Raw genomic sequence first — 144,179 nt, forward strand, 5'->3', positions numbered from 1 at the left:
ATCGAAATCCTTTGCAACTTTCCCGTAGATACTCGATGTTCTATCTTCACCTGTTGACATATCAGACATTTAGAAACAAACTCTGCTATATCTCTCTTCATACCACGCCACCAATAGTTTTGGCATAAATCTCGATACATCTTAGTGTTAGGATCGAGAGCACTAAGAGGGGGGGGGGGGTGAATTAGTGCAGCGGAAATATTTCAGCGATTAAAACCGAAAGCTGCGTTCGTTTGATAAAAACGATTTCGATGTAAAAGCCGATTCTAAGATTACTTTAACTTAAGATTAAGTGAGATGACGTTAAAGTAAATCTACAAAGGCAGTTTGCAGTTTATGATGAAAATCAGAATGCAAGCGCAAACTGAAATGCGACATTCGTACGATAAAACTGGTTTACGTCTAAATGCCAATTTTGAGGATACTGAACTTTGAGATACGTTTTATAAATGCACAGAAGGCAGTTTGAAGTTATGATTGAAATCAAAACGTAAACGTAAACTGAAATGTAATGATCGTACGATAAAGCAGATTTACGTCTAAACGCAGATTTGGAAAGCTTTGAACTTAGAAACTCGTTCGTAAAAGCGCAGAAGGTAGTAGCTATTTAGGAGGTTTGCAATAAAGATAAAATGCTCAAAGTAAATGCAAACCGAGATTTAGAGTGGTTCGGTCAATCTTGACCTGCTCCACTTTTGGCTTCCTCCACCGACGAGGTCACCGACGTCAACTAGAGGCCTTCCTTCAATAGGCGAAGCCAACCACCCTTTTACAGTTTCACTCCTTTTGACGGGCTTAGGAGACAACCCTTACAGAATTTTCTCTCCTCTCTTTACAACTCAAAACTTGGAAGAAAAGAGGGAGAAGAACTTTTGGCCTCTACAACAATTTTGAGCTCTAAAAATCACAGAAAGATGTCAAGATTTCGAGTGTTAGTTGGATCCTTTCAGTGCTGAATGGGTGGGGTATTTATAGGCCCCAACCCAGTTCAAATTTGGAGCTCATAACTGTCAATTCCCGGAATTCTGGGATCAGGCGGTTGCACCTCCTGACTGGGGCGGTTGCACCGCCTGGCAGAGCTCGAAGACTGAGCCTCTAGGCGGTGCCACCTCTGTCAGGGGCGGTTGCACCTCTCTGCCAGAGCTCGAAGACCGAGCTCAGGCGGTTGCACCTCCTGACTAGGGCGGTTGCACCGCTTGCCAGAGCTCGAAGACCGAGCTCAGGTGGTGCTACCTCCTGTCAGGAGAGGTTGCACCGCCCAGTCTCGCTTGGAGACTGAGCCCAGGCGGTTGCACCTCCTGGCTGGGGCGGTTGCACCGCCCAGTCTCCCTGGGAGACTTAGCCCAAGCGGTGCTACCTCCTGGCTTGGGGCGGTTGCACCGCCCAGTCTCGCTCGGAGACTGCCTCCTAGGCGGTGCTACCTCCTACCCTGGCGGTGCTACCTCCTAGCACTATTTCAGGTCCGAATGGGTTGATTCATTCGGCCCAATTTGGGTCTTTCAGGGGCCCGATTGCCCCAAGATTAAGTTAATGGGATCACCTCCCATTTCTAACTTAATCATTGTGCTAACTACGATTATTTCCTAAGACATTTACTGCAACTTGCTCCGGTACGTCAATCGCTTCTTCCGGCGAGCTTCCGACGAACTTCCGTCGATCATCCGATGAACCCTCGGTGATGCTCCTGCGGACTTTCAGCAAACTCCTGGACTTGCGACGATCCACTTGGCGAGTTCTGACGAGCTTCTTTGGTAAGCTCTTGGACTTCTCGGATTTGTTCCCGCAAAACCTCTGACGACCGTTCGAACTTCCGTAGAACTCTCAAACTCCCAACGTGATCATTGTCTTGACTCCGGCACAACTCCTGCTGCAAGTCTTACTTTCATCGTAGTTAATCCTGCACATGTAAACAAAACTTCGATCGAGATAATTAATCCTAAGCAATTAACCAAGTTATCCGGCATGTCATTGGTCCCTCGACGCTTCGTTCGATTCTTCGGTGCATCGTCCTTTCCTGCGGCCTATTGCCCAATCGGCCAGTTGGCTCCGCAACTCCGATATCCTTGGCACAATACCCACTCTTCTTGGCCCGATGCCCGAGTCCACGGCCCGAAACCTTTTGTCGATACGTCGACCGATCCACCGGCCCGACATCCAATCTTCTTACATGTTCCTCCAGCACAACATGATTTTCCTGTTTTAATTGTCTCATCCTGATCGAGGCATCCTGCGTCACTCAAAACGCAGATTAATTCATAAAAATATATCAAGTAGTTTCATCATCAAAATACGAGATTCAACAATCTCCCCCTTTTTGATGATGATAACCACTTGATGACCGAGTTAAACTTAACACCCGGAGTTTAAACAAACTCCCCCTATCAATATGCCATATTGATAGAATCTTGAATTCAAACTGAATTCAAGTCATTGCAATATTCATCATGAACACTTACAACACGTCATTATGAACTTATGCATAAACTTATGCATAACATGTCATGTCATCAACATACTTCTCCCCCTTTGTCATCAACAAAAAGGAGAAGTACCACAATCAAGTGTTTATGATATTGGTTCAACTCATTGCATGAAAAACATAATATGAAGTTTTATCATCATGCAGTTTTAAAGCCAGAAAATTTAGCAAATGTTACATCATGCTTAGAACATTCAAGCTATCAAGTTTTAGATATGCAAGTTTTACAGCATACAAGATAGCACTTTTGTAACATGCAAGCTAGCAATGTTGCAACATTTTAGAACTTGCAAGCTAGCAATTTAGAGATGTTCAAGAAGGCAACTCTTGCTTCTTGAAATATGCAAGTTGCAAGCTAGCAAATTTTTACGATATGCAAGTTTTGCTTCTTGAGATAGGCAAGATAGCACTTTTGCAATTTTTGTTTGGCAAGCTTGTGATGTTCAAGATAACAAGCTCTTTCTTCTCTTTTGTAATTTTTGCCTTTTTCTTGAATTGTGCTAGCAATCTATCTCCCCATTTATCATTGTCAAAAAGAAGGGAAAAACCCTTTACATCAATTTCTAAATCATGACAAAGGTAAGTAATCATTCTTATTTGTGCATCATTATAGTTTCAATGCACAAATTCATTAAAATTACATTTCATTTTTTTTTATGCATGATACCGAAAAATCAATCATCATCATGAGCATATCAAACATGATATTCAAGCATTCATGATATATCATTTTGGCAACATGATCATAGATATTCAAACGATGGTATCTAAATGTCAGAATTCATTACATCCTATTATGCATGATCATTAACTCCTCATTTGTATTTCATGCATTATTTCATTTCATCTCATAAGGAATATCAAGAAGAGTTATTGGATGATGAGATAAATATTTTATGAATACACGGAATATCATAAGTGTTTCATGTATTCATATTATCACATGAAGCATATTATCATTTTTAAGATTCATAACATAAATAACGTTATTACTATTTCATCAAAATCAATTTCGAGATTCACACAATATCATGAAATCATTAATCTCGATAAGATGGGAAAAGCATTTTCTTTTTAAGTGATTCTTTTAACACATCATAAAAAACTCATTCATAATTCAAGTGATTTACAAGATATCCTAAATGAATTTATCACTTGTATTTCATCAAAATCGAGAACTCTAGAGATAGAAAATGATTGAAGCATTTAATCTGATTGAAGCATGATTCATATTTAAAGTGTATCTTATGTCGTAAATACAAATCAAGCATTTGTCAAATTTGAAATCATCCTCAAAATTGCATTCAATAAATTCATATATGACAAGCATAGATTTATTGAAAAATCAATAAGATAGAGGATTACATTTCAAGTGTTCATCAATTTTAGTATTTCATCACATGGTAAGATATCAATGCGTAAAATTACGATACAAGTTCTTGATATCTTAACGCATGATGCAAACATGGCATAATGCAAATTTGGCAATCATAGCATCAATTCATATAAGCATTGCAAATATGGCAATCATATCAATTCATATATCTCTTGATGATGCAAGCATGGGATAATCATAGCATAGTGTTTATAGCATCTATTCATATATTTCTCCCCTTTTTTAAGTGTTTCATCTTAAGTGATCGATTTCATGTTAGCATGCCTTTTCATTTATGTCAAATGAAAACATGCATCAACGTTAGGATCGTAAAATGAATTTCATCATAAAACCATCAATCACAGAAATCATCATGTATAACTTTAAAATCTCATGCATAAAATCGTCAAATCATAGTATCAAAACTTTAATATTTTCATTGCAACATTAAGCAATGTTTCATTGAACATAATTTTGAATGATTCTTATAAATGCCTAAAACTTCTTTAGTTTTAATTTATATGATTGACTTTATAATAGCATGCTCAAATATTTATTCTTATGTCAAAACCATACATCATATTTAACAAACAAAGACAATGAAAAATATCAAGCTTTCCAGACAAAAGCCATGTATCATCATTGAAAAGCAATATGAAAATCATCAAAATATACATTCTTGCTTCTCAAGCACATAAATAAGATTAATCTCACTAGGTGTACAATCATTAGATTTCTATCTTGCATTAACATAAGACATGCAATTTTCATTATCATTTTCAAAATTACAAGCATGATCATATTTTTGCATTTTCATTATTAAATTATTAAAAATGTAATTTTTAAGAAAATTTAAAGAAAAAGAAAAATGCATCATGAAAAGCATCATGTAATTTCGAAGTAAATTAAAGGCATTTTGATTACCTCCTCGTCTTCATAGGAGCTCGATTCATCCCAATTTTTGTTCTTCTTCTTGCGTTCAAAGCAAATAGTTCCGTTCTTTTTACTTTTTAATTTTTGTTTCATTTGTAGTTTAAGTTCACCATCACTTGAGCTTATGCTCGAGTGGTCTTCAAATGTTCTATGTCCCAAATCCTTCCTATTTTTTGGAAGGTGGTTCTCAAGTTCTTCACGTGCATTGCACGTCATTTCATATGTGATCAAGGAAGAAATTAGTTCTTCAAGTGGAAATTGGTTCAAGTTTTTCAATTCTTGAATAGCAGTTACTTTTGAATCCCAAGGTTTAGAAAGTGAGCGCAGTTCAAGTTTTTCAATTCTTGAATAGCAGTTACTTTTGAATCCCAAGGTTTAGAAAGTGAGCGCAAAATCTTATTTACGAGTTCAAAATCCGAAAAACATTTTCCAAGAGCTCTTAAACTCTTGACGACATCCGTGAAACGGGTGTACATGTCGCCTATAGTCTCGCTTGGTTGCATTCGAAAAAGCTCAAAATCATGCAATAAAATGTTAACTTTCGAGTCTTTGACTCTACTAGTTCCCTCGTGCGTGATTTCAAGTGTTCGCCAAATGTCAAAAGCCGTTTCGCACGTAGAAATCCGATTGAACTCATTTTTGTCTAAAGCGCAAAATAAGGCATTCATAGCCTTCGCGTTTAAAGAAAAATACTTCTTCTCCAAATCCGACCATTCGTTCATCGGTTTAGAGGGAAGTTGAAAATCGTTTTCAACGATATTCCATAAATCCAAATTCATAGAAGTCAAGAAAACTCTCATTCGAGTTTTCCAATAAGTGTAGTCCAATCCGTTAAACAACGGTGGACGAAAAATCGATAAACCCTCTTGAAAGCCATGAAGAGCCATTTCTCTCAGGTGTAAATCCGAAATGAGAAATACCGGGCTCTGATACCAATTGTTAGGATCGAGAGCACAAAGAGGGGGGGGTGAATTAGTGTAGCGGAAATATTTCAGCGATTAAAACCGAAAGCTGCATTCGTTTGATAAAAATGATTTCGATGTAAAAGCCGATTCTAAGATTACTTTAACTTAAGATTAAGCGAGATGACGTTAAAGTAAATCTACAAAGGCAGTTTCCAATTTATGATGAAAATCAGAATGCAAGCGCAAACTGAAATGCGACGTTCGTACGATAAAACTGGTTTACGTCTAAATGCCAATTTTGAGGATACTGAACTTTGAGATACGTTTTATAAATGCACAGAAGGCAGTTTGTAGTTATGATTGAAATCAAAACGTAAACGTAAACTGAAATGTAATGATCGTACGATAAAGCCGATTTATGTCTAAACGCAGATTCAAAAAGCTTTGAACTTAGAAACTCGTTCGTAAAAGCGCAGAAGGCAGTAGCTATTTAGGAGGTTTGCAGTAAAGATAAAATGCTCAAAGTAAATGCAAACCGAGATTTAGAGTGGTTCGGTCAATCTTGACCTACTCCACTTTTGGCTTCCTCCACTGACGTGGTCACCGACGTCAACTAGAGGCCTTCCTTCAATAGGCGAAGGCCAACCACCCTTTTACAGTTTCACTCTTTTTGACGGGCTTAGGAGACAACCCTTACAGAATTTTCTCTCCTCTCTTTACAACTCAGAACTTGGAAGAAAAGAGGGAGAAGAACTTTTGGCCTCTACAATAATTTTAAGCTCTAAGAATCACAGAAAGATGTCAAGATTTCGAGTGTTAGTTGCATCCTTTCAGTGCTGAATGGGTGGGGTATTTATAGGCCCCAACCCAGTTCAAATTTGGAGCTCAAAACTATCAATTCTCGGAATTTCGGGATCAGGCGGTTGCACCTCCTGACTAGGGCGGTTGCACCGCCTGGCAGAGCTCGAAGACTGAGCCTCTGGGCAGTGCCACCTTTGTCAGGGGCGGTTGCACCTCTCTGCCAGAGCTCGAAGACCGAGCTCAGGCAGTTGCACCTCCTGACTGGGGCGGTTGCACCGCCTGCCAGAGCTCGAAGACCGAGCTCAGGCGGTGCTACCTCCTGTCAGGAGAGGTTGCACCGCCCAGTCTCGCTCGGAGACTACCTCTTGGGCGGTGCTACCTCCTACCCTGGCGGTGCTACCTCCTAGCACTATTTCAGGTCCGAATGGGTTGATTCATTCGGCCCAATTTAGGTCTTTCAGGGGCCCGATTGCTCCAAGATTAAGTTAATGGGATCACCTCCCATTTCTAACTTAATCATTATGCTAACTATGATTATTTCCTAAGACATTTACTGCAACTTGCTCCGGTACGTCAATCGCTTCTTCCGGCGAGCTTCCGGCAAACTTCCGTCGATCATCCGATGAACCCTAGGTGATGCTCCTGCGGACTTCCGGCAAACTCCTGGACTTACGACGATCCACTTGGCGAGTTCCGACGAGCTTCTTTGGCAAGCTCCTGGACTTCTCGGATTTGTTCCCGCAGAACCTCCGACGACCGTCCGAACTTCCGTAGAACTCTCGAACTCCCAACGTGATCATTGTCTTGACTCCGGCGCAACTCCTGCTGCATGTCTTACTTTCATCGTAGTTAATCCTGCACATGTAAACAAAACTTCGATCGAGACAATTAATCCTAAGCAATTAACCAAGTTGTCCGGCATGTCATTGGTCCCTCGACGCTTCGTCCGATTCTTCGGCGCATCGTCCTTTCCTGCGGCCTATTGCCCAATCGGCCAGTTAGCTCCGCAACTCCGATATCCTTGGCACAATACCCGCTCTTCTTGGCCCGATGCCCGAGTCCATGGCCCGAAGCCTTCTGTCGATACGTCGACCGATCCACCGGCCCGACGTCCAATCTTCTAACATATTCCTCCGGCACAACATGATTTTCCTGCTTTAATTGTCTCATCCTGATTGAGGCATCCTGCGTCACTCAAAACGCAGATTAAATCATAAACATATATCAAGTAGTTTCATCATCAAAATACGAGATTCAACACTTAGTAGTCCCGGGATGGATGTTAAATTTTGATCTATGTGCCTCCTCCAATAATTGCATCTTTACTGGATGGCTTTCGGGAACACAAAGTCGATCATAGAATGTAATAGAACCATCTTCGGCTTGGAGGAATTCAGGTCTAGATCCTTGAGCTATTTCCTTAACTATCATTTGAAGATATGTATCTTCCTTCTGACCTTCTTTAACCTTTTCCACCAAATATGATTGTGCCATCAAACACACAAGAAAACCTTTATTTTTCTCTGATAAAAGTTTAAGTTTTAAGTCTGCTAACTTCGTAATCATAGAATTCCTTTGAATATTCATATAGGCTGCAAGACTATAGGTATTTCTGCTTAAGGCATCAACAACTACATTAGCTTTCCTAGGATGGTAGTTGATATTAAAATCATAATCCTTTAGAAAGTCTAACAACATTCTTTATCTCATATTTAAATCTTTTTGTGTGAAAATATATTTAAGACTCTTATGATTTATGAAGATTTCGAAAGTCTGTTCATAAAGATAATGCCTCCAAATTTTCAGTGCAAAAATGATAGCTACTAGCTCTAAGTCATGAGTAGGATAGTTCTTTTCATGAGGCTTTAATTGCCTCGATGCATAAGCTACTACCCTCTCGTTTTGCATTAGAACGCAACCAATCCCTTGTAGTGAGGCATCACTATACACTACAAAACCTTCTCCCCCTGAAAGAATCACCAAGATAGGAGCACTAGTTAATTTCTTCTTCAATTCTTGAAAACTTTGTTGACATTTATCATCCTATATGAATTTTATGTTCTTTTGTGTCAACTTGGTCAATGGTGCTGCTATTTTTTAAAAGCCTTCTACGAATCTTCTATAGTATCCAGCCAAACCCAAGAAGCTTCTAATCTCTGAAAAATTAGAAGGTTGCTTCCATTTTATCATAGCTTCAATCTTCTGTAGGTCAACAGATATACCAGCGCTCGAAATTACATGACCGAGAAACATAATTTCATTGAGCTAGAAGTTGCACTTGCTTAACTTGGCATATAGTTTTTCTTACCTTAGGACTTCCAAAACTATCTTAAGATGGTGTTCATGCTCTGCTATGCTTTTGGAGTAGATCAGGATATCATCAATGAACATAATTACAAATTTATCAATATAAGGGTGGAACACCCTATTCATGAGATCCATGAAGGCAGTTGGTGCATTTGTGAGTCCAAAAGGCATTACTAAGAATTCATAATGACCTTATCTTGTTCTAAAGGCAGTTTTTTGTATATCTCCTTCCCTTATCTTCAATTGATGATACCCGGATCTCAAATCAATATTTGAGTATACCTGAGTACATTGAAGTTGATCAAATAGGTCATCTATTCGGGGAAGAGGATATTTATTCTTTATGGTCACTTGGTTGAGCTGTCTATAATCGATGCATAGTCGCATAGATCCATCTTTCTTCTTCACAAATAGGATAGGGGCACCACAAGGTGATACACTAGGTCGAATAAAACCCTTGTCCAAAAGCTCTTGGATCTGTTTCTTTAACTCCAACTCAATTGGTGCCATTCTATACGGAGGTTTAGAAATAGGTGCAGTACTAGGTAGGAGATCAATTATAAATTCAATCTGTCTATTTGGTGGCAGTGCAAGTAGATCTTCAGGAAAAACATCTAGAAAATCCCGCACAATAGGGATGTCCTTTGATACTGGCTTCTTAGATTCTTCTCCAGAAATGAAGGCCAAGTATCCCTGACATCCCTTCAGTAATAGTTGGGTAGCACTCAAGGCTGAAATAATAGAAGGAAACTTTTCTTGAATCCCAATGAACTTGAAAGGTGGTTGATCTAGAAGTGAGAAAGTAACAGTCTTTCGAAAACAATCGACACTTGCATGGTATGCTGAAAGCTAGTCCATACCCAAGATAGCGTTGAAATCTTGAAATTCTAGTAGAATAAGATCTACTAGCAAATCGTGACTTTCAATAGTAATAACACAGTTTCTATATATCTGATCAACTATCAAAGAGTTTCCAATTGGTACTACTATCATTAATGCATTATTCATTGTCTCACGATTCTTATGCAATTTCATAGCAAAATAGGGTGATATAAAAGAATGCGTAGAACTAGAATCAATAAGCACAGATGCTGGCATACCATAGAGTATGATGATACCTTTAATAATAGATCCCGAGGCTTTAGCAAATTGATGAGTCAATGTGTAGACTCTTGCTTGTCCTTCGTCTCTGGGTCATAGCTGTTGTTGTCCAGTTGTTTGGGGTGGAGCTCGACGTTGATGTTGCTTCCGTAGGCAATCCTTCGTCATATGCCCGGGTTGTTGACAATAAAAACATACGTGTTGTCCCATGGGGCATGAGGTGGAAACATGATCTGTCTTCCCACAGAAATAACATCTTATAAAAACTTGATTGTTAGGAGTTCCTGCTTGTTGATGCCCAAACTATTTGCCTTTGCCTTTCTTTAAAGGTCCATAATGTGATCCCCCGTATGCAGATGGTGCAGCATTAAAAGTTCGCTTTTGATCCTTTGCTTGTTGTAATTCATTATCCAATTTCTCCACTACCAGAGCTCGATTTAACACTTCAGCATATGTTGGTAAAATTAGTACTGCAACAGACTTTCTAATTGATGATCGAAGTCCTCTCTCAAAATGACAAGCTCTTTGACTTTCATTAAAAGCAATATGTGGAGAGAACTGAGCCAACTCAGTGAAATGATGATCATATTCCATTACAGTTCTATTTCCATGGTGGATGTTAAGGAACTCTTGTTGTTTCTCAAAGCGAACTAAATCAGGAAATAACTGCTCATAAAATACATATTTAAATTGCTCCCAAGTTACCACAATGAATCCCAATGAACTTGAAAGGTGGTTGATCTAGAGGTGAGAAAGTAACAGTCTTCCGAAAACAATCGACACTTGCATGGTATGCTGAAAGTCAGTCCATACCCAAGATAGCGTTAAAATCTTGAAATTCTAGTAGAATAAGATCTACTAGCAAATCGTGACTTTCAAAAGTAATAACACAGTTTCTATATCTGATCAACTATCAAAGAGTTTCCAACTGGTGTTACTACCATTAATGCACTATTCATTATCTCACGATTCTTATGCATTTTCATAACAAAATAGGGTGATATAAAAGAATACGTAGAACTAGAATCAATAAGCATAGATGCTGGAATATAGGGATTAAAATTTCTGACCTCTTGTTGCTTAACTGCTTATAACTTTCTGCTGTGAATTCAGATTCATACAAAGTATGATTTATTCGAAGCTAGACTCAAAATTTTTTTTGTATATACCTTATTTGAAATTTTTAGAGTAAAATTGCAAACTGAAACATCTGCTTTCATCCACCCTATGGATTCAGTAAAACAGAGCTAATATTTTTAGACCTTTCGCTATGAAATTATCTATAACTCCTTGTTGTGAATTCCAATTCTTGTAAAACTTGATTTGCATAAAACTAGATTAACAATTACCTATTTTATATAAATTGGAGCATAATTGGTTATCTAAATAGTTCATATAATGTTCCTATCAAATTCTACCAGAATCGAGCTTTGGTCGATTTTGGCTTTTCTTGTTTCTTCTTTTTGGAAATCGATTTCGGCAAAAACTGTTACTTCAGTTAAGCTTTACATTATTACCTTAAATTTCTATATAATTTTATCCTTTATTTATTTGTACATCTGCAGCTATCATCTAAAGTTCATGTTTGCATCGTAATGATTCGGCACATGCATCCCATTGTTCTGCATTTGCTTTTGATATGTGCCACTTCCAGTTTCATTTCTTTGGACATTGAATTCATCTAGCTTTCTTATTTCAATTGAGCTATATGTGATTTCTTGAAATCCTTGTATACTCTTGCTTTTGTTTCCTTTCAAATCTGAATACATTTGTAAAAGATTATGTTTGTATCGTATTGACTCGAAGGCATATTTACATTTCGTTGTTCCGCATGTGCTTCCGATATATACTAATTTCATTATTCATACTGTCCCTTTGTACTCTAGTGTTTGTGGGATAAATGTGAACCTTTGCTAGAAATGGTAAAGGGAGTTATGCTTAGAGCCCGCGATGCTCTGCCAGCCCCCTATGACTTCACTCAGACATGGGTGGATGGAGCTCTCCAACTTGGGAGACTTATGTTTGATGGTCATTCAGAAATGGATGGACCATATTATGTTATGATCCCACTTCACCTTCTATGTATTTAATATGATATCCAAAGTTTTGGCTATGTTTCTATGCATGCTTTGGATAAGAATGAAATGAATGCATCATCACGTGACATTTGAGCTTCTATTCATGTTTTGTTCTTTGATATGTTTCTAAAATGTTATGTCTTTGTTATGCCTTGAAATTACCATATGTCATTGATATGCTCCTTATGTCAATGATATGCTCAAATTATCCTTCCTCGATTATATGAACAAAACATGCTTTGAACGAAATGACATCGTAATTCTGCACTCAAACAACACATGCTTCTGTTTCATCTTGTATCTCTGCTTTGTATTTTTGATACCTTATTTGTTTGAAAAACTGTCCTCTTTGCTATGGATATGTTAGTCGCTTGCTGAGCTTTATATGCTCACCCCGTTGATATATAATTTTTTCAGGATAGCTTATCGCTCGCTAAAATATGTAGTTTGGGTTGAGGCAGTGGGAAGCCAGAAGATTTTGGGGCAAATCTTTCGTACTTGATATCTTGATGTTGTATAAGTTCCTTTTATGTGTAACAACAACAAATCTAGATTGATGTATCCTGTAAATATTTGAAAAGTACCTCTCATGTTAGGATTTTGGGAATGTTAAGTTAAAATTATGTAATGAATGATATAAACATGTGGTACATATTGGTTTTGTAATTTTATAGATTCTCACAACTATGGATTTATGATGTGGTTATGGTTTAGTTAAGTTGCCTTTGGATTTTAAGAATCATCTAGTGACATGATGTATGATTACAAACTACACATGTTTTATGAATTGTGGATTGTAGAGGTGAATGACTTGAATGTTTTTCTTAGTGACCTCAAATGTATGATTGGATCCTGGATTGTTTGTTGAATTATAATATTATCAATTTTGAGTTAGGTTCACACCTCCCGAATGAAAATTAAATTCGGGGGGGGGGGGCGTAACAGAGTGGTATCATAGCATGGTTTGAGGATCACTGAAATATTTTTTATGTTGACGTGCAAAATATATTGAGGTCTAGTGAACTATAGTGATTGGTGAAAATTTTCTTTGATGCATTTTAGGAATCTAGGATGACGAGGACATTTAGTCCTCCTACTTCATCTGCTTTTGATTAATTAAGCACGATAAAAGGGTTGATCGGGGATATTAAATCAGAGTGGCGCAGTAGAAGCATGGTGAACCTAATACATTGGTAGCAAAAAAATAGATAATGTGATTGGAGAAGATATTTGATGTACAAAATTATTCTGATGATCAAAAGAATTTCTAGAGATCAAGGATAGGAATAGCAAGGACAAGTTCACCAAAAAAAAAATAGATTAGAAATGAATCAGAATGTGATAATAAGAGGGTCAAAACATCATCGATTTGAAAAGGGAAGTCACCACAAAAGATTCAATCCTATGTATGATACGAGTTAGATTATGAAGTAAATTTGTATTTGTAGGTGACTGGAGCCTATTTTGCTTGTGGAAATTTGGATCATAAAATAAAAGACTGCCCTTTGAATAAGAAGAAAGAATCACTGCCTCATAAATCATCAGCCCATGTCAGAGTGTATATTATCACGGAATATGATTCTAAAACTTCTGAATTAGTGGTCAAAGGTACTATTCATGTTTATGAAAGAATGCAAATATTTGTTTGACCATGTGTCTCATCTATGATTTGATTCACAATATTTTGCTTATCACATGGGCATTCAACCTAAACCACTGGATTATATGCTATATGTAAATACGGCTATTGGGGATTGTTTGATAACCTGGTCATCTTTTTTTATTTTTATTGGAGAACACGAACTTCTTGCTGATTTGGTTCTCCTAGATATTTGGAGTTTTGATATTATACTAAGTATGGATTGATTATCTTCCAATCATACCAGTATAGATTATTATACAAAATGATCACTTTTTGTATACTAGATCATCCCATCTTTTATTTTAAGAGTATTAGGCATGATTTACCTCCTTGCCTGATGTATTTCCAGATGACTTACCTAGTTTACCTCTAGATAAAGAGGCTAAATTTACTATTGATTTGGTCCATGGGACAACCCCAATATCTAAGCCTCCTTACGGAATGGCACCACTTGAGCTAGAGGAATTGAAAAAGTAACTATAACTATTAGATAAGGGTTTCATTCGACTCAGTGTTTCACCATGGGGTGCTCTAGTGCTATTATTTAAGAAGAAGGATGAAACATTAAGGCTTTGTATTGATTATAGACAATTGAATTAGGTAACCATCAAAAACAAGTATCTCCTACCCAGAATTGATTATTTGTTTGATCAATTACAAGGTGCACAAGTATTCTCCAAGATTGATTTAAGGTCAGGTTACTATCAGTTGAAGATCATGAAGGAGGATATTCCAAAAATAGCTTTTAGAACTCGATATGGTCACTATGAATTCTTAGTGATACCTTTTGGTTTAACTAATGCCCTTGCAACTTTTATAGAACTGATGAATAGGATATTTCAACCATTCTTGGATGAATATGTGATTGTATTCATTGATGACATATTATTATATTCAAGGAGTAATCAGAAGCATGAGGAACACTTAAGAAATATATTATCCATACTAAGAGAAAAGAAGTTGTATGCAAAGTTCAGCAAATGTGAATTTTGGTTGAATGAAATTACTTTCTTAGGCCATGTGATTTCAGGGAAGGGTATATCTGTTGATCCAAAGAAAGTGGAAGCTATGGTTAAGTGGGAAGTACCAACAAACGTGACAGAAGTTAGAAGCTTCTTGGGCATGGCAGGTTATTACAGGAGATTTGTGGAGGGATTTTCTCGAATCGCTCAACCTCTCACTAAACTCACTCAAAAGAATGTGAAATTTGTATGGGGTGATGATTGTGAGCAAAGTTTTCAAGAGTTAAAAAGGAGATTGACCAGTGCCCCTATTCTCACTATTCTAAGTCGTGATGAGGGATTTATGGTTTATACTGATGCCTCAAGAAAGGGCCTTTGATGTGTTTTGATGCAAGAAGGGAAAGTGATTGCTTATGCTTTTAGACAACTAAAGAGTTATGAACTGAATTATCCAACTCATGATTTGGAATTGGCAGCAATTGTTTTTGCTCTAAAGATTTGGAGGCATTACTTATATGGGCGAACATTTGAAATCTTTACTGATCATAAGAGTTTAAAGTATATTTTTACTCAAAAAGAGTTAAATATGAGGCAGTAGAGATGGATAGATCTTCTAAAGGATTATGATTGTACCATTCGTTATCACCTAGTTAAAGCTAATGTTGTAGCAGATGCCCTTAGTAGAAAATCTACAAGTTTTATGACGACTTTGGTTGTGAAGCAATGGAAGTTATTAGAAGAGAATTATGATTTAAATGTTATAAGAAAAGGGCAAGACTCAATGATATTAATGGCCTCCATCCAAGTGCAATCTAATCTCATTCAACAAATTAAAAAAGGACAACTACGAGATCGACGCTTGATCTACTTAAGGAATGAAGTAGATGCTAGTCATAAGTGGCCAGCAAGCCAATCACGTGAGTGATGGCACGTGTAACATGATACATAATCTTTTTGCTTATTATATTTTGGCGTATATTACTTTATAACTATTGCATAAATGCATATATATATTGTGATGTCCTTGGATTTGTGCAATGGGAATCGGATCGTGATGAGATCACGATAATGAGATCGATTCACCTTTAAACACAGATCTTAAATAATCCCGGTCATAGGTTACTCGAGAGGGACATCGTGATAACCGGACAGACTGATGTGCTGTATACCCGTCCATATGATGGATGCAGCTGGTCTCATAGCTGCTCGTGTAGGGACACTAGGGATACAGTACAAGTGCTCATTGGAGAATGAGTTCACTGATTGATCCGCTTACGGAATGCTGGATGGTTGATGATGCCTTATTGTCAGACAGTTATTCCGTAGTCCTAGTGCTGTATTTGGTCCTTAGACTTGAGACACCAAGGATGTCCTGTATGAGTGCTCCACTCTTTGATACCAGACTTGTAGGTTTGGCTGTCCCAGATCTAGTACAGCTGGTCATTGGGAGTGGTAGTCGATCTTACGAGGGCTATTGAGTGTCGATTGAGGATCATCCACTCTCGGCATCATAAGAGGAATATCTCATGTGTTCTTGTTCAGACAAATCCCTGGCCAGGGTCATTCGGGTTGAGAGAGAATGAGTTCTCTGGGAGAATCCGATAAGAGCGAGACTCGAGTAGAAACCATATGGGTCTGACAACACCATGCTCGATATACGGTCTCTGGGATATTAGATGGATGAGGGACTATAGGTACACGGTAACTGAGGACAGACAGGTCCAATGGAATGGATTCCCCTGTATCGTCTAGGGACTACGGCGTAGTGGCCAAGTACGTCCGTAGTCGATGAGTCAAGTAAATTATTATAGAGATAATAATTCACTGAGTTAGAAGGAGTTCTGACAGGTATGACTCACGGCCAGCTCGATATTGGGCCTAGAGGGTCACACACATATGGCAGGCATTGCGATGAGTAGAGGTTCGGATATGAGATATCCGATAGAGCCCTTGTTTTATTGGATGCATATCCAATACCCACTAGGGGAGGACCCATTAGGGTTTGACAGGGGGCCTATATAAATAGGAGGGATTCAGAGCCTCATAAGCTAGAGTCTTTGCTTGCCTTTCCTATTCTCCTCTCCCTCTCCACCTCAGAGCAGGCCTAGAGTTTTGAGGAGCATCGTCGCAACCCTGCTATGTGGATCACCACTAGAGAGGAGGACGCTTGACCTCCTTCACCCTCTCCTAAGAATCTGCAAGGAAACAGGGATATACGATCTCCCTAGGTAACACAATCTACTCTATACGTAGTTTTAAGTTTCGCGGATTTTGCGCATCAATCTTCGCATGATGACGAACATCTTTTTGGGAATCGGGGATTTTATTTTATTGTTCTTCCGCTGCGCATATGATGTCGCCCCCAAGATTTCCCAACAATGGTATCAGAGCCAGGTTGTTCGTGTGAATGATTGGTTTTGAACTGCGTGTGTTGTGTTTAGGAACAATTTTAACATCAAAAACATTGACGCAAAAACAAGGAACGGCAGCAACAGTTGCTGCCCTCGATCTGCGTACGTGCAGCGCAGCCGAAGGCGGGCAACACAGGGGCTGCGTCTGCAGTAGCCGGCCGGTGGCCTGCTTGCAGCAGGCTTTGCGTCCGGTGGGGCTGGCAGCCCGCGGGCAGAGGAGCCTGCCGCCGCTTCTCCCACGGGGTGAGACGCCATAGGGCAGCGGCGCCTGCCGCCGCTGCTCCCGCGGGCGAAACCCCCCCCACAGGGGCGGTCGCCTGGCGGGACAGCACCGCCTGCGGGCGTTGCCCTGCCGGCAGAACCGCCCGCGGAGGCGGCGGCGCCCGCAGGGGCGCCCACCTACAGCGGCAGCGCCGCCAGCGGGCATGCCGCCTGCAGGCGAGGGCAGCGCCCTCGCCCCGTCGCACAGGCCGCCGCCAGCAGGGTGGCGGCGACGGCAGCAGTAAGAGGGAATTAGGGTTTTGGGCAAAAAGATAGTTTTGCCCCTATGAATTTGAGAAATTCCAGTTTATATCTTTTATCCAAATTATGAAAATACCCTTAGGAATTGAGAAATTCCCTATATGTCCTTGATTTTAGAAAATATTAATTAATTAAAAAGTTTAGTTGATTATTATTTTTATTATTATCTAGTAGTCCTACATGATGATGATTATTTATACATGTGATGTATGATGTGAGGACGGATGATCATGGACCGTGTGATGTGTGTACTTGTGATTATTATTATTGAGGTCTGCGCGCCTCCATTATATTTCTCGTTTATTGTCGGGCCTGCGTGCCTATGATTAAGTTGTAATCACATGAGGAGGCGCAGTGGGAGCGTGGATGCGATAGCGGGACCCACGAGACGGACGATCGTGATGCATGAAGATGCATCAAGATGTCGACAGAACCGACGAGGACAAGATGGACGATCACAGGGCATGGAGATGCACCGTTGCACACATAGATCTTGATGTGAGTGATTAGGCCTACTGGCTCGGGCCTAATCATATTAGGTTGTGGTCCATGATCATCTGGTGTGATTGCTTATACACATACTAGATATGTATATATATTTGCATGCGATGTAGATATATATTAAATATGTATATGTGTGACATGTCATATTAGGAGACCAAATCATAGAAACATCTCTCGATAATATTAAGTCGATAAACGTGAGGCAATTAGATTGACCCACATGGCCTTCCATCGTTATGAGTAAGAATCGATTCCCGGTGTAGGTTGAGTTGGTTGAGTCCCTCGAGACTCACCTATATCGCGATTCGCTATCTTGCTTACGACATAGAGATGTCACCGGTGACCTAAGGGCATGGTATGCTTGGTCGAGTCCCTCGAGGGTATATCATCAAATCAGACTCATCTTGTAACGAAGGTGTTGACTTAACCGAGCATCATGGTTGGTCGAGACCCTCGAGGCCATGGTGATTCGGAGGCCAAACAGGACGGGAAACACAAGGAGTTGTGATCGGCAAGAGTTGCCTACCTTTTAGGCTTAGTGTGATTGGTCGAGTCCCTCGAGGTTACACTAAGACGCTGATTGGATCCTGATCCCTACTAGAAGTCTACCGAAGACTTCCGTTTCACATGCTGAGGGTGTCGCGTGACTCGTTAGTAAAATAGTGGGAGCATATTAAGATAGAAGTCCATATCTTGATAGTTTATTTCTTGCAAAATCTGCATGTTATTCATTTCTGCTGCATCTTTATTTTCAGAAAATGTCGCTTTCAAATCCCTTACGTGGCATACTTGATGTCAACCGCCTCACTGGTCCAAATTATACGGATTGGCTCCGTAACTTGAGAATTGTTCTCACAGCGGAGAAAATCGTGTTCGTCCTTGATACAATGATGCCTACGCCCGAAGAAGGGGCAAGCGAGGATGAGATCGCTCGCTACGTGAAGTACATTGATGACTCCACTCTTGCTCAGTGCTATATGTTGGGCTCTATGACTCCTGAGTTACAGAGACAACATTAAAAGATGGATGCCATATCCATTCTCCTACATGTCCGTAAATTGTTTGAGGAATAGGGAAGGACTCAGCGATATGAGATATCCAAGAGCCTCTTCCACGCTAGGATGACTAAGGGGACACAGGTTCAGAACCATGTCCTAAAATTGATTGAGTGGATAGAGAAACTCACAGGTCTAGGAATGGTCCTAGAGGATAACTTGTGTGTGGACATTGTGCTTCAGTCCCTACCAAATTCCTTTTCACAGTTCATAATGAATTTTAATATGAACAAGCTTGAGGTGACTCTCCTAGAGATCCTCAATATGTTGAGGGAGGCAGAGAGTACTATTAAGAAAGAGAAGCCAATTCTCTACACTGGTGAGACCAGAAAGAAAATAAAAGCAGAAAGGTCCCTTAAGAAGGGAAAGGGCCAGGGCAAACCAGGTAAAGCAAAGGTTGCTAAGAAAGACCCAGTAAAGGACAAAGGCCAATGCTTCTACTGTGGTAAAGATGGGCACTGGAAGAGGAACTACAAAGAGTACCTTGCAGAGAGGGAGAAATAGAAGCTTGGAGAAGCTTCAGGTACATTCATGATCAATCTCTAATTGTCAGATTTTTGTGATAGTGCATTAGTATTGGATACCAGTATTGCTTATCACATCTACAATTTATTGTAAATTCTAGCAAAGTCGAGGGGAGATTGATGAGAGGAATATTGCATAAAGGTTTGTTTATGCTAGACACTACTCCACATATCATGAATGTAAATGTGTTCGAGAGGAAACGAGATGAGATGAACAGTGCATACTTGTGGCATTGTAGGCTAGGTCACATCCATGAAAGAAGGATTTAAAAGTTGCTAAATGATGGATATCTAGATCCATTCGACTATGGGTCATATGCAACTTGCGAGCCTTGCCTTCGTGGAAAACTGACCAACTCTCCATTTAGTGAAATTGGAGAGAGAGCCACTGAGCTGTTGGAACTCATACATAGTAATGTATGTGGACCCATGTCAACTCATGCCATTGGTGGTTACTCCTACTTCATTACCTTTATTGATGATTTCTCAATTATGGATATATGTACTTAATGAAGTACAAGTTCGAGACCTTTGAGAAATTCAGAGAGTATAAGAATGAGGTGGAGAACCAGACTGGAAAGAGTATCAAAACTCTTTGATCAGATCGAGGAGGTGAGTACTTGTATATAGTTTACTCAGTTCCTCAAGGACCATGGAATATTATCCCAATGGACACCTCCTTATACTCCTCAGCTCAATGGTGTCTCTAGAAGGAGGAATCATACGCTATTGACATGGTACGGTCCATGATGAGTTTCGCTGACCTACCCATTTTATTCTAGGGATATGCCCTAGAGACCGCAGCTTACCTTCTGAACAGAGTTCCAACTAAGTCGGTAGTGTCTACACCATATGAGATATGGAAAGGGAAGAAGCCTGATCTTAAGGTTGTTAAGATTTGGGGCTGCCCTACCCATGTTAAAAGACACAACCCCGATAAGTTAGAATCAAGGACAGAGTGATGCAAATTTGTGGGATACCCAAAGGAAACTTGTGGGTATTATTTCTATCATCTCTGTTAGGATCGAGAGCACTAAGAGGGGGGGGGTGAATTAGTGCAGCGGAAATCTTTCAGCGATTAAAAACGAAAGCTGCGTTCGTTCGATAAAAACTATTTTGATGCAAAAGCCGATTCTAAGATTACTTATGATTAAGTGCAGTTTCTGTCTAAACACAGTTTGCGTCTAAGCGCAGTTTACGCAGTTTGCGTCTAAATGCAGTTTGCGTCTAAATGCAGTTTGCGTCTAAATGCAGATTACGTCTAAGCGCATTTTGCATCTAAGCGCAGTTTGCGTCTAAGCTCAGATTGCGTCTAAGCGCAGTTTGCGTCTAAGCGCAGTTTGCATCTAGGCGCAGATTACGTCTAAGCGCAGTTTGCGGTTATAAATGGAATCAAAACGTAAACGTAAATTGCAAAGAAACTCGTTCGTAAAAGCGTAGAAGACAGTTTGCAGTTATAAATAGAATCAAAACGTAAATGTAAACTGCAATGTAAAGATCGTACGAAAACATCGATTTACGCCTGAATGCAGATTCGGAAAGATCAGAACTTAGAAACTTGCTCGTAAAAGCGCAGAGAGCAGTAGCTATGTAGGAGGTTTGCAGTAATGATAAAGTGCTCAAAATAAAAGCAAACCAGAGATTTAGAGTGGTTCGGTCAGTCTTGACCTACTCCACTTTTGGCTTCCTCCACCGACGAGGTCACCGACGTCAACTAGAGGCCTTCCTTCAATAGGCGAAGGCCAACTGCCCTTTTACAGTTTCACTCCTTTTGACAAGCTCAGGAGACAACCCTTACAGAACCTTTCTCTCCTCTCTTTACAACTCAAGACTTGAAGAACAGAAAGAGGAGAACTTTTGGACTTTACACAAATTTGAGCTCTTAGAATCACAGAAAAGATCAAGAATTCGGTGTAGGTTTGTATCTTTTCAGTGCTGAATGGGTGGGGTATTTATAGGCCCCAACCCAGTTCAAATTTGGAGCTCAAAACGATCAAATCCCGGAATTCCGGGATCAGGCGGTTGCACCTCCTGACTGGGGCGGTTGCGCCGCCTAGCAGAGCTCGAAGACTGAGCCTCTGGGTGGTGCTACCTCTGTCAGGGGCGGTTGCACCTCTCTGCCAGAGCTCGAAGACCGAGCTCAGGCGGTTGCACCGCCTGACTGGAGAGGTTGCACCGCCTGGCAGAGCTCGAAACTTGAGCTCTGGAGGTGCTACCTCCTGACAGAGGAGGTTGCACCGCCCAGTCTCGCTCGGAGACTGAGCCCTGGGCGGTTGCACCTCTTGGCTGGGGCGGTTGCACCGCCCAGTCTCACTGGGAGACATAGCCTGGGCGGTGCTACCTCCCTGCCTGGGCGGTTGCACCTCCCACAGCAACCTGGGTCCGAATGGGTTGAACCATTCGACCCAATTTGAGTTCTTCAGGGGCCCAATTGCCCCAGGATTAAGCTAATGGGATCACCTCCCATTTCTAACTTAATCAAAGTGCTAACTACGCTTACCTCCCACAGTCCAGAAGCTTGCTTCGGTGCGTCACTCGCTTCTTCCGGCGAGTTTCCGGTGAACTTCCGTCGATCATCCGATGAACCCTCGGTGATGCTCCTGTGGACTTTCGGCAAACTCCTGGATTGCAACGATCCACTTGGCAAGTTCCGACGAGCTCCTTTGGCAAGCTTCTGGACTTCTCGGATTTGTTCCCGCAGAACCTCCGACGACTGTCCGAACTTCCGTCGAGCTCTCGAACTCCCAACGTGATCATTGTCATGACTCCGGCGCAACTCCTGCTGTATGTCTTACTTTCATCGTAGTTAATCCTGCACACTTATCTCAACACATACATTAGACAACAAATGACAATTGACTTCATCATCAAAATCCGAGATTCAACAATCTCCCCCTTTTTGATGATGACAATCAATTGATAATGGAGTTAACCTTAACTCCCCTTGTCTATATGCCATACTTCTTGAATTTAAAAACTTTATAAATTCAAGAGACATATTCCCATCATGATTCCTATCATAATGTATCTCTTTGAAGATGATGTCAAGGCTTGACATACATTTTCAAATATAACAAGTTTGAATGATGGTTATTGTAGCAATTCATCATATTGTAAGATATCGACATGTAAAGCTGTGAAGCAAGATTTTGATATCATTACATGATGTACACATTTCGAATATTTTAGCAAGTGTAGCATTGCATCACATGGTAAGATATCAGTTCGTACGATGTAAATTTTTGTTTGATATCTTGATACAGGGCATATGGCAATCATATATTTCTTGGTGATGCAAGTATGGCCTAATCATAGCATCGGTAATAGCAACCATATCAACATCAGTAATAGCAACCATATCATTATCAGTGATAGCAGGTATGGCCTAATCATAGCATCAGTGATAGCAACCATATCAACATCAGTAATAGCAACCATATCATTATCAGTGATAGCAGGTATGGCCTAATCATAACATCAGTAATAGCAACCATATCAATTCATATTTTTCTCCCCCTTTGTCATCAACAAAAAGCATGGTAGCATTATCAAAAAGCATGGTAGATGTGATTCCAGCAGGTTATCAAGCACATAAAGGAAGGCATGACACATATAATACTTTGAATATCTCTTCTCCTTGTTATGTTATAGTTCGTTGCTTGAAGGAGGAAACTCATTTTTTTAAAAAGTTTTCATAAGAGTGTACAGGAAAATCCTATTTTTAGCATTCAAACCGAAAATAAGATGAACTTCTTACATGCATTCGGATATGAGTAAGCTACTGATTTTCAAAACCATTTGTCACATAATTTCCAACATGTTATTTGATCAAGTGATACCAAGGCATGTAATAGTAATCAATAACGTCTGAAAAATAATTTTAACTAGTTTAAGTATTCGGACACATCAACATTCCTAATTCTCTTCTTATGAAATCAAATTGTTCTTCACTTAGAGGTTTTTTAAAGATATCAGCTAGTTGATGTTTCATATCAATGTCATATTGCTGACTTATCAACTACATTGGTATGTCACTTTATATTTATCAAGGCATAAGGTTTTCAAAATATTTAGTTTCAATGTAAAATCCGAGATAAACAACAAGAGATGTTTGTAACTTTGCATATGCTTACAGATCAAGGTAAAGAGTAACATATGGAGTTTACAACATATCAGGTAACCATATCAAAGACAAAGTCCTTCATGATGAGTAACATAAGGAGTTTTCAACATGCCATGTCAAAGACAAAGTCCATGAGGAGTTTATAACTACAACGGATGATTGTGTTCATATAAGCTCATTCATGAGGTGGAAGGTTAAAGTGCCTAAATAAAGAGTCAAATTGTCGATGAATTTGCTGCAGCGCAGTTAGGATTTGATCTTGTCGAAGTTCAAGCCGTTCTTGTCTTTGTTCGAATCGGTCCATCCGAATCCCAATATCTTCGACAAATGATGTGAGAGTTTGCTCAAACGGATGTGTTTCCTCAAAGGGACAGATCGGAGGAGATTGGGTACCCCTAAAGACTGGTGTTTTCGGTTCTAGTTCAGGTTGAGGGGGATCAGTTCTTCTTGGCATTCTAACCCAGTTGCCGTTTCTATAAAAACATCTTAATCGGTGAAGTAGATTTTTATTAATTATGCTGAATCTATCTACTTTTATTACTTCTTCTTCCGGTGGTATTAGAATATCATAGGCTTTCATTATTCTAGTTATTATACCACTATATGGGAGCATCATGTCTTTCTTAGATAGTTCCAACATGTTTTGTTGGATAAGATAACCAAGACAGATGTCATTTCCTTTCATGATCATATACATAGTTCCTAATTCTAATTGGCTTACTTCATCATGATGATATTGTTTAGGAAGAATGATGCTAGTTAGGATGTGATGAAGTACCTTAGTGTTTAGAGGCAGTAAATGTTCACAACTTTTAGGAACAAATTCTAAGTTCGGATTGGCAAAAATTGTTTGTAGGGCTTCAACGTATGTTGTTCCAACATTTTCATCATCCCATGATCCTCTAAAGTAAAGTCCTCTACTTTTCATGGGAATACCTATCATGTCGCAAATGAATCTATCCGTAATTGAAATATGTTGTCCTAAGAGATAGGTGGACATCCTTTCTTCTTCATCTACTAGTATGTTGTTGTAAAACAATCTTACTAGTCTTGGATAGATGGGTTCATTAATTTGTAAGATAGGGAGTAGATCTAAGTTTGCAAACCACTGGATTGTCTCTAAGTCTCTTAGCTCACTTAAATCTACGTATTTTCCCTTGTTGACATTCCTAAGTTCAAAAGAGGAAAATTTTTCAGCATGGTATTTTGAATCGAAAAGGGTGGAATCAAAGTCTTCTACTAATCTCCTCTTTCCTTTGTCCCTTGAGGATCTTCTAGATCCCATAACTACTGCTGTTTAGAATAATAGTGATGAGCAAAAGTAAATGAATCAAGAAACAGAGTTTAAGGGCTTCTTAGAGAGTACCTTAATGAGATCTTCAAGAGAGGGATCTTCAAGAGAGGGAAGGAATGTTGATGCTTTGCTTCGAAATGAAGAGTATTTGGGATGCTAAGATGGGGGAAATGGGGGTGGAGGAGGCTTAGGAGAGTAGAGGAGGGAAGGAAATGAGTTGGGGTCGGTTTCACCGCCGGCCCTAGCTTGAGTTATAAAGGGGCAGAGTTGCGGGCGGTTGCACCTCTGGCTGGAGCGGTGCAACCGCTTGCAACACGTGACAGCTGGAGGTGCTACCTCCAGCTGGGGCGGTGCCACCGCCTGGTGAACACTTGTTCTGATCTGAGAATTTTTCTGTCTTGAGGAGAGTTTTCATTCCCAGTAATCAACTTTACTTACGTAATTACGTAAGAATTTTCATTTTAAGACAGGGACTTTGGCACGATCAAGGTAGATTTTTAATATGCACATTCTCAATGTCGTACACATGTTTGTGATAGTTTCTTCAAGTTGATAAGTCTTGCAAGTTCATGACAGAGTTAGTCATTTCATGATACGAGTTAAATTAGAAGGTTATGAAAGGATGAAATTGATGGGTTCGAAAATCCAGGGATATGTGAATTTGGGAATCATACGTTTCTAATTCTTGAAAAGTTAAACAGGATTGTATCTAGGTCGCATTTGTGATTTTACCCTTGTTGTTGTTTCCAAAGGTGACATAGCCTTCGTCTTTGCTAGTGAGCTTAGAGAATTGAGATGGATCTCCGGTCATATGCCTTGAGCATCCACTATCAAGGTACCATCTCTTGCTCCTAGCTTACGATGGTGTGGGTTTCTACAAGAAAGGATGATTTTTAGGTACCCATTTGCTTTTGGGTGCCTCAAAGATAGATCTACATTGTTTATCATGTTGCATAGAGTTTATCATGGTTCCTTTAGGAACCCAAATCAATTTGTTTGGACTAATTTTCTTGAATGGACAATAATGCGTCTTGTGTCCAATTTTGTAACAAAAGTTACATTTTGCTTGGTGTTGAACATGTAAGATGGGTCCTTTTATAAAGGTGGTTGGATTTAGGTGAGGACTTCTCACAAATCCAATTCCACTTCTTTTTGGAACGTGACCCTTGTTTGCAAGGATCATGTTCAATGACTTGCTACCAACCTCGAATTTCTTCAAGGTGTCCTTAAGTAGCAGGTTTTCTTTTTGAAGAGTTTCTAGATCATGACATTTGATACATGAATTTAAACTATCATGATATTCAATTTTTAACTTATCAAAATCACAGATAAGACTATCATGCTCCTTTTTTAGCAATTTGTATTTTCTATTGATAATCTTGCATTCATCAAATAAGTCATGGAAGGCATTTAATAATTCATCGAAAGATAAATCAGCATCTAATAAATTCGCTACCTCCTCTCCGATGGCCATTAAGGCATAATGAGCAACTTGCTCGGTGTTGGACTCCTCTTCTTCAAACGCGCTCGAATCATCCCATGTTGTTTTGAGCGCCTTCTTTTTTGTTGTTCTCTTTTTGGCTTGGGGACAATCACTCTTGTAGTGTCCCGGCTTTTTGCACTCATAGCAAATAACTTGGTCTTTCTTGGGTTCAAGTTTACTTTTAGTGTCATTCTTAAACTTGTTTCTTTTAATGAATTTTTTAAATTTTCTTGTTAGAAGTGCCAAGTCATCATCACAGTCCTCATCACTTGAGTTTTCTTTCAAGTGATCTTCCAAAGTTCTAAGTGCCATATCCTTCCTGTTCTTTGGAAGGATGTCTTCTTGCTCTTCATGAGCTTTGCAAGTCATCTCGTAGGTCATTAATGACCCAATTAGTTCTTCAAGAGGGAAGTTGTTTAGATCTTTTGCCTCTTGAATAGCAGTGACTTTAGGATCCCAACTCTTAGGAAGGGATCTTAGAATCTTATTTACGAGCTCAAAATCCGAAAAAAAATTTCCGAGTCCTTTTAGACCGTTGACAACATCCGTGAAACGGGTAAACATGTCGCCAATAGTCTCACTCGGTTTCATCCGAAAAAGTTCGAAAGAGTGTAACAAAAGATTGATTTTTGACTCTTTCACTCTACTTGTGCCTTCATGAGTCACTTCGAGTGTGTGTCAAACATCAAATGCAGTTTCACAAATCGAAACACGATTAAACTCGTTTTTATCAAGTGCGCAAAATAAGGCATTCATAGCCTTTGCATTAAAAGCGAAAGCCTTCTTCTCCGAATCATTCCAATCGATCATTGGAAGAGAAGACTTTGAAAAACCATTCTCGACAAGATTCGAGAGTTCAATGTCCATAGAAATAAGAAAGATCCTCATTCGGGTCTTCCAATAGGTGTAGTCCGTCCCATTAAACATGGGTGGACGTGTAATGGAATGGCCCTCTTGGTTTCCGGCGTAAGCCATCTCTCTTGGGTTTTAATCCGTTTGAGAGTTAACCGGGCTCTGATACCAATTGTTAGGATCGAGAGCACTAAGAGGGGGGGGTGAATTAGTGTAGCGGAAATCTTTCAGCGATTAAAAACGAAAGCTGCGTTCGTTCGATAAAAACTATTTTGATGCAAAAGCCGATTCTAAGATTACTTATGATTAAGTGCAGTTTACGTCTAAACACAGTTTGCGTCTAAGCGTAGTTTACGCAGTTTGCGTCTAAATGCAGTTTGCGTCTAAATGCAGATTGCATCTAAGCGCAGTTTGCATCTAAGCGCAGTTTGCGTCTAAGCTCAGATTGCGTCTAAGCGCAGTTTGTGTCTAAGCGCAGTTTGCGTCTAGGCGCAGATTGCGTCTAAGTGCAGTTTGCGGTTATAAATGGAATCAAAACGTAAACGTAAACTGCAAAGAAACTCATTCGTAAAAGCGTAGAAGACAGTTTGCAGTTATAAATAGAATCAAAACGTAAATTTAAACTGCAATGTAAAGATCGTACGAAAACACCGATTTACGTCTGTATGCAGATTCGGAAAGATCAGAACTTAGAAACTTGTTCGTAAAAGCGCAGAGAGCAGTAGCTATGTAGGAGGTTTGCAGTAATGATAAAGTGCTCAAAATAAAAGCAAACCAGAGATTTAGAGTGGTTCGGTCAGTCTTGACCTACTCCACTTTTGGCTTCCTCCACCGACGAGGGCACCGACGTCAACTAGAGGCCTTCCTTCAATAGGCAAAGGCCAACTGCCCTTTTACAGTTTCACTCCTTTTGACGGGCTCAGGAGACAACCCTTACAGAACCTTTCTCTCCTCTCTTTACAACTCAAGACTTGAAGAACAGAAAGAGGAGAACTTTTGGACTTTACACAAATTTGAGCTCTTAGAATCACAGAAAAGATCAAGAATTCGGTGTAGGTCTGTATCTTTTCAGTGCTGAATGGGTGGGGTATTTATAGGCCCCAACCCAGTTCAAATTTGGAGCTCAAAACGATCAAATCCCGGAATTCCGGGATCAAGCGGTTGCACCTCCTGACTGGGGCGGTTGCACCGCCTGGCAGAGCTCGAAGACTGAGCCTCTGGGCGGTGCTACCTCTGTCAGGGGCGGTTGCACCTCTCTGCCAGAGCTCGAAGACCGAGCTCAGGCGGTTGCACCGCCTGACTGGAGAGGTTGCATCGCCTGGCAGAGCTCGAAACTTGAGCTCTGGCGGTGCTACCTCCTGACAGAGGAGGTTGCACCACCCAGTCTCACTCGGAGACTGAGCCCTGGGCGGTTGCACCTCTTGGTTGGGGTGGTTGCACCGCCCAGTCTCGCTGGGAGACATAGCCTGGGCGGTGCTACCTCCCTGCCTTGGCGGTTGCACCTCCCACAGCAACCTGGGTCCGAATGGGTTGAACCATTCGACCCAATTTGAGTTCTTCAAGGGCCCAATTGCCCTAGGATTAAGCTAATGGGATCACCTCCCATTTCTAACTTAATCAAAGTGCTAACTATGATTATTTCCTAAGACATATTCTGCAGCTTGCTTCGGTGCGTCACTCGCTTCTTCCGGCGAGTTTCCGGCGAACTTCCGTCGATCATCCGATGAACCCTCGGTGATGCTCCTGCGGACTTCCGGCAAACTCCTGGACTGCGACGATCCACTTGGCAAGTTCCGACGAGCTCCTTTAGCAAGCTTCTGGACTTCTCGGATTTGTTCCCGCAGAACCTCTGACGACTGTCCGAACTTCCGTCGAGCTCTCGAACTCCCAACGTGATCATTGTCATGACTCCGGCGCAACTCCTGCTGCATGTCTTACTTTCATCGTAGTTAATCCTGCACACTTATCTCAACACATACATTAGACAACAAATGACAATTGACTTCATCATCAAAATCCGAGATTCAACAATCTCGAGGACCAAAAGGTCTTTGTAGCTAAGAGAGCAGTGTTCCTTGAGAAGGAACACATTCTTGACGGAGACAATGGGAGAATGATAGAGTTGAGTGAGGTTGGAGAACCAAGCTCAAGCACCACTCTACAGCCCGAGTCTGTTCAAGTACCTAATACACAAGTTTCAACTTTACGCAGGTCTGATAGAGTATCCCATCCTCCTGAGAGATATGTGGGACATATTAGAGGAGAGGATGTTAAGGATATTAATCCTCAGACCTACGATGAGGCTATTATGAGTATAGACTCTGGGAAGTGGCAAGAAGCCATGAATTCTAAGATGGATTCTATGTACTCCAATAAGGTTTGGAACCTAGTTGATGCGCCCGAAGGTATTGTACCCATCGGTTGCAAGTAGATCTTTAAGAAAAAGATCGGAGTAGATGAAAATGTAGAGACCTATAAAGCAAGGCTAGTGGCTAAGGGGTATCGTCAAAGGCAAGGTGTTGACTACGATGAAACCTTCTCACCCGTAGCAATGCTAAAATCCATCAGAATTCTATTGGCTATTGCAGCACACTATGATTATGAGATCTGGCAGATGGATGTGAAAACCGCATTTCTCAATGGGAACCTCGAGGAGGAGGTGTATATGATGCAACCTGAGGGATTCGTGTCCAAGAACTGCCCAAATAAGGTGTGTAGGTTGCTTAGATCCATTTATGGACTAAAGCAAGCTTCCCGAAGTTGGAACATAAGATTTGATGAGGCAATCAGATCTTATGACTTCGTTAAGAACGAAGATGAGCCTTGTGTGTACAGAAAGGTAAGTGGGAGCGCTATCACCTTTTTGGTGTTATATGTGGATAACATCCTCATCATTAGGAACGATGTAGGAATGCTATCCACAGTAAAGGCTTGGTTATCTTGACACTTCTCCATGAAGGACTTAGGGGAAGTATCCTATATCTTGGGGATTAGAATCTATAAAGATAGATCCAAGAGGATGCTTGGCTTGTCCCAATCCAGGTACATAGAAACCATTGTCAAAAGGTTTGCCATGGAAAATTCCAAGAGAGGTCTCATACCGATGAGACATAGGATATTGCTTTCTACGAGTATGTCCCCAAAGACTCCAGAAGAAAGGGCGAACATGAATATGATACCTTATGCCTCAGCAATAGGGTCTATCATGTATGTCATGCTATGTACTAGGCCTGATATAGCACATGCTCTGAGTGTCACGAGCAGGTATCAGGAGGATCCAGGCTTGGAGCACTGGAAAGCAGTAAAGTGTATCCTTAAGTACTTGAGAATGACTAAGGATCTTTTACTACTATATGGAGGTAATAGCCTTAAGGTTGAAGGCTACACTGATTCAAGTTTTCAGTCTGATGTCGATGATAGCAAGTTGAATTCAGGGTATGTGTACACCTTGAATGGAGGAGCAGTGTGCTGGAAGAGTTCCAAGCAAGATACCACTGCTGACTCGACCACAGAGGCGGAGTACATTGCTGCATCAGATGTAGCAAAGGAGCGAGTCTGGTTAAAGAAGTTCATCACAGATTTAGGAGTCGTGCCGAGTAGCGAGGAGTCGACTTCCTTATATTGCGACAATTATGGGGCGATTACTCAAATAAGGGAACCCGGGTCTCATCAGAAGTGTTCTGAGGAGGTTCCAGCTTATTAGAGAGATCGTAACCCGAGGAGATGTAGCAGTGAAAAGAGTTTCATCCGAAGATAACATTGCAGATCCACTGACAAAGCCGTTGTCTCAGATTGTCTTTGAGCGTCACAGGGGTCTGATGGGGATCAGACACATAGGTGATTAGCTTTAGGTCAAGTGGGAGATTGCTAGTCATAGGTGCCCAGCAAGCCAATCACGTGAGTGATGGCACGTGTGACTTGATACATAATCTTTTTTGCTTATTATATTTTGGCGTATATCACTTTATAACTATTGCATAAATGCATATATATATTGTGATGTCCTTGGATTTGTGCAATGGAAATCGGATCGTGATGAGATCATGATAATGAGATCGATTCACCTTTAAACACAGATCTTAAATAATCTCGGTCATAGGTTATTCGAGAGAGACATCGTGATAACCGGACAGACTGGTGTGCTGTATACCCGTCTATATGATGGATGCAGTTGGTCTCATAGCTGCTCGTGTAGGGACACTAGGGATACAGTACAAGTGCTCATTGGAGAATGAGTTCACTGATTGATCCGCTTACGAAATGCTGGATGGTTGATGATACCTTATTGTCAGACAGCGATTTCGTAGTCCTAGTGGTGTATTTGGTCCTTAGACTTGAGACACCAAGGATGTCCTGTATGAGTGCTCCACTCTTTGATAGTAAGACTTCATGGTGTTCCAAAGGAGATCATCTCTGATAGAGACTCCAGATTCCTATCTAGATTTTAGAGAAGATTATAGGAATCTATTGGCACTAAAGTCAAGTTTAGCACTACTTATCACCCTTAAACTGATGGTCAATCAGAAAGAACTATTCAAACACTTGAGGATTTGCTTCGAGCCCATGTTATGGATTGGAAAGGTGAATGGGATAAAGATATTTCTCTTATTGAGTTCACTTACAATAATAGTTATCATTCAAGTATTCAGATGGCTCCTTATGAAGCTTTATATGGGCGAAAGTGTAGGACGCCTATATTTTGGGAAGAAATTGGAGATAAAAAGTTATTAGCACCAGAAAAAGTACAAGAGACTACTGAGAAAATTCAACTTATAAGAAAAAGGTTAAAGATTACTCAAAGTCATCAAAGAAGTATGCTGATAACAGAAGATGAAATATTGAGTGTCAAATCGGGGATTTTGTATTCCTGAAGGTCTCCCCTTCTAAAGACATTGTAAGATTTGGGAAGAAAGGAAAGCTAAGCCCAAGATTTATTGGACCTTTTGAGATTCTTGATAGGGTTGGTTCTGTCGCTTACAGGATTGCCTTGCCACCATCATTATGCCATATTCATGATATATTTCATGTTTCAATAATCAGAAAGTAAATACCTTATCCCTCTCATATCATTACGTATGAGCCGATGGTGATTAATAAAGACTTGTCTTATGTGGAAGAGCCCACTCAAATTGTTGATAAAAAAAGAAAAGATCTTGAGGAATCGGGTCATCCCTCTAGTTAAAATGATCTAGAGATATCATTCTGGGGAGGAAACAACCTGGGAGCTTGAGGAAGAAAATGATGAAAGCTTATCCTCATCTTTTCGTCGAATAAGGTATGATAAATTTAGAGGACTAAATTTTTCTTTAAGGAGGGGAGACTGTAACATCCCCCATTTTTAAAAATTTAGTAAAAGATTTGTTTGTAAAAATAAGGATTATTTAATAATTATTTTATATTAAATGATATTATATTAAAAGTTTATGGCTAGGGACCTAAGAGTAAATATTAGTAGTTTGATATAACTTATGAAATATTCAGATTTATGTTAAAAAAAAAATAGTGGACATGTGTCACTAGCTAACCTAATGGTGCCACTTATGTTTACTCTAAAGATGACACCTAGCCCCTTTCATGCATGCATGACACATTGTAACTTTTGCATTAGCCAAAACCAAAAAAAAAAAAAAAGAATTAGATGAAAGGTTAAAGAAAACAAACCTGAAGAGTTGCAGCCAACGTGAGTTTGAGAAGAGAAGGGAAGAAGAAGAAGAAGAGCTTGAGGTTTTTCATCAATTTTCCCACATTTGGGATTCAAATAATTTTAAGGCAAGTGTTCTAACCCCATCCCACAGTAACTTTAATCTCTGTTTCCATTTTTATTCTGTAAAATTTAAGAGATTTCAACTGAGAACCAAACCTTCTTTCGTTTTGATACAAAGCCATGAATCTATAATTTTTCGGTAATCTGACCTCTATACAATGTTTCGGTCATAACATTTTATAATAAACTCTGATTTAGACAAAACCTATTCCATTTGAAAGTAGACAAAAATATCTTTATTTTGATACTAAGATCAAATATTTTGAGTTTAAATGCCTACTAGGACTTCTGTTTAAATTAACCCTACAGATTCTGTAAAACAGGGACTGAAATTTCTGACCTCTTGTTGCTTAACTGCTTATAACTTTCTGCAATGAACTCAAATTCATACAAAGTATGATTTATTCGAAGCTAGACTCAAAATTCTTTCTGTAAATCCTTATTAGAGTACAATTGCTAACTGAAACATCTGCTTTCATCGACCTTATGGATTCAGTAAAATAGAGCTAATATTTTCAGACCTTTCGCTACGAAATTATCTGTAACTCCCTGTTGTAAATTCCAATTCTTGTAAAACTTGATTTGCCTAAAACTAGATTGACAAAGATTTCTAATGATATCATTTTGTATAAATTGGAGCATAATTGGTTATCCAAATAATTCATACAATGTTATTATCAAATTTTGCCAAAATCGAGCTTTGGTCGATTTCGACTTTTCTTGTTTCTTCTCTTTGAAAATCGATTTCAGTAAAAACTCTTACTTCAGTTAAGCTTTACATTATTACCTTAAATTCATATATACTTTTGTCCTTTATTTATTTGTACATCTGCAGCTATCATCTAAAGTTCATGTTTGCATCGTAATGATTCGACACATGCATCCCATTGTTCCGCATTTGCTTTCGATATGTGCCTCTTCCAGTTTTATTTCTTTAGATATTGAATTTATCTAACTTTCTTATTTCAATTGAGCTATATGTGATTTCTTGAAATTCTTGTATGCTCTTGCTTTTATTTCCTTTCAAATCTGAATACATTTGTGAAAGATTATGTTTGTATCGTATTGACTCGAAAGGCATATGTACATTTCATTGTTCCGCATGTGCTTCCGATATATGCTAATTTCATTATTCATACTATCCCTTTGTACTCTAGTGTTTGTGAGATAAATGTGAACCTTTACTAGAAATTGTAAAGGGAGTTATGCTTAGAGCCCGCGATGCTCTGTCGGCCCCCTATGACTTCACTCAGACGTGGGTGGATGGAGCTCCTAGACGTGGGAGACTTATGTTTGGTGGTCATTCAGAAATGGATGGACCATATTATGTTATGATCCCACTTCACCTTCTATGTGTTTGATATGATATCTAATGTTTTGGTTATGTTTCTATGCATGCTTTGGATAAGAATGAAATGAATGCATCGTCATGTGTAATTTGAGCTTTTATTCATGTTTTGTTCTTTGATTTGTTTCCGAAATGTTATAAGTCTTTGTTATACCTTGAAATTACTATATGCCATAGATATTCTCCTTATGTCAATGATATGCTCCAATTATCCTTCCTCGATTATATGAACAAAACATGCTTCGAATGAAATGACATCGTAATTCTGCACTCAAACAACACATGCTTCTGTTTCATCTTGTATCTCTGCTTTATATTTTTAATACCTTATTTGTTTGAAAAACTGTCCTCTTTGCTATAGATATGTTAATCGCTTGCTGAGCTTTATATGCTCACCCCGTTGATATATAAATTTTTCAGGATAGCTTATCGCTCGTTAAAATATGTAGTTTGGGTTGAGACAGTGGGAAGCTAGAAGATTTTTAGGGCAAATCTTTCGTACTTAATATGTTGATGTTGTATAAGTTCCTTTTGTGTGTATCAACGACAAATCTAGATTGATGTATCCTGTAAATATTTGAAAAGTACCTCTCATGTTAGGATTTTGGGAATGTTAAGTTAAAATTATGTAATGAATGATATAAACATGTGGTACATGTTGGTTTTGTAATTGTATAGATTCTCACAACTATGGATTTATGATGTGGTTATGGTTTAGTTAAGTTACCTTTGGATTTTAAAAATCATCTAGTGACATGATGTATGATTATAAACTGCACAGGTTTTGTGAATTGTGGATTGTAGAGGTGAATGACTTGAATGTTTTTCTTAGTGACCTCAAATGTGTGATTGGATCCTGGATTGTTTGTTGAATTATAATATTATCAATTTTGAGTTAGGTTCACACCTCCCGAATGAAAATTAAATTCGGGGGGGGGGGGGGGAGGGCGTGACAATACCACCGCCCAGACCACTTGGGAGACTGGGTCTTCTAGCGGTGCCACCGCCGGCCATGTTTTTAGGGGATGATTGGGCTGTTTAATCCGACCCAAATCTGCCCTGTTAAGGGCCTAGTTAGCCCCTAATTAAGTTAGTGGGATTACCTCCCAATCCTAACTTAATGTATGCTCTAACTATGATAATTAAGACATGATCACAGTACTTCTTGTTCCGGTGCGTCAATTGCTCTTCCGACGAGCTTCCGACGTTCTTCCGGCGAACATCTGACGAACTCTTGGTAATGCTCAGGCGGACTCCCAGCAAGCTCCTGGACTTTATGATGATCTTCTTGATAAGTTTCAACGAGCTTCTTTGGCAAGCTCCTGGACTTCTCGGTTGGTTCCGGCAGAACTTCCGACGAACTCTCGTACTCCCAACGTGATCTCGATCTTGACTCTAGCACAACAGCTGCTTTATATCTTACGGCTATCATAGTTAATCTGCACACTTTTCTCAACATATAGATTAGATCAAACAAATTACAATTGACTTCATCATCAAATTCCGAGATTTAACATAACAAAATCGATAGTGACTTCGTGGCTGATGATGTCACGCCCCTCAAAAAAGATCAATAATATTAAAATTTTCATCAAAAACCAATCCAGGATCCAAACTAACATTTGAGGACACTGAAAAACATTATATCAAATTCATGTCTATAAAACATGTGCAGTCTATAATCATATATCACATCACTCGATAATTCATATTTATGGCAACCTAAGCCAACTTAACAAACATGAACAACATTTATAAATCCATAAGCTTAGTAATTTATACAATAAGAACTTTAACCATTTACCACAAGTTCATATCATCGTAAACTAGACTTAACATTTCGAAATTCCAAATAAGAGAGATCTTCTTAACACTTTTACATGGTATATCCATTTCGATTCATCGACAACATTTTATTACATACAAAATATGCTTATACAATAATAACATAATAACCAACAAGGCTTGCCCACAATTCTGAATAGCTATCCACTGTCTCAGCCCAATACAAACATCTCAGAGAGTGACAAGTTGACCTGAAAGATTTATATAACAACGGAATGAGCTAAAAACAGCTCAGCAAGTGACAAAGCATATCTAGAACAAGAAGGGACAGTTTCAAACAAATAAGGTATCACAATGCAAGACAGAATCCAAGAATTTTCAAGATACCATATCATTAGATACAAAATCATATGTGTCATGTCATTCAAAACATATTTGATTCATAACAAATGGAGCATAGAGTAATTGGAATATATCAATAGCGTATGAAATGTTCCGGAGCATATCAATGACATATGGAATATTTCGAAGCATCCCAATAACAGATTAAATATTTCGGAGCATATCAATGACATATGGAACATTTCGGAGCATAACAATAGCAAATGAAACATTTCGGAGCATATCAAAGGCATACGAAATGTTTCATAGCATATCAATGACAAATGAAACATTTCAAAATATATCAATGGTATGTGAAGCATTTTGAAGTATATCAATAACATAGGAAACATTTTGGAGCATATCCATACAAAATACGAAATAGAAGCTCAGACGTCGTACCCTAGCATAGTGCATGTGAGGTTTAACTCAATGGTGGCTCCATGCCGTGATGAGTTCTCGACTCCATCCACGGGTAGCCCTTTCCTACTTGAGCCCTCTCACCTTGCGCAAGTGCTAGGTCGGCTCTGAATTTCATATCAAGCAGATAGAAGGTGAAGTGGAATTCCAAATATAATATGGTCTATCCATTTCTAAATGACCACCAAACATAATCTAGAGCATCGCGGGCTCTAAACATATACCCTTTACCATTCTAGCAAAGGTCCAAATAATCCCACAAACACCAGAGTACAAAAGGGTATTGTGAATAATAAATTGGGACATATCGGAAGCACATACAGAACAACGAAATGTACATGTGCCTTTATGAGTCAATACGATGCAAACATAATCCTTCACAAATGTATTCAGATTTGAAAGGAAATCAAAGCAAGAGCATACAAGGATTCCAAGCAATCACATATAGTTCAATTCAAATAAGAAGGTTAGATGAAATCAATTTCCAAAGGAATGAAACTGGAATAGACACATATCGAAAGCAAATACGGAACAATGGGATATACATATGCCTATATGAGTCAATACGATATAGCATAAACGTTAAACAATAGTTTTCAAGAATGTAAATAATTTTAAGAACAAGAGCATACAAGAATTCAAAGTAGTAATATAAAGCTCAATTGAATAAGAAAGCTAAATGAAATCAATTTTCAAAGGAATGAAACCAGAATATACGAAATCGACCAAAGTTCGATTTATGGCATAATTCAAGAGGCATATCGAACAAATGATTCAAACTATCAATCATGCTCCAATATACTCAAGAAAGCTACTGTGAAAGATATTTCAATCTACTTTCAAATAAAATAAGTTTCGTATGAACCGAAGTTTCCAACAAAGAGTTACAATAGACTTAGTAACCCAAGATCAAAGAACAAATCACATGTCGACCGACGTCCAATCTTCTGATATATTCACTCCAGCCTAATGTCAAATTCCTCCTACTTTAGTCGAATTATCTTTTCTAATCGAAGTTAGTCCTACATCACTCAAAACGCTAATTAGATCATAAACATATCAATTAATTTCATCATCAAAATTTGAGATTCAACAGCATTTTGATATCAAGTCTGTTTAAAACTATCCTCTCTGGTCATGGATATATTAGTCACTTACTAAGCTTTGTAGCTAACTCCGTTACTACATAAAATTTTCAATTTAGCTTATCACTTACTGAAATATTAGAATTTGGCTGAGGTAGTCGAAAGCTATTCAGATTGTGGGCAAGTCTTTGTGGGTTATTATAGTATTTGTATAAGTATAATTTGTGTGTAATAAAATGTTATCGATAAATTTGAATTGATATATCGTATAAAATTTTAAAAGACCTTGTTAAATTTTGGAATGTTAAGTTTAGTTTACGATGATAAGAACTTGTAGTAAATGGTTGGTTTTGTGATTGTTTAGATTCTCACATTGATGGATTTATAAATGTTGTTAATGTTATATTAAGTTGGCTTTGAGTTTTCTGAATTATCGAGTGACGTGGTATATGATTATAAATTGTAAATATTATATATATATATAAATTATTTGAATAATTTTCAGCGTCCTCAAATGTTAGTTTGGATCTTGTATTGGAATGTTGATGAATTATATTTTTTTTTTAATTTAAGATAGGTTCATACCTCTTGAATATGATAATTTGGGAGTGTGACAGACATAGTAGCTAAGAAAGCATGGGATAGTGAAGGAGGGGATGACCTGAGAGGAATAGGTGATTCATGCATCTTCGATTTCACTCTTAAAAAAATATTTAATTAGTTATATATAACTTAATAATGATTAATATAAATCATTAAGTTATCAAATATATTATTTATAGTAGGCATATGCTTTTTTTATCCCTAAGTTGAAGGATCTAACGTTATTTCTATATGTATACAAAATTAAATATTATAACTAGGGAAAACTATATCAAAAGTTTTGTGGAGAATAAATTACAATAACCATAACAAATGATTAATATAAAATTAAATTATTTGCTCAAAGCTCATGCATCAAGGCATATCTTTTTAAATATTACATATAACGTTTTTTCAATATGAGTCTTACACCAATTTTAGTTATTACTGAAAGAATTATAAAAACTTAAATCCTAATTAGCATCAACATCGAGATATATGGTTCAGTTGTCAATCCTTCTTCGGACTAGTAGAGGCTGATTAGTATGAACCCATTTGATCGACTTGAAACTCTGATTTAAGGAACAGGAAGCGAGATATCTCTATTATTGAAACTATAATAGTGGACCTCTTATATTTTTAGTCACTTACATGATTTTCAAAATGATTTTAGGTTCCATTGTATATATCAAGGCTGGATTTAGTAGTAGAGTAGTAATACTAAACTAACCTCCGATTAAATCAAATATAGGTTAAATTGTAGGAATACAAATCAAAAAATTTAGAAGAAGAACTTGGAGGCATGCCAGCACTGTCCTAAGCGTGTTCCTCGATCTCATAAGTCACTCAGATTCTTTTATTCTAAGAGTACAATAACAATAACGAACAATACGAAGATATTCTACGCTAGTAATAAAAGAGAAACAAAATAACAAAAAAAAAAAAAGAATCACAACCAATAATCGAGTGCCACCTGCGAATGTGCAAACGTACACTCTCACACCGCAATGAGTGCAATAGTAATTACTATAGTAGAGATGAGTAATTTTATAATTTTACTTAATTTTTTATTAAAATTTCTGAGGAGAGAGAAAAAGAGTTAAGGTAGAAATCCTTCTAACCCTGATTTAGAAATAGTTATTGCATTCTTTAAAGCTAGATTTAGGATTGATGGTTGGTAGAGGTAGGTAGCGTGGTTGATTCTAAAATTTGTCATGCTTCTGAGTTTGATTTCTACTCCTGCAGTCATGCTGGAATACAGGTAGGAAAATGTCAAAACTTTGTGCCTGTATAATTCATTATTGCACTTAAGACTGCTAAATATCAAGAAATAGATTCAAACTATAGTTATTAGATCTCATAATCTTTTCAAGTCTTTTGATTACGACAAGGATGCATCGGATCGGAGATACAAGCTTCTCGTCGAGCTAATGCTAAGAAGATTTTATCTTGCATATATGCTCGTTAAAAAGATCGTGTTTAGCGAAAGCATATGATCTTATTGCATATTATCCAACATTTAATGTTGTTTGGACAGCAAGAATCTCAGTGAACATAAATTAAAAAAATTCGCATGGAAAGAGTTTTGTTATCATTCATCATTAGAGAGATGAGGATGCCATCATCATTCATTTTTGAAGAGGAGAGGAGATGAAAGGAGATGAGAGGAGCATTACTCGTTTGATGCGTGTAACTCTCCTTTACCGTTTATCTCAAATATGATTGGCTTTGAAACTCGACCCAATCCGCGTCGTAAGATTCAATTTGAATGGATTACACCTAAATCGAGACCGTAATCGGATCAGATTCATTTTTGGATTAGTTAGGTTTGAATCAGATTATTGGTTGAATAAAAATAATTAACTCGAGTTTAAGAGTATTTTTGGTAAATAAAAAAAAAGAACGTTTCGGTAAAAACTAAATTTGGAAGTGTTATCCGGTAAAATTTTATTATTAATTTTTTTTTTTATAAATTGCCCAAGTTAATATGCAAATTGTGCTTATGTTTTCCGAGCTTCTTTTTAGTCTCGGACGCCCTCCCCCCACCCACTCCCCCCAACTACCGCATCGAAACATAGACCTGTGAAGAAGGCGAAGGCGTCGTCATCGCCTCTCTTCATTCTTAGGAGTATATAACGAGTAAAATACAGGAATGGAGGTGGTGGGGGGTCGCCTGGGCCGCTTGTCGACCCGGTACGCGCCGGCGACGGTCTTCAGCGGCCCGGTGAGGAAGTGGAAGAAGAGGTGGATCCCCCTCTCCGCCCCCAATAGCAACGCCGCCGCCAACGCCAACGGTGCTCGCTCCAACCTCCTTCTCTACAAGTGGGCTCCCGTCTCCTCCCCGGCCAACGGCACCCCCCAGGCCGAGGAGCCCCCGCCGAAGAAGTTCCGATACGTTCCGGTAACCGATCCCCTTCTTTCTGACGGATTTCTATTTCGATTTCGGCTGTAGAGTTTGGTTCTCTCCTGGGCAGATTTGGTACGATCTGCGCCCTAGCGTTGGATTGTGCCATTTTTTAGGGTTTGGTTCATTTGTTTCTCAAGTTCATGGAGTTGATTATTAAAAATTAATGACGGAAAAAGATTTTATTTGTTGTTTTTCTTTTCCCCATTCTTAACCTAAAGAATGCAAAGATAACTCGATGGTATAATGCTTGACATGTGATCTGATTCCATGTGTTGATCAAACTATGCGGTTGGCTCAACATTTGAACTTTCAACTGCTTAATTTTGCCTTTCAGGCCTTTATTTTCTTGGTGTTTGACGAGTTTTCATGTCGTTGCTTGAGCTATCTACATGATAAGATTAACGTTCATTTTTTTCCTCGCCAGAATGTAGCGTGATGCTGATCACTTTAGAAATGTCAAACCCTTTCGTAATTTATAATTCTAGGGAGTTAGTTATAGAGCGCAACACAAATATTATGATATTCTATTGGAGATCTGATGTTGTTTTGTGATTGTATGTGAAACAATATTAACAACCATCTAATCCTGGTCCTGGTTTATAGATAAGGGAATTGTTGACAGTACAGAGATTTACAGAAGCCAAAGATATAGTTGGCATGTAAAACTAATATTTCTATTGGATTGTTTTTTAAGCTGGTGCAACCAAGGAGCAACTTTCCATAGTTTCTTGAGTTCCAACAAATGACTAGCTATGCATGCTATTGGATTGAGAAAGATCGTTAATCAATATCTGGCATGCAGTTTAGATCTCCAAGCCTCAGATCAGCATGTTAAGCAGTATTAATACTTTTGTTTCCTGGGCAATGTGTCAACATCCTATTCTTTCCTACTAAATGTATTTTCTCATCGTGGAGAGCTCCTGCATCACTCACTTTTTGGTCTCTTAAGATACTGGAAAAAACAAACTAACAAGAAAACAAACTAACAAGAAAACAAACAGACACACACACACACACACCAAAAAATTGTCCGGCAATTACCCTACTTATTATCGATGTGGTGAACTATTTGCTAGATCTTTAACGATGATAGGACTTTTAAGGAATCTACACCTTGTGGCCATGTGATTGAAGGGGTTTTATCTATGGAATTATATCAGCTTAGACTTCCCAGTCTAAAGTTGGCTGCATGAGGTAACAAGCTTCTACATCTCTTGTTTCAACTTCCATTCTTTGTCTGATTATGCTTTCATGTTATAACCATATAATTTCGAAGTTTCATCAGTGGAATAGCAAGAATTAATAAAGAATTTGTCAATATCTGAAGTTTTATCTGTTTATGTGTTTATATGATGACTACCCGAGTCCAAATTATTTACGTATTGTTTTTGTTCCAAGGTAAGAAGAAATTTGTGGAAATACCATGGTCTATATTGTTATGGTTGTAAGATTATCTCATCGTTGTTTCTTCCATCCCATGTTAAGTGTCAATTAAGTTTTGAAGATGCTGTAGGAAATTGTTTGTAGAACTACTAGAGGGGAAATAATGCTTGAAATAACATTAATGGATTCTGTTTCTCAGAGTTTTTGGATGTTAATTATGATGTTGTAGACTTCTTACCTAAAAAGAAATTAGACATGACTTTCTCTGTATGCTCTATAGTTTATCCATTTCCAATCAAATCAGTTCAATTTGTCCTATTTTTTGCAGTATGTTAAATGTTTCTTTCTATTTTTTTCAAATATAATTGATTCATTGTGGAATTTGATGTTGTTATTGGCTTTTGTTTGAGAGATCAGATAGATATGCTTCGTCTTGTTTTTGGAGTTCAAACTTCAAAGCAAGGTTTTTAATTTCGAATAATACCGTCTGTACCGAGTGGTATATACTGATCCGTCAGCAGACCGATACACGGACCGTCCGCTACCGGGTGGTAGCATCGATTGCGAATGTTTCCATTCCTAAATCGGTCGGTGACGGAGAAGAAAGAAGAGGGAGAAGAAAGAGGTCGATGACGAAGAAGAAAGAAGAGGGAGAAAGAAAGAAGAGGAGGAAGAAAAAAGAAAACCTAGAGATCCGGCGTGGCGATGAAGCCTCGGCGACGTTGTAGGGAGAAGTGATTTCTTCTTCCTAACAGAAGAAACCGAGCGAGGCGACGCCGTTTTTTTTTTTCGTGCGGGGAAACCAAGCGACGTTGTCGGGGCGATGTCGCCTTTCCCCCTTTTTTTCTTTTGCGCGGAGGAAACCGAGCGATGTTGCCTTTCCCTTTTCTTTCTTTTTGTGTGGGGAAACCGAGGCGACATCGTCTCGATGACGTCGCCTTTCCCTTTCTTTTTTTTTTTCCGTGGGGAAACCGAGCGATGTCGCCTTTCCCCCCTTTTGTTTCACACAGAGAAGGAAGGAACCTCCTCACGCGGGTAGAGCCATTGTTTTTTTTATTTATATATATATATATATCGAGCGGTATATTGAAATGTACCGCTCGATATACTTATACTGTACCGTACCGAACTGAACTCGAAACACCGGTATAGTATGAAATTACAAACCTTGCTTCAAAGTATGATAGAAGTTTTCAAAACCATAGAAATTGTTAAATTCTCTAAATAATTTGATTTCCTTATTCAACTTATTGGGTTTTTTCCTCCTTTTTAACCTCTTACATATACTTATTCAAACTTTACCAGTTATTGTAAACAATATTGTTTGGTAAAAAGAAGAAAACCAACTGATCTATGTTGATAGTTTTTTTTCTTAATGAATGTCTGAAGAAATCTAAATCTGCTGCTGGTGTTCTGATTATATAACTAATACTGTCATTGACACCATTATGCTTACAGTTAACATGTCAGGGTCCAGCTGTTATGTGCACCTTGAATATGATGCTACAATTATGTCTATGATCTACAAAACACGAAAACATATCTTTTCTTTTCTTTTTGTAACATATCTATACGTGCTTCTAACCAAGGTTCGCAATTTCAGTCCATATCGATGTACCGAGCCTTGCTCGGTATGGTACGTACTGAGGTGTACTGACGGTATAGGTACAGGTCATACCTATACTTGTATGCCTAAAACAGGACGTATCGGTACAAATTGGTAACAACTGAAATCGAGCGTTATCGCTTGGTACAGGTTGGTAACAGTTGGATTTCGACCTTTACTATCCGATACAGCCCTGTATCGCCTGATACGGGGTCAAAACTTTGGTATCGCCCGGTAGTGGGCGGTCCGCATGCCAAGAGGTTCTCGGACCGGTGCAGATCGCCCATTTCGGGTGATACACATCAAAATTAAAAACCTTACTTCTAACCACCTAGAGATGTTAACATATTATCGCTCTCTTATCTTTGTTCATTGGAATGAATCACATTTTGTTTTAAATCATCATGCACAAACATTTCCCTTGAGGTATTATTTATTGTCTATATTAATACTGGAAGAGTGTAAACTTTGCTATGCAATATGTACGTATTCTAGTATATACTCATTAGTTGATGGTTGTAATATTTTATGAACCATGCAGATCTCGGTAATTGAAGAACAAAAACAAGAAGCTGCTGAAAAGCTTGATGACGAGAATAAACCTGTTGAAGCTGATCCTTCTTTGCAGCCAAACCAGATTGATTCTTCTGATACAAAACCTGACATGAATAACATTGCAGTGGAAGAAGCCCAGGTGACAATATGTGTCTCTTGTCATTTATTTTCTGCTTCATTCTTGGATTATTTGCATCATACATGACTGGACTGATAAGCTTATTAAGACAGATGGAAAATAAGTACAGAGTATGATCATTTTAGTAATATACTAGATCTTAAAACCACTTGAAGCAGCAAGCCTTTGTGGACCATTGATTACATAAATGCACACCTTCATGTTAGTTCCACCAATAATTGATGCTATAGAAATTCATCTTGTCATGTGGGGAATGAATATATGAGCTGGAGCTGGTTTAATTTTTGGATGGTCAAATACAATGGATAATGTAGCCTTTTAGAGAAGATTAGAAATTTGGCTTGAATAGCCTGATTAAGTTAACTTCAAGACTGCATCTGAGCTCATGTAGGATTGTATTGTTGAGCAAAGTTAGCCACCAACTATGTTGGTCCATTGGAGATGGTGGTTCTCATAAGGTTCTGTATACGGTTAGCTCAACATTTGGCTGCATTTCGTCTATTGTCATCTTGCACTAACTCGACCAGCCTTAAGTTGCTATAAACAAACTCAACAATGCACCCTATTTTTCATGGAATATTGTGGCTCTTTTTCCTGTTCGAAAATGAACTTGTACTAGGAAATTGTCCTTTTCATTTGGACTGATGCATTTGTAATGCTTCTTTTCATTTGCTGCAGAATTGTTCCAATTATTATTCTTTCTGAAATATACACACCAAGGATATTTATGTCTTCAGGTTTCCTAAAATGAGAATGAACTCTTAAAAGAATTGTATCATGTTCCAGGCTTCAGACAAGGACCAAGTTGCAGCAGAGGATAGCAACCGAACTAATTTTGACTTGAATTTGGGTTTGAAAGCTGCTGAAGGTGACCGGGAAACCAAATCCAGAAATGCTGAGCAGGATGAAGCAGGTGATCAGCCAGATAAAGTAAGCTCAGGCAAGAACATGGAAATGAAGTCTGCAACAAATTCAGAACCCCCAAATAAGCTGAAGAGGAAAGCTGTTGCTGCTGATCTTAAAACGAGAGTATGACCTATTAATTTGGCATTGTTTACACTCTTTTTTTTTTTTTTTTAATTTTTGGTGCAATGAGCAAGAAGCATATGCTGCACCCTCCTTGGTCCACCATTAAACTTGCATACATTGTTGTTGATCTGCTACTTAATATTGTGACCTTTTGTTCGTTGTTCAGGTTAGCTGAACTATCTTGAACTATGAACTTGTTCTGGAAGTGATTTATTGAGCAACATATATGATGATGAAGCTCCAGTGGTAGTCATCATTGTGAAAGCTGAATTACCATCTTCTATATATCAGCCTGGAGGGCGTGTAAGATCTGTAGGAAACTCAGCTTTTTGTTGTGTTCTCTTATATGTATTCTGTGGAAGACAGAGGTACGTTTATATACCACGTCTTGCAATTAGTAATGTGGATCGGGTTGGGGCCCGACCAACCGGACGGACCTTTTGGGGGTTTCAAACGGGCCGAATCGCCGATGGAATCTTCCCGGAAATGGCTCATGGACCCCATTTCGGGTCGCGAAGCCACATCACCCCTGGGAAAGCTGGACAGGCGAGTCGATCCGCCCCAACTAGCAGCAGCAGCGCCTGTCGTCCTCTCGGACGAGATAACGGTGGGGATGACGGCGCACCTCCACTGGATCATGGCGCGGCAGTAACGACAACAGGGCATCAACCGGAGGAGGCACACGAACCCGCTCACAGTTAAGCTCTCTCCCGTCTCCAGCAGCCGTGTTTGGGGCGGGGTTTTTTCCATGCTGCTCGCCGCACGGAGCCCACCAGATGCTCGTCGATATGCTTCACTTGGATCACCCTCTTCAGAGTGGCCCGGGCAGCAGGCATGTTTGCTCATTTGGCAAAATGGCAACGCCCATCTCATATCTATAAGTAATCCACGGCAGCAAAAGCGTGGAAGGAAGCAGTCGTGTGCTCTGAACTTTCTTTTTGGGTGAAGTTGTGCCATCGGTGCAACTTTACCGGTAAGAGTTAAAATCTGCTCTTGCAAATTGAAGAACGACTACGAAAGTTAATGAATGTAGTAAATAATACAAAATAAAATAAAGACTCTGGAAAATAGCATGAAATTTTCCTTCAAGAAAGGCGGAAGTTAACAAATGACATGATGGGGGATAACATTAATCTCATCTTGTTCATTATTTTATGGATAAATAATAATATGATGAATTTGCGCGGGTCATTATGATTTCTCTTGATTTGAAGTTTATAAGTTTAAGTGATCTAAAAAGTTTTAGGAAAAATACGCAAATGTTTAAGTTTTTCGTCATTTTGTAGCATAGCGACCTTCGATTCTTGGAAATTGCGGTCATCTCTCCCTAGTCACCTTCCAACCTCTCTCTCTCTCTCTCTCTCTCTCTCTTGAATGCTTATTTCCACTGTTCGTCACTTCCTCTGCCAATTTCTTTTCTTTTCTGTGATTTTATTTGGCTGTTTGAACACCCGTTCATCCATTCCATGATCCGTCTCTCCAAGAGCCGCCTCCTCGTCTCCTCCATGGAAGAAGCGGAGGAAAAAGAGTCCTTTGTCTGTATCCCATACGTAAAACCAAAGAAACCCTTCCCCGTTGTCTTACACTCCTCCGCTTCCCTTTATTCCTGCCTGAAACCAGAGATTCCTTCCTTCTCGTGCTGGATATCAATCTCCTCTCCTCCTCTTTCCCCAATAAAATCTCGGCCTTTAGACAGTGGGACAGGGGAAGGTAGTAGTGGTGGTGGTGGTGGGATCGATAAGAGCTGCCGGCAATGGCTGCCGATGCTCCTTCCGAGACCCTCGAGTACACCCCAACTTGGGTGGTGGCGACGGTATGCAGCGTCATTATCATCATCTCCCTCACCGCAGAAAGATCGCTGCATTGCCTGGGAAAGGCACGACCTTTGAACCAACTGTACCATTTCCTTTTTTTGATCGTTGGTTCTTGATCTTATTGCTGATGCGTATTGGATGAACTCCGCTGAGTACTTAGGTTCAATTTCTTGTGGACAAGATTCCCTTTTTGTTGAATTGTGCTAAACGTTACCAAGATGTCGTCTTATCAAATATTTTCCACTCACCATTTGGTCTTTTCTCTTAAAGACTACCGACGCCCTCGGTAATTCTCATTCTTGATATAGTATAAGTATCTTTCTGTTTGTTTTAAAAATCATAATAGCTATAGATTAGTAACACTAATTTTTCAATAAAGAATTTTTATAATTTAACTTATTTGACAGCCTTTTCCTTGTAAAACTCAAATGTCCTAGGTCCTTGAGGTATCAAATTTAAGTGTAAACATGGAACGTTCATTGTTTATTTTTTTCCTTGCGTTAGCTGTGGCTGAAAGTTGGTTGGATATTACGACTCTGAATTTATTTATAAATATGTTCTGTTCATGTCTTCTTTTTTACAGTCTAATCTTTGATCGGAATTCTTTCTATAGATACAGGTCATCTTATAACCATGCCTAGTCGTTTGAATACTTCATTTTGTGTTAATGCATCTGAAATTTTATGAGCTATTAAACATCATTCTGATTAACCATATGCTTCTCTCCACAGTTAATGTTTCTCGCATTTTCTTCTTCAAGCAACTCGATTCAAAATTATTAGAGACCAATTAACTACATGTGAAGTTAAAAAGTTATCCCTAAATTATGCATGACTAATTCAAAAGCAAGTAATGAATGGTAAGCTAATCATGCTATGTACTGCTAATCCTAGTGGTGAACTTTGTAGTCATTGTCTATTATTTCACCATTTGCTTCTATTTACATATTAAATCTTATTATCTTTTCTTTTGATCTTTTTTTTGTCAATAAATATGAATTATGTACAGAATATGTCAAAATGTTATATCTTCTAGGTCCATCTCTTTCTCTGTATCCATGTCAATTCTTTCTGAAATTCTGTAGAACTTAACTGGAAATTTCAATCTGTTTAATCTTCTCTTTGAATATGTTATACTATCTGGTTTAAGTCATTCTCTTTGTTCTAATGCTTACTTTCAGACTTGCTATGCAAAAGATACAATTGATGTGTATAAGTGCTGTAATAATTCTTCTTTGAACATAATTATTATTCCGTACCTAGAGCTTTGAATATATATTTTGACAAGTTGTGTCAGAAACATAATGATTGACTAAAATTTAGTATGTAGCAGTACCAATTTCTACTGCATATGGTTATATCTTTTGTCACAAGTATAAGTTCATATCTGTTAACGTTTTTAAAATTACTATGATGATACATTTTCGGTGTCTATTCGTCAGCCCTTCTTGTTGCTATACTCAAAAGGATAATAGCTGATGGAAATATTATCTGATTTATCAATAATATAGGTAATATCATCAGTAACTCATTGTTCAGTCCTGACTTGCAGAACAAGAAGAAAATATCAGATACATAGTTTTTCAATGCATGTCTTTACAAACAAATTATATCTTGTATTTGCCTTCATATCATTTTGAATTCAGATTACAACTTGAAGCTCTAAGTTATGCCATGTTGTGCCCTACCTAGCCAAGTACAAAGACCATGTGCATTGTAATAAGCATGATTGTGGTTTGTTTGCTGATTGCTTTCTTTTCTTATATGTTTTCATATAAGACTTATTCTTTTTTGGGCTGATTTCCAGATATTGTTGAAGAAAAAGCAGGATGCGCTTAACCGGGCCTTGCAGAAGTTGAAAGAAGGTTATGTAGGATACTATCAATTTCTTTGCAAGTCTGCTTTATTTGATTTTTTTTTTTCTGATTTGTATTCCACAATAATGGATGATTATATTCTTTCATTACTTACATTTTTTTATAATTATTATCGCTGGTTACTTTGTAGCTTTCATCATTGTTTGGAACGAAAGTTGCTTAAACATTTGATAAATATATGTGATAAGCTTATCATTTTTCCATTAGTAAAGAATGATTTTTTGTTTTGTTGTTGTTTTGTTGTTTTTGACTATCTTCTTATTCAAGGCATTAGACCTCTGTAGCTGAGATAATGTTCATTGTATGCTTTCATTGATTTCTACAATTTAAACCAGACAGGAGCAAGGAAAACAATGTTTTCCCTTCAGTTTCATATGTCTATTTGGCCTAAACATTTGGTTAGTTTGTTATTTTTATTGTTTTCCCTCCAGTTTTATCTTTTTCTTTTTGCTCATTTCACAATGCATGAATGGCCAACTACAAATTTTCATTTGTGCTCTTTTGTTTAGTTTATAGTATTAAATTAACCACCAAAATTCAGGTGGCAATCAATTTAAATTTGTTGTTTAGTTCATTGTAAATTATTTATCCAAATTTTATATTTGTCATTTCTGCTGGTCATTATTTGATCATTATTAATGCAAATCTACTTGTGTCTTCTTTTTTTGTTTGTTTAATGAGTTTCTGACAGTGTCATTTCTTGACACAGAATTAATGCTTCTTGGATTTATCTCCCTTCTGTTAACTGTCTTTCAAAGTCTTATTAGCAACATATGTATCCCAAAAAGTGTTTCGTCTTATATGCTTCCGTGCAAGGTGGAGAAATCTACCTCAGTGCAAGAAATCTATCATGGTATGGGCTTCTACTATGGACATCGGTGGAACAAACGGAGGCTATTGTCCAGTGGTTCCAGTTCTGGCTTCTGCTTGAGTAAGGTATTACCTTATTTTCATTTAAATGGAAGACTTTTTAGAATCGTATAGAGAAAGACAAAGATTGGTTTTATTGCGGACACATCTTAGGAATGAGAGAAGGAAAAGAACGGTTTAATCCATCCATTCTCCAGGCTTATTTCCTGATGTCTAACAAGTCAATTTACCTGAAACATTACTATTTTACCAATTACATATAAAATAGTGCATTATTCTGAGTACAGCAAATGATGGTGTGCACTAAACAGAAGAATATGTCTGAACCATATTGGCAGGTTGTTGTATGAACTCCTAATGCTAGGTCCTAATAAAAGCAATCAGTGAACAAATAATTCTGTGCAGAAGTTTTTCTGAGTTGTGGAAACATCCCCTCTGCTTGTAGGGCTAAGGTTGCACCCATTGATCTCTCCAGGATGCTTTGTGAACTGAGCTGCCTCTTCTAGTATCTTCTGTGATCCAAATTTCAAGATATTAATAGGGTGAGCCTTAGCACCATAGTATTGTTGCTTTTTTGCGACTTGGATGTTGAGGTTCAAGTCACAAATGTGCTTTTCGTTTGGTCGGGTAAGTTATTACATTGACCCTGCACATTTCCTACCTCATGCACAACTGATGTTTCTTAACAGAAGATCTTTTAGCACGTTGATAGAGGTAAAAAGGTGTTGTTGGTCTGACTATGAGTTCACTTTTAATGGAGAAATTATTTTGATGTTTGTTTTTTGTGGTTTATCTCCTGTTCTTAAAACAACAACTAACTAAATTAAGGTAATTTGTTTTGTTTAATATCAGGGCAAAGTTCCATTGTTATCCCTTGAAGCATTGCATCAACTGCACATCTTCATCTTTGTTCTTGCCGTTGTCCATGTCGTGTTCTCTGCTTCTACAATGGTACTGGGAGGAGCTAAGGCAAGCTACCTGTCATATCTTTCTATATACGAGCATATTTGGTGTTCCTGGTAACTCAATTTTCATTTTGCTATCTTTTACAGATTAGAAAATGGAAACATTGGGAGAATGCAATTCAGGCAGAAATTTCCAAGGAAGAAATTCAGAAGAAAAATGAAAGTAAAATAGAGCAAAATGAAAAGGAACACAATGTCAAGGAATATGATGACAAGAAACATGAACGTAATCTGCTCTTTTTTCTCCTCATTTATATTTTCATAAATATTTGATAATGAAAAAATCTTCATAAATTCTGTTTGCTTTACCAGCTACTGAGCAAGATGTGCAAACACATAATCATCACCACGAATTTGTCAAGGAGCGAACCTTGGGTTTTTGGCAACAGCTGGTTGTTGTGAGCTGGATGGTAAATTATGAATATTATCTTTGTTAACGAGGCTTTAGGAATGGTTTAGATGACCTCATAAATGGTTTTAATTGCTGAAACATACATTTTTCTGTATTAATCTCATCTCCAATGACAACCATTGCGTGATATTGCCCCAAACTTTATACATGTAATGCATGGCCTTGGAATGTGTAAACATGGCAAGTACCCTTCTCCCTTTAGTTACTGGAATATGAATTTCCTTGTTTCTTAGTCCTTTCTCTAGTCATTTTTCTTCTAATGTTACTTAACTTTAAGATGTTTCATAAAAGAAAGTATAGGTGCTTAGGGAATCCTACTGAAGAGATATCTGAAATCAATGCATGACAAGAAATCTGGATGCAGGTTAAGAAATCCAAATAAACTTGAAAAGGAGTCAATATAGTGAAATAGATTTAGTCCAATAATGCCAACATTTTGCAATGGATTCATGAGAATGATCGGAACACATTGGGTATCACCCCAGTCCAATTAGTCCCACACCAGGTGTGGGCTAAGCTATGATAAGCATGAGACCAATTTCAAATCATGATGGATACTCAAGTGAGATATCAAACCATATCTATAAAGTTATAATTTTTAGATCTTTAAAGTTTCAATCAATTGAACTGGTACCTTTTTTATCTATGGTTTATCATATCTATTCACTTAGTTTTTTGTCCTTATATTTATTTTTATATATTTTTAATTACTTCACATAAGTTGTCATGTGCCTTTTTTAGGAAATTTATTTTATCTTATGCATGTTTTGTTGAATCCATTTGCCCTTTGGCCTAGGTTGTTGTTTCATGTGTTTCTCTTTAGTTTATTTTAATACTTTTATAATAATTAATTTTAATTATTTACAATTTTTATTTCTTATTTATTTTATTTTTGTTAACTATGATCCTCCAATATGGATCATCTAATTAGGCTGATCCGAACTGATCCTAATTTTTATTTGGACATTCAATCTCAATCCTGATCCAAATTTTGGAACCTTGTTTTAAACACGCTAAAATTAAGTATATAAAAGTGTTATCCAGTTGTTTCTACACTAAATATTTCTTGGTCAAGGACAGCAAACTGGCTTATCATTGTTGTGTCAGACTGATCATCAGTTTAAAGGAAAGGAAACTTATCAGAACTTATCAAAACTTATTGGTCTAGCTATTGCTTGATTAAGATTTTATTGAAAACAAGGTATTGGTCACTGTGAGTATATTGCTTGATTAAGATCTTACTGAAAACAAGGCATTGGTCACTTTCAGTAATGCCACCTGGTATCTGATAATAAAAGAAACCTTGCTGTTATGACTAGATTCTGAAGTTCATTGTCCTGAAATGGACTGGAATCTATTGGAAATGCAAACTTAGCATATGTACTCAGTCTGCATGCCCTCTTTTGGCCTTCTGTTATACCCTAACATACAAATTCTGTAGATTCAACTTTCTTTAGTTAAATAAGACCTCTGACTAAAATCAAGTGACTCAAACTAAAACATTGCAATTTTCATTTATGTAATCTTCAACCTTGACCGTGTTTTGCACACACAAATATTTGAGAAATCATAAGCCTTTTTGAGGTTGTCACTGAGACAGATTGTTTCTTTCTTGTAGAAGTTGAACTTCTAAATCTTCTCATAAATCTGAGGTTTCCTTGATAAATAGCTCTTTATGTCATATGTGGTTGTAGATATCATTCTTCAAGCAGTTTTATTCTTCAGTGTCAAAATCAGATTACAGAGCATTAAGGGCAGGATTCGTCATGGTGAGGTTTATATTATAGGCATTATCAGTAAATTTACTGTTTTTATTACAAAATATGGCCTATGTACCACCTGTATAATGAATGAAAAATTCCAGAGACACTCTTCAAATAAAGCATATGATTTCCACAAGTATATGATGCGTGCTCTTGAGGATGATTTTAAGAAAGTTGTTGGCATAAGGTAGTTATCTTTGTTGTTAAACTTCATTTCTTTGTTTACATTGTTTGTTAACTCATCGTGAACTTGCTTTCATGTAGTTGGTATCTTTGGCTCTTTGTTGTCATCTTTTTGCTGATGAATGTACATGGTATGTTGGAGGATGGATACAATTTATCCAAATATTACTTTTTGTTTACAAATGTTATAGCTTGTTTATTGCGTGTGTAATTACCTGTTGTGCATTTTTCTATGAACTGGTTTTTCTATTTTCTTCATTGATAAACATACACGGAAGCATGAATGGCTACTACAGTGTTTCCAAATGTTTTCAATTTATTAGTTTTATTAGCTTCTTGAGGGAATTTGACATTAAGCATTATAATGGAGTAAGTGAAGTTCAGGTGGGAGGCAACCCTTAACCTTAATTCTTTATATAGATACCTAGCACTTAATGCAGTAATAACAATTTGGACAAGGTTAAGCTGTCCAATTTAAAAGTAATTATTTTTTGAGTTTGTCTCACAAGCTCATGTGACGTACCAGCTCTGTTGAACAGTTCTTAACCAACATTGTTTAACATGTTCACAATCCAAATTATTGATAGTAGATTAATCAAGTTGTATGTACCAATCAATTTATTCATTCCTTGTCATCAAGGTATGACATATAATCTATAAGTCCCAACCATGCAGCAGGTCATAATATATAGCTGACATGTGGGAGCTTATAATGTTATCTAAAAACTGCTTATCAAGATCCAAGCAATTAGACTAAAATAACATGGCTTATTTTTCTTTAGACTTAGGAATACAATAATCAGGTCACTAACAATCTTACTTCATCTTTCAATGTGGAATAGACTAATGTGTTAGAGTGGGGGACTAATATTTTAATAGTACCACATGGGAAGATACAGAACGGGCATATTCATATAATTTGAGTTTAGTGATCTATTAATAGTAACTTGAAACCATGGTTCTGTGTTTTGTACTTGTTTGGTGGCTTGTCAAGTTGATGGCACATGCCTCCTGACACCATATATTCAAATCTTGAAAAAGAATCACGACATGTGCCAACATATTGTGTATCGATACATCGACAAGTATCAGACCCATATTGGTCTAAAAATGTCAAACTATGCTTGAAATAATGCTTTGTTGGGTAACAAGTTAATAAGTAGGTAGAATATTTAGTTTGTTAGCTTTGGTGCCAAAATAATGTTGCTTCTTTGTAACTTAAATGACTAGTTTTGGAGTCACAGAAAGTTCTCTTCTTGAAAGAGTAAAATTTCGTATAATGACCCTTTCTCTACACTATAACGGGAGCCTTGTAGACTAGATTTTTTTTAAAACATAATGTTAATTTTAATATGGGCCCTCATGTTGGGTTAGTATACTTTGAAATGAGATTATCTCGTGAAAGAAATATCATATTGTGTTGATCGATCACAGATTGATACATATCAGTGAGTATCATTATACAATGTTATGGTATGCTGATACATACTAATATTCTAAAAATGGCTAGAAACTAAAAAAAAAATCTTTTTAGGATTTTTTTTGTAAGGATTGAAATATCGTATCGTACTAGAGTTTCGACCTTCTCTCGGTACGATACGGTACTGTATACCGAGTGGTATACCGTTCGATATATATATATATATATATGTATATATATATATATATGTATACATAAATATATATGTATGTATACATGTATACACATGTATATATGTATGTATACATGTATATACATGTGTACACATGTATACATGTGTACACATGTATACATGTATATATATATATATAAAAGATTATATATCGCCTCATTTTTCTGCGATGTTGCCCCGCTTGGGGAGAAGAGAGGTGACGTCGCTGAAAATTTTTTTTACTTATATATATATATATATATATATATATATATATATATATATATAAATGTACGATGTCGCCAAGGCGACGTCGCCTTTATATATATATATATATATATATATATATATATATATATATATATATATATATATATATATATATATAATTTATAAATAAAAAAATACTGCCTGGTAATGAGCAGTCCGCGTATCGGTTTACTGTCGGATCGATACGTATCGCTCGTACCCGGCGGTATCATTTGAAATTGTATACCTTGTTTTTTTGTAATTCATTAGTATATAAAATATATTTAAATAGAATAAAGTGTATCTATGCCATAAATGAATATATAATCTAGGTTATAAGAGGCAAATTTTTTTGGATCAATTGAGGAACAACTTTGTCGCACGAGCTTCCATCGAAGAAAGTTAATTGATCTTAAATCACTTATAAAGAAAAAGAGTTCAAATGTTGGATTAGGTGTCTTAACCTTAAAATTTAAGCGAAATAAACTATTTAGAAATCGAGATAACATTTATATATACCTACATCTACCACCAAAATGAATGTCGAAAATCTATGACTGGTGGATTGGCGTCCTCGATCATATGAAGTTGTATGTTGATATGGTAGGCTTGTCGAACCCAATCTTGGGTTGTACTATATGTCTTTGATGCATCAACGTGGTAACAATCATTGCTTCATCATCATTAATAACATGTGTACGAGGAGCCTCCTGAGGCAAGTATGATAATGGCATATAGCGCTACGAAGATTGAAGTGCATTAAAACTTCAACTATCGTCACTGATTTGTTGCTTTGTTGAGTAAGAATGATTAAACTCCGAAAAAGATAACCAACTATAACCATACATTTTATTGGCCCATAAGATCATACCATACAATGAGCTCCTACCATTGTCGATATCATAGAGGTTCTATTGCATTTGCTTAAAGTCATTGGCTGTCTTGAGTGGCCCTGAGCTCTGTGATTTGAATCTTGAGTGGCATGCATAAGGGGTTGCTCCTTTGTTCGATATCGTCTTGGTTCGATATCGTCTTGGTTGAGCTCTGTGATTTGAATCTTGGTTCGATATCGTCTTATATGGACCCTCGAGCTCTGTGATTTGAATCTTGAGTGGCATGCATAAGGGGTTGCTCCTTTGTCTATGCCCCACCCGAAGACTTAGTCAAAACAATCAAATCACCATCGACATCACCACTATCAATTGATTTACTATTGGTGACATCACTACTATCTCCATGGACCTCACAAAGTGCTGACTTTGAGGGATATAGTATCTCGTCGTTGAATTAAAATTATTGCTCATCAATTCTTTCCAATGGATTAGTCGATGCTATCACCTTCCCCTTCGTACGCTTAACGGATGTCTGTGATTGTTGGGTGTCACAACCCCTATTAGACCAGCTCCTCGACCATCATGTCCTAACTAAGGGTGCTCTTCCTCTTCCTCTTCCTCTTGTTGGGATGTTGTTACTTTACTTCGTCTCAATGATGAAACGAGATGGATGTGGGGTCTCCTGCCTCATCAAGCAAAAGATCGCTTAGGTTCTCTATTGTTTTGACCTATTCTAGGATCGATTAAGAATTTTCATTATAGACCTAGAGGTCAAAAAGATTAATCTCTGGCCTCTCTTGTTCCTTATCGTGCTTGGCACAACATAGCCTTAAAAACACATATTGTAGTGCACATATATAAGCTTCTCGAGACATCTATATGATAGTTAGTTACGAACTTTTATGTAAGTCAATGTAAACATTGGCCAATTATGCTTTCATCCACTTGATGGCATTGTTTGTGAAAGCACACTAACTGCAACCTTTGTTAGATTAGGTGCGACACTCCAAATTGAAGCCACCACTCAGCTATAAGAAAATACAATACATATATAAGCTTCTCCACTTTTTCCCATTAGAAGAATTCGTATATCAAGAATCAACTTATTTCGTTGATGTGAACATTGACTTCGGTCCAAGTTTCTTTTGTTGAATGGGTTTCAAAGTGATAAAGTTTGTTATACAGTGTGTAATGTTAATTCGAAGGATCTCTCCATTTGTGAACTTCTGAATTAAGAAGTGCACCTACTAATGGTTGTAGATAAACTTTGTGATGGATTGTGCCTTTTGCATTGTCCTTTGGACTGATTGTAGTTCACCAATATCTTCATCAAGTCCATGCAATGTGTTGCATATGGAGTTCAAAAAAGTTTTTGCTGTGTTCCATCAACTATAATCCAAACTTTTTGAAATTCGTTTCATTATCGGTAACAATCTACACAACACACTATGACCAATCTCCTTTACCATCATGTCCTCCTTTATGTAGTTTGCATCTTGAATTATGTTTGAGCCATTCATTGAATTGTGAAGAACCATCCTTTTGTTGCAATATACTAGGAAGTTGATGATGCTCTTTCTAGTGGGTTTGATCCAACCGTCACACATTAATGTCACCTTAAATAAGTCTCATTCCTTCTCCAAGGATTAGATTTAGTCTTTCAATTCTACCTCCACTTCATCTAGATGAACATCATGTATCTCCTTTGGCGTAGGAGGTTGGATGCTCGGATTAACTTCTGAATTGATGACACTATGCTTTAGTACTATGGACCTTCGGTGGTTATATTAGTTAGTTATCTAGTTGTCATTCAAATTCAATTCTCTTCAAGAAGCTATGGGAAGGGAACAAACCCTGTATAAAATGAAACTTGCACTACATATGAAGAAACTAGAACAGAACCGCTTGCAAGATACCCTGACTTCGGCATTGCTTATTACCTTTTGCTTCCTAGAACCCACAGAATGAGCGAGTGGGGTGCTTACGTGAGTTCCGAGCTACGTAAGCTTACGGAGTTAGAACTTTTCTTTAGTAAACTCCTATCCCCTATCTCCATTTATCTCTGAATAAAGGGCATAAGACAGCTCAAAGAAAGAAGGAACCTGGAAGTATCTCGAATGGAAGTTTTGGCAAAGGAGAGAACTATCACTATAAGATTAAACGTAAAACTCAAAGAAAATAACCTCTATTACTTGTAAAGCTAAAGTGCTAACTACAAGGCTTAAAATAATGAAATAACAGTATAATAAGAGACCTATAGGCACGTAAGAGCACAAGTTGTCTTTGGATATCACGTGGGTGCTCTCGGTAGATTGCAGATCGTTGTCGATTTCGATCTCCTCTCTTTCCACTGGAATCTCCTTCTGAGGTTAGGACAACAGGCAGCAGGGCTTTGGGTATTCTTATAGTAGGTAGACGAAGCTAGGATGAGGGAATTTGGCCACTAGAACTCGAGGAAGGAGTTCTGGCTAGAGGGCAGAAACCCTTTTCTAAACTAGCTCTCTGTGCAAGTTGGAACTAGGGCCAGCTAGGGTTGCTTCTTGGCTGCCAAATCATGCCAACAATTTCTTGCTTCACCTAGATCTTTTTGGTGAAGAGCTTCTTGAACGTTTGGACCGGAGTTAGACTTGAGTCTAAAACCTTCGGTCTAGCCATTAACGAGAGACTCGGATCTAGGTATGAGACTGATGAAAGTTCGATATAGTCGTCATCCATGTGCATGGCCGCAGTTTGCTGACTTTTATTATTCTTCAACCACTTCTTTTAGAAGAGTTTTCAGTGAACCTTCCTGACACTTTTCTCTAGAGTGACTCACAATTTTATAATTTTCATAAAAAAAATCATTTCATTTCGAGGAAGAAGTTTTACCAAACCTAAAATCTCTTGGGCCTTCGGGTGGCTCCCTTTGGCCTTCTCCATGGGTTTCTTATTACGGGTGTGATTCTTTCTCTCGATCATCGCTATGTTGCTAGCGGTTGAAATATCATATTCTTTGGTGAGGCCCAAATTTATACAAATCTGTTCATGGAGGTCGATGGTGTATTTCATTATCATTGAGTGATTATCGAGGGAGATTCCTAACATCATCGCTTGTCAAAACTTGGTGGTATATTCTTGTCTTGTATGAGCCTTTTGAATCATGTCTATGGCACATCTTCATCGCCGTTGGTTCGAAGATAGGCTTTCCACCATGCGAGCATGTGTCTAGTCAACTTTAGTTATGTAGGCATCACCTTATCCTTGCTGTTATCATATAGATTAAAATAAGTGTCAAGTTTAATTATCTATGAGTCTAATACCTCAGCATTGATCGAGCTATCGTAGGAAAGTATGTCGATGCGAGTCTCGACTTGAAATGGTCGTGTGCTTGCTGCGATGTTCTGTAGCATTTTCTCCATGACCTGTGCATCTCGGATGAGGATGCTTTCTCTCCTTTGCTGTGACGTTCTTTACCTGGTCATCCTTCGTTGTTGGATTGACTTGGGCTTGCATCTAACCCATCACAATCTCTATATGCTAGGTTAATATCGTCATCTAGATAGTAGGGCCATTCTAGACTGTCGGGGTGTTGGTCACCATCCCATCAGTGGTTCTTCCTCCACTTGAGCATGGCTCAAACTTCAAATCCTATAGCTCTTTTCTAGAGGCTCGGTATCCTTGTCTAGTGGTAACCCACAAGCGAGGGATCATTGTTCTAATTCCACTTGATTTGTATGAGATTTGGGTTCGATGATCTGTCGATCTGATGCAACTCTCTGATGGAAGTTTTGGCAGAGGAGAGGACTATCGATAGAAGATCAAGTGTAAAACCAAATAATATGTCTATTGCTTATAAAGTTGAAGCACTAACTACAAAGCTTTAAACATCAGAATGGAAGTGCGATAAGAGACTAATAGGTGTGTAAGAATGCAAGTTGTCTTTGGATGGGTGCTCTTGGCAGATTGTGTTAGGATCGGAGCGGCACTAAGAGGGGGGGGTGAATTAGTGCAGCGGATTAAAACTTCGATTTTAACAAAATCTTTCGTACGTTAAGAACGAAACTTGAGAAATTTAACTTGAAGGCGTATTCTTAAAGTTGCGCAGCAAGAGTAATAAGGAACTAAAGCAGTAAGAAGATTTGCAGTAATGTAAATGACAATAATAAAAAGTAAACCAGAGATTACGCCGATTTTTAGAGTGGTTCGGTCAAATGACCTACTCCACTTGCGAGGCCCCTCTTCGATGAGGCTCCCACCTTCCACTAGCAAGTCTCTTGAAATGGAAGGGTAAACACCCCTCTTACAACCTTTTACAAGCAGCTCAACCTCTTACAAATTTTCAATAAAAAAGAAGGAGGAGAACTCTCTAGCAAATTGAAAACAAGACTTGCTAAGACTTTCTAAGACTTTTCTCTCAATCAAAATGCTTCTCAAAAGTTGTAACCTCAGCTGAGATTTGAGGGGTATTTATAGGCCTCAAGAGGATTCAAATTTTGGGCTCCAAAATTTGAATTCTCTTAGGGTTCCCGGTGCTGGAGGTGCCACCGCCCAGCCAGGCGGTGCCACCGCCCAGCGCTCGGGTGCTGGACGGTGCAACCGCCCAGCCAAGGAGGTGTCACCGCCCAGCCAGGCAGTGCCACCGCCTGGCTTTCCGATTCATTGGTTTGGCTTAATTTTAGCCCAAACCAAATCTGACTTTGGGCTCAGTTGGCCCCTAACCAGGATATAGGATTATCTCTTAATCCTAATCCTAATTACAGGTGAACTACATAACACAAAAAAAACATCCTAAGCAAGTTTTTTAACCGCGAACGTCGAGTCTTGTTCCGGCGAGCTTTCCGACGAACTTCTTCCGACGGACTCCCTGCAAGCTCCCAATCTTTGTGATGACTTTAACGAGTAGCCGAGCCTTCTTGGTGATCTCCGCGAGCCTCCGACGATTTCTTCGGCGAACTTCCGACACGTTCCCGATTTCTTCTCGGATGGTTCCGGCAGCATCTCCGATGATTCTTCGGTCTCTTAAACGTCTATCGAGCTCAACTCCGGTATCCTTGCTTTATGTTTTCTGGTTATCGTAGTTAATCCTACACACTTAACTCAATAATATGGATTAGATCAATTAACCCACCAATTGATTATATCATCAAAATCCGAGATTCAACAATCTCCCCCTTTTTGATGATGACAATCAATTGATGATGGAGTTAAACATAACTCCCCCTATCTATATGCCATACTATGAGAAGATATAAAACACTTGAATTCCATCCCATTGGATTCAAGCATAACCCGATAAGTTCTAATCGTAGAACTTTATCGTTATCCTCATTAAACAATAGTAAGTACGAAACTTCGATGAAAATCATAAGTTAAATGATACGGGACGAATTTTGCTACGACAGAAGATAAAGATTTTCAATATAAATTTCATGATATCAATCTTGTGATATTTTCAAGGATTTGCAAGTCATATAAGACATTCATATCACACAGAAGATAAAGATTTTCAATATAAATTTCATGATATCAATCTTGTGATATTTTCAAGGATTTGCAAGTCATATAAGACATTCATATCACACAGAAGATAAGGATTTTCAATGATATCAATATAAATTCATATTAGTCATGCTATCGTTCTAGTGTAAGTCATCACTTCTCCCCCTTTGTCATCAACAAAAAGAGACAAGCCAGCTAATTGATGATCATAGAAAAAAGTTTAGCATTTATCAAAGTTCATCATTCAAATTTGCCAGAAATAGTTTATCCAAAAGACATCATCATCTATGCAGATTAAGACAGTAGTTATCTAAAGGAAAGATCAGTTATCGTACAATCGATGACAAACATGAACTTGTTTTTAAAAGCAAACAGAACAGAATAAAAAGATACATCAATTTAATCCTTAGGAGGTAATCCACAGTGCTGATACATGATATCTATTTTTTCATTCATCTGTCGTAGTGTCTTCAAAATTTCAACTTGTTGATTCTGAATTTGTTCTTGCTGTGATTTGATCTGAGATAGCTCCGCCATAATGATATCTTCAGAGGAGGAAACAGGAGCTGAAGGTGCTGCTCCAAAGGGACTAGGAGGAGGAGATTCATTTCCCATAAGAATTGGTGTTTCGGGTTGTTCTATTGGTGTAGGAATTGGATCCGTCCTTCTAGGCTGCCTAACCCATATGCCATTGCTAAAAGTGCACCTAAGTTTTTTCAGCAGGTTTTTATTTATTATGTTATATCGATCATTTTGAATAGATTCTTCATCGGGTGGAATGCAAATGTCATAGGCATGAAGAATTCTAGTGATTAACCTCCCATATGGCAATATAGTATCTTTAGTCATAATTTCCTGCATGTGTTGGCGAATCAAGTACCCGAAACAATTATGCTGACCGGTCATAATCCAATACATGGTTCCTATCTCTATTTGACTTACTTCGTCAAGATGAAATTGTTTGGGGAATATGATGCTTGTGATAATGTGATGAAGAATTTTAGAGTTGAAAGGCATTAAGTGTTCACAGCTCTTGGGTAGGAAGTCAAGGTTTGGATTTGCAAAAATTGTTTTCACGGCTTCGGAATAGGTTGCTCCTATTTTTTTTGACGTCCCATTTACCTTTAAAATAGCATCCCCTATCTTTTTCAGTGATGCCAATTAGCTCACAAATGGTGCTGTCAAATATTCTAATGGGTGTTCCTAGAATGTAAGTGCTTAGGCTATCATTGTCTTCATATAGGTTGGCATAGAACAATCTCACTAACCGTGGATAGATTGGTTCATCTATTTATAGTAGAGGTAGAGCTTCTAGGTGTGCAAACCACCTAATGGGTTCTAAGTCCTCTAATTCATCCAAATTAATGTATTTTCCCTTATGGACACATCGTGTTTCAAATTTTGGAAAGCTAAGGGCTACCTCTTTTGATCTAAAAAGGTCATGGTTATATGAATCTCCTTCAATCCTTATTCCTTTTGATCTCTTAGGAGCCATTTTCTAGACAACATGATGATGAAATTGTGAAAAATAAGCAAGAGAAAGAGAAAAGAAAAGAGGGATTTCAAGTGTTACCTCGTGGAGATTATGTTGAGAGATGGAAAGCTTGGACCACCAAGAATCCTTCTCCAATGTTTCTAAGAGTTAGAATGAGGGTTAGAGGGAATGGGAGAGGGTTTTGAGAGGTCTTTCTTCGGGTTGGGGGCGGTGTCACCGCCGGCCCTAACCCCTCGGGTTAAAAGGGTGACTTGGTCGGTGTCACCGCCAAACTGGTCGGTGTCACCGCCTGGCGCCCGAGCGCCAGTCGGTGCAACCGCCGGATTTGGCGGTGCCACCGCTGGCATCACGCGGAGGAAAGAAAAAAAATTTTCTTCCTTCCTTTTGTTTAGCTTCTTCCCTCAAGATCATAATTTATACTTTAATGGATCATTTTGAATTGAAGAAGAAGGAAGAATTCAAATTCATAAACGAAGGGAAAAGAACGAGTCCTTTTTGTGAAGTTCATTTTAGGGACAGTTTAGCATGCCTAATTCCCTTCGGATGAATTCAAATTGGTCTTCATTCAAAGCTTTTGTAAATATATCTGCTAATTGATGCTTTGTGTCAATGAATTCTAGAACAACATCATTGTTAAGAACATGATTGCGTATGAAATGATGCCTAACGTCGATGTGCTTAGTTCTAGAGTGCTGAATTGGATTTTTAGTAAGGCATATGGCACTAGTATTATCGCATTTTATGGGAATATTTTCAAGGTGAATTCCATAGTCTTCTAATGTATTTTTCATCCAAATTACTTGTGCACAACATGCACTTGCAGCAATGTATTCGGCTTCCGCCGTAGATAGTGCAACTAAATTTTGTTTCTTGGAAGTCCAAGAAACAAGTGCATGTCCTAAAAATTGGCATGTTCCGGATGTACTTTTTCTATCTATCCTGCATCCGCCAAAATCGGCATCTGCATAAGCTATTAGATCGAATTTTTCAGATTTTGGATACCACAATCCTAAATTTGGAGTTCCTTTAAGATACCTAAATATTCTTTTAACACTCTTAAGATGAGATAATTTAGGATTAGATTGAAACCTAGCGCAAAGTCCTACACTAAACATAATATTCGGTCTAGTCGCCGTGAGGTAGAGTAGACTACCTATCATTCCCCTATATGTTTTTTGATCGAAACTTTCACCATTTTCATCCATATCTAACTTAGTCGCAGTACTCATAGGGGTGTTTATTGCTTTTGAATTATCCATGTTAAATCGTTTTAACAATTCTAATGTATATTTAGATTGGTTAAGAAATATACCATCACTAAGTTGTTTGATTTGTAATCCCAAAAAGAAAGTTAATTCACCCATTAAACTCATTTCAAATTCAAGACTCATACATTTGGCAAATGATTCACATAGTGATTCATCCGAAGAGCCAAACACAATATCGTCAACATAAATTTGCACAATAAGAAAATTATTTTCAAAATGTTTAATAAACAATGTAGTATCAACCTTGCCTTTGGTAAAATTATTTAAAATAAGAAAGGAACTAAGCCTTTCATACCAAGCTCTAGGAGCTTGTTTTAAGCCATAGAGAGCTTTAGTCAATTTGAATACATGATTAGGAAGAAGAGAATTTTCAAATCCGGGAGGTTGTTCGACAAATACTTCTTCGGAAATAAAACCATTCAAGAAAGCACTTTTAACATCCATTTGAAATAGTTTAAAATTATTACTACTAGCATAGGCAAGGAGCATCCTTATGGCTTCTAATCGAGCCACGGGAGCGAAGGTTTCTTCGTAATCGATACCTTCTTCTTGGTTGAAACCTTTGGCCACTAATCTAGTATTGTTTCTAACCACGATATCATTTTCGTCTTGCTTGTTTCTAAAGACCCACTTAGTACCTATGACTAAGTGGTCACTTGGTCTAGGAACAAACTTCTATACCTCATTCCTCTCAAATTGGTTCAATTCTTCTTGCATTGCAATGATCCAAAAATCATCTTTTAAGGCTTCGTCAATGCATTTAGGTTCAATTTGAGAAAGGAAAGCGGCGTTAGCACAGAAATTTTTGAAAGAAGAATGAGTTTGAACCCCTTTTGATGTATCTCCTATAATTTGCTCTTTTGGATGAGCATCTACATACTTCCATTCTTTTGGTAAAGAAATTTCGGAAGAAGATGCATTCAAATGGCTATTTTGAGGAGAGGGTTCATTTAAATTCAAATTATCAAAACCAAGATCATCATCAAAATCATTTTTCTTTAAATCGGAAATTTCATTAAAAACTACATGAATAGACTCTTCAATTACTAAAGTTTTTTTATTAAAAACCCGAAAAGCTTTAGAAACGGAAGAGTAACCAAGAAAGATGCCTTCATCGGATTTAGCATCAAATTTTCCTAAAGCATCCCTTTCATTTAAAATAAAGCATTTACAACCAAAAACTTTAAAATAGGAGATGTTTGGTTTTTTGTTATTCCATAATTCATAGGGAGTTTTGGATAAGGATGGTCTTATTAGGACTCTATTCATGATGTAGCAAGCCGTATTTACGGCTTCGGCCCAAAAGTACTTAGGTAAACTATGTTCATTCAACATAGTTCTTGCCATTTCTTGTAGGTTTCTATTTTTCCTTTCAACTACTCCATTTTGTTGAGGATTTCTTGGAGTTGAGAAGTTGTGATTGTACCCATTACTTTCGCAAAAATTTTGAAAGTCACGGTTTTGGAATTCACCACCGTGATCACTCCGAATTGATGAAATCATGAAGCCTTTTTCGTTTTGAGTGAGTTTACAAAATTTAGAGAAACACTTGAAGCAATCACTTTTGTGAGCTAAGAAATAGGTCCAAGTGTATCTAGAGTAGTCATCCACAATCACAAAAGCATATTTGCTTCCACCTAGACTTGTTGTATCAATTGGTCCAAATAAGTCCAAATGGATCAATTGTAATGGCCTAGTAGTGCTAATTTGATTTTTTGGTTTGAAGCTTGTTTTTATTTGTTTGCCTAGTTGACATGCATCGCATACTTTGTCCTTAATAAACTTTATATTTGGAATTCCTCGTACTAATTCTTGAGATGAGATCTTAGATATTGTTTTCATGCTTGCATGGCCTAATCTCCTATGCCAAAGCCAAGCATCATCATTTACGGCGGAGAAGCACATTTCATTACTTAGTTCATCAAGATTGATGGTATAGACATTATTTTGTTTTAAAGCAATCATAGTCATGTTATGATTTGGTTTTTCAATAATGCACATATTTGATTCAAATCTAACGATGTAACCTTTATCGCATAGTTGACTAATACTCAAGAGATTATGTTTCAATCCATCAACTAGTAAGACATCATCAATGGAAAAATTAAATTTGTTACCAATAGTTCCCTTGCCAATGATTTTGCCCTTGTTGTTGTCTCCGAAGGTAACGTACCCTTCTTCTTTGCTAGTGAGCATAGAGAAATGAGATGGATCTCCAGTCATATGTCTTGAGCATCCACTATCGAGATACCATCTCTTGCTCCTAGCTTGTGGGTTTGTCTACAAAAGAGGATGATTTTTAGGTACCCATTTGATTTTGGGTGCCTCAAAAATTGACCCACTAACTTTGTTATTTATGATTGAATTCTTTATAGTTCCTTTAGGAACCCATATTAATTTTTGTGAATTAATTTTCCTAAATGGGCATTTGTAGGCAATATGTCCGGATTTGCAACAAAAGTTGCATTTCATATAAGAGGAAACATGTAATGTAGGTCCTTTTATGAAAGTGGTAGGATTTTGATGTAATCCTTTTGCAAATCCAATTCCATTTCTATTTGCGATGTGACCCTTGTGTGCAAGGATCATATCTAATCCTTTGCTACCAACCTTAAACTTGCTTCTAAGTGCTCACACTTAGAGCATGGAGGAGTTTGAAGACTATCAAACTTATCTCGTAGCAAAGCATGCTCTTTCTTTAAGATACTTAACTTCTTGCTAACAGTTCTACATTCATCAAATAATTCATGAAAAGCGATAGATAGTTCTTCATAAGATAAATCTTCATTAAATAAATCACATACCTCTTCTCCTAACGCCATTAGCGCGTAATGAGCAACTTGCTCGATGTTGGACTCCTCTTCTTCGGATGCGCTTGAATCATCCCACGTTGCCTTGAATGCCTTCTTCTTTGATGTTCTCTTTTTGGCTTGAGGACAATCGTTCTTATAGTGTCCCGGTTTTTTGCATTCATAGCAAATCACTTGGTCCTTCTTTTGTTCAAATTTATTTTTTGTATTATTTTTAAATCTGTTCTTTCTTAAATATTTTTTAAATTTTTGAGTCAAAAGTGCAATGTCATTGTGTCACTGTCCTCATCACTTGATGTTCCTTTCAAGTGGTCTTCTTGTGATTTGAGTGCCATATCCTTCCTGTTCTTTGGAAGGGGGTTCTCGAGCTCGTCATGAGCTTGACATGTCATTTCGTAGGTCTTTGGCCTAATGAGTTCTTCAAGAGACCCAATGAGTTCTTCAAGAGGGAATGCTTTAAGGTCTTTGGCCTCTTGAATGGCCGTAACTTTTGGATCCCAACTTTTAGGGAGGGATCTTAAGATTTTAGTTACTAGTTCAAAGTTAGTAAAATCTTTACCAAGAGCTTTGAGTCCATTGATGACATCCGTAAACCGGGTGTACATGTCTCCGATGGACTCACTTGGTTTCATTCGGAAAAGTTCGTAAGAGTGCACAAGGATGTTGATTTTGGACTCTTTCACTCGGCTAGTGCCTTCATGAGTGACCTCAAGAGTTCTCCAAATATCAAAAGCCGAATCACACATTGAAACACGATTAAATTCGTTTTTGTCTAGTGCACAAAACAAGGCATTCATAGCCTTTGCATTTAAAGCAAAAACCTTCTTCTCCGATTCATCCCATTCGCTCATCGGAAGAGAAGATTTTTGAAATCCATTCTCGACAATAGACCAAAGCTCAAAGTCCATAGAAATGAGGAAGATTCTCATGCGAGTCTTCCAATATGTGTAATCCGACCCATTAAACAAAGGTGGTCGTGCAATAGAATGGCCCTCTTGCATGCCGGAGTAAGCCATCTCTCTTGGGTATTAAACCAAATATGAGAGATAACCTTGCTCTGATACCACTTGTTAGGATCGGAGCGGCACTAAGAGGGGGGGGTGAATTAGTGCAGCGGATTAAAACTTCGATTTTAACAAAATCTTTCGTACGTTAAGAACGAAACTTGAGAAATTTAACTTGAAGGCGTATTCTTAAAGTTGCGCAGCAAGAGTAATAAGGAACTAAAGCAGTAAGAAGATTTGCAGTAATGTAAATGACAATAATAAAAAGCAAACCAGAGATTACGCCGATTTTTAGAGTGGTTCGGTCAAATGACCTACTCCACTTGCGAGGCCCCTCTTCGATGAGGCTCCCACCTTCCACTAGCAAGTCTCTTGAAATGGAAGGGTAAACACCCCTCTTACATCCTTTTACAAGCAGCTCAACCTCTTACAAATTTTCAATAAAAAAGAAGGAGGAGAACTCTCTAGCAAATTGAAAACAAGACTTGCTAAGACTTTCTAAGACTTTTCTCTCAATCAAAATGCTTCTCAAAAGTTGTAACCTCAGCTGAGATTTGAGGGGTATTTATAGGCCTCAAGAGGATTCAAATTTTGGGCTCCAAAATTTGAATTCTCTTAGGGTTCCCGGTGCTGGAGGTGCCACCGCCCAGCGCTCGGGTGCTGGACGATGCAACCGCCCAGCCAAGGAGGTGGCACCGCCTGGCTTTCCGATTCATTGGTTTGGCTTAATTTTAGCCCAAACCAAATCTGACTTTGGGCTCAATTGGCCCCTAACCAGGATATAGGATTATCTCTTAATCCTAATCCTAATTACAGGTGAACTACATAACACAAAAAAAACATCCTAAGCAAGTTTTTTAACCGCGAACGTCGAGTCTTGTTCCGGCGAGCTTTCCGACGAACTTCTTCCGACGGACTCCCTGCAAGCTCCCAATCTTTGTGATGACTTTAACGAGTAGCCGAGCCTTCTTGGTGATCTCCGCGAGCCTCCGACGATTTCTTCGGCGAACTTCCGACACGTTCCCGATTTCTTCTCGGATGGTTCCGGCAGCATCTCCGATGATTCTTCGGTCTCTTAAACGTCCATCGAGCTCGACTCCGGTATCCTTGCTTTATGTTTTCTGGTTATCGTAGTTAATCCTACACACTTAACTCAATAATATGGATTAGATCAATTAACCCACCAATTGATTATATCATCAAAATCCGAGATTCAACAGATTGCGGATAACTACAAGTTTCGATCTCCTCGTCCTCTATTGCTGTTGGAACCTCTTCATGAGATTTGGACAACAGGTGGTAGGGCTTCGGGTTTTCTCACAGCAGCTAGATGAAACTATGATAAGAGACATTGGTTGTTGGAACTCGAGGAAGAAGGGGCTGCGGTTGTAGGGCATAACTCTTTTATGAACTCTTCCTTTGGCTCTCGGCGCAAGCTAGAACTAGGGCCGGTTGGGGCTGCTTCTTGGCTGCCTTGGGGTCTTCTTCTTATAGCTATTACCAAAGGTCTCTTTGGAAGTTATTAAGGCTAGCAGCAACTCAAAATAGATTTTTGTAGTAAGGTAGCTGCAAACAGGAAGAAAGGTTGCTAAATTTGCAAACTCCTTCCTCTCTCTCTCCTCTCTTCTCAGCCTAGGGTTGGCTGGGCACTAAGAGGGCATTACTTGGATTGCTTTCAAGGGGGCTACAGCCCTTTAGATTTATAAGATTTAGGGCATTCAAAGTCCTAATCTGATTAGGACTTCTCCTTAGCTCCTTTCAACCGCAGGAGTCTTCTGTTGGAGGCTGTCCCAATCCTAGTCCTACTAGGATTGGGATTGAGCTGACTTGGGGATGCTAGGGCTCTTCTCTCTCTTTTATAGCTAAGGTAGGGTTGGAGTCCCAGCTAGGTTAGGACTTGTAGAGTCCTAATGTAATTAGGACTTATAGGATCCTATGCCTTTAGGACTTAGAGAATCCTAATGTCTTTAGGACTTGGAGAGTCTTAATGCATTTAGGACTTGGGTCTGACTTGAATCTGGTCTTTGAGCTTGGATTCCAGCTTAACCTTAGTTTGGTTTGATCAGGATCGAATTGGAGTCCAATTGGAAATCCAATTGGGCCGAATTGGAGTTTGGCTCGAACTGTGCTAGATCTCCTTAATCACCTTGTATATATGTTGATGCACCAATGAGGCACAGAAGTCAGCTTTAAGGTCTAGGTTGGCATCATCATCGTGACCCTTGTACTGATCATAGATCGGTTCCTCCTTAGCATGCCAATGCTCGTCTTCTTGTTCAACTTGCTTCTATAGATCAGTTCCTCTATCGCTGAATTTTCTTCTAATATCTAGAAGAGCCTTGAGGCATTTTACAATGTCGGAAAATCCCTTGCCTGTATGTTGCTTCAGATGGATTATTTCTCCACCCTGATCGATGTTGTAGTAATGTTTGCACTGTTAATGATAGTGGTACCTTAAACAATGGGCGTGATTCCAAGTTGGATCTCCTTATTGTTGCTTTAGGGTCATTTTCCTACAAATATCATAATCAAGTGGCAATAAGCAAGCTGTAATTAGCCCTAAATTAGACCTAATGACCCTTAATTGGGTCAAAATGTAAGAAAACAATACTAATTAAGGCTACATCATACTTAATGACCCCTAATTGGGACTAAACCAATCAAAATAACACTAACTAACTGTAATTAGACCTTAAGCTTATTAAATATAAGAAAAGACATTTAATCAACCAATAAATTCATAGGCAAACAACTAAGAATAAGCTATAATTAGCCTAAATTAGACCTAATGACCCTTAATTAGGTCAAAAAGTAAGAATTGATACTATTTATGTCTAATTAGACTTTATGACATTAAAATACAAGAAAAAAAATTTAATCAACCAATAAATTTATAATCAAACAACTATTAACAAGCTGGGCCTGAATTATATCTAGTGACTGCTAATTGGGCCTAAACCAATCAAATTGACACTAACTAATTCTAATAAATCACAGTAAATACAATACAAAAGCACTTAATCAACTAATGATTTCATAATAAAAAAACGAATAACAATTATGATTAGGCCTAAATATCATCAATTGGGGGCTAAATGGAATGAATGGATCTAATTGGGGATACAACATATGACCTTGATCATGTTTAGTCTTTGTAAATATGCATATTAATATGTTTATAATTATTGAAATGATAAATTAAATATATAAAGAACCTAAATACTTTTAATTTGAGAGAAATTCCATCACATCTGAGTCCCAATACCATTGATCGCCAATTAGGAAGTTTAATCACAAGTGAGAGGGAAAAAAAGTGTGAATGAGAGAGTGAGAGTGAGTGAAAGGGGGGGAGGGAGGAGGATTTAAAGCCCAAAAGAAGCCCCAATAGTCAATTTGACCATATTGAAATTCGACCATGTCGATGGGTAACGGTCTAGTTTCATCCCATATTGATCAATAAACCACCGAAACGGACTGGTCTGAATATTGGTCAATTGGCAAACCGGTATGTGCTACTCATTTCGTACCGTTTTGGGCCGTCTTTGATCTCACATAGAAGATAGGGATATTTTCTCATGAGGACGTCAAGTATGATGTAAAGTCAAGGATTGCAACCTGAATTTTGATCAGCTAGCAAACTAGTATGATATATCAGTGTTAATGAGATTTCAGCATGTCAACATAGGCAACTAGCCAAAGGTATAAGGAAAGTTGAGGAAAAAGGGAGGAAATTTGTGTCTGAAGACTCTGAACAACCAAAATATATTAAATATCTTTTCTTTTTGCTTGTGTCTTGCATTGCAGCTTGAACTGTTACAGGATTTTGAGGCCTTTGGGGATTTGATCCACAGAACTAGAGTGTTAAACCTTTCTTTCACTAAACTGCCAGACCTGTTCAAATTTAGACCTGCCTATGCAAACATTCAAAGAAGGGGCTAATTTAAGGGTTTTAACACTTATCACTTCATATGCAAAACTTAAGTGTAACAATGATGCCTTTATAAGTGCAATAGCAAATATTCACCAATCTTTGAAATATACACAAATATAAAAACAAGGGTTGCGATTCTGTACTGGATACTGTATTGGTCCTTGGCCAGACTGATACATACATCGGTTACTGGTGTACTGACACATGGTACACTGTACCAAGAAGGAGAAAGAAGAAGAAGGGGAAGAAAGAAGAGGTGGAGGCGGAGGTGGAGGTGGAGGAAGAAGAAGGATGAAGAGGATGAAGTGAAGGAAGAGGAAGGAAGAAGAGGAGGCGGTTTAGGAAGAGAAAGAAAGAAGATGTGGCGATGGGGGAAGGAGAAAGAGGAAGGAAGAAGACGAGACGATGAAGGAAGAGGAAGGAACAAGAGGAGACATAGGAGAAAGAGGAAGGAAGAAGCTGAGGCAGGTTAGGAAGAGGAGAAGATGAATGTATCAGTTGGTGATGCATGATGGGTGATGGGGAGGTAGACAACGACAAGAGATCGTGCATCAAGGCTCATGATTAGGGTGACTAGGGTGAAAAAGTTTTTTTTTTTTTTCTTTCATATATGTTCAAACCAAATCACTCGAAATGAGCTGGGTCCACATATCGATTCGGACTGGTACATACCAGTTGGGTCCATACCAGTCCAGGCGAAAAGAAGTTCCTTGTATAAAAACATAACATTGTTTCTCAGTATTGTTGTGGCACAAACATAAAATTAGGGAGTAAGTTAAATTTCCAATTTACATACATATTATCATTATTTGGCATAATCCTGAAGCCTTGTGAAGATGATTTAATTGTCCAATATTTACATATAATACTGTATGTAAATTGTACAAGAGTTATACTTGAAATTGTACAAGAGTTATATTTGAACTATTAGACACATGTCAAGTAGTATCCATTGAGTATTGGTGTTCAACAGGGACATAACATGGACACCACAAGCTCTTTGAAGAGTTTGTGCTTCAAAGGATATCCATATGAAGTCCTTAAGATTCTGTATAAGCATGTCTTCTGAGTTGTTTAAATAGTATACCACATTGGATTTTAGTCTATAGTATTGTATGCTTTAGTTTCATCAAACTATGTCATTTTTTTACTAATTCAGGTTGTTAATGCAGGATGGCATACATACTTTTGGTTGTCTTTCTTACCTCTTATTGTAAGTATACTGAACTCAGTAAAACCAATAGATATGTGCCAACACATTGTTAATAACTCAAATCTCTGTCAAGGTTTAAGTAGTTTGTAGCATATGCGGACTGGAACAATAAAAGAGCAGCAAATATTTTTGTTTCATGGTATAAGGGTGTGTTGGTTACTTTTTACTATGGAATGATTCTTGCTATGCTGGTTGGTTTGCCCTTGTGCAGACCGGGATACACTAAGTATTGGCCCAGTCATATGTCACTATTGCCAGCATGGGCCAGCCTATTAAGTCGTGCTTCCACATGTTGATCGGCATAAGAATCGTTGAAGAACAGTTGATGTATTTGCATTTAAATGATCAATATATAATTATTCAATTATCTAGAATTGATTAGACAAAATGCAGCTTTTGCTTGTTGTTGGCGCAAAGCTGGATCACATCATAACTAAGCTGGCTCTTGAGCTACAAGAAAAGCCTCGAGGTCCTAAAGGAGAAACACAACATGTGAAGCTATCTAACGAGCATTTTTGGTTCAAGAAACCTGGAATTGTCCTTTACTTGATACAGTTCATCTTATTCCAGAATTCTTTTGAGATTGCCTTTTTCTTCTGGATCTGGGTGAGTCAATTATACAATTACTTTTCCTGCAATCGTCTTCTTTGCCACTTATTAGTCACAAACCATGCAGAGCACTTATGGATTTCACTCATGTATCATGGAAGGTTTGGGTTACCTCATTCCAAGACTTGTCATTGGGTAATAAACTCCTACTTTCCTCCTAGTTTTTCCTGGTGTATTAACTCTTTGACAAACAATTGGATCATTTGTATGTGCAGTGTTATCATTCAGGTTCTCTGCAGCTATAGCACTCTTCCTCTGTATGCCATTGTCACCCAGGTAAACACATATATCAGCTTCACTACTCACAATAAGTGCTCTTTTGCTGGATTGAAGTTTTGTTCTCAGTTATTAAATTCCTCATGTTCAGATGGGTGAGGGGTTCAAAGAGTCTATTTTTAATGCAACCGTCCAGCATACACTGCATGATTGGGCAACACAAGTTAAAGAAAAAAGGAAGCATCAATATGGTTTTCTGTCATTTCTGAATTTTCATCGAAAGGACAAGAAGAATAACAATGAGATTCAGATGCAGACCTTGGCATCCAGAGCCGCTGAAGCATCTCACGGTATTCAGCAATCAGCTTCCTTGCAAGAGATTGTTGTGGAAGACCTACATGCTGTCTAGCTCAGCATCCTTTAAAATTGAGTCGATCTCAAATGCTCCAATTACTTGTCTCGAATAGGGTGTAGGCCTGCGGAGGAAAAATTGTCTGCATTTTCCATGATGTTTCTCTTCAATAACATGTTTCTTTTGACCACCTGTCAGTCAGAAATGATCTATTGGTACCTGACAAATATTGGTTACCAAATAGTTGGTGGTTATGAGCAAACTCCGTTTATTTGCTGTTACAATTGTACCTAAGTCAAGACATACTGGTTTTGCAAAAAAGCTTACAGCTGGGCTTTCAACAACTACAATCCTCCCGTTTGAGAGATACAGCTGGATTTCTGTCCTGGACTGAAGAAGTGTGTTATAAAAAACATGTCTTCTCATCTTCGTCTCATAGTTGCATGGTTTGTAGTTCATTAGAAGGGACTAAGAGGTAGTTTTCCGATTCAGATGAATCATAATGATTATGTTAGATGAGAAAATCTTGTTCCCTGCAATCTGTGTTTACTACATCAGTTTCGTTGCCACTGGTCATGAATAGTAAATGCGCCTTTGAAACTACATGCATCTTTTTTCGACTAACTTCTCGATACTATGTTGATTTGAAACTGTTAGATAATGTGATTCCTCGTTGAGTATTACCTTCCTCAGCAGATCTGATCATGGTATGGTCGTGTGAAGATGATTTAAATTCGTGGACTAATCTCTCTGAATCCATGATCAGAAGTGTGTTGATTTTATGATTTACATAGATCTAGGTAAAGATATCCTTTTTGTCTGGAGAACATGGATGGAGAACACATCGTGTTCACACTTTTTCTGGAGTTGATTTATGATGTTTGGAATATGAGTAGATGCTCAAATGGTCCCAATAGTTGTAGATTGCCTTTGGATGCATGCATGCATGCATGCATATTAAACAAGCTAGCTTCACATGGGGTGGAAAAAAATGAAGACTATTATTGTCAAGTAGAACAAAGTATGATTCTACCTGAATCACGTAGTTACATCAACTGTAGAATAATAATATAATTTTATATCATGATCTATCAATATAAATTATTATAATAGAATTCAATGAGATAATTGACTGACTCATTAAATTGAGATACCCTAAATCATATGGATCCATCTATTAACCTAAATCTTCCTTCCCCTAAATCATATGGATCCATCTATTAACCTAAATCTTCCTTCCCCTAAATCATAATCATATGGATCCATCTATTAACCTAAATCTTCCTTCCCCTAAATCATATGGATCCATCTATTAACCTAAATCTTCCTTCCACTTACTTGCTATAAATTCAATGGAATAAATATGAATTATCATGATCTAATTGGATGAGATAATTAATGCATATCCATCTAATACCGCATTGACAAACTAATGTTGTACGGTACGTGCAGACTTGTCAGTGCCAATGCCCAATTGATATTGCATCTAATTATTTATTTATGTTTTCGTTTTTTTTAGCTCATTCATCATCAAGAGAGAGGTGTCTGTATCTTCGCCCAATTGATACGCGTATTTTATTTGGTATTCCAACCGTCCTAGTCTCGTTAGTATACGTTTGAGAGCATCGAGACGACGAGCGAGAGGAAGACCCCTTTACCGGCCGTCCTTCTGTGCTCTCTCCGATTCGAACCCTAGCAAACCAAGCGGATGATCTCCTTCTCCCGCTTTCCATTCTCCTACGATTTCTCGAAATCTTCCATTCTTCTCGCTGCTGCCCGCAATCGCCCGGACGCATATCTCCTCTCCTCCCGCGCCCCGCCCCTAAATCGATTTCGACCAGGAAAACCCTCCACGAATTGGGCGCTCGGTTGCCCTTCGCCCCGCCTTGCAGGCCCTCCTACCACGTGAGAAGTGGATATTCGTTGAGAAGCCGGCGCCTTGGTGGGTCTTCCATTGTGGTTCGAATCTAGGGCATTCGTGGGTTGAACAAAAGTCGCGTCTTTACGTTTGTCGCGCGCCTTTCCTCGATTGGTTCTCGGACTACTCGGCGTTGGGACCGTAGGGTTTGCTTCTGTTTAATCCCGGGGTTCAATTCTAACTGCTGGGCTCTGCTTTCTTGGAACTATACGGTGAATGGTGAGCTTTTGTGCTTGTGGGGTATTCAGTAGCTTGTGAGCGGTTGGGAGTGGCTTTTCACAGCTGAATTAGATTTGGTGAACTGAGTTGAGGTTGCAATCCAAATGGAGAGGGTGCTGGGGTGAGCAGGGGAATGAGGTAGTTATCGGAAGAGAGATGAAGTGGATATGAGTAGGCTGTCATTCCGGCCTCGTCCTCTTGACATCCACAAGAAGCTCCCTGTTGTAAAATCTGTTAAAGATTTTGAGGATGATGAGGCACCTACTATCACCACTTCCACCCGAAACTCTCTGCCACATCGGCTTGCAGCTAACAATGACAATGAGGTGATTCTGAATTTTTCTGCAAATGTATGATCATTTGGCATGCTAACAGCGGTCGCTACTCAAGTGGACTCGTAATTAGCTACTTGAACATTAAGCAAGCATCATATGAAGGAGCTATCTTTGCCCAGTGTATTTGAACTCAACAGCTAAACACTTTATCTAAACACTGTGGAGATGTTTTAAGTTTTGATGTTGTTCAAGTGAAATTTTGATAAGAAGGAAAGCTTGTGCTCTACTATAAATGAGTTATTTTGGAGATCTTCTAGTGCTTATATGGAGGGCTTACTGTAAGTGTCAAATAACATGTCTAAACTTTTTGTTCTTTATGATGGCAGAGTTATAAGTTATTTTTATGCATGACCTTGCAAACTTATTTAGTTTTGTTATTTTTCACTTGTGTACCGACAGAACAATATATATTTCCTTATTGATTAGCCATGTCCGTGGTTGCAAAAAGTGGTCAAAAATAACTTGAGAATTGTTAAAATGAAGTAGAGTACTTTAATCTATGAAATGCTACTTTGCATCTTTCAGGATTATGACATTCTTTTTATAGTCTCAAATTGTGATTATGAGCACTTTTTTCTGTTTTTTCATAATTTAGCAAGTTTCTAATTAATTAGCCATGTCTATGGTTGCAAAAGGAGGTCAAAACAGCTTGCTGATTGTCAAAATGAAGCAGAGTACTTTTGAAATACAAAATGCTAAGGTCTGCGCCTCCCAGGATTGTGAACAATCTTTGTTTAGTATCAAATTGTGGTTATGAACACTTTTATCTCGTAATATATACTTTAGCAACATATGCATCTCTATTGATAGGGTATTATAGACTTCCTATTTGAGGTAAGAAACCTTTTGAAAACAATATTTGCTTTTTTTAGGCGAATCAAACTCCTGGCAAGAAAAGTTCACAAGAAATTCCTACTCCTCAATTCAACACTGTGGAATCATACGAAAGAGATTATTCTCGCACCTTCATTCAAACTGCATCTTATATACGTGGAAGAGGAGGTTTGCCACTACTTTCTGACATGTGTCACTACAAACAAAATATTCTACATACATCTCACATGACAACATTTATGAAGTACTTATTTCTCTTTGCAGCCAGGGCTGAGATTGGTGAATTTGTTGAGTATGATCTGGATAATGAGGATGAAGACTGGCTTGAAGGGTTTAACAATGAAAGGAAGATTCTTTCATCTGAAAAGTAATGATTAAACTCAAAGATCTAAATGATTGAAAATCTTTTTACAGATTTAGTAACCATTATATGCTTGTGTCTTTTTGTACTTCATTGCTCTGCGGTTTCTATGTGTGAATTTTGTACAAAGTTCATCTGAAGTTTTTGTATGTTGAAATTAATTTTTAGTTAACTAGAATATTACTACTATTCATTCAAGGTGGAAGCCACCTCTTCCTGAACTTTTAACCTTCTATCGAGTCATTGGATCTAAATTCTAAACTTCAAATAGGTAGCAGAGTTCCAACATATTGCAATATAAGTAGTCAATTAATATAATGAAATATATGCATACTCACCTCTCCTGTTTAGCTGAATTGCAACTCCATAATCTCTATTATATTTTCTTTTGCAGAAAATATATTTTGGTTATTCCAGACCTTTTTCTTTTCTCTTTATAAGAGTGAACTCTTCCACCTTTAGTCGAGAAGCTATATATTCCTAGTCACATACAATAAACAAGAAAGTAGTGCACTATTCAGTGTCAGAATTACCTTGCCAAGTCAGCAACCTTTGGCTGGTGTTGCTGGACTTTGAGATGCTTTGATTCATGTGGAGCATTACAGCTAGTAGACTTATCAGCTCAGTGAACTACTGGCAGCACATGGGAGTATGATCTTTATGTGGCCACGGGACAAACTTTCATCTTTGTTCTATATTTTCATATTTATTAATAAAAAAATGCTACACTACTTAAAGTTTTGACAGATTGTAACTTTTCCTCCACAAAAACTCTAAAATACATGCTGTGTATATGGTGTCTAGATTTATCTAAGTATGCCTATTTCCCTTCTCTTACTAATTTTCATATGCTTTTATTTGCTTTCTTCCAGGTTTGAGACCCTTCTCTTCAAGTTAGAAGTTTTAGATCATAAAGCTCGAGAAAGAGCAGGAGTTATAACGCCTACCTTTGGAGCTCCAATTCTTGTTCTTTTATCGCTTGATGCCGCAGCGGAGGTCAACGATTCTCATTTTTGGACCTTATTTAGTTATTCATGTCGAGTCTGACTGATTCTCTTATACTAGCTAGATTGACTTGTGATTTATTTAATCAGGATTTTTTAGTATTGATTTCTATATCAGCTATGGACTAGGTTGGCTTTTTATGGCCTTGATTTTAATACAATTAGTTTATTTATTTATTTATTATTATATTTGATGCCTTAAATGAATTTGTGCATGGGAACTTACTGAAGTTACATGAAAAAATTCATTGCTAGGCTTAGGCTTGCTTACTGAGGTGTGCACCAAGCTTTTTTTTCACACTTTCTGTTGATAAGAAGATATTTAGGGTGTGATATTCTCATTTGTCCTCATTGGATTTGGTTGAGTTGGTGTATATGACTACATATCTAACTTTAGTAATTTGGGTTGAATCAGTGATTGAAAGAGGCGCTCGGGCGAGGCGAGGCGAGGCCCGAGCGCCTCACTAATGTCCTAGGCGGCGCGCTTCAAACAGGCGTCGCCTGGGCGCTCGCCCAAGCCCAGGCGCTGGGCGCTGGGCGCTTCGGGCGAGCGCCTGGGTAAACCAAGTGACCGAACCAAGATTTTAGGTCTGGTTCGGTCCTGGTTCGGTTGTTAGTTGGTTCAATCGAACCAACTAAACCGATATAACCCTTACCCAACCCTAACCTGCTGCCGCTGCCGCTCCCAATCTCGTTGCTCGTCGCTCCTGCTCCCGCTGCCGCTGCTCGTCGTTGTCGCTGCTCGCGCCTCCCGCGAGCCTTCCCGCTGCTCGCGACTCCCGCGAGCCCTCCCGTTGCTCGCGCCTCCCGCTGCTCGCGCCTACCGCGAGCCCTCCCGCTGCTCGCGGGAGCCGCGAGCCTTCCCGCTGCTCGCGCCTCCCGCGAGCCCTCCCACGAGCCTTCCCGCTGCTCGCGACTCCCGCGAGCCCTCCCGCTGCTCGCGCCTCCCGCTCCCTTTCCCTTTCCTGCTGCCGCTACCGTCGCTCGCCGCTGCTTCCTCGTTTCTTCGTCAGGCTCAGTATACAGTATACTCTTAATACTAAGTTTATTTGAATTTTGAAATGATTAATTTTCAATACTGTTAATAGATTAATAATATATTATTTTGATTTTAATGTTGTTAATTTTTATTTTGATGTAAAATTTTATTGTTTTGAATTTTGAAACTTTTTGTTAATGTGACATTGTGATTTTATATCTTAGATTTTCTTAATTTAATAGCATATTTTTATTTAAAATTTTAAATAATTATATTTATTAATTATATTATATATTTTTATATTTTAGCGCCTCGCTTCGCTCGGGCGAGCGCCTGGGCGAGCGCCTAGTGCCTCGGGCGTTTATGGACCTTGGCGCCTTTTGGCGCCTAGCGCTTTTTAAATCACTGAGCTGAAGATGCTTGGTTAAAAGGCTTGTCTTATCTAGTTGGTTTAGTCTGGTCATGACAATTGGTACCAAAGGAACTTTGTGGGCCACACTATTGGGTTGAGATATATCAAGATGAAATTACTCGTGCACACTGAATAGAGATTCCTGGAGTCATATCCACATGAGAATCCCAAAGGTGTATTTTGGATTGTGTATTGGGCCTTGATGAGGATACCAAATCTTCTAGTGAGGAAGATTATGGTGTTTCTATTGATTCCACGTCTGAAGATGTTATATAAGCTAGATAGACTTGAGGCAAGAGGTTTCCTAGAGTTATACACACGAATCCCCAAGGTGAATTTTGGGGCATGAGATGGGCCTTGATGATAACATCAAAACTTTGAGTGGATGAAATTGTTATATTTCTATTGATCCCACCTCAGAAGATATTGGGTTGTATTGATATATAAACCAAGGTATGTAATTTGGATTATCGGACCATTTCTATTCTGTTTCGTGAACCATTGGGGGAAGGTGAGCAGTGGAGGAAGAAGGTAGAGAGGAAGAAGATGGAAGAAGAGGTGGAGGAAGAGAAGAAGAAAGAAATAGTGGAGGAAGAGGAGATGGTGGAGGATGAGGAAGAGGAGGAGTAGGCATACCCAGGTGACGGGCAGCAAGCAAGGAGCAACAATTGGCGACATACACGGGCAACAGCCGACGTGGATGCATGGGAGAATCAGAAATGACTTAAGTTTTTAATTTTTTATTTTTAAAATTAAAAAAGGGGTTGGACTTACCGTCAGGTCTAGGCCCATTATCAGGCTTGAACTGGGCGGTAAGCCCGGGTTACTGCATAATAAACCCTGCATTGCACCTGAATTGCCCGAAATTGGGTTGGTCCACGTGCAGGATGGCAGTCGGACCGGTAAATACCTACCCTACCGTAACAAACCAGATGAAATTGCATTCCTTGATATAAGCTAGATAGGTCTTCTGCTGAGTCATGTGGTCATAGGTAACTTCTTATCTAAATTATTTGGTTAACAAGTGTATTGTCTCTTATAATAGAGTGGGCCATGTCACTTCTTGTATGATTTTGTTGTGTTATGTGATATGTCAAACATTGACGACCATAACAAGCAATAATGACTATAAAAAGTTTTCCATCTTGATGACTTCTGATTTTGGATGGCATATGTTATTATGCTATCATTTTAAGTTTCAACATTTGCAAAACTTGTAGTGGTTGGCCATAGCCAAAAAAACCATCCCAGTAAACTGCAGACAAGCCTATGATCCAACAGATGTATCACATTTATTATTTAATGACACATTATTTCTTTACTGTGCTTATCTGAATTTTCTGGGTGGTGCAAGCGAATCCTTCCATCGGGGTACCTCTGCAGATATCCATAAATAATATAGACTAACACATTACTGGTGTGCTACATGTGTTATTAATTTGTTGTTTGTAGGATAACTTTGTTGTTACTTCTGAGAATCCCTGGAAAGGATAATCACCTTAGCCTATGCATCTAAGCAAAGTAAGAACAAGTTATTTCTTATGCTTTCTGCTGCAAGAAACTCAAGTATATGCTTCTGTTTCTTTGTCAGGCCATCTCGTTATTGTGTGTTGAATCTCTCATCTGAAATTTGAATGTCCTATGCTTTTTAGAAAAAAAAATGAAAAGCTTAGTGGTTCCTAACAATGTGATCATTCTGCAGGCTTTAGAGTCTTTGTCTATACGATTCGCGATTTTGCAGTCAGTATATAACTATTGGAAAGCAAAGGTATAATTCATAATGAGTAAGTAATATAGACAATCATTTTAGGAAAGGTACTAAGCATTAATATTTGCATTTTCATTTTATTCTATACTAGATTGAAATTGAGATTTGGGAAAACCATTTTTAATCTTGGTTGCAGAAAATCATTTTCTGTATTGCTATACTCTATGTTACTTATTTCTGATTCTGAAAACAAAAGAGAAACACATAGATTATGCTAAAGCAAGCACTTAACTTTAGTCCATATTCTTATGCATGATTTACTTGTCTTTTAACAGCGAGAACAGTGGCAAAAACCTATTCTGCGTCACCTGCAGGTCAGTTCTGCTGCCTTTTTATTATAATGGTAGCAGTATTCTTTTTCTATTTTGACAAAATATGTTTGTATCTTAATATTTTTGGTATAACATGAATTTGTTCCATCTTATGATAGCATAACTTAAAGTTTTGGGCATAGCATTAGATGCAAAAATGCACATTTGATGGAAATGTGGAATGCCATGATTTTCCATGGGAGTACAAATCATGACAAAATAATCAATAATTCACATACTATCAGTAAAATGATGGACTAGTTATCAGTTCAATAACAATGACAAATAACAAGTTGGAATGTTCCAACTATTTGAAGTCGACAACCATTTAGCTCTATTTAGGTATATCAGTAGTCAATTTACGATCAGACAAACATTTTTTTTTTATATCATAATTTTCATTTAAGTTTTAGATATTCCTTTACCTCTCCTTACAATACTAATTTCAATTTACCTACCTCATTTTACCAGTACATTTATATGTCTCCTTTGACCATATCTAAATTATCTTAAAAGTAACTTTTCCTCATTTTATCTTCTACCGGAGCCACACTTAATTTTTGGAAATGTTAACAGTTATTATTTAATCTTTTCCACTAACCCTACACATCCATTTCAACATTCTCAACTTGGCACCATTAACATTTTGTATATGTTATGTTTTATTGGCCAACATCTTAATCCAACACTAACTTTTGGCTAGACAGTTATGTTGTTTAATTTGTCTAAGGAATGTTTTAGTGTAGTCATATCAGCATTGTGATAATAAACTTGATTTATTGTTTTTTTCCTCGAGTAGCTGCTTTGTTGGAGTAACTAGGACAACTGTACTTTTCCCCCTAGGTTCTTGGGCAACTTGTATGTCTTCATTGAGAAGTGGAATATGACTATATGTCCATGCTTCTTCAACATTATTTTAGATTTAGACCCGCAACTTTCATCTTTTGGGTTTTGCCAGAATAAGAAAGGAAAAGCATTTTAGCCTTCTCAAGGTCTATGCTCTCATTAGCTAGATATTCCCATGCAACTTTTGACCTTATTCATATTCCCTGATGCATTCCTACGTGTCTAAGGTAGTCTCTCTACATCAAGTTTCTCCTCTTCTGGGTATATTGAGGACGCTTTGCTTTCAAGATCCTTATCAAACCACTCTTGTGTCTAGAGATTATGCTTACTGGAACAGATTAGATTTGTTGCTACATTCAAAGCCCTCTTGCAATACTACTATGTTGACCAATTATTATTATTTTTTCTCGATTAAGTTGTAGAGAAAGGAGTTAAATGATTGTCTCCTCACTTTAGTTCTTGATTAAGCTGATTGGATTGTTCTGCTTATTTCTTCAACATGGTTCTCAGATGTATGTTTGTTTTTAAGGGCTAGTAAATCTAATAGTGGCTATTTTTGTGCTTGTGCAGCCTCCTCCCCCAGTCAATGATACAAATCCGTATAATGTGTTCAGACCCAGGGAAAAGGCACACCGTCTTCACACCAGGAGGGTAAGACCTACAGTGCAAATGTATACGATAAATGGTCACTGACATTCAAAATTGTCACTCGTGTTCTTCATGCCACTGTTCTTTTTCACAGTATATATTAATTATCAACTTTCTGTAAATTTATGAAGATTCTTTTCCTCAGATGCAAAGGAGGGAAAACAGCATTCAGTCCTTTGAAAAACTTAGACAGGTAAAATCCATATCTTTCACTTAATATGGAGCAATTTTGAAAATAAAGCACTTTCACTTATACATGAACAAGATCAAGATTAACTCATTTTTAATTCAGTTGTTTGCTATTGACTTGATTGAATATAATATTTTGTGTATCTTGTCTTAAAGCCAGAAGAATGAACTTTTTGTTCTGTTGGTTATTAAATGCTAAGCTTTATGCATCTAAGTTAATCCTTATAAATACCTCTTTTGTTGGTTTCTTGTCTATTTCTCCTTAAAGAGGCAATAATTTTCCCATTTAATTTCTTATTAATTAAATTCAGTTGGTGTAGTTTTTCAAAGATGTTCTCTGCAAGTATAAAAGGAATCACTTATATGTAATTGTCTGTCCATATATCCATGCAAGTATAAAAGGAATCACTAATATATAAATGTCTTCTTCTCTCTTTTTTACGCAATTATAAAAGGAATCAATGAGTTTGATAAATTGAAGCAAAATAATTTGAAATGAATTATTTTTACAGGAGAATTTACATGTACCTTATCACTGGTCTATCTTCCTATCAAAAGACATTTTGTGCAAACATTTTATCTTTTCATCTATATGATAGGTGTTTAAATTTACTATCAGTTATTGTATGGTAAGCACCATAATTAGCAGTGTGTTTTTTGGGTCTTCATTCTTGTAGCCGTCACCTACCCTTAACTGTTCTTGGAAGTAGAAAAAACCATTTGTGAGTGTGGAAAAGTGCAAATATATCCTCAGTCATCTCATAAGCAACAAATTGTTTCAACTTCAAGTCTAGCTAATTATCTCTGATTTTTCTTTTCCAGATAACCCTTCTTTTGACAACCCCTCCATAGATATGAGGCAGTTTCTGCAGATTTTATGTTGTATCTTTTGCATCTCTTTCTTCTAGAGGAGGTAGCTTACGGAGTAAAGGTGGCAATAAATGATCTTAAGGAGATTAAAAGGATGTACTTCCACAATGAAGAGCATCCAGGCTACATTTTGACACAATTAGATGGCTAGATTAATTCCAAGATAAGAAAAAACAAAGTCCTTATTTTTGGATACAGCTTATTTTCTTTTTTCAAATACTTTGTTATTCAATTATTCTTTTTAACTAATAGGACATTCCTAATAGATGGACTCCTATTGATGTTCTGACATCATTCTTTTTAACTAATAGGACATTATTTAAGAGCTGTCATGACATCATTATTGTTGCTTGATTGTGTACTATAATCAGAGTATCAAAAGGCAATTAGTCATCAATTGTTTTATATTTTTTTTCATGTACACATGCTTATATTTATGATCTTATTTATTAATAAAATGTTGAGTTAGCTTTACTAGTGCCATACGATGTTATCATAACCATCTGTTTGTATAGATATGCCAATAAGAAATTCTTTGATATCTTCGAGTCATCTGAACAGAAGTTCATCAGTTGAAACAAAAGGAAATTTTTTACTGGTCTTATTTATGCTGCAAGTTTTCATATTTAATTGTTCACGTGATAGTTGGTTTTGTTATTCGGCAACTTGTAGTGCTTTATTGTGGTTCTTATTATCCTCCAATTGAAATTCCTCTGCTTCAGGTCAGACGTAGTTTGGACCAGGCAAAAAAAGTAGTGGAAGCTCTGATTAAGGTTTTAAATTGCAAATTTGACTTGTTTTTACTATTTTCATAAACTGATGCCAAGTAATGAGAAATTCACAATTCATGATGAATAAATTGTCTACAGAGGGAAGTGAAGAAGCGAGAACTCATAGAATGTGAGGTCAACCTTCAACGAGCCCAAATGAAGTATAAGGTATTTGTACAAAATAGAAGTATATGGTTCATTCTACTGCTATACTAGATACTTGTCTGCTTTGATCTATGACAACTTACTTTGTCATTATTATATTTGGTAATGCTTGATGGTAGCACTTAGTGGTTTTAAAAGGCGCTTGGGCGAGGTGAGGCGAGGTCCGAGCGCCTTGCAGAAACCCCAAGCGCAGCGCTTCAATGAAGCGCTACTCGAGCGCTCGCCTGAGCCTAGGCGCTAGGTGCCTCGAGCAAGCGCCCGAGCCAATTTTGGGACTTGGGTTCAATCATTGGTTCGATTGGACTTATAAGTTGGTTTAATCAAACCAACTAACATAGTCCAACCCCCTCCCTTGCCCGACCCAGTAAAGGAAAACAAAGTTGAAAGAAACCCTACATCTGTTGCCTTTATTCGCTCTGCCAGCCGTCATCGGCAACCTTGTCCAATCTCGTTTGCTGCTGCAACTCAGTTGTCGTCGCTGTAACTCGTCTGTCGCTAAAGCTCGTTCGCCACTACTGCTCATCTGCCGCTAGAGCTCGTCTAAACCCTAAACCTCTTCCACCGCTATAACTCTGTCTGCTGTTGTAGTACCTTTGTTCGTTGCTGATGGCAACCTCTTCCATTGCCTTCATTCGCCGCCTTTGCACGCTCTGTTCGACGTTGTAGCTCTGTTCGCCATCGTTGACAACAGCATCTGCTGCCTTCGTCCGCCACTGCAACTTCATCCGTTCGCAACTGCAATTTCGTTCGCCGCCCTTTGCTTCCCCCACCTTCCTATTAATTAAACTGTTTCGTCCATTCTCCCACCTTCCTATTAATTAACTAGTTGGCTCTTGTCCAACTTTGGTCAAGAAACTCCCTGGTTAACAAAACATTCTTGGTATACATGAAACTCCTTTAGCTTTTACTTGATGATGTCTTAGAGCAGCAAAACATTCCTGGTTAACAAGATGCTTTTGGAGCAATTTAATTCTAACATAGGTCTTCATAAACATGTTTACCATATTTTTATTTAGTTGTATATTATTTTAATTATAATATTCAGGAGCGTCTCGTTTCGCTCGGGCGGACGCCTAGGCAAGCACCTTGGGCATTTTGGAGCTTGGTAACGCTGGAGAAACTAACTAATCATCTACATGAGGAACTAACTAATCATCTACATGAGGAACTTGGAGAAACTAACTAATCATCTACATGAGAAACTAACTTGGTAACGCTGGTAACGCTGGAGAAACTAACTAATCATCTACATGAGGAACTTGGTGAGTGGTAAGACAACTCTTAACAAATTTGTAAACATGTCGGTCCTGGAACAATTATGGTAGCCTGCATGAAGTGCATAAAGTGCTTGTGGACCTAGGAAGAAGAGGATGTGGACAATCAAATATACATCTTAGCATTCAACAGAAATTAGGCAGCAGTATGTTAAATAGTTATGACAGGAGTTCCTAAGGCTGATACTTTTGCATCCAGGTTTTCTGATTGAGTTATCAATGAATGGAAGCAGGTTCTACCAATTGGATCCAAACAACCAAAAAATCTGAAAGATTGAAGTTAAATAGTTCAACAATGCTATATGAGAAGTGAATGGAGAACGGACATTTTGATATTTAAATGGAACATGTCTTTGAAGACGAATTAATTTGATGAATGAGAATGTAGTGATTAGTCATATACAAAGCACTATGCAACTTGTAAGCCAAAATATGACAGGGAATGCAAGTAAAAGAAAAAGGAAATAAAGTTTGGGAGAGGAGGCATTTGTCATAAACATGCCTTATGAACATGTTGTGAACATTCTTTTGAGAGGATCCTTCTTTCATTATGCTATATTCAGATGGACACTTTTCTTAATTCATTTGTCATAAACAGCTGCCCTAGCAAATATGTGACATGAAAAATTGAACTTTAGTATTTTTTAAAAAAAATTGGAAGTTACCAAAGATAACTTTGATATTGAGTACATATAGTTTAGTTGGTCTCTGCCTCGAGAAATTCTACAAGGGCCTTACGTAGAAAAGTTGATTTTTTAGGAAACAACAATGGAAGTGGAACAGCAGAGCTGTTTTATTGCCAGGAGTCTTGGCGCATGTACAAAAACATTTCTTGTACCACTAAAAGTGGAGAATTTGAATATTTGAAGAAGCGCCTTTATTTTTGTTATTCTAGAGTTATTTTGTTTGGGCTCTTTTTTCTTTTGAGCAGTAACTGATAGAAGACATCGGCAGCCAACCCTTTGTTAAAGTTCTCTAGTAGCATGCCTCTCCTAGAAGAAGGTTGGTTAAAAGCAGATCATCAGATTTTTACAGGAACATCATGGTTTGGACACCAAGGTCACATGATATGACTGTATTTCTTCATATTGGATACTTGTCTTGCGTCTATGGAATGGAAGTATTGACATTCTTAGTTCAATTATTTCATTCGCAAACATTTTACTTATTCTTAGTTCAATTATCTCATGGTGACAATTGACAATTTGTTAGGGATTCACCTATCTTTTATGCTGCTTTACATGATATATTTTTTTTCTAGCATGAGGCACAGATTGTCGAAGATAAAATTGCATTGCCAGGATTACAAGTTACATGCAAGTTGGCCTCAAGTGAAGATGATTATATGGACTCGGATGATACAACAAATGGTCACCCACACGCTGGGCTTGCTTCTATCCGTCCAAAATATGCAGACTCCAAGCTTGTGATGGTCCCTACAGGCCGGATAAAGCGAGAATTGAAACAGAGACCTATGTCAAATGGATGGCTACAGAAGAGGGTATGCTTTCTTTTTTCACAGCCTTATGCCACCATTGATATCTGAACATTCAGTAATGCGCAATAGAATTTGACGGTTGCAGAAATTGCAGATATTTCATCTGGAATAAATTTACTAAGTTTAATGCAGGATACTGATGAGCCTATATTGCTATTTACAAGACCACTGGATCCTCACAAGCTTGCGGCTGTAGGCATTATGCAGCCACCTGAGAATGGCCCAGTTGCACCAACGTACCGCTTCCATGGCAGGATCGGACGAGGAGGGCGGATAATATTCGACCGGTGCAACCCTCTTTTAAGAGATCCAATTGGCCAGCAAAGCTTCCCTCACGTGTCATATCCAAGGTCTCCCCCTCCAAATGGTTAAAATGGTGGTACTTACATATCATCTGCATGATTTGCCGGTGAAGATCAATGTGTTGGAGAAGCACGAACAAGCATTGCCAGGATTACAAGTTACATGCACCAACGTACCGCTTCCATTGCCGGTGTAATGGAATGGGCGTGAGACCTTATATGAATGAGATAGGCTTGCCCAGGATTTTTCATTGTTGTTCATGGCAATCTCCTGTGGCTTTCTCAACCACCACTGTACAATTACTACATGTGTCATCAGCTGAAAAGCCAAGTATTAATCCCCATCAATGTTTTTGTCCATTATTTTTTGGCATGTAACTGTGCCATGTAACGCTTGTTGTCTGCCTGGTAATCTCGATTACCAGGGTTATTTATCTCACATTACTTTCGATCCAAGATCATCATAATCCTTTGTTTGGTAATCACCTCAAATGCACCATGAAGGTTGCATGCATACATATGTTGAAGTAGTTCCATGTGTATTATGCTTTGCAGCTTCAGATCTATATGCGACCATGGATTTCCATAGTATATATTATTTATTTCTACATGGGCCAATGGGAGTTAGGTTTTGCCCATTTCTCTTTATACCATGGATTTCCATAGTGATGATGTATGAGAAATTTGGCGATTTAATACATTTACCTCGTTGGCAATCTGCTACATGCAGTCAAAAAAAAAAAAGAAAAATATACCAACTCTGTCTGGTGAATACAAAGTCAAAAAATCTGCCTGAGATGTGAAATGCAAAGGGGAGCAAGGGACAAAAAAAACTTACATACGAAGAGAGTTTGCGTTAACTACCCCTGTGGATAATAATAGATCTCTTTCCTTTTCTCCTAGTTTCTGAAACTAGGTTAGGCCATTAGTTACTACAAAATTACAAATAGAGTGTTTACCTTCAGACTGCAATCCCGTCAGTTTAAACGCCACAAAATACAATAGTACAAGTTGCAACCATATCATAATGATAAATCTAAGAGTACCATGTATTCTGATATGTAGATTTTCAAATATACGAGCTTTCTTAGCTTCCTTCAATTTATTGCAACTGTAAGCACTTCATCCAGCATCATGATTCCCCTTTTCTTTATTTAATTCATTTGGCTGATCAAATTACAGGAATCTGCACAGAAAATTCTATGGTTAAATCAGAATATCACAAATCCAACTTGCACGTTAGGCATCAGAAAACCTTCTCTACATCAATCAATTTGTTTTAAGATATATAAATATATATATATATATAATTTATTTTTATATACACACACAAGAATACATCAACAATGTATTACCTATCTATGCTGCACAGTCATCTACAACTGTTACCTACCACCATATAAAGCATGTCTTTTTCCAAAAATTGAACTTGTTACTGTAACCACAATTCCACGTGAAACAGAGAAGCCAAATCTACTAGGTATACCAGTACAATTTTTTTTTGTGACAGAGAAAACCAAAATATATCACCAAATAGTCTTTTTTATCTTTCCTGGGTTCCGGGTGTAAGTTGATGGAAACTGAGAGGAGACTCCATGAAAAAAAAGACCACTAATGATCTTTCGAGCAAATTATACTATTTGCACTCTTTTCCCTGAAATCAAAACAAATCATACAATACCCGATATGGATGCTTAATTGATAAAAAAGAACAGGAGTAGAACTTACATGTCTGCCTGGATAGGTTTGCCAGCACAAAATAACATATGCCTCAACCATCCAGAAATCCAAGGGGTTATTTCCGTGGAGGAAAATTTGTGGCAACAGATCTGAGGTAAAAAAAAAAAAAAAAAGCTTCTTTACCAACCAGTTCAGGGATGGGAGTTCAGAGCAAGGTAACTCCAAAAAGTAGGTTATTATTATACCTCTTTCATCTATTTATAGCCTATTTCCTTCATTAAATGGCGATAGCTTCGCCCACGCATTACCCGTTGCCATAAGTATGTTACACGTTCTCCAGATCTCATTTGCATCTTTTGCTGAACAAGCCTAACCACCAAGAAAATGCAAAGGGTTGAGTCACGGACTGATGGTAGAAAATTGTGGTAGTCAATTTATGAAATAACTGACCATCTCGCAAGGCACCTCTGGATGCCTCGAGTTATTGGCCGAATAAAAGATGGATCTCTCTGTTTATATAATAAGCCCACCTAACAATATGATAGTGTTAGTCTGATCTTTAATACTTAAGTGTCAATGCAAAGATCAATAACTGCTTTAAAACTGTGTACCTCCAACATCGCAACAATTGAAGGATCGTCCAGTATTTCAAGGCTATCGTCGGCTAAAAAATTAACCTACTCAAGACGGGAGATGAAAAATATTAAAATCCATGACCAAAATCTGGGAAGGTATCTCAAATCACATCCAAGCAACATCTTATTGAGCAAAAAATTAATTTTACATAGCAGGATGAAGAGGTCCCTCAAGATCAACAACTATTCAACAAAAGTGATAAGTTAAATACATCCCAACTGTGTTTGTGACAGAACGCTACTAGTACCGACCAGACAGTCTAGAAATGTATCATCAAATTAGGCAGCATTTGACCACAACATCAAAAAATCTCCTTTATATCCATATTAAAGTGGCATCTTTTAGTGCTTACAACCGATTATTGCATCTTTGTAAAAACCAATAAAAAAGAGTTCCATGTCAAATTTTTAATAAAGAAATTTATGAAGAAAGAATTGTGCACCATGTCATCCATAAGACACTATTGTCCTAAGCTCCTAGATTCATCTTCACTTGATCCTTGCCATTGTTATCATCAATCCCTACTGTAGCATATACCTATAAGAATTTTGGTTAAACCATGATTCACTTATACCTCTGGTCTATCATTTCAAACATATGAGAGAGTAGCAGCAAAATACACAAAGACCAAATAAATAAGAGATCCATGTCATCTTTTAGTTTAAAAATTTTACCTACGAGGACTTCAATTAAACCATAATTAACCCACACCTTTGGTCTATCATTTCATCCCTGAGTAAGAAGCAAAAGAAGTAAATTGATCAAGTTCATAAATTTATTTTTTTCTCACTACAAAATCCTCTTTTGATGGGGTGAACAACATTACTGCTTCTTTCTTACCTTGCACCATTGTGAAATATAACATCAATATCAAGAATAGACAACCTCTTTCAATGGCATCTAGAAACTAGACTATCAATAACAGAGTGGTAAAATAAAAAGGACAAAAATGACAAAAGAAAATAAATCCTGGGAAGAGAAATGCAAGCTTTGATGATTTACATGCAAAATCGATCAAAGGACCATTTGCAAACATTTTCCCCTTAATAAAATAAACTGATCAATATTTCAATGACAAACATCACTGTGACCACAGAAACAATGGAAGAATATGCAATGGAATTCAAAGAAATAAAGTACAACGATCAAAGACATTTAGAGAAAGCAAGAAGTTCACGTGAGACCAAATGATCTAGCTAGTAAATTGGATCAAAAGCAGTAAAGAGTGTATAATGAGATCTCTTACACCAAATTCAACATTCACAAATGATTGGACAAAATCCATGAGTTGAATCTTTGCCCACTTTAAGGATGCAACAGGATCATCAGTGTGAGGTGGATGTCTCCAAGGAGCACCAAAATGTAATCGATCTATGGGAACTGTTCCAGTACGTACATCAGAAGCAAACTTCTGTAGAATGACTAGAACTGATTCCATTGCTGGGTTCACCACAGTTACCTGGTACGGAACAAATTAGAAACAAGAAACCCTAGAAAATGTTTTTGACCAGATTTAGGTCACTCTGATGATCACTCTTTGGATATGTATTAGAATTCAATGGGAAACAGAAAAAAAGTGTAATTCAGATGTAGGTCACTCTTTGGATATGTATTAGAATTCAACATTTCTAAACTTCACATATCGTAATGGAATCATGATTTTGTATTATATTTGCCCATGAATACTAGTACAGAGGAGAAATAGTAATACTAATAAAAGATTACTATGCTAGAACATGACATTATTTTAAGTAGATCCAACACCAGCAAAAGTTTAAAGCATCATGCTGCCAATAGGAAGATTCTCAAACAACTGTCAGTGTCCTGCTCTTATTCGACAGAGGTTGGACAATAATTGAAAAAAGGAAAGCAACAGCTCATGAACACAGTGATTTTAATATATAAGCCAAGTTTGCAGGTATTACACAAGACTAGAATAAAACAATGTCTTTGAAGAAATAAAATATTTGAGTCAAGAAATTAGACCAAATCAAATCATTAGGTAAGATTTTATGCACTTCAGAAATACAAAGAATAGTAATATAAGAGAAATAAGGTCTCACATAATTATTGAGTATGCCACCACCTATGTGCGTTGCAAATGTCATGATAAACCTAATTTTTTTCCTTCAGATAAACATTATCTTTTACTATACAATATAAATTGCATTATATCATGGTAAATCACATTTAACTCAGGTACAAGATCATGAGCACAAAAGCAGACTCATGTACATAACCCATATACCAATATATGCATTCTTCAATCATAATGAATGGCGTCGAAATAAGGTATTGAGGCTCCTTGTTCTAGAGTACAGCTCATGATTAAATTGATATGCTACTTGGTTACTTTCCGAAAAAGCAACAGAGCACTCCACATGAGTTACCTCTCAATCTTGCAGATGGTAAGCAAACTACTTACGGGGAAAAAACACTTACTTGCAGATATGCCAAGTATGCATCAACAACATCCTCAAAATTACTACTGCCATCCCGCATTACCCTGAGAAAAAGGTGCTAGTAAGTCACATGCAATCAAAACTAGAAAACTGTAGTGCCTAATTTCACATACATCGAACTACAACTAGCACGCCAATAGAAACACAAATAATATGCATATATTATCATTACTTAAATATATGATTTGTGATATCTATGCTTCATAAACATGATAATATAGCATGCTCATGTTATCGACTTTTAAATTTTAAGTACATGACTTCAAGAATGTTATATGCAAAGTTCTTTAAAATATTGTTCAAAGTATATATAAGCAACGATGTCTATTTTTCTTTTAAGTATGTTTACAGCAATAAACTACGATCCTCCAGCAAGATACGCATATGTGCTAGCGAACTTGAGATGTGCCTAATGGGGCCTAATGGGCTGAGCCCAACCCATCAAGGCAGCCTACTAAGCAGCTCTATTCCATCTCCTCTCTATTTTGTCTTATTCTCCTCCCTAAACCAAATAACGGCACAACTCCTTTCCCTAATTAATAAATATAATTATTTAAATAAAAAATATGCTATTAAATTAAGAAAATCAGGTACAAAATCACAATGTCACATTAATAAAAAGTTTCAAAAATCAAAACAATAAAATTTTACATCAAATCTATTGAGTTGCTCTGTACACTTGCCATTTATTGTGAAACATAACAATAATTTTAAATAAATAAAAATTAATAGTATTAAAATCAAAATAATATATTATTAATCTAATAAAAAAAATACTATTATTAGTATACAGTTAGCAGTATACTGTTAACAGTATAGTGAGAAGAGTGTGAGAAGACCGAGGCTGTTGAGACAACGACAACGATAACAGGCGACATCTATAGTTGGAGCGGGAGCAGCGAGCGATGGAGGCAGCGGCGAGCGATAGCGAGAGTGGGAGATGCGAGCGACAGCGAGAGTGGGAGCTGCGCGCGACAGCGGAAGCGGCGACAGCAGTAGCGAGCAGCGATTGTGACAGCGGCGAGCAATCGGCAAGCAGCGATTGTGACAGCGGCGAGTAACGACAGTAGCGGCGAGCAACGACAGTGACAACGACAGCGAAGAAGATATTTCGACGGCAAAATCACGTGTTAAGGTTGGGGAAGTCGGGGAAATCGCGAGAGGAGCCTGATATCGATGATTTAGTTGGTTCGATTGAACCAACTAAAGCATCGAAGACCAACCAGACCTAAAAATCTAGTTCGGTCGCCTAGTTTAACCCAGGCGCCTGAGCTCGGGCGAGCGCCCAGGCGGCGCCTCTTTGAAGCGCGCCGCCTGGAAATGAAGCAAGGCGCTCGAGCCTCACCTCGCCTCGCCTCCCTCGAGCACCTAGGCGAGCGCCCGAGCGCCTATTGTAATCATTGCTATAAAATAATGGTACTACGTACTTTATGCACTCAAAGTATATTTGAAAGCATATTTTGAATAAGATCGCCATGAGCTGGGTATAAGCACGATGTTAATGTGTGCATTGCATAAGCATAAAAATATATTGCATGCATGTATGTGTATTAATGACGTGCAATGTGAGAGTAATATATTTGCTATGACATACAGTATGAGAGTACACATATATGTTATGATGCGCGATGCACATATACGACATGTGATGTGGAGTGCATGAATATGCTATGACACAATGCATGCATATATTATGACATGCGGTGTGGGAGTTCATATATATGTTACAACGTGCAGCGTGGGAGTGCACGTATATGTTATAACGTGCGATGTTAGAATGCACTTGTATATTATAATGTGCGGTATGAAAATGCATGCATATATTATGACGTGCTGTCACGGACAAACTTCGAAACAGGATGTTTGATGTAATGCTTATGTATGTCCGTGTCTTTCAGCATGTTCATGCCTTGTACAACATGTAGAGGGACAGCCGAAGGCTTAATAGTCCCATTTTAGTTGGGTTGGTGGCTTCTTTAGGCTTGTAAATAAATGTTGTGTCATGTGGACACGTGTGAGAGATTTTCGGTCTGTAATGGACCATTTTACCCTTTGTTGTGCAACTATTCAGAGCTTGTAAAGTCTGTTTGTAATTTGCATTGTCTATGAAGTGTTTTTCGGAGATGTTTGCTTGTGGATCCCGATTGAGGCGTTCTCTCTAACCCGTTCTCTCTTTTGTTGGTCCTAAGGGACAATGGGAGCCTTCGGGGAGGCTGACCTTTGCGGACGGACACGCAAGGGTGCCGCACGACTTAGGCAAATCCAGCTAAGTCCGTGACAAATGGTATCAGAGCGGGACAAGCACTCATAGAAACACTTAGCATGCAAACATGGGGGACCTAGCGGGGCTGCGTTGAGGCAGTCAGCACACGCGCGACCGTTTGGGGGAAAACGGGCATCGAGATGTAGGGAAAAGGAGTCGCTCGGAGGAGCTGGCATCTGAGATTGGCATTCAGAGGAATGGCCAACCCTTCGCGCAAAAGGCACCACGAGAACAGACAAGCTTGGAAGAATGCGGAGCGCACAAAGGTTGGGATGGCTGAGTTTGAGCTACGGCTCAACATTGACAACTATACTTGATGGTGCTCTAGACAAGCGAGGCGCTTGGAAAAAGATGAGACCATCCAAGGTGGAATGAGTTGCTCAATGACCAAGGAGTTCTGCAAAGCTCACAGAGATGAGGGGAATTGCTAACTCGAAGAATTTGGTACTCATGCATGGGCTTGTATGCGGACGATGGAATGTTCGTGGCCATCCCAAGGCGACCGAAACTCGGTGCCATGGAGCATTGAAACTTTCTCTTCGGCATGTGAAGGATACATCCATAGGAGGCTAAAGTGTGCAACGAGTTCAGCATGTTGCTAGGCCTTGAGGGGTGCAGCGGGGGCTATATTGACGGGGAGTCGCAATCTAGCAAGTGCGTTTGCAGGAGGCAGAACAATGCACAGTTTGTTCAGCAGATCGGAGTAGTCCAAGGGGATAGTGGTCTTCGAAACGAAGAGAGATGTTGCTCCAACGAGATAGTTATCCAGGAGGGATAAGTCCCGGCTCTCCAGAGGGAGAATCATGTGGGACGGACCTCACATGTTGAGGAGTACCTCAACAAACAACAACTCCATGAAGCTCGATGGACTGAGCAAGCGACGAGGAGTCATCGCATGATCTCGCTTGAGAGAATGCATTGGTGGATGCATTGCGAGATCAAGTGGGGGAGCGACCCAAAGCAACTTAAATGAAGGCACACTTGGAGTCGATGTGGAGATCGGACTCAAGGGAGGGTTGACCCGTGGAATGGTGGGCGCGAGGGCCATCATCGACTCAATGCAAAAACGAGGAGTGGAGCAACTTGGGTGTAACTTGGCGAAGTACCCAAGCCGCATGAAGGGAGCCAGCATAGAAGTTGGAACATGGAGCAGAGGCACGGTGCTTTTCTTAGACAGAGGTCAAGGACATGAACTCTTGCAAAGGCAAGAATATGATCATGTTGTTCCATGGGTCCTTTATTCTAACGGAGCGGACTCATCTTGCATGGTGCCAAAGACGAAGGGAGCTTCTGGGCACATGCACCTTATCTCGGAGGAGCATTTGATGGAGGAACTAAGGCGACTCAATTTGCGGAGGCGAAGTTGGGTTCAGAAGGCCTTAGCACGGGGCAAGAGGACGCAGAGGCGGGTACTCTTGAAGAATATGCCACAGTGTTGCCATTCAAGTTGCCATGAAGGAAGCAGTGCGTAGCGGAGATTATGCTGGTAGGGGCAGAGACCCAGGATCCAGACAATGGTGCACAAATTACAGTGAAGTCGGTGGACTTCGGGAGCTACTAAGCGACGGACTGTCCTAGAGCGGTGCTTCATCTAGGTGTGACCCAAGAGTGGGTGGATGAAGGTCGATTGCCAAAGGAGCGAACAAAATCGAAGGTGGAGGAGTCCCTGCGATGTATTGGCAGAGGCCACACATATGGAGGGTTCACAATTCGAGTTTATTCCACAAGGATCAGAATGCAATGGAAATGTCACCAGGAGGCGACATGGTGCAGCGGATCATGGTGGAACAGTTTGATGGCAATGCAATACACACGACCTAAAGTCCCGTAAGGGACTAGATCATACGAAGGTATGATCGGGAGCTACTGGAAGCTCCACTTCGGTGAACAACACGACGACAAGAAGGGCTATGGATTCAAGGAGTGAAGGCAATGGTACCCAAGAGGCGGGTCTTCCGTGCGTGCATCGAATTTTGCATCGGATGAAAACTTTGGTCATCAGCATATGGGGGCTGGGTTCCACCAAGGGAAAAGTTCGGATGCAAGTACCAGTGAGTTCCATGGGAGGGACTTGATCATGCAGAGGTATGATCGAAGCAGCTGGAGAGTTGGACTGCTCCAGAGCTCATATTCGCTTAAGGGAGCCCGGCAAGTCAGAGGACAAGGTCGCGTAAGCGAACGTTGCTACCAAGGAAGCTAAGGAGAACAGAATCGGTGCAAACCCTACAACGTGATGGCAGAGGCCATGTATGGGAGTTGCAGTCTGTCTTTCCATCGACCAAACGGACTGCTTGGAGAACACAGAGGTGTTGAAGCAGGGGGTCGAAAGGGGCGAGGAAGCGACGACGAGTCCAGAGGGACTTAGCTACCCAAAATCAAGCATCAGTTAGAATGTAGGTGGACTCAGAGGAGTGCCACGGAGACATATCTACTGATCGTGAAGAAAAGGGATGCAGATGCGAGGCGACGGATAGTAGGGCCATGGGCATGGCAACGCCATGGTACCGCAGAGACGGGACTTCCGTGAAAGTCATTGATCCCTTGCTCTCATGGAGGGAGAGCGCTTGGTCGTGAAAGGGGCCGAGGAGGTGGAGCATGTAGAGGCAATCTCCAAGTACCGAGACAAGGCTGAAGGGCAGAGGCCGAGGAACTTCGTAAGACCGGTGTCAATGAGCTTCTCATCATGATAGCCGAAAGTGAAGGACTTCGGGTCATGCAAGAGTGCATAACCAAGGAACGAAGCAGGCAGTATGCGGTGCTGTACCTTTGCTACTTAGTGGAGTAAGCGGCAGGGTTGATGGAGAAGACGGTACAATCCCAGAGGCGACCAAATCTATGAGAGAATTACTCTAAGTTGGGGTGAAAACTTCCTGCATTCCAGAAGTTCGATGGCATTGAGAAGGTGAATCACAGTAACTAACTCAACGCAAGGAGTGCAAACACTTCAAGTGCTTCAGAAGTGTGAGCAAAGAGCAGGCGAAGGCCAGTAACCAGCTCGATGCATGAAGTACAACCTCGAGGAGGCGGGCGAAGTCAAGTAACCTTTGCCTTCTCAACTCTTAAGAGAATGGGCGAAACCGAGTACCCCAATTCTCTTATCTATCCAGCAGAGGAGCTCTACACAAGTTCAAAGACCATTCGAAGATAATGGAAGACAATAGTTGTCAAATCCTCACCAATGGTGATCAGTGCTACTGAGAGTAGATTGTCCGCTTCATTTCCCAACGAAATACCAATCGAAAGCGGAAGTGATGCGAACCTACTTGGATATGACAATTAAGTGAAAGAAGAGTCAATGAGCAAATTTTGTGGAGGACGGACCCAAAACTTCAGAAGTTTGCGAGACGATGCTCGTTAAAGCTCCAACAAGCATCCACCCAGTTCAAGCAGCATGAGGAATTTGAGAGACTGGCGCAGTAAGGATGGTCTTTTCCTTCATTTGGGGGATCCGCAGGAATCAACAAGGATCAACACAACTCAGCCAACCCCACACCAGAGTCAGAGTCATTGGTGAGTTGAAGCAGCATGGCGGATCAAAGGTTCGACTACTAAAAAACAGTAGCGGAGAGCAGCAAGGAGCCAAGAGGCACATTGTAGCTGGAGCAGAAGATTGAAGACTCAGCAAAGGCGAGGAGTTGCAGTGTCGACAAAGGCTTCAACGAGGACGTCGAAGGAATAAGTGGGGGAGAATGTCACGGACAAACTTCGAAACAGGATGTTTGATGTAATGCTTATGTATGTCCGTGTCTTTCAGCATGTTCATGCCTTGTACAGCATGTAGAGGGACAGCCGAAGGCTTAATAGTCCCATTTTAGTTGGGTTGGTGGCCTCTTTAGGCTTGTAAATAAAGGTTGTGTCATGTGGACACGTGTGAGAGATTTTCGATCTGTAATGGACCATTTTACCCTTTGTTGTGCAACTGTTCAGAGCTTGTAAAGTCTGTTTGTAATTTGCATTGTCTATGAAGTGTTTTTCGGAGATATTTGCTTGTGGATCCCGATTGAGGCGTTCTCTCTAACCCGTTCTCTCTTTTGTTGGTCCTAAGGGACAATGGGAGGCTTCGGGGAGGCTGACCTTTGCGGACGGACACGCAAGGGTGCCGCACGACTTAAGCAAATCCAGCTAAGTCCGTGACAGTGTGTTGTGGGAGTGTACATATATGTTATGATATGGGGTGTAGAAGTTCATGGATGTGTTATCATTCCCACTCGTGCACATATGCATTTTAAGTTACTTCAACTCCAAATTTTACCTCTTTATTTTGCATTTGTTATAATACGGTGTTATATTTACGAAAGAAGTCATAAGGTGATGTATTTACTAAGGTTCGCAATTTTGTACCGTACCAGAGTATCGAGCTCAACTCGGTACGGTACGGTAGGAGTATACCGAGCGATACATTTTGGTGTACTACTCGATATATATATATATATATATATATATATATAGTGTAAAAAAAAGGCAATGTCGCCTCGTTTTTTGCTTGTGTGGGGAGAAGAAACCAAGGTTTCCTTCTCGCGCAAAAAAGGGCGACAAGGCAACGTCGCCGCCTCGTCACCTCGTTTCTTTTGCCCATGTGGGGAGAAGCAACATCGCTTCAACGACGCTCGATTTCTTCTCCCCGCGACGTCGCCAAGGCTTCTTCTCCCCACGCGGATGAGAAGTCGCTGACGATGCCGAGGCCTCGTCGCCTCAGACGAGGAGGCAACATCTCATCTGCGACATCCGACGAGGGAGGGCGGAGACGTATCGAGATCGTCGAGGGAGAGAGATGCCGAATCTCCAAGTTCTCCCTTTTCTTCTCCCTCTTCTTCTCCCTTTCTTTTTTCTCCCTCCACTAATACTACCTAGTAGCAGGCGACGACGATCAAAATTGACTGTCACCGACTGATTTAGGGTGGTAACAGGGTGGAAACAACCCCAATCAACGATACCGCCCGGTAGCAGGAGGTCCGCGTACCAATTGGTTGGCGGATCGATACGTACCACCCGTTACGAGCAGTATTATTCGAAATTAAAATCCTTGATGTTACTATTAAATTTATAAATATGATTTCGAAATGTTACATACATGACATAATGCATACTCACCTAAATAAAACTATCGGGGCTTATACTTATTGAGTTATTATCACTCATTGTAGATCATATTTTTGTAGGTAAAGACACTAGTACCCCACCAAAGAGATAGGCAGGGAGGCAAGCAAGTGCGAGCCCATGCCAGCGTAGATATAAACGATGACCTATGAGCATTTTTGTGTATATAAATTTCGAATAGGATATACATGTGTTTTTCTTTCAATTGTGTTTATAATTGTGTACAATTATCAAATACTATTGTGTACAGGAGAAACATTATCATTTTATTTACCAAGTTAGCATATTTCAAAATTGCACACTTTTCTACTACTATTATTGATAGCAGTAGAAAACTAAAAAATGACATCCTACCTTAGCCATGCATATATGATATGTGTGAAACTAAGAGTAAGGTGTTTAAAAAGCATTCCTAGAAGATGAAGTATTTCCTAAATTATTGACAGAGCATATCAATAATAACCTTGATCAGAAAATAAAGCCTTGGAGAAATAAAGAAGGTAAGCCAAACCACAAAATGTCCACACTTTATTTCAAGACAAATAGAAAACAAATGATTAATTAAAACAATTAGATCCATCCCTATCAATTGAAATTGAACCTTGAATTTTACTCAAATCTTGTTATTCATGGATATGGACTGAGAAGAGGACATGCAAACTGGAAGTGGTACATATTAAAATATGTAGCTACTTCTAAATCCTAATACACTTATTCAGTTAGAAGAAAAGGTAGTTACTTACTCCAAGTAATAACTACTTTTTTTAAGCATGTAAAGCTCAGAAAGTTGCCGAGGATTTGGACCAAGAACCTCATCAATCACTTTCCACTATCACTTCACAAAAGATGTATTTAGTATATAGCATTAAAGTTGTTCGGAAATAAATAATTAGCAGGAAGAAGTAATGACCAACGAACATAAAGAAGCAAAAGAGCAAAATTTTCATAATGATCAAAGAGTCACTACTACCTCAGATTCACTAAAGAACTGAGAGACCATATGCAGCTTAGCTTCTTGATGCGTCCAGCCGAAAGTCTTTAAGATATTGGTTTCAAATGCAAGTTAGCCAACAATACAAAAAGCATGCACAAAGGCAGAATAGAAATCAGTAATTCACCAAAGAGAACATTTACCAAACAAAAAATGTTGATTTGTTAAATTACTAATAATATTGAAGATTCAACAAAAAGGAAAAAGAGCACAGGAAATGTACCTCACGTGAGATAAAAATGTCTGGAAATCCAAAGTCAATGAATGCTTGGTAGGAATAGTAACTGGAAAACACAAGACAATCAAGTATTTCATATATAAGAAATAAAGCAAAATATACCGCAGATAAAGTTAATAGATGCAGTAAAAGAATATGCAGAAATTCTTGTTTGGAAGAAAAGGATACTGCACCATCTTGCTCGAGTCAATAAACAAAAAAATGAAAAAAAATCAACTACATCAGATATGTCAAGAAATGCACTTTTGGACGTCTGGATGATAACAGGCAAGACCAAAAACATGTTACAGGTTCCTTTAAGCATCAGCCATGAGCAATTGACTGCATCCCTAAAACCATGAAGTTTTGGCTGAATCAACATTATATGGGACAAAGATTACCATTCCAACAAAAGGGCTTGGGGACCACCCCATTTCATGAAACTTAGGCAGCAATTTCCAGACTTCAACCAAATTTTAGATGAACTAAACCAGCTACATAACTTAAAATTTCAGATTAATTAACTGAAGTGGACTGGTCCAGTTTCACTTTTCAATTCAGAACAGATTAGCACTCGTGACTCTAGGCCTTCTGATTCCGTGGTGGCTACACCTGTTCTCAACTCATCACCAATGGGCCTAAGGGAGAAAAAGCTGAATGAGAGAGGATATCAGACTAGGAGTAAGTAATTTTTTTCCTTTTTCTACCCAGCTTTTTCTTGGGATACTGAAGACATGTATCATCCCAGCTGACAGTCCAACCAACAACCTAGATCAGAAATAAGACATCAAACCCTTACATGAAAATAGATATGGCATCAAATATGTACAATATAATCTACGGATGGAAAGAAGGCATTTTTTTCATAAGCACATGATGGAACCCACAAAGTTGAGCACCAACTGAGCTACTAAGTTCTCACATTTATATATCCTTTAGAAGACACCATCACAATCCATCAGATAGATAGAACCATTATTTTTTTAGTAATAAAACATGCATCTCAAACAGAAATTTAATTTGCAGGATTTGAGTATCAAAGTAGATGACTGCTTAAAATGAGTATGCTCGAAGGACACAGATTACACTATCACATAGAATGAGATGCCTGAGTCAATTGATGAACAGTACCCCCAGTTAATATTGCTGATGAGTAAAACAAGAAGCCATCTAGTAGAATAGATTCTTCGCCCAAGATATAGACCCAATCTTAACAAAACAAATAATATTAATAAGAGCATCAAAACTAAAATCCTACTGGCAAAATGATAGAAATACCAATTTAATATAAGATATTTATAGTGTTACGGTACTGCACTCAACTTTCCTTAGTGTCAAGGATTTATCGTTTATGAGATTCACAGCTCTGTACCTATAAAAAAATGCTGATGCATGATTAACAAAGATATAATTAAAATGATAGCAAATCTAGCTAATTAGTATTCCTCCACAAGCCAGAAATATATTGTCCAAGAAGAGAAAGTTAACTATCATGTATGAACATAAGTGCTGAAGAGGATAACATCGGAGCCTTACCTATCTGATGTTACAAGAATGACAGGCAAGCACCTATTGTTCGCACCTAGGGCTATCAATCTCCATATGAAACTATCATGATACACTGCAGCAGAAACTGTTGAGTCATCTGAAAAAATAGCCTTTCGCAGAACGTCAACATTGTTTATAACCAGCTTAGGCTGCATTAATAAGATGTTACAGGAACACATAAGATATTTAAGTTTGTATCAGATACATATACCAGATCTTTCCACAACAAGGAGCCCATGGCAAAGACAATCAAAATAGACAAAAGTTGTACGTTACTTATTGGTTTAATAGAGGTGTATAAATGATAGAGGAAGAAAGAAGAGGAAAGAAGGAAGAGAGAAGACAATGAGAGAAGACAAGAGAAGCCCTTTCCTTGCTTAGATATCCTTGCTTAGATAGGAGAGAAACAAAAGGATCACTCAAAATCATGTATTTCTCTTCAAATACCTCCACTTCTGGAGAGGAAGAAAAAGGGAACATGGAGACAAGTTGGTTCCATCCATTTCAATCACAATATTTGAAACCAAATGAGTGAAAGTCTCTTCACCTCTCTTGTTAATTTATAATAACAAAATAAGAGAATAACTTTAACATAATGAGAGAATAACTTTCTCGTCTTCTACCTCCTCATCTCCATTCAATCAGACCAAGAAGTTTTCATGTCAGCATTCCAAGCATAAGCACAAGAGACAGACTCAAAAAATCGAGAAACAATCAGGATGCTCAGCTGAGATTCATCACCAGAAACTTTTCTGCTAAAGAGTTGGCATGATGTCAACTTTGCTGATCATGTACTTTTTAAAAAAACTTTGTTGATCAACCAGCAGATGAAAAAACTAATCATCAAGATTGCATGCAATCAACTTCTGTGCTTCTTAAAAAGAAACAAAACTTGGAGAAAATTCCAGGTGAGTGATCCAACTCAACCATTTGAGAGATATGTGACATACCAAAATAAGAACACCCTTTACGACTTCAAGAATTATTTATCCAGTATATCAAAATAGGGCTTTGGCAAGCATTAAGTGCAAAATTTAGAATTCAGAGTCTATGAAACAATCTAAAAAGCAGAACTGATACAGGAGCGTCTAATTTGCTACAATCAACTCGTGTAAATCTTGCTGATCCTATGGTATTCTCTACGGCCCACAATATTTATCCTATAGCCTTTAATCCAGACCTCTCAAATATGACAATCCATAAACCAAATGAGTTGCAAGCTCATTTTCCAAACCTGCAGATATCCCAACTTGATTGAATAGCCCGAATTGATTGTTAAAGAGTTAAGGGGCATGTCTTTATAAGTCGAAAAAAAACTCAGACTCTTAACTTTCCAGCTGTTTCATTAATAAATGATCTGGTGGGCAAATTCAAAGAAAAAATTAATTCAACTAATCTTCATAACCAAGGAATGCATTAAAGGAATTAGATATCAACAGTAAAGTAACAAATTTCATAATTTTCTATGCATGGAGAATTGTTTTATACACTAATATTTATTTTGATGTTTTAGAATTAAAAAGGATTCAGACTTTGATTGTATTTACAGAAACTCCTTGAGTTCTCCTTTTTAACTTATACCTTTTTGGTTTACCATAGAGTGATGGGTTTAGGCTCTGTATCTCTTGGATATTTCCTTGAGTAGTGAGTCTTTTTTTTTAAGTTCTGTATTATTGTTTAATTGTCCTTCGGGTGGTGAGTTTCTTTATCCCTTTGTGATTTTAAACTTGATGAATCCATTTATCTCCAATCCAAATATGTCCATTCTTTACCTGGAAGAAGTCGACTTCCGCTGCTGCAGAGAGGATGTCGAGCAAGATGCAGGGCCAATCGGTTGAAGAATTCGCCAGAGACCTTGAGAACCCTCCCGTCCAGTTTAGATGTTTAATGGCCTCCCTCCTCCACTCCTGATGCATTCCTATCACCTCCTTCGCAAGCTTTAACGATGTCACCGCCTCCCTCATGTACGCCACCTCGTCCATGGAGTATTTCCTAGTACCACCAGTGACCATTGCCTTCTCCTCCGCCACAGCAAGAGAGACATTGATCTCCCCTGTTCCAATCCGCACTGAGAAGGCGAGCAACGCCTTAGACCAGAGGGCGGAAGCAGAAGCCGCCTCGTCCTTCTTAGACAGGCGACCGGGGCCAATGATGCGTCGGAGGGCGGTGTCGAGGCCGTGCCATTTGTTTAATGCGGTGAAGACGTCACGACTGCCGATGGTACCGCGGCGGATCCCGTGGTCGACCAGGGCCTCGAGTTCGCGCTCAAGGCGTCCACGCAGGGCTCCCAGAGCCGGCAGCGCCGAGGCGGCGGAGAAAGATGCCCAGGGGCGGGTCGCAGAAGGGTCTCCGGCGAGGTCGACGTAGGCTGCGACGTGGGGGCCCTTGTTCCACTCCGGAAGGAGACCTGCAAACAGGAACAAGATGAGATCCTTAACAACGAATATTAACCAGTGTAGGAGGGCGGAGGAGGAAGGGGACGGACGGTGGAGGAGAAGGGAGGTCTTGCCGACGCCGCGGGGGCCGTGAAGGACAACGGGTTGAGGGACGCGGTGGTGTAGGGCGTAGTTGTTAAGGATCGTCTCGAGGAGAGGCCGAGGGATGATCCGCCACCCCTCGGCCGCCGCCTTCACCGCGGCCTTCGCCACCTCCGCCGCCGCGGGACGCCCCATGTCTTGCGGCGGACGCAGTCGCCCCAAATCCTTGGCCTTTCGAGTCGGAAGAAGATGTTGTGGGCCGTTTCGTTTTCACAATAATTGCTTAGAATTTAGGGATTTAGTTCGATTCGATTGAACCGATCCGGTTCAGGCCTCGAAGGGTCACGGTGATTTAATCAAGTGTGACTTGCTATCTCTCCATGTCGAGGATGTTTATGGACGGTCTATCTAATATGTGATTTCCCTAAGTAACGAACGAACGAACGAACGCCTCATTTGAGTAATAACGAAGCACTCTTGTTTATTGTTTGTTTATTGTTTATGGGATCTTTGGTTAGAATCGCAATTGTAGTCGCTTTCGTATCCATCGTTTCACCGTCTTTTATCATCTACTATATATATCTAACAAACACAAATGATAAATATAATAAACCAAACATTCTAACGAGAGTATCTCTTTTCCTCTGTCTCGAATGTAATATAGTTGTTACGATTCATCATTATCTGGCCTTGCAAGTGGTAAGTCTTGTGCTAAAAAAGATCATGACACAGGAATTTTGGCTGAGGAAGGCTTTCCCTGTAAAGTCACTTTACCTATCTCGATAGGTCTTCTTAAGCTGTGACTGTCCAATTCAATCTCAAACATTCTAAGAAGGCTTTCCCTGTTGCTTCTCCTTTTTCTCAACCCCACACAGCAAACCTCCTGCGGTCTTAGATATTATATCATCATCTTTTGAATATTCAATTTCTTACCTTTCGATTGAACGACACCTTGGCCCATGGACATGCCAATTTTTATTTCCCACGTTGAGGGAATATTTTTTTTCTTCAGCTTGGATTTGGTTCTAATAATATTATTATTCGATTTTGATACGTTGAGATACAATTAGATTTATTTGTCGATCCTTTGTGAGATAATTGATAAAGAGTTTTAATGTCAATAGCAATAGCAAAAGAGTGTGATGTTTCGCATTCTAAATGCAAAATTAGTAGACAAGGCATATAGGATTTCATAGAGCCGATGACCTCAAACATGCATTAATGAGGGCTAGGGGCAATTTCACATACTTGTTGGTATGACTTGTGGTTGTTCCGCTACGTCCGATGGTCGTCCTGTGTGTCAGCTACTTATGATAGAAAAGCCATCGTGAGAGGTTTTTTTTTAATAAGAAAGAAAGAAAGAGCATCTCCAGCATGATTATAGGAAAAACAATAGAGATTCTTCAACCTATTATACAAGGTCAAAGAATTGATTAATTAAAATAAAATAAAATAAAATTATATTAATATATCTAACTAAAAAAAATAGATTAATAAAAATAAAAATATTTGTGTCATCTTCAGACAAATATATATCTAACTAAAAGTTCAGAATCTAATTTTCAAATAGCCTCAATCATTCAACTATAAAATTTAAATTTATTATTAATAAAAATATACTATATATAATTAATTATATAAATTTAAAAATACTTTAGGATGTAGTTCTCTTAAACTATCATATAAATTTTAAAAAGACCACTAACATGCTTGTATAAAGATAATTTGTCTATGATTATCTTACACCTTAACCATTGCATATATGTTATTATACATTTCTTTATTTTCATTAAAATACTTTTTGATATGGAATATTTCAACCTTAACCGCAGATTGACAACTAGCCACCATCAAGGAGCCCACGTAGAATGACCCAACATGCATTTATGGGAAGAGTAGCATATTAGGATTAAGAGCACTAAGAGGGGGGGGTGAATTAGTGTAGCGGAAAACTTTCGACGATTAAAGCGACGTTCGTATGATAAAATTGGAAAGTTCTTCAACTTAAGATCAAGCGAAAGTATAATTGAAGTAAAGCAACGGAGGTAGTTTGCAGTTAAGATAGAGAGCAGAATGTAAATGCAAACCGAGATTTAGAGTGGTTCGATCAATCTTGACCTACATCCACTTTTGGCTTTCTCCTCCGATGAGGTCACCGATGTCCACTAAAGGCCTTCATTCAATAGGCGAAGACCAACCACCCTTTTACAGCTTTACTTCTTTTGACGAGCTTAGGAGACAACCCTTATAGATTTTCATTCCTCTCTTGAATGATCAAAACTTATAAGAAAAGAGGGAGAAGAACTTCTAGCCTATTACAACACTTTTAAGCTCTCAAATTCTCAGAATAAATGAAAGCTTTTGATTTTCTTTCATGCAAGAAAGGGTGGGGTTTATATAGGCCCCAACTAGTTTGAATTTGGAGCTCAAAAGTGTCATCTCTCGGATTTCTAGGGTCCTGGCGGTACCACTGCCATAACTGGGCAGTACTACCGCCTGACATCTGACACTGGGCAGTACCACCACCTGGCAAAGCTCGAAGACCGAGCTCTGGTAGTACCACCGCTTGGCAGTAATAACTACCAACAGTACCACCGCTTGACAGGAGCGGTACTACCGCCCAAAATTCCTGGGAGACCAAGTCTCCTGGGTGGTGCCACTACCGACCCTAGCGGTGCCACCGTCGGCCAGGAATTCTGGGTCCGAATGGGCTAATCCATTCGGCCCAATTTGGGTCTATTCAGGGCCCAATTGGCCCCAGATTAAGTTAATGGGATCACCTCCCAATTCTAACTTAATCTACTTGCTAACCATGACACTTAAGACATTAATGCTGCAAATCGTATTCCAGTGCGTCAATCGCTTCTTCCGGCGAGCTCCGGTGAGCTTCAGTGAACTTCCGATGAACCCTTGGCGATGCTCCGACGGACTTCCGGCAAACTCCTGGACTTGCGACGATCCTCTTGCCGAGTTCCGACGAGCTTCTTTGGCAAGCTCCTGGACTTCTCAGATTATTCCTATAGAACCTTCGACGACCGTCCAGACTTCCGACGAACTATCGAACCTCCAATGTGATCTTGGTCTTGACTCTGGCTCAACACCTGCTACATGTCTTACTGCCATCGTAGTTAATTCTGTACACTTATCTCAACATACAGATTAGATAACCAAATGACAATTGACTTCATCATCAAAATCCGAGATTCAACAATCTCCCCCTTTTTGATGATGACAATCAATTGATGACGGAGCTAACCTTAACTCCCCTATCTATATGCCATACTTGAGATAAGTCATTCTTGAATTTAAAGCCTTTGAATTTTGAATTCAAGAAACATATTGATAAGTTAAGTTTATTTAAACTTATCAATACCCCCATCATGATTCCTATCATGATGTTTCTCTCTGAAAATGATGTCAAGGCATGACATCCATTTTCAAGTTTCATATTTCAAATGTGAAAGATAGCAATCATAGCAATTCATCATATGGTAAGATATCAACATTGTAAAATTACGATACAAGCTCTTGATATCTTAACATAATGCAAATGTTTCAAATGTAAGCTCTATGTATAGCAATTCATTCTATCATAAAAATTCATCACATGATAAGATATTAATTTGTAAAATTACGATATAAGCTTTTGATATCTTAACATAAAGCAAATATGACAATCATAGTAATTATAGCAATTCTATCATCAATTTACCATATATTTCTCTGATATCTTATCATAATGCAAATATGACAATTATAGCAATTCTATCTATCATTAATTTACCATATATTTCTTCCCCTTTGTCATTAACAAAAAGGAGAACAATTTAAGCATATTTCAAGCATAAGTGCGGTAATGATTCATGTCATAGAAAGGTTCATGTCATTTTTCAATAATAAGTGATAGGATACCAATTATACAAACATTTCAAGGAAACATGACATGGAGATAGTTTTCATTACATCTTCCTTTTTATTTATCATTATCTATTTGTATGAAGGAGGAAAACCATTGTAAGTTTACTTAAATAAAGTTAAATAAAACGATAAGAGATTAAATTGTTAGGATCAAGAGCACTAAGAGGGGGGGGGGGGGGGGGTGAATTAGTGCAGCGAAAAACTTTCAACGATTAAAAAGGTGTTCGTACGATAAAAGCGATTTCTATAGAAAAGCCGATTCGTAAATCTCTTTAACTTGTAATCAAGCGAGATGTAGTTAAAGGAAATCTATGAAGGCAGTTTGCAGTTATGATGAAAATTAAAATATAAGCGCAAACTGAAATATGATATTCGTACGATAAAACTGATTTACGTCTAAACGTCGATTCGGAAAATACTGAACTTTAAAACACGATCGTAAATGTGCAGAAGGCAGTAAGCTATTGAGGAGGTTTGCAGTAAGAATAAGATGCTCAAAGTAGATGCAAACCGAGATTTAGAGTGGTTCAGTCAATCTTGACCTACAACCACTTTTGGCTTCCTCCACCGACGAGGTCACCGACGTCTACTAGAGGCCTTCCTTCAATAGGCGAAGGCCAACCACCCTTTTACAGTTTCACTCCTTTTGACGGGCTTAGGAGACAACCCTTACAGAATTTTCTCTCCTCTCTTTAAAAATCAGAACTTGGAAGAAAAGAGGTAGAAGAACTTTTGGCCTTTACAACAATTTTGAGCTCTAAAAATCATCGAATAAGATCAGGATTTCAGTGTGTTTTTGGTGCTCTTTCAGTGCTGAAAGGGTGGGGTATTTATAGGCCCAACCCAGTTTGAATTTCGAGCTCAAAATTGTCAATTCCCGGAATTCTAGGATCTAGCGGTTGCACCTCCTGACTGAGGCGGTTGCACCGCCTGGCAGATCTCGAAGACTGAGCCTCTGGGCGGTGCCACCTCCTATCAGGGGCGGTTGCACCTCCTGCCAGAGCTCGAAGACCGAGCTCAAGCGGTGCCACCGCCTGACTGAGGCGGTTGCACCTCCTTCCAGAGCTTGAAGACCGAGCTCAAGCGGTGCCACCTCCTGTCAAGGGTGGTTGCACCGCCCAGTCTCGCTCGGAGACTGAGCCCAGGCGGTGCCACCGCCTGGCAGAAATCAGGGTCCGAATGGGTTGATCCATTCGGCCCAATTTGGGTTTTTCAGGGGCCCAATTGCCCCAAGATTAAGTTAATGGGATCACCTCCCATTTCCAACTTAATTATTGTGCTAACTACGATATTTCCTAAGACATTTACTGCAACTTGCTCTGGTGCGTCAATCGCTTCTTTCGGCGAGCTTCCGGCGAACTTCCGTCGATCATCCGATGAACCCTCGGTGATGCTCCTGCGGACTTCCGGCAAACTCCTGGACTTGCGACGATCCACTTGGCGAGTTCCGACGAGCTTCTTTGACAAGCTCATGGACTTCTCGGATTTGTTCCCGCAGAACCTCCGACGACTATCCGAACTTCCGTCGAACTCTCGAACTCCCAACGTGATCATTTTCTTGATTGCGCAACTCCTATTGCATATCTTACTTTCGTCGTAGTTAATCCTGCACACTTATCTCAACATATAGATTAGATAACAAATGATAATTGACTTCATCATCAAAATCCGAGATTCAACAATCTCCCCCTTTTTGATGATGACAATCAATTGATAATGGAGTTAACGTTAACTCCCCCTATCTATATGCCATACTTGAGATAAGTCATTCTTGAATTCAAAACCTTTGAATTCAAGAGACATATTGATAAGTTAAAATCATTTAAACTTATCAATTCTCCCATCATGATTCCCATCGTGATGTTTCTCTCTGAAGATGATGTCAAGGCTTGACATTCATTTTTAAATTTTACATTATAAGTTTGAATGATGGTAATAGTAGCAATTCATCATATTGTAAGATGTCAACATGTAAAACTGCGAAGTAAGATTTTGATATCATTACATGATGCACACATTTCAAATGTTTTAGCAATTATTGCATTTCATCACATTACGATGCAAGTTTTTTGTTTGATATCTTGACACGATACAAACAAGGCATAGCATAACATTAATACTCATATATTTCTCCCCCTTTGTCATCAACAAAAAGTGTGATAATTGTGATACCAGGAGAATAATATAAGCAAATTTTGAGTATAAGTGTGATAATTGTTCATGCCTTTACTAGGTTCATGTTATTTTCCAATAGTGAGTGATAGGAAATCAATTATACAAGCATATAAAGGAAAGCATGATATGTAGATCGCTTTGAGTACTTCTTCCTTTTTATTTGTTATAATATTTTTGCATGAAGGAGGAAGGCTGTTTGTGAGTTTACTTTGAGTGAAGTTAAAATCGATGAGAGATTAAATCATGCTTCATTTTTACAATGATCAAGATATGTATGTGAAACAAATCTTTTCAAGTAAAAATACTATCATCCATATTTCAAGATGGAATTTATAAGCAGGAATCATTTCATCAAATCCATTTCAGAAAAATATTTTTCATATAATAAGTGTATGAGAAAATCCGATTGTTAGGATACTAATTGTTAAGCGAATCCGAAAATGAAATTAACACTTTAATGCAGTCGGATAAGACTATGCTATAGATTTTCAAATACAATCATGAAGACAAAACATGCTTATTGTTATGGAAATTTTTATATTCAACACATAATTTCCAATATGTTATTTAGGCATGTAATGGCAATCAAGTGATTTGATCATTCAATAAAGTCCGAAAAATAATTTTAACTAGTTTATGTATTCGGACACATCAACATTCCTAATTCTCTTCTTATGAAATCAAATTGTTCTTCACTTAGAGGTTTTGTAAAAATATCAGCTAGTTGATGTTTAATATTAATGAACTCTATGATTACATCATGATTAGTAACATGATCTCGTATAAAGTGATATCTAATATCAATATGTTTTGTTCTTGAGTGTTGTATAGGATTCTTTGTTAAGCATATTGCACTTATGTTATCACATTTAATGGGAATATTTTTAAGATGAACTTTATAATCTTCTAATGTGTTTTTCATCCATACAACTTGTACACAGCATGCACTTGCTGCAATATATTCAGCTTCGGTTGTTGATAGTGTAACCAAGTTTTGTTTCTTAGATGACCAGGAAACAAGGGCATGTCCTAAAAATTGACATGTTCCTGATGTGCTTTTTCTATCTAGTCTACAGCCAGCAAAGTCCGCATCAGCATAAGCAATTAACTCAAGATTCTCTAATTTTGGGTACCATAATCCTAGATTTGTGGTACCATTAAGATATCTAAGTATTCTTTTAACTGCTTTGAGATGAGATATCTTAGAGTTTGATTGAAATCTAGCACAAAGTCCTACACTGAACATGATATCTGGTCTAGTTGCAGTGAGGTAAAGTAAACTTCCTATTATGCCCCTATAAGTTTTTTGATCGAAGCTTTCTCCACTTTCATCAATTTCTAACTTAGTGGATGTGCTCATAGGAGTGTTAATAGCTTTTGAGCTATTAATATTAAACCTTTTTAGCAAATTCATAGCATATTTAGTTTGACTAATAAAGATGCCATTGCCTAGTTGTTTGATTTGTAAGCCTAAGAAGAATGTTAATTCTCCTATTAAACTCATTTCGAATTCAAGACTCATAGTTTTAGCAAAAGATTCACAAAGAGATTCATTCGTAGAACCAAAAATAATATCATCAACATAAATATGAACAATGAGAAAATTATTTTCAAAATTCTTGATGAACAATGTAGTATTAACCTTGCCTTTTGTGAAATTATTTTCAATAAGAAAAGAACTGTCTTTCATACCAAGCCCTCAGAGCTTATTTTAAACCATAGAGAGCTTTAGTTAATCTAAACACATGATTAGGGAGGCTATTATTTTCAAATCCAAGAGGTTGTTCAACATAGACTTCTTCAGAAATAAAGCCATTAAGAAAAGCGCTTTTAACATCCATTTGAAACAACTTAAAATTATTACTACTAGCGTATGTTGAATCTCGTATTTTGATGATGAAACCACTTGATATGTGTTTATGATTTAATCTGCGTTTTGAGTGACGTAGGATGCTAAGATCAAGATGAGACAATTAAAGCAGGAGGAATTGACGTTGCGTCGGAGGAGATCATGTCAAGATATTGGACGGCAGAACGCTTCGGACGTCGGGCATCGGGCCAAGGAGAGCGGAATTGTGCCAAGGATATCGGGGTTGCGGAGGTCAACTGCCGATTGGGCAACAAGCTGCAAGAGAGGACGATGCGCTAAAGAATCGGACGAAGCGCCAACCAATGACGTGTCGGGCAACAGAATGTCAATTCGCGTTGTAATAATTGTCTAGATCGGAGTAGAGTTTTGGTTTGTGTGTGCAGGATTAACTATGATAACGATGAAGACATAAAGCAAAACAAAGTGCCGGAGTCAAGCGCGAAGGATTCATTGGGAGTTCGAGAGTTCGACGGAAGTCCAAAGGTTCGTCGGGAATGCTGTCGAAACTAGCTGAGAATGAGTAGGGAGCTTGCCGAAGGGTTTTTCGGAAGCTCGTCGGAAGGTTCATTGGTAGTTCACGGAGCTCACCGAGAAAGATCGAAGCTTGCTGAAGAAGCTCGTTGGAACTCGCCAAGATCAAATTGTAAAGTCTAGGAGCTTGTCGGGAGTCCGAAGAATGGTTTCCGAGAGTTCGTCGGAAGACCGTTGGAAGTTCGCCGGAAGCTCGCCGAAAAAAGTCTTGACTTGTGGACTTTGTAATAGCTTAGGAAATGTCTTTAAATTCGTAGTTAGCATATTAATTAGGGTTAGGATTAGGTGTTAATCCTATAACCCAAGTAGGGGCCAATTGGGCCCGAGTTCGGACTGGTTTGGGCCAAGTTTGGAGCCCAACCAGTGAGCTGAAATAGTGTAGGCGGTGGCACCACCTAGAACCCGAGAGCTAGGCGGTGGCACCGCCCAGCACCCGAGAGCCAAGCGGTGGCACCGCCAGTCCACTATCAGTGTCAGACACTGACAGGTGGTGGCACCGCCACTGACAAGCGGTGGCAGGTGGTGGCACCGCCAGCATCGGGAACCAAAGAGAATTCAAATTTTGGAGCCCAAATTTGAATCATCTTGAGGCCTATAAATACCCCTCAAATCTCAGCTGAGAAAACAACTTTTTGAGAAGCAATTGATTGAGAGAAAGGTCTTAGAAAAGTCTTAGCAAGTCTTGTTTTCAATTTGTTAGAGTAGTCACCTCCTTTCTTGCTGAAAATTTGTAAGAGTGTGAACCGCTTGTAAAAAGTTGTTAAAGGGGTATTTGCCCTTCCCCTTCAAGAGATTTACTAGTGGAAGGTGGGAGCCTCATCGAAGAGGGCCTCGCAAGTGGATGTAGGTCATTTGACCGAACCACTTTAAAATCGGCGTGATCTTTGGTTTGCATTTCATTATTGCTATTTATATTACTGCAAACCTTCTTACATGCTTTATTTCCTCATTACCTTTGCTGCATACCTTTACGAACACGCGTTCAAGTTAAGCACTTCCAAGTTCAATTTTTATCGTACGAAAGATTTGTCAAAACCGACGTTTTAATCCGCTGCACTAATTCACCCCCCCCTCTTAGTGCCGCTCCGATCCTAACAGTGTAGGCAAGGAGCATCCTTATGGCTTCTAATCGAGCCACAGGAGCGAAGGTTTCTTCGTAATCGATACCTTCTTCTTGGTTGAAACCTTTAGCCACTAATCTAGCCTTGTTTCTAACCACGATACCATATTCATCTTGCTTGTTTCTAAAAACCCATTTAGTACCAATAACTAAATGGTCAGTTGGCCTAGGAACAAGCTTCCACACCTCATTTCTCTCAAATTGATTTAATTCATCTTGCATTGCGATAATCCATGAATCATCTTTCATGGCTTCGTCAACACATTTGGGTTCAATTTGGGAGAGACAAGCGGCGTTGGCACCAAAATTTTTAAGAGAAGAACGTGTTTGAACCCCCTTTGATGTGTCTCCTAAGATTAGCTCCTTAGGATGAGCATCTACATACTTCCAATCCTTGGGTAAGGATGTTTCGGAAGTGGATGCATCCAAGTTGCTAGTTGGAGACGGGGTTTCATTTAAATTCAAGGAATCAAAATTAACATCATCATCAAAATCGTTTTTCCTGATTTCGGAAATCTCATTGAAAACAACATGAATGAATTCTTCAATAATTAAAGTTCTTTTATTGAAGATACGAAAAGCTTTAGAAACCGAAGAATAACCAAGAAAGATTCCTTCATCGGATTTAGCATCAAATTTTCCTAAGTTATCTTTTTCATTCAAGATAAAACACTTACACCCAAAGAATTTAAAATATGAAACATTGGGTTTTTTTGTTGTTCCATAACTCATAGGGAGTTTTGGTGAGTAAGGGTCTTACTAGAACTCTATTCAAAATATAGCATGCAGTGTTTACGGCTTCGACCCAAAAATATTTGGGTAGGCTATGTTCATTCAACATGGTTCTTGCCATTTCTTGTAAATTTCAATTTTTTCTTTCTACTACTCCATTTTGTTGAGGATTTCTAGGAGTAGAGAAATTATGGTTGTATCCATTGAGTTCACAAAATTCTTGAAAATCATGATTTTGAAATTCACCACCGTGATCACTTCTAATTGACGAAATCATGGAACCCTTCTCATTTTGAACAAGTTTACAAAACTTGGTAAAATATCTAAAGCATTCATTTTTCTGTTTTAAGAAGTAAGTCCATGTGTATCTGCTATAGTCATCCACAATGACGAAGGCGTATTTGCTACCTCCTAGGCTTGATGTAGAGATTGGTCCGAACAAGTCCATATGGATCAATTGTAAGGGCCTAGAGGTGCTTATTTGATTCTTAGATTTGAAACTACCCTTAATTTGTTTACCTAATTGGCAAGCATCACATACATTATCTTTGATGAACTTGATATGAGGAATTCCTCTTACAAGTTCTTTAGATGATATTTGAGTGATTAGTTTCATGCTAGCATGACCTAATCTTCTATGCTATAGCCAAGCATCCTCATTCAAAACCGAAAAACATATTTCATTACACAAATCATTGATGTCAATAGTGTATACGTTATTTTGTTTTAATGCAATCATAGACGTGTTTTTGTGTGGTTTTTCAATGATGCAAGCATTAGATTCGAATATGACAATATATCATTTATCACATAATTGACTAATGCTCAAGAGGTTATGTTTTAAACCATCAACTAACAAAATATCTTCAATAAAGAAGTTGGATTTGTTACCTATGGTTCCTTTGCCAATGATTTTACCCTTGTTGTTGTCTCCGAAGGTGATATAGCCTTCGTCTATGCTAGTGAGCTTAGAGAATTGAGATGGATCTCCGGTCATATGCCTTGAGCATCCACTATCAAGGTATCATCTCTTGCTCCTAGCTTGCGATGGTATAGGTTTCTCCTCCCCGATGGCCATTAAGGCGTAATGAGCAACTTGCTCGATGTTGGACTCCTCTTCTTTGGACGCCCTCGAGTCATCCCACGTTGCTTTGAGTGCCTTCTTCTTTGATGTTCTATTTTTGACTTGGGGACAATCACTCTTGTAGTGTCCCGGCTTTTTGCACTCATAGCAAATAACTTGGTCCTTCTTGGGTTCAAATTTATTTTTTGTTTCATTCTTAAACTTGTTTCTTTTAATGAATTTTTTAAATTTTCTTGTTAGAAGTGCCAAGTCATCGTCACAGTCCTCATCACTTGAGTTTTCTCTCAAGTGATCTTCTGAAGTTCTAAGTGTCATATCCTTCCTGTTCTTTGGAAGGATGTTTTCTTGCTCTTCATGAGCTTTTCAAGTCATCTCGTAGGTCATTAATGACCCGATTAGTTCTTCAAGAGGGAAGTTGTTTAGATCTTTTGTCTCTTGAATAGTAGTGACTTTAGGATCCCAACTCTTAGGAAGGGATCTTAGAATCTTATTTACGAGCTCAAAATCTGAAAAACTTTTTTCGAGTCCTTTTAGACCGTTGACGATATCCGTGAAACGGGTAAACATGTCGCCAATAGTCTTACTCAGTTTCATCCGGAAAAGTTCGAAAGAATGTATCAAAAGATTGATTTTTGACTCTTTCACTCTACTTCTGCCTTTGTGAGTCACTTCGAGTGTGTGCCAAATATCAAATGCGGTTTCACAAACCGAAACACGGTTGAACTCGTTTTTATCAAGCGCACAAAATAAGGCATTCATAGCCTTTGCATTAAGAGCGAAAGCCTTCTTCTCCAATTCATTCCAATCGATCATTGGAAGAGAAGACTTCGAAAATCCATTTTCGACAAGATTCCAAAGTTCAAAATCCATAGAAATAAGAAAGATCCTCATTCGGGTCTTCCAATAGGTGTAGTCCGTCCCATTGAACATGGGTGGACGTGTAATAGAATGACCCTCTTGGTTTCCGGCATATGCCATCTCTCTTGGGTTTTAATCCATTTGAGAGTTAACCCCGCTCTGATACCAATTGTTAGGATCAAGAGCACTAAGAGGGGGGGGGTGAATTAGTGCAGCGGAAAACTTTCAACGATTAAAAAGGTGTTCGTACGATAAAAGCGATTTCGGTAGAAAAGCCGATTCGTAAATCTATTTAACTTGTAATCAAGCGAGATGTAGTTAAAGGAAATCTATGAAGGCAGTTTGCAGTTATGATGAAAGTTAAAATGTAAGTGCAAACTGAAATATGATGTTCGTACGATAAAACTGATTTACGTCTAAACGCCGATTCAGAAAATATTGAACTTTAAAACACGATCGTAAATGTGCAGAAGGCAGTAAGCTATTGAGGAGGTTTGCAGTAAGGATAAGATGCTCAAAGTAAATGCAAACCGAGATTTAGAGTGGTTCGGTCAATCTTGACCTACATCCACTTTTGGCTTCCTCCACCGATGAGGTCACCGACGTCTACTAGAGGCCTTCCTTCAATAGGCGAAGGCCAACCACCCTTTTACAGTTTCACTTCTTTTGACGGGCTTAGGAGACAACCCTTACAGAATTTTCTCTCATCTCTTTAAAGATCAGAACTTGGAAGAAAAGAGAGAGAAGAACTTTTGGCCTTTACAACAATTTTGATCTCTAAAAATCACAGAATAAGATCAGGATTTCGGTGTGTTTTTGGTGCTCTTTCAGTGCTGAAAGGGTGGGGTATTTATAGGCCCCAACCTAGTTTGAATTTTGAGCTCAAAACTGTCAATTCCCGGAATTCCGGGATCTAGCGGTTGCACCTCCTGACTGAGGTGGTTGCACCGCCTGACAGAGCTCGAAGACTGAGCCTCTGGGCGGTGCCACCTCCTGTCAGGGGCGGTTGCACCTCCTGCCAGAGCTCGAAGACCGAGCTCAAGCGGTGCCACCACTTGACCGAGGCGGTTGCACCTCCTGCCAGAGCTCGAAGACCGAGCTCAAGCGGTGCCACCTCCTGTCAGGGGCGGTTGCACCGCCCAGTCTCGCTCGGAGATTGAGCCCAGGCGGTGCCACCTCCTAGTCGGGGCGGTTCAACCGCATGACAGAAATCAGGGTCCGAATGGGTTGATCCATTCGGCCCAATTTGGGTTTTTTAGGGGCCCAATTGCCCCAAAATTAAGTTAATGGGATCACCTCCCATTTCCAACTTAATCATTGTGCTAACTACGATATTTCCTAAGACATTTACTGCAACTTGCTCTGGTGCGTCAATCGCTTCTTCCGACGAGCTTCCGGCGAACTTCCGTCGATCATCCGATGAACCCTCGGTGATGCTCCTGTGGACTTCCGACAAACTCCTGGACTTGCGACGATCCACTTGGCGAGTTCCAACGAGCTTCTTTGGCAAGCTCATGGACTTCTCGAATTTGTTCCCGCAGAACCTCCGACGACTGTCCGAACTTCTGTCGAACTCTCGAACTCCCAACGTGATCATTTTCTTTATTCCGGCGCAACTCGTGTTGCATATCTTACTTTCATCGTAGTTAATCCTGCACACTTATCTCAACATATAGATTAGATAACAAATGACAATTGACTTCATCATCAAAATCTGAGATTCAACATAAATCATGTTTCATTTTTACATGGATCAAGATATGCATGTGAATTAAATCCATGCAAGTGTTCATCTCAAAAGGAAATCTTCCTTCATCAAGAAGGAATTCATATGAAAGAATCATTTCATCAAATCCCTTTCTCAATTAAAAATTCAAGATAAATATATGAGAGATGCATTTTCATATGTCAAAAATCATGGAGCATTGATATGAAATAAACTTGATACATTGATATAAAATCATTTAGGCCCATGAAAGCTCCATTAAGTCCAGAAGATAAATACAAAATCATGTTTTGGATAGTATCGTTAGGATCAAGAAAGTCCGAAAATGAAATTCATGTATTCGAACAAGGTTTTGCTATAGATTTTCAGGCACAATCATGAAGGTAAAACATGCTTATCATCATGAAAATTTTGCATCCAAAACACATAATTTCCAACATGTTATTAAGGCATGTAATCTTGTAAAATTCTCATCATAGTAATTAAGTAATTGAGCATTGAATCAAGAAAGTTCAAAAAATAAATTTAATAAATTCATGCATTCGACAAAGTTTTATAGTGCTAAAGGATTAAGAATCCGATGTATGAATGAACCTTCTCAAATCACAATGAGAGTATAACATGTTCATCATGGAAACTTTTAGCACTAAGGCACAAAATTTTCATTTTTAAAGTAACACGTTATTCAATCATATCAACTTCGTATAAAATTTTCAGCATGGAATTTAAGTGATTAAGGAAAATCTGAAAACGAGGTTCAATCAACATTAATGTCCCTTACTTTGTAAATGCTCACCAAATAATACATCAAGTCATAGATACCAATGGTTAAACATATCAAAGCGAGTGGCATTATGATCAAGGTGAGTAGCATAAAGAGTTTATAACAACATAATTTTACAACAAGATAGGAAGCAATTGTGTCCACATTTTCTAAGTACATACATATATGCTCATTCAAGTGGTGGAAAAATAAAATGCCTAAATAGAGAGTCAAATTATTGATGAATTTGTTGTAGCTCAGATAGGATTTGATCTTGGCGATGTTCGAGCCAATCTTGTCTTTATTCAAAGCGATCCATCCGAATCCCTATATCTTCGATAGATGATGAAGGAGCTTGCTCAATTGGATGTGATTCCTCAAAGGGACCGGTTGGAGGAGATTGGTTATCCCTAAAGATTGGTGTTTCTGGTTCTAGTTCAGGTTGAGGGGGATCGGTTCTTCTAGGCATTTTAACCCACATACCATTTCTAAATATACATCTCATTCGACGAAGTAGATTTTTATTTATGATGCTAAATTTATCTACCTTTATAACCTCTTCGTCGGGTAGTATTACAATATCGTAGGCATTAAGTATTCTAGTGATTATGCCACCATATAGAAGTATCATTCTTTCTTAGATATTTCTATCATATTTTATTGGATAAGGTAACCAAAACAGTTGTTAAATCCTTTCATGATCCAATACATGGTTCCTAGTTCCATTTGACTTACTTCATCATGATGGTATTGTATAGAGAGAATGATACTAATTAGAATGTGATGAAGTATTTTGGTGTTTAATGGTAATAGATGTTCACAACTTTTAGGAAGTACCATTAAGTTGAGATTACCGAAAATTATTCCTAAGGCATCAACATATGTGATCCCAACTATTTCATCATCCCATTGTCCTCTAAAATAACAACCTCTATCTTTTATTGGGATGCCTATTATGTCGCAAAGGGATCTATCCATAATGGATATGTGATGTCCTAGAAGATAAGAAGACACCATTTCTTCTTCATCTATATATAGATTGTTGTAAAACAACCTAACAAGTCTAGGGTAGATGGGTTCACTTATTTGTAGGATTGAGAGAAGATCTAGATTTACAGACCATTAAATTGGCTCTAAATCATTTAGTTCATCTAAATAAGCATGTTTTCCCTTATGAACATTTCTAAATTCTATGAAAGCAAATTTTTGGGCATATATAGATTTGAATCAAAAAGTGTGGAATCAAAGTTTTCTTCTAATCTCCTCTCCCCTTTGTCCATAGAGGATCTTCTAGAACCCATAAATACTGCTATTTTGGAAGATAAATAATGAGCAAGAGTGGATGATACAAAACAAAAATCAAAAGGCCTCTTAGAGAACACCTTAGTTAAGATCTTCAAGAGGATGAAGGATTGATTCTTGATCTTGCAGGAAATAGGCAGTTTTAGGTAGCTAAAGGGGAGGAATGGAGTTGGAGGAGAGTTTTAGAGCTGCAAGGAGGAGAAGAAAATAAGTTGGGGTCGATTCTACCGTCGACCCTAGCTCGGGTTTAAAAGGGGCAGGTTGTGGGCGGTGGCACCACTAGCTGGGCGGTGCAACCACCTACCACCCGTGACAGCCAACGGTTCTACCACCAATTGGGCGGTGCCACCGCCTATAGGCAGTGAGCACTGCTTTTAGGGGTGTGTGGGCTGATGTGGGTGTTTTTAATTTGAAGGGAGTGTTTGTTTGTGAAGCACATAACCCTAATTACATAATCATGTAAAAATTCACATCACAAGATGAGGAAATTTATGCGTTCATGATCAATCTTGTGAAATGCATACTCTACTCAAATGTCATATAGAGCTTATATATCTTCAATATGTTTATGGCTTATATCATACAAAATTTGTATGAAAACTTAGCTTGCAAGACGTAAGTGTTGGGAAATCTTGGGGCAACATCACATGCGCAGCGGAAGAACAAGAAAACAAAATCCCCTATTCCCAAAGAGATGTTCGTTGTCGTGCAAAGATTGGTACGTAAAATCTGCGAAACTTAAAATTGCGTATAGAGTAGATTGTGTTACCTAGGGAGATTGTATATCCCTATTTTCTTGCAAATCTTTAGGAGAGGGTGAAGGAGGTCAAGTGTCCTCCTCTCTAGTGGTGATCCACACAGCAGGGCTGTGACGACACTCCTCAAAACTCTAGGCCTGCTCTAAGGTGGAGAGGGAGAGGAGAATAGGAGAGGCAAGCAAAGGCTCTAGCCTATGAGGCTCTGAATCCCTCATATTTATAGAGGTCCCCTGTAAAAAACCTAATGGATCCTCCCCTAGTAGGTATTGGATCTGCATTCAATTACCTAAGCCTTTTAGATTAGTGGATTTCTATCCAATAATCTCTCATGGGCTCTTATTGGATCTCATCCATGGGATCCAATAATTCAGGAGCATATTGGATGTCCAATAAGATAGGGGCTCCGGCAGATATTTCATATCTGAATCTCTACTCATCGCAATGCCTACCATATGTGTGTGACCCTCTAGGCCCAATATCGAGCTGGCCATGAATCATACCTGTCAGAACTCCTTCTAACTTAGTGAATTATTATCTTTGTAATAATTCACTCGACTCATCGACTACGGATGTATTAGGCTACTACGCCGTAGTCCCTAAACGATACAGGGGAATCCAATTCATTGGACTTGTCTGTCCTCAGTTACCGTGTACCTATAGTCCCTCACCCATCTAATATCCCAAAGACTGTATATCGAGTATGGTGCTATCAGACCCATACGGTTTCTACTCGAGTCTCATTCTAATCGGATTCTCTCGGAGAACTCTTTCTCTCTCAACCCGAATGACCCTAGCCAGGGATTTGTCTGAACAAGAACACATGGATATTCCTCTCATGACGCTGAGAGTGGATAATCCTTTATCGACACTCAATAACCCTCGTAAGGTCGTCTGCCACTCCTAATGACCAGCTGTACTAAATCTAGGATATCCAAACCTATAAGTTTGGTATCAAAGAGTGGAGCACTCATATAGGACATCCTTGGTGTCTCAAGTCTAAGGACCAAATACACCACTAGGACTATGGAATCGCTGTCTAACAATAAGGCATCATCAACCATCAAACATTCCAAAAGCGGATCAATCAGTGAACTCATTCTCTAATGAGCACCTGTGCTGTATCTCTAGTGTCCCCACACGAGCAGCTATGAGACCAACTACATCCATCATATGGACGGGTATACAACACACTAGTCTGTCCGGTTATCACGATGTGCCTCTCGAGTAACCTATGACCGGGATTATTTAGGATCTATGTTTAAAGGTGAATCGGTCTCATTATTGTGATCTCATCACAATCCGATTCCCATTGCACGGATCCAAGGACATCACAATATATACATGTATATATGCAATAATCAATATAAAGTGATAAATACCAAAATATAATAAGCAAAAAGATTATGTATCAAGTCACACGTGCCATCACTCACGTGATTGGCTTGCTGGGCACCTATGACTGGCAATCTCCTACTTGACCTAAAGTCAATCACCTATGTGTCTGATTCCTATCAGACCCCTATGACACTCAAATATAATCTGAGACAACAACTTTGTTAGTGGATCTGTAATGTTATCTTCGAATGAAACTCTTTCTACTGCTACATCTCCGCGGGTTACGATCTCTCTGATAAGATGGAACCTCCTCAGAACATGTTTAGATTTCTGATGAGACCTGGGTTACTTCGCTTGAGCAATCACCCCGTTTTTATCGTAATATAAGGAAATCAGATCCTCACTATCCGGCACGACTCCCAAATCTATGATGAACTTCTTCACCCAGATTCCCTCCTTTGCTGCATCTGATGCAGCAATGTACTCTGCCTCTGTGGTCGAGTCAGTAGTAGTATCTTGCTTGGAACTCTTCTAGCACACTACTCCTCCATTCAATGTGTACACATACCCCGAATTTGACTTGCTATCATCGACATCAGACTGAAAACTCGAGTCTGTGTAGCCTTCAACCTTGAGGCTACGACCTCCATATACTAGTAAAAGATCCTTAGTCCTTCTCAAGTCCTTAAGGATACACTTTACTACTTTCTAGTGCTCCAAGCCTAGATCCGCTTGATACGTGCTCGTGACACTCAAAGCATGTGCTATATCAGGCCTAGCACATAGCATGACAGACATAATAGACCCTATCGCTGAGGCATAAGGTATCATATCCTTGTTCGCCTTTTCTTCTAGAGTCTTTGGGGATATACTCCTAGAAAGCGATATCCCATGTCTCATCGGTATGAGACCTCTCTTAGAATTTTCCATGCCAAACTTTTTAACAATGATTTCTATATACCTGGACTAGGACAAGCCAAGCATCCTCTTGGATCTATCTCTATAGATTTGAATCCCCAAGGTATAGGATGCTTCCCCTAAGTCCTTCATGGAGAAGTGTTTAGATAACCAAGCCTTTACTATGGATAGCATTCCTATGTCATTCCCAATGATCAGGATGTCATCCATATATAACACCAAAAAGGTGATAGCACTCCCACTTACCTTCCTATACACACAAGGCTCATCTTCGTTCTTAACGAAGCCATAAGATCTGATTGCCTTATCAAATCTTATGTTCTAACTTCGGGAAGCTTGCTTTAGTCCATAAATGGATCTAAGCAACCTACACACCTTATCTAGGAAGTTCTTGGACACAAATCCTTAAGGTTATATCATATACACCTCCTCCTTGAGGTTCCCATTGAGGAACTCATAATCATAGTGTATTGCAATAGCCAATAGAATTCGGATAGATTTTAGCATTGCTACAGGTGAGAAGGTTTCGTCATAGTCAACACCTTGCCTTTGACGATACCCCTTAGCCACTAGCCTTGCTTTATAAGTCTCTACCTTTCTATCTACTCCGATCATTTTCTTAAAGATCCACTTGCAACCGATAGATACAACACCTTCGGGCGCATCAACTAGGTTCCAAACCTTGTTGGAGTACATAGAATCCATCTCAGAATTCATGGCTTCTTGCCACTTCCCAGAGTCTATACTCATAATAGCCTCATCGTTGATCTAAAGATCAATATCCTCAACATCTTCTCCTCTAATATGTTCCATATATCTCTCAGGAGGATGGGATATTATATCGGACCTACATAAATTTGGAACTTGTGTGTTAAGTACCTAAACAGACTCGGGCTGTAGAGTAGTGCTTGAGCTAGGTTCTCCAACCTTGCTCAACTCTATCATGCTCCCACTGTCTCCGCCAAGAATATGTTCTTTCTCAAGGAACACTGCTCTCTTAGCTACAAAGACCTTTTGGTCCTCGAGATGATAGAAATAATACCCATAAGTTTCCTTGGGGTATCTCACAAACTTGCACCGCTCTGTCCTCGATTCCAACTTATCGAGGTTGTGTCTTTTAACGTGGGTAGAGCAGCCCCAAATCTTAACAATCTTAAGATCGGGCTTCTTCCTTTTCCATATCTCATATGATGTAGACACTACCGACTTAGTTGGAACTCTGTTCAGAAGATAAGCTGCGGTCTCTAGGGCATATCCCCATAATGAGATGGGTAGGTCAGTGAAACTCATCATGGACTGTATCATGTCTAACAGCGTACGATTTCTCCTTTCAGACACACCATTGAGTTGAGGTGTATAAGGAGGTGTCCATTGGGATAATATCCCATGGTCCTTGAGGAATTGAGTAAACTCTGTACTTAAGTACTCACCTCCTCGATCTGATCGAAGAGCCTTGATACTCTTTCCAGTTTGGTTCTCTACTTCATTCTTATAATATCTGAATTTCTCAAAGGCCTCGGACTTGTACTTTATTAAGTATATATATCCATACCTTGAGAAATCATCAGTAAAGGTAATGAAGTAGGAGTAACCACCAATGGCATGAGTTGACATGGGTCCACATACATCACTATGTATGAGTTGACATGGCATGAGTTTCAGCAATTTAGTGGCTCTCTCTTCAGTTCCACTAAATGGAGAGTTGGTCAATTTTCCACGAAGGCAAGGCTCGCAAGTGGTATATGACTCATAGTTGAATGGATCTAGATATCCATCATTTAGCAACTTTTGAATCTGTCCCTCATGGATGTAACCTAGCCTACAATGCCATAGGTATGCATTATTCACCTCATCTCGTTTCCTCTTAGACACATTTACATTTATGATATGTGAAGTAGTGTCTAGCATAAACAAACCATTATGCAATGTTCCTTTTGTGATGATCTCATCATCTAATAATATCGAATAACCATTATTCTCAAAAACTAATTTATGTCTACTAACTATCAAACATGAAATGGAATAATGTTTTTGATAATAGAAGAAATAAAATAACATGCATCTAATGCAATAAAAGCTCTACCAGGCAAATGTAGGACGACCTCACCAATAGCTACTATAGCAACTTTTGCTCCATTGCCCATCTTGAGGTCCATCTCGCCTCTCTCTAGTCTCCTAGGCCTTGCCAAAACTTGCAATGAATTGCATATATGATAAGCACTACCGGTATCCAATACCCATGTGTTATCATAAGAGTTTGATAAATGAAGACTGATCATGAATATAACTGAAGCTTCTCCAAGCTTCTATTTCACCCTCTCTACAAGGTACTCTTTGCAATTCCTCTTCTAGTGCCCATCTTGTTGAATCTCGTATTTTGATGATGAAACCACTTGATATGTGTTTATAATTTAAACTGCATTTTGAGTGATGCAGGTCTACTTGATCAGGATTAGACAGTTAACGCAGGAGGAATTGACGTTGCGCCGGAAGAGATCACGTCAGGATATTGGATGGCTGAACGCTTCGGACGTCGGGCATCGGGCCAAGGAGAGCGAAATTACGCCAAGGATATCGGGGTTGCGGAGGTCAACCGCCGATTGGGCAACAAACCGCAAGAGAGGACGATGCACCGAAGAATCGGACGAAGCGCCAACCAATGACGTGCCGGGCAACAGAATGTCAATTCGCGTTGTAATAATTGTCTAGATCGGAGTTGAGTTTTGGTTTGTGTGTGCAGGATTAACTACGATAACGATGAAGACATAAAGCGAAACAAAGTGCCGGAGTCAAGCGCGGAGGATTCGTTGGGAGTTCGAGAGTTCGACGGAAGTCCGAAGGTTCGTCGGGAATGCTGCCGGAACTAGCCGAGAATGAGTAGGGAGCTTGCCGAAGGGTTTTTCGAAAGCTCGCCAGAAGGTTCGTTGGAAGTTCGCGGAGCTCACCGAGAAAGATCGGAGCTTGCCGAAGAAGCTCGTTGGAACTCGCCAAGATCAAATCGTGAAGTCTAGGAGCTTGCCGGGAGTCCGCAGAATGGTTTCCGAGAGTGTAACGGAAGACCATCGGAAGTTCGTCGAAAGCTCGCCGGAAGAAGTCTTGACTTACGGACTTTGTAATAGCTTAGAAAATATCTTTAAATTCGTAGTTAGCACGTTAATTAGGGTTAGGATTAGGTGTTAATCCTATAACCCAAGCAGGGGCCAATTGGGCCCGAGTTCGGACTGGTTTGGGCCAAGTTTGGAGCCCAACCAGTGAGCTGAATTGGCCTAGGCGGTGGCACCACCTAGACTGGGCGGTGGCACCGCTTGGTTGGGCGGTGGCACTGCCAGTCCACAGTCAGTGTTAAACACTGACAGGCGGTGGCATCGCCGGCCTCGAAAGCCAAAGAGAATTCAAATTTTGGAGCCCAAATTTGAATCCTCTTGAGACCTATAAATACCCCTCATTTCTTAGCAGAGAACACAACATTTTGAGAAGCTAGAAGTTGAGAAAAGCCTTAGGAAAAGTCTTGTTTTCAATAGCTTGAGTGTTCACCTCCTTTCTATTCATTGAAATCTTTGTAAAAGGGTGAACCACTTGTAAGAGGTTGTAAGAGGGGTGTAAGAAGGAGGTTGATATTCGCCTAGTAAAAGAAGATCGTTAGTGGATGCCGGTGGCCTCGACGGAAGAGGAATCGGAGGAGTGGATGTAGGTCACAATTGACCGAACCACTATAAACTACCTGTTAGGACTCTAGCTTGGAGAGTCCTAATTGAGAGGGATATTCATGTAAAACTGTTAGGACTCTAGCTAGGAGAGTCCTAATTGAGAGGGACATTCTGTTAGGACTCTAGCTAGGAGAGTCCTAACTGAGAGGGGCATTCATGTAGGAGGTTTTTTCTTAGAGAAGAATTAGGAGTTGTAAGGGAATAAGAGTCTTGAGTAGGAGTCATATTAGGAGTTGGTTAGAAGTAAGAGTCTTAAGTAGGAGTCCTATTAGGAGTTAGGGTTTAGAAGCCCTATAAATAGCCATGTATTCCTTCTCTTTTCATAAGCAATAGATGAATCTTTTCTGCAGCCTTTGAGCAGCAACTTGGAGGGAGGAACCCCTATAGAGTTCCAAGGAGGCCGATCCCCTAAAGAGATCAACCCCAAGTTTAGAATCTGCAAGGGTTCTAACACCTGGTATCAGAGCAGCGTTCTTGGCGTCTCGCTGCCCTTCCAAAGCCATCCATCAACCCTCCACAACCGCCCAAAGCAATTCCCACAATTGTTTAAAAGATCGTCACCAAATTCTGTCGTCATCTCCACCACCACAGATCATCTTTTGATCTCCCCGTGAATTGCAACAGGTTATGGTTTTCTACCTTACTGCTACTGCAATTTAGTTATCCTTATTTGAAAATCCCAAAAAAAAATTATTCCTATATTGCCTCATAAACTTTTCGTCATAAAGTTTTCATCTCTACGACGAAAGATACATTGCAGAATTCCAGCGGCATAGCACCATCTGTTTAATCTTGCTACTGTACTTTTTCTATCCAAATTTCTACAAAATTTTTATGACATCTTTGACATTTCCTAACAGAAGATTTCCTTTGGTTTTGTTAAAAAATTCTCAATATAAACCATTGATATTTTACGTCTAATCTACTATACTTGAAAATCTGCACTGTAAAATTCTAGCTGCATAGCACCATCTGTTTGATCTTGATACTATACTTTTTCTATCCAAATTTTTACGAAATTTTTATGACATATTTGACGCTTCCTAGCAGTGGATTTCCCTTTGGTTTCATTGAAAAATTCTCAATATAAACTATTGATCTTTTATGTCCAATCTACTACACTTGAAAATCTATGTTGTAGAAAATTTCAGCCGCATATTGTTGCCTTAACCCATCTATTTGCAATCTTTTTTGAATGAAATTTCTTATACACTTCATAGATCATCTTGGCTTCCATCTAAGATTGATCTATTGAGAAATTCATCTCTAAAAATGATTTTGTATTGCTGCAAATTTTCGTCGTAAACCGCTGAAATTTTTCGACGAGAATTCTGCAATAGCAACTTGCACCAATTTCCTTGCTGTTATACTGCCAAAATTTTCTCGATTAAATTAGACATCCTTGCTGTCATATAAACTGTGATTTTGCTACCAATTCCCTCCTAAATTCTCTTAAGTTTTTGGTGGAAATTACGTCGAGAGACCGTTGTTTCTTCGATGACAATTCTGCTCTTACAACACAACACATACTTGCTGCAACTTTCATTGATTTCTATCAAACCTTTCCTGCCAACTATCACAGATCTAAAACTTTCATCCACAGCCCTAAAACCCCACCAAACCACACCCTCAAACTACACCCAAAACAGCCACAAAACAAACCTAAATCGCAGCCTACATCCACCGATCCACCAATCCTTTCGACCATCATTCTCTCAACCTATACATGCCTTTAACCTGACAACAAAAGAGATATCTTAATATTACATATTTGGAGGCATATACTATGATATCTAAGGAGGCAATCAATGCCAAACTCGAAGCCTTGGAGGCACGAATGGAGGATAAGATTCGGACGCTTTTTACCGAACTCAGATTGGGTCGACCACTAAACCCGAAGAAATCATATCAAGGAGAGAACTTTGCCCAATCGCCCCAAGCCCAAAGAGATGACTTCCAAGGGAGGGGAGGCTTTATGACCAACCCCAACTATCCATGCATGAGAGTGGACTTCCCTAGATGGGAAGAAGGAGACCCAATTGGTTGGATCTCGTGCGCGGAGCGATATTTTCGATACCATAAAACCGCGGACGCATCTATGGTGAAAATTATAGCTATACATCTTGAAGGGGATGCCATACACTGGTTTGACTGGTTTAAACACACTTATGGAGTCCTTTTATGGCGACAATTCAAAGAAGGACTGCTGATCCGCTTCAAACCAACCGATTACGAGAATATTGACGGACAATTAGCAAAGATCTGACAAACCTCCACCATTCAGGAGTACCAAACCAGGTTTGAAAGGTTATCTAATCAAACTCATGATTGGTCTCAAAAATAGCTATTGACAACCTTCATTGAGGGCTTAAAGCCAGAGATCCAGGGAGAAGTTAAAGCGCGACAACCGTACACGCGTATGTCAGCCATCTCTTTCGCATGACATCAAGAGGAGCGATTGAATCATGAAGCTTGGAGGACTAGAGTTGCTCCTCAACCAGAAATACTAAAGCCCTTAGCCCCCCCTACTATCGATCGAGTCCCTACACCAAAGAAGTTGACAAGAGAAGAGCTTTGGGAGCAATCTGCGAAGCAGTTATGTTGGCATTGTGACGAGCCGTGGAGCCGTGAGCATCGCTGTAGTAAAGGGGGATTTCTTATGATTGAACCGATAGAACAAGTGGTCATTGAACATTCAGAATAGAGCCTTGAACATGAAGAAAAAGATGCAGAAGAAGAGCCACAACCGACCGAAGTTACGGTACATACACTAGCTGGCTACTCAAACCCGCAAACGATGAAAGGGAGACTTCTTATAATTGAACCAATAGAAGAAGAGGTCATTGAACATTCAGAAGAGAACCTTGAACATAAAGAAGATGCGGAAGAAGAGCCACAACCGACTGACGTTATAGTACATGCACTAGCCAGCTACTCAAACAACAACCGATCACTGTTCTCATCGACACGGGCAGCACTACTAACTTCCTAAATAGTAAGCTTACTGTTCGGATGCCATTACCTATCAAGAATCGCTGCAGGTTTGATGTTAAGGTCACCGACGGATGGATTTTGAAGTATGATCGTAGGCGCCCGCAGGTGAAACTGTTGCTGCAGGACCAAGAGATAATTGCAGATTTCTTCCTCCTCCCTCTTGATGATCATGAGGCCATACTCAGAATTAAATGGTTGATGACATTAGGTGATATTTCTTGGAATTTTATGCAACTATTTATAAAATTTTACAGTAAGGAGAAACAGGTGATACTGCATGGGAAACGTGACGGCGACGTAACGATGATTTGCACACAACAAATGGAGAAGGTTTTGCATAAAGCATGTAGGGGCTTTTTGGTACAACTTGAGCAGAAAATTAAAGGAGAGCCAATAGAATTTGAAGATCCAAACCTATTTCCTTTGCTTGCTGAATTTTCAGATATATTTGACGAGCCGCACAACCTACCTCTTACTCGTCGGCATGATCATTGTACAATGATTTTTTCAGTCAAATCTCCAGCAAATACTCAGCCATATCGATATCCACATCTCCAGAAGGATGAAATAGAAAGGATTTTAAAAGAGATGCTTGAAACATGAGTTATTTGGACAAGTTGCAACCTCTACTTTTGTAATATCCCTCGCTTTTAAAAATTATTAATAAAGATTTATTTATAAATCGGAGGACCTATATGTAAATACAGAAATTTCAAAGACTAAACTGTTAAGTTGTAAAAAGAAGTAAATAAAGAAAAACCGAAAATTTTGGTTTTATCCCACCGCCTCCCACGGACTCTCTGTTTCTTCGAGAAACAGAGAGGAGCGATGGGGCATGAGGAGTGAAGAAAAGAAGAAGAAGAGGGAAAAGAAGAGAGGAAGAAGAGGGAGAAGAGAAGAAGAAGAAGAAGAGGAGGTGGCTGCAGCGAGGGCTGCAGCGAGGAGCTGTGGGGCGTGGGGAGAAGAAGAGAGGAAGAAGAGGGAGAAGAGAAGAAGAAGAAGAAGAAGAAGAAGAAGAAGAGAGGAGGATAGCTGCGGCAAGGCTGCAGTGAGGAGGTGTGTGGCTTTGGGGAGGAAAAGGGAAGAGGAGAAGAAGAGAAGGAGAAGAAGAGGGAAAAGAGAGGCAGCTGCAGCAGCCAGGGCTGCAGCACCTCTGTTTCCCGCAGGTGGAAACAGAGGAGAGGATGTGTGGGGCGTTGAGGATGAAAAGGGAAGAAGAAGAAGAAGAAGAAGAAGAAGATAGCTGCGGCAAGGCTGCAGCGAGGAGATGTGTGGCCTTGGGGAGGAAAAGGGAAGAGGGGAAGAGGAGAAGAAGAAGAAGAGGAAGAGAAAGAGGCGTGATACCTCTGTTTCCTGTAGAGGAAACAGAGGAGAGGGTGTGTGTGACGCCGGGGAAGAAGGGGCTGCAGTTGCGGCGATGGCAGCTGCAGCTGGAAGAGAAGAAGAAGAGGAAGATGAGCAGGGGAGGAGGGAGAGGTTGCGGCCGTGGCTGCGGCCGCGACTGCAGCAGTTGCAGCGGGGAGAGAAGAAGAAGAAAGAAAGGAGAAGGAAGAGGAGAAGGGAAAGAAGTAGCTGCGGCTGCGGTTGTGGCAGCTGCAGCTATGGCAGGGAAAGAGGAAGAGAAAGAGGAAAGGAAGAAGACGAGAAAGGGAAGGAGAGGAAGAAGAGAGGAAGAGGAGAAGGGGCTGCGGCTGTGGCGATGGCAGCTGCAGCTGTGGCAGGGAAAGAGAAAAAGGAAAGGAAGAAGAAGAGAAAGGGAAGGAGAGGAAGAAGAGAGGAAGAGGAGAAGGGGCTGCGGCTGCGGCGATGGCAGCTGCAGCTGTGGCAGGGAAAGAGAAAAAGGAAAGGAAGAAGAAGAGAAAGGGAAGGAGAGGAAGAAGAGAGGAAGAGGAGAAGGGGCTGCGGCTGCGGTGATGGCAGCTGCAGCTGTGGCTGGGAAAGAAGAGAAGGAAAGGAAGAAGAAGAGAAAGGGAAGGAGAGGAAGAAGAGAGGAAGAGGAGAAGGGGTGGCAGCTGCGGCAGTGGCAGCTGCAGTTGGAAGAGAAGTAGGAGAGGAAATAGAGTAGCAGAGGAAGAAGAGGCTGCGGTTGTGGTGGCTGTGGCCATGGCTGCGACTGCGACTGCGGCAGTTGCAGTTGGGAAAGAAAGGAAAGGAAAGGGGGAAAAAGGGGCTGCGGACGGGATTGCGGTCGCAGCGGCAGCGACTGCGTATGCAGCAGTTATGTCTACGAGAGAAGGGAGGAAGGAAGGTAGTGCAGTGGAAGGGGCTGCGATTGTGGCAACGGCAGCGGCGGCGGTTGTGGCAGCTGCGTTTGGGAAAGAAAAAGAAGGAATGAGAGTAAGAGAAAGCAGCTGACTGTGCCTCGATGTTCGACACGTGGTGTAGTTGCGAAGAAAGGAAGAAAACGGGAGCACAAAACGAAACAGAGAGAGGACACGGAGGAAAAGTAGAAGGATTTGGGCTAGCACCTTCTTTGGATCTTCGGATCGAAATCCTTGAAAGGAAAGTTCCCTGACCGTTTCTCCTATAATTGCTCTGATATTTCTTATTGCAAGTTCCCTGACCGTTTCTCCTATAATTGCTCTGATATTTCTTATTGCAAGTTCCCTGATCGTTTCTCCTATAATTGCTCTGATATTTCTTATTGCAAGTTCCCTGATCGTTTCTCCTATAATTGCTCTGATATTTCTTATTGCAAGTTCCCTGATCGTTCCTCCTATAATTGCTCTAATCTTTCCTATTGCAAGTATCCTGATCGTTCCTCACTGTCATTTTTATCTCTACATTTGCTTTGAATATGAGGAACTTTGAATTGTTCTAGCCTTGCATTTGATATATCTCCTGTTTAGACGTAACGATTCGAATCTGTGCAACTTCTGATATTCTGACCTTTTGATACCGAGCTGCTTATAAGTCTTTGTTGGAAACTCTGATTTGTTCAAAATTGATTTCATTGGAAACTAGACTCGTAGACCTTTCTTTGATATATGGATTGAAAGATTTGGAATCCAAACACCTATCCAATTATCTGTTGAATCTGACATTATGAATTCTGCCAACAGAGATTTTGTTCTACGACACTTGCTTACCAAATTATTTGTAACTCTCTCTGTTGGACAGTTCAATTCATATGAAGCCTGTCTTATCTGAAAGTATTATCCAATGATTATTTCTGAGTAAATTGGAGCACGATTGATAGTTTGAATCATTTGTTCAATGTGCCTTCTGTATTCTGCCAGAAATCGAGCTTTGGTCGATTTCTCATATTCTGGTTTCATTCCTTTGGAAATTGATATCCTTTAGCCTTCTTATTCAATTGAACTTTATATTACTGCTTTGAATTCTTGTATGCTCTTGTCCTTAAAATTATTTGCATTCTTGAAAACTGTTGTGTAACGTTTATGCTATATCGTATTGACTCATATAGGCACATGTATATCCTATTGTTCCGCATTTGCTTTCGATATGTGCCTATTCCAATTTCATTCCTTTGGACATTGAATTCATCAAATCATCTTATTGAATTGAGTTATATGTGATTGCTTGGATTCCATATGTGCCCTTGCTTTCAATTCCTTTCAAATCTGAATATACTTGTGAAAGATTATTGCTTACTTCGGATTGACTCGTAAAGGCACATGTACGCTTTGTTGTTCCGCGTGTGCTTCCGATATATTCTGCTTATTGTTAAAACTGCCCTTTTGTACTCTGGTGTGTGGGATTGTCTGGACCTTTGCCAGAAATGGTAAAGGGTATACGCTATTTGCCCGCTATGTGGGGTCCCGCTATGAGGGATATTCTGTTTGCGCTTGTTGCCCGCTACGTGGGTATGTGATTAGAGCCTGCGATGCTCTGCCGGCCCCCTTTGACTTCACCTAGACGTGGGTGGATGGAGCTCCCAGACGTGGGAGACTTTTGTCAGGTGGTCATTCAGAAATGGATGAATCACATTCTGACTGAGATCCCACTACACCCTCTATATGTTTGATATGACATCCAGAGTTTTGGTGAGTTTGTTTCTGTTCATACTTTGGATAAGATTGATATGATTGCAACGTCATGGACGACGTTTGAGCTCTTGTACGATATGTGTACCGATATGCTCTGAAAGGCTTCATTCCCTGATGATTTTGTTTCGAAATGTTCTATATGCCGTTGATATGCTTCGGAACATTTTATATGCCATTGATAAGCTTTGATATGTTTCCTTTATTTCTGATATGCTCCAATTACGCTGTGCTCCATTTGCTATGAACTGATATGTTCTTATATGTCCTATCTGCCATTGATATGCTCCGATTACTCTGTGATCCATTTGCTATGAACTGATATGTTCTTATATGTCCTATCTGCCATTGATATGCTCCGATTACTCTGTGATCCATTTGCTATGAACTGATATGTTCTGAATTGTCCTATCTGCCATTGATATGCTCCAAATTACTCTATGCTCCATTTGCTATGAGCTGATATGTTCTGAAATGTCCTATCTGCCATTGATATGTTCCAATTACTCTATGCTCCTTTCGTTATGGATCAAATATGTTATGAATGACATGATACGTATGATTTGGTATCTATTGAGATGGTATCCTTGAGAATTCTGGTATTCTGCTTTGCATTACGATACCTTACTCGCTTCAAACTGTTCCTTTTGTTCTGAATATGCTTTGTCACTTGCTGAGCCGTTTTTGGCTCACTCCGTTGTTATATAAACCTTTCAGGTCAGCTTGTCACTCTTCGAGATGTTTGATTTGGGCTGAGGCAGTGGATAGCTATTCAGAATTATGGGCAAGTCTTGTTGGTTGTTATGCTATTGTTGTATAAGTATGTTTTGTATGTAATGAAATGTTGTCGATGAACCGAAATGGATATACTATGTCAAAGTGTTAGGAGATCTCTCTTATTTGGAATTTCTGAATGTTAAGCCTAATTTATAATGATATGAACTTGTGGTGAATAGTTGGAGTTCTGATTGTATAAATTATTTAGCTTGTGGATTTATAAATGTTATTCATGTTTGTCAAGTTGGCTTGGGTTGCCATAAATGTGAATTATCGAGTGATGTGATATATGATTATAAACTGCACAGGTTTTATGGATGTGAATATGAATAGAATGTTTTCAGTGTCCTCAAACGTTAGTTTGGATCCTGGATTGGTCTGTGACGAAAATTTTAAAAATCATGGATATTTTGAGGGGCGTGACAGAGGTGGTATCAGAGCATTGTTTGAGGATTACTGAAATATTTGATATGTTGACGTGCAAAATATATTGAGGTCTAATGAACTATAGTGATTGGTGGAAATTTTCTTTGATGTATTTTAGGAATCTGGGATGATGAGGACATTTGGTCCTCCTATTTCATTGTTTCTGATTAATTAAGGGGAATGAAAGGATTGATTGGGGATATTGAATCAGAGTGGCGTAGCGGAAGCATGGTGGACCTAATTTCATTGGTGGTAGAAAAATGAATGATGCAAACAGAGAAGATATTTGATGTACAAAATTGTTTTGATGATCAAAAGATTTCTTTTGCCACCTTATATTGGAAGTAGAGGCTGATTATTATTGGCAACAATGAAAAGAATTTTTGGAGATCAGTGACAAGAATGATAAGGACAAGTTTACCAATAAGAATATGATTGGAAATGAATCAGAAAGTAATGACAAGAGGGTCAAGACATTTGGATTTGAAAAGGAAAGTCACCACCAAAGACTTAATCATATGTGAATTACAAGTTAAATTATGAAACAAGTTTGTATTTTCGGGTGATTGGAGTCTATTTTGCTTGTAGAAAGTTGGATCATAAAATAAAAGTTTGCCCTTTGAACAAGAAGAAAGAGTCACTGCCTCCTAAATCATCAGCCCATGTAAGAGTGTATGCTATCACTGAATATGATTCTGAAACTTCTGAATTAGTGGTCAAAGGTATTATGCATGTTTATGAAAGAATGCAAATATTTGTTCGACCATGGGTCCAATCTACGATTTGATTCGTAATATTTTGCTTATCACTTGGGTATTCAACCTAGACCACTACATTATGTGCTATAAGTAAATACGATCATTGGAGATTCTTTGATAACGAAGTTGAATCTGGTCCTCTTGTCTGATTCTTATTGGAGAACTTGAACTTTTGCTGATTTAGTTCTCCTAGAGATTTGGAGTTTTGATATTATACTTGGTATGGATTGGCTATCTTCCTATCATACCAGTATGGATTGGTATATAACAAATGATCACTTTTTGCATATTTGATCAGCCGATCTTTTATTTTGAGAGTATTGGACATTATTTATCTCCTTGCCTAATGTATCCCAGGATGACTTGTTTGGATTACCTCCAAATGTGATTTTGCTTTTGATTTGGTCCTTGGGACAATCCTAAAATCTAAGCCTCTCTACAGAAAGATATCATTTGAGTAAGTGGAATTAGAAAAGCAACTACAAGGATTATTAAATGAGGATTTTATTTGGCTTAATATTTCATCATGGGGTGCTCCGGTGTTAGTTAAAAGATGGATGGAACATTGAGGCTTTGTATTGATTATAGATAGTTGAATTAGGTGACCATCAAAAAACGAGTATTTTCTAAAGTGACCACTTGTTTGATTAACTGCAAGGTGCACAGGTATTTTAAAAGATTGTTTGAAGGTCGGGTTACCATCTATTGAGGATCAAGGAGGAGAATATTTCGGTCACTCTTGGATAATTATGTAATTGTATTGTATTGATGAAACTATTTAAGAGTAGGAGGAGGAAATAAAGATATCATAATCCTCATCTTTTCATCGATTGAGCTATGATCAATTTAGAGGACTAAATTTTCTTTTAAGGGGGAGAGAGTGTAATATCCCTCGCTTTTAAAAATTATTAATAAAGATTTATTTATAAATCGGAGGACCTATATGTAAATATAGAAATTTCAAAAACTAAACTGTTAAGTTGTAAAAAGAAGTAAATAAAGAAAAATCGAAAATTTCGGTTTTATCCCACCGCCTCCCACGTACTCTCTGTTTCTTCGAGAAACAGAGAGGAGCGATGGGGCATGAGGAGTGAAGAAAAGAAGAAGAAGAGGGAAAAGAAGAGAGGAGGAAGAAGAGAGGAAGAAGAGGGAGAAGAGAAGAAGAAGAAGAAGAGGAGGTGGCTGCAGCGAGGGCTGCAGCGAGGAGCTGTGGGGCGTGGGGAGAAGAAGAGAGGAAGAAGAGGGAGAAGAGAAGAAGAAGACGAAGAAGAAGAAGAAGAGAGGAGGATAGCTGCGGCAAGGCTGCAGCGAGGAGGTGTGTGGCTTTGGGGAGGAAAAGGGAAGAGGAGAAGAAGAGAAGGAGAAGAAGAGGGAAAAGAGAGGCAGCTGCAGCAGCCAGGGCTGCAGCACCTCTGTTTCCCGCAGGTGGAAACAGAGGAGAGGATGTGTGGGGCGTTGAGGATGAAAAGGGAAGAAGAAGAAGAAGAAGAAGAAGAAGAAGATAGCTGCGGCAAGGCTACAGCGAGGAGATGTGTGGCCTTGGGGAGGAAAAGGGAAGAGGGGAAGAGGAGAAGAAGAAGAAGAGGAAGAGAAAGAGGTGTGATACCTCTGTTTCCTGCAGAGGAAACAGAGGAGAGGGTGTGTGTGACGCCGGGGAAGAAGGGGCTGCAGCTGCGGCGATGGCAGCTGCAGCTGGAAGAGAAGAAGAAGAGGAAGATGAGCAGGGGAGGAGGGAGAGGTTGCGGCCGTGGCTGCGGCCGCGACTGCAGCAGTTGCAGCGGGGAGAGAAGAAGAAGAAAGGAAGGAGAAGGAAGAGGAGAAGGGAAAGAAGTAGCTGCGGCTGCGGTTGTGGCAGCTGCAGCTATGGCAGGGAAAGAGGAAGAGAAAAAGGAAAGGAAGAAGAAGAGAAAGGGAAGGAGAGGAAGAAGAGAGGAAGAGGAGAAGGGGCTGCGGCTGCGGCGATGGCAGCTGCAGCTGTGGCAGGGAAAGAGAAAAAGGAAAGGAAGAAGAAGAGAAAGGGAAGGAGGGGAAGAAGAGAGGAAGAGGAGAAGGGGCTGCGGCTGCGGCGATGGCAGCTGCAGCTGTGGCAGGGAAACAGAAAAAGGAAAGGAAGAAGAAGAGAAAGGGAAGGAGAGGAAGAAGAGAGGAAGAGGAGAAGGGGCTGCGGCTATGGTGATGGCAGCTGCAGCTGTGGCTGGGAAAGAAGAGAAGGAAAGGAAGAAGAAGAGAAAGGGAAGGAGAGGAAGAAGAGAGGAAGAGGAGAAGGGGTGGCAGCTGCGGCAGTGGCAGCTGCAGTTGGAAGAGAAGTAGGAGAGGAAATAGAGTAGCAGAGGAAGAAGAGGCTGCGGTTGTGGTGGCTGCGGCCATGGCTGCGACTGCGACTGCGGCAGTTGCAGCTGGGAAAGAAAGGAGAGGAAAGGGGATAAAGGGGCTGCGGACGGGATTGCGGTCGCAGCGGCAGCGACTGCGTATGCAGCAGTTATGTCTGCGAGAGAAGGGAGGAAGGAAGGTAGTGCGGTGGAAGGGGCTGCGATTGTGGCAGCGGCAGCGGCGGCGGTTGTGGCAGCTGCGTTTGGGAAAGAAAAAGAAGGAATGAGAGTAAGAGAAAGCAGGTGACTGTGCCTCGATGTTCGACACGTGGTGTAGTTGCGAAGAAAAGAAGAAAACGGGAGCACAAAACGAAACAGAGAGAGGACACGGAGGAAAAGTAGAAGGATTTGGGCTAGCACCTTCTTTGGATCTTCGGATCGAAATCCTTGAAAGGCAAGTTCCCTGACCGTTTCTCCTATAATTGCTTTGATATTTCTTATTGCAAGTTCCCTGACCGTTTCTCCTATAATTGCTCTGATATTTCTTATTGCAAGTTCCCTGATCGTTTCTCCTATAATTGCTCCGATATTTCTTATTGCAAGTTCCCTGATCGTTTCTCCTATAATTGCTCTGATATTTCTTATTGCAAGTTCCCTGATCATTCCTCCTATAATTGCTCTAATCTTTCCTATTGCAAGTATCCTGATCGTTCCTCACTGACATTTTTATCTCTATATTTGCTTTGAATATGAGGAACTTTGAATTGTTCTAGCCTTGCATTTGATATATCTCCTGTTTAGACGTAACGATTCGAATCTGTGCAACTTCTGATATTCTGACCTTTTGATACCGAGCTGCCTATAAGTCTTTGTTGGAAACTCTGATTTGTTCAAAATTGATTTCATTGGAAACTAGACTCGTAGACCTTTTTTTGATATATGGATTGAAAGATTTGGAATCCAAACACCTATCCAATTATCTGTTGAATCTGACATTATGAATTCTGCCAACAGAGATTTTGTTCTACGACACTTGCTTACCAAATTATTTGTAACTCTCTCTGTTGGACAGTTCAATTCATATGAAGCCTGTCTTATCTGAAAGTATTATCCAATGATTATTTCTGAGTAAATTGGAGCACGATTGATAGTTTGAATCATTTGTTCAATGTGCCTTCTGTATTCTGCCAGAAATCGAGCTTTGGTCGATTTCTCATATTCTGGTTTCATTCCTTTGGAAATTGATATCCTTTAGCCTTCTTATTCAATTGAACTTTATATTACTGCTTTGAATTCTTGTATGCTCTTGTCCTTAAAATTATTTGCATTCTTGAAAACTGTTGTGTAACGTTTATGCTATATCGTATTGACTCATATAGGCACATGTATATCCTATTGTTCAGCATTTGCTTTCGATATGTGCCTATTCCAGTTTCATTCCTTTAGACATTGAATTCATCAAATCTTCTTATTGAATTGAGTTATATGTGATTGCTTGGATTCCATATGTGCCCTTGCTTTCAATTCCTTTCAAATCTGAATATACTTGTGAAAGATTATTGCTTACTTCGGATTGACTCGTAAAAGCACATGTACGCTTTGTTGTTCCGCATGTGCTTCCGATATATGCTGCTTATTGTTAAAACTGCCCTTTTGTACTCTGGTGTGTGGGATTGTCTGGACCTTTGCTAGAAATGGTAAAGGGTATGCGCTATTTGCCCGCTATGTGGGGTCCCGCTATGAGGGATATTCTGTTTGCGCTTGTTGCCCGCTACGTGGGTATGTGATTAGAGCCTGCGATGCTCTGCCGGCCCCCTTTGACTTCACCTAGACGTGGGTGGATGGAGCTCCCAGACGTGGGAGACTTTTGTCAGGTGGTCATTCAGAAATGGATGAATCACATTCTGACTGAGATCCCACTACACCCTCTATATGTTTGATATGACATCCAGAGTTTTGGTGAGTTTGTTTCTGTTCATACTCTGGATAAGATTGATATGATTGCAATGTCAAGGACGACGTTTGAGCTCTTGTACGATATGTGTACCGATATGCTCTGAAAGGCTTCATTCCCTGATGATTTTGTTTCGAAATGTTCCATATGCCGTTGATATGCTTCGGAACATTTTATATGCCATTGATAAGCTTTGATATGTTTCCTTTGTTTCTGATATGCTCCAATTACGCTGTGCTCCATTTGCTATGAACTGATATGTTCTTATATGTCCTATCTGCCATTGATATGCTCCGATTACTCTGTGATCCATTTGCTATGAACTGATATGTTCTTATATGTTCTATCTGCCATTGATATGCTCCGATTACTCTGTGATCCATTTGCTATGAACTGATATGTTCTGAATTGTCCTATCTGCCATTGATATGCTCCAAATTACTCTATGCTCCATTTGCTATGAGCTGATATGTTCTGAAATGTCCTATCTGCCATTGATATATTCCAATTACTCTATGCTCCTTTCGTTATGGATCAAATATGTTATGAATGACATGATACGTATGATTTGGTATCTATTGAGATGGTATCCTTGAGAATTCTGGTATTCTGCTTTGCATTACGATACCTTACTCGTTTCAAACTGTTCCTTTTGTTTTGAATATGCTTTGTCACTTGCTGAGCCGTTTTTGGCTCACTCCGTTGTTATATAAACCTTTCAGGTCAGCTTGTCACTCTTCGAGATGTTTGATTTGGGCTGAGGCAGTGGATAGCTATTCAGAATTATGGGCAAGTCTTGTTGGTTGTTATGCTATTGTTGTATAAGTATGTTTTGTATGTAATGAAATGTTGTCGATGAACCGAAATGGATATACTGTGTCAAAGTGTTAGGAGATCTCTCTTATTTGGAATTTCTGAATGTTAAGCCTAATTTATAATGATATGAACTTGTGGTGAATAGTTGGAGTTCTGATTGTATAAATTATTTAGCTTGTGGATTTATAAATGTTGTTCATGTTTGTCAAGTTGGCTTGGGTTGCCATAAATGTGAATTATCGAGTGATGTGATATATGATTATAAACTGCACAGGTTTTATGGATGTGAATATGAATAGAATGTTTTCAGTGTCCTCAAACGTTAGTTTGGATCCTTGATTGGTCTGTGACGAAAATTTTAAAAAACATGGATATTTTGAGGGGCGTGACAACTTTTCACAGGTGCTACTTGTACGCAAGAAGGACGGAACATGACGAATATGCGTTGATTACCGAGCTC

At 39.0% G+C, this 144,179-nt stretch overlaps 5 protein-coding genes across 15 annotated transcripts; 4 read left to right on the forward strand and 1 right to left on the reverse strand.

Annotated features, from left to right (window-relative positions):
• The first annotated feature begins 40,749 nt into the window (after positions 1-40,749).
• Positions 40,750-46,078, forward strand: LOC103978184 (uncharacterized). Its single transcript, XM_009393890.3, has 3 exons — positions 40,750-41,117; positions 44,654-44,806; positions 45,593-46,078. Exons 1-3 carry the CDS (start codon positions 40,869-40,871, stop codon positions 45,839-45,841), a joined length of 651 nt encoding a protein of 216 aa, XP_009392165.1. The 5' UTR covers positions 40,750-40,868; the 3' UTR covers positions 45,842-46,078.
• A 215-nt stretch (positions 46,079-46,293) lies between these two features.
• LOC103978185 (MLO-like protein 13) lies at positions 46,294-75,236 on the forward strand. Of its 5 annotated transcripts, none has more exons than XM_065127303.1 (14): positions 46,294-46,808; positions 49,456-49,513; positions 50,235-50,461; positions 51,248-51,364; positions 51,448-51,586; positions 51,673-51,770; positions 53,467-53,541; positions 53,637-53,722; positions 53,800-53,849; positions 73,590-73,630; positions 74,024-74,236; positions 74,307-74,374; positions 74,455-74,515; positions 74,607-75,236. In XM_065127303.1, the coding sequence occupies exons 3-14, from the start codon at positions 50,240-50,242 to the stop codon at positions 74,862-74,864; spliced, it is 1,428 nt and encodes a 475-aa protein (XP_064983375.1). In that variant the 5' UTR covers positions 46,294-46,808; positions 49,456-49,513; positions 50,235-50,239; the 3' UTR covers positions 74,865-75,236. The 5 variants fall into 5 exon arrangements, with proteins under 5 accessions (XP_064983375.1, XP_064983381.1, XP_064983368.1 ...); XM_065127309.1 differs by having other exon boundaries at positions 46,294-46,532; XM_065127296.1 differs by lacking the exon at positions 46,294-46,808 and adding an exon at positions 47,208-47,711 and having other exon boundaries at positions 49,456-49,518; positions 50,342-50,461.
• A 1,143-nt stretch (positions 75,237-76,379) lies between these two features.
• LOC103978187 (enhancer of polycomb-like protein 1) lies at positions 76,380-89,870 on the forward strand. 3 transcript variants are annotated; one of them, XM_009393894.3, is made up of 12 exons: positions 76,380-77,270; positions 78,152-78,281; positions 78,378-78,480; positions 79,347-79,470; positions 82,572-82,637; positions 82,913-82,951; positions 84,365-84,445; positions 84,588-84,635; positions 86,224-86,274; positions 86,371-86,439; positions 88,972-89,211; positions 89,341-89,870. In XM_009393894.3, the coding sequence occupies exons 1-12, from the start codon at positions 77,112-77,114 to the stop codon at positions 89,578-89,580; spliced, it is 1,350 nt and encodes a 449-aa protein (XP_009392169.2). In that variant the 5' UTR covers positions 76,380-77,111; the 3' UTR covers positions 89,581-89,870. The 3 variants fall into 3 exon arrangements, with proteins under 3 accessions (XP_009392169.2, XP_018679237.2, XP_064983428.1); XM_018823692.2 differs by lacking the exon at positions 76,380-77,270 and adding an exon at positions 77,302-77,557 and having other exon boundaries at positions 78,382-78,480; XM_065127356.1 differs by lacking the exon at positions 76,380-77,270 and adding an exon at positions 77,656-77,979.
• Positions 89,871-90,379: 509 nt separating this feature from the next.
• Positions 90,380-107,172, reverse strand: LOC103978188 (uncharacterized). 5 transcript variants are annotated; one of them, XR_010491548.1, is made up of 14 exons: positions 106,890-107,170; positions 106,177-106,811; positions 104,393-104,553; positions 102,863-102,923; positions 102,619-102,684; positions 102,392-102,477; positions 94,269-94,332; positions 93,073-93,285; positions 91,802-91,867; positions 91,641-91,720; positions 91,436-91,559; positions 91,239-91,339; positions 90,866-91,164; positions 90,380-90,696 (listed from the first exon to the last, which is right to left on the reverse strand). XR_010491548.1 is itself a non-coding variant. In XM_065127332.1 (12 exons), exons 1-11 carry the CDS (start codon positions 107,074-107,076, stop codon positions 91,445-91,447), a joined length of 1,734 nt encoding a protein of 577 aa, XP_064983404.1. In that variant the 5' UTR covers positions 107,077-107,170; the 3' UTR covers positions 91,235-91,339; positions 91,436-91,444. The 5 variants fall into 5 exon arrangements, 2 of the variants coding, with proteins under 2 accessions (XP_064983411.1, XP_064983404.1); XR_010491545.1 differs by lacking the exon at positions 90,866-91,164; XR_010491553.1 differs by lacking the exons at positions 90,866-91,164; positions 93,073-93,285 and having other exon boundaries at positions 106,890-107,172.
• Positions 107,173-134,812: 27,640 nt separating this feature from the next.
• Positions 134,813-143,861, forward strand: LOC135623906 (uncharacterized). Its single transcript, XM_065127370.1, has 2 exons — positions 134,813-141,403; positions 143,626-143,861. Exon 1 carries the CDS (start codon positions 139,724-139,726, stop codon positions 140,948-140,950), a length of 1,227 nt encoding a protein of 408 aa, XP_064983442.1. The 5' UTR covers positions 134,813-139,723; the 3' UTR covers positions 140,951-141,403; positions 143,626-143,861.
• The last annotated feature ends 318 nt before the right edge of the window (positions 143,862-144,179 follow it).

Source organism: Musa acuminata, chromosome BXJ1-3, assembly GCF_036884655.1.
Source record: "Musa acuminata AAA Group cultivar baxijiao chromosome BXJ1-3, Cavendish_Baxijiao_AAA, whole genome shotgun sequence".
NCBI lineage: Eukaryota > Viridiplantae > Streptophyta > Magnoliopsida > Zingiberales > Musaceae > Musa > Musa acuminata.

Bases quoted from the DNA above. Each gene is read 5' to 3' on its own strand.
- LOC103978184 (XM_009393890.3), top strand. From the start codon at position 40,869: ATGGAGGTGGTGGGGGGTCGCCTGGGCCGCTTGTCGACCCGGTACGCG. The intron at 41,118-44,653 runs GTAACCGATCCC...TGAACCATGCAG, and splicing joins AGAAGTTCCGATACGTTCCG to ATCTCGGTAATTGAAGAACA. The intron at 44,807-45,592 runs GTGACAATATGT...ATCATGTTCCAG, and splicing joins TTGCAGTGGAAGAAGCCCAG to GCTTCAGACAAGGACCAAGT.
- LOC103978185 (XM_009393891.3), top strand. From the start codon at position 47,589: ATGGCTGCCGATGCTCCTTCCGAGACCCTCGAGTACACCCCAACTTGG. The intron at 53,850-73,589 runs GTATGTTGGAGG...TTGTTAATGCAG, and splicing joins TTTGCTGATGAATGTACATG to GATGGCATACATACTTTTGG. The intron at 74,375-74,454 runs GTAATAAACTCC...TTGTATGTGCAG, and splicing joins ATTCCAAGACTTGTCATTGG to TGTTATCATTCAGGTTCTCT.
- LOC103978187 (XM_009393894.3), top strand. From the start codon at position 77,112: ATGAGTAGGCTGTCATTCCGGCCTCGTCCTCTTGACATCCACAAGAAG. The intron at 82,952-84,364 runs GTCAGTTCTGCT...GTGCTTGTGCAG, and splicing joins CTATTCTGCGTCACCTGCAG to CCTCCTCCCCCAGTCAATGA. The intron at 86,275-86,370 runs GTTTTAAATTGC...AATTGTCTACAG, and splicing joins TAGTGGAAGCTCTGATTAAG to AGGGAAGTGAAGAAGCGAGA.
- LOC103978188 (XM_065127332.1), bottom strand. From the start codon at position 107,076: ATGGGGCGTCCCGCGGCGGCGGAGGTGGCGAAGGCCGCGGTGAAGGCG. The intron at 102,685-102,862 runs GTACATTTCCTG...AATATCTTAAAG, and splicing joins ACATTTTTATCTCACGTGAG to ACTTTCGGCTGGACGCATCA. The intron at 91,560-91,640 runs GTCAGTTATTTC...CTTGGTGGTTAG, and splicing joins CAGAGGTGCCTTGCGAGATG to GCTTGTTCAGCAAAAGATGC.
- LOC135623906 (XM_065127370.1), top strand. From the start codon at position 139,724: ATGAGGAGTGAAGAAAAGAAGAAGAAGAGGGAAAAGAAGAGAGGAGGA.